Source organism: Rattus norvegicus, chromosome 7, assembly GCF_036323735.1.
Source record: "Rattus norvegicus strain BN/NHsdMcwi chromosome 7, GRCr8, whole genome shotgun sequence".
NCBI classification, from domain to species: Eukaryota; Metazoa; Chordata; class Mammalia; order Rodentia; family Muridae; genus Rattus; species Rattus norvegicus.
Window position 1 is genome coordinate 55,096,919 of NC_086025.1, and position 120,984 is coordinate 55,217,902.

General features: G+C 44.5%; 2 protein-coding genes and 1 long non-coding RNA gene across 7 annotated transcripts; 1 reads left to right on the forward strand and 2 right to left on the reverse strand.

Annotated features, from left to right (window-relative positions):
- Nucleotides 1-14,680: 14,680 nt before the first annotated feature.
- Nucleotides 14,681-75,196, forward strand: Cpm (carboxypeptidase M). Its single transcript, NM_001108098.1, has 9 exons — nucleotides 14,681-14,710; nucleotides 14,912-15,074; nucleotides 45,585-45,682; nucleotides 55,757-55,929; nucleotides 57,755-57,939; nucleotides 59,504-59,674; nucleotides 63,579-63,731; nucleotides 67,649-67,797; nucleotides 70,869-75,196. The coding sequence occupies exons 2-9, from the start codon at nucleotides 14,915-14,917 to the stop codon at nucleotides 71,109-71,111; spliced, it is 1,332 nt and encodes a 443-aa protein (NP_001101568.1). The 5' UTR covers nucleotides 14,681-14,710; nucleotides 14,912-14,914; the 3' UTR covers nucleotides 71,112-75,196.
- On the reverse strand, nucleotides 15,074-24,619 carry LOC120093603 (uncharacterized). Of its 2 annotated transcripts, XR_005486971.2 has the most exons (5): nucleotides 24,330-24,619; nucleotides 21,394-21,626; nucleotides 20,967-21,024; nucleotides 20,773-20,860; nucleotides 15,074-19,941 (listed from the first exon to the last, which is right to left on the reverse strand). It is a non-coding gene; the product is annotated as an uncharacterized LOC120093603 (long non-coding RNA). The 2 variants fall into 2 exon arrangements; XR_005486970.2 differs by having other exon boundaries at nucleotides 15,074-20,860; nucleotides 24,330-24,615.
- A 4,443-nt stretch (nucleotides 75,197-79,639) lies between the features above and the next one.
- Mdm2 (MDM2 proto-oncogene) lies at nucleotides 79,640-104,839 on the reverse strand. 4 transcript variants are annotated; one of them, XM_006241382.2, is made up of 12 exons: nucleotides 103,704-104,839; nucleotides 103,137-103,209; nucleotides 102,880-102,964; nucleotides 98,436-98,510; nucleotides 95,417-95,550; nucleotides 94,329-94,378; nucleotides 88,783-88,841; nucleotides 88,411-88,507; nucleotides 87,556-87,704; nucleotides 84,057-84,212; nucleotides 82,704-82,781; nucleotides 79,640-81,445 (listed from the first exon to the last, which is right to left on the reverse strand). In XM_006241382.2, exons 3-12 carry the CDS (start codon nucleotides 102,958-102,960, stop codon nucleotides 80,873-80,875), a joined length of 1,452 nt encoding a protein of 483 aa, XP_006241444.1. In that variant the 5' UTR covers nucleotides 102,961-102,964; nucleotides 103,137-103,209; nucleotides 103,704-104,839; the 3' UTR covers nucleotides 79,640-80,872. The 4 variants fall into 4 exon arrangements, with proteins under 4 accessions (XP_006241444.1, XP_006241445.1, XP_038935055.1 ...); XM_006241383.4 differs by having other exon boundaries at nucleotides 103,549-103,706; XM_039079127.2 differs by lacking the exon at nucleotides 102,880-102,964.
- Between the last annotated feature and the right edge of the window lie 16,145 nt (nucleotides 104,840-120,984).

A 120,984-nucleotide genomic window follows, 5' to 3' on the forward strand; every position in this document is an offset into this window, starting at 1 on the left:
AATGAAGTTCCCATCCAGTACATGAGTTTCCAGGGGGCATTTTATATTCAAATTATAACATCTGCAGAGCACCAGGTAAGAGTTCTTTCACCTCCACCTCTAACCTGCCTGTGCTGCAAAGCAGTGGCTCCAAGGGAAAAGTATCCCACCCATTCAGTTGTAAGTTGTCCCCAAACCAAATGGCAAAGGCAGCAAGATTAGGCTTCCTGTCCTTGTGAAGAGTCAAATCACAACAGCTTTATTCAGACTAAATATGTGTCCTGGTTTGCTCTCCGTTGCTGTGAGTCATGCCAGGGCCAAAAGCAACCTGGGGAGGATAGGATTTTGTTTGGTTCCCATTTCTTAATCACAGGCCATCACTGAGTGAAGCCCAGGCAGGAACTCAAACAGGGAAGGAACCTGAAGGCAGGAACTGAAGCAGAGGCCTCACAGGAACTCTGCCTACCCAATGTCTAGCTCAGCTTCCTTTCCTACACAAGGGTGGTACTGCTCACAGGGACTGGACCCTCCCACATCAGTCATTAATTAAATATATCTCACAGGCCAATCAGGTGGAGGTATTTTCTCAAGTGAGGTTCTCTCTTCCTTGATGTGTATCCATTTCAATTACCTAATATTTACACCAATAAAGATATGGGAAGCATAAGCTGAGGTAAAAATCTGCTAGCTCAGGGAGGTAACTATTTTCTCAACTACAGACAAAATATCTATTTACAAGCCTGATTCTACAACTAGCTCTTTAGAAATCTCTTTCAATCTGTGTCTTTCTACTAAGCTAATCTACCTTTCTCTTGAGCTCCTCCAAGCCAGAGGGCTCCTCATCTCTCTTTCCTAGAATACTGCTCTGCCTGTGTCCTGCCGGCTGTTTCCCTGTTGCTCCTGCAAAGAGGACAAAGAGAGAGCCTATCTCCTATGTAAAGCTCCTTCCATACAAGTGTTGTGGTTTACTCTGAAGTTAGCTGTATTTTGATACTAATTCCACTGCCCCAAGGACAGCTGCCTAGTCACATACTCACATATCAGGTGACTTCACCAGAACCTTCTCCCCATTGAATTTGTAAAATACAGGTGAGGGGCAGGTATAGGGTAGAAGGAGGCCTGTCATTGGAGGAGAAGGAAGGATGGTCAGGAGAGAAGTTTGAAGGAAGAGGAGGAGACTGGAATAGAAAAGGAAGAAGAGACAGGAGAGAGAGGGAGAGCAGCCGTGGCAGGAGAATGTGGCGGCTGACGTTAAGATTCCATGCTGCACCTTTACAGGTTGTTATGAATGTTTTTAAGGGATGGATGGTGCTGGGCTTTGTATGTTTAGGTGGGCAATTGTGTTGTGTGTTCTTTTATGTGATGGTTTGAGTGTAGGAAAGTGTGCGGCGGCAGGAGACACTGGGCCACAGTGGAGTTGGGATGAGTTTCCACCAAGATATCTCGCAGATATCTTGGGGCACCGCGATGCTGAACCTAGTGGGGATAAAACACCCATGCTTTTTCCATTTTTTATATTTTACAACATACAAGCTCTCCCAAGCCAAAAGAGAAAGAGAAAGAACTCTATTAAAGGTCCAATTGCTTATAAAAAGAAGACCCTAGTTCCTCCCCTAAACCTCTGGGCAGGCTGAGCCACATCAGTCCTGGTTGAGACTCCAAGCCAAGTCAGTAGGGGCTGAACCACTTCACCTTTATGGTGGGGTAGTTCGAGGCCTCCCATTGGACTTTGCCTTGGGTCATAGAGCAAAGAACACAAGACTTCTTCCAAGCAGCCTGCCTTTAGATAGGCAGGGACTGTCCTTCCTTAGCACTCATATCTATGGAAGCTTTCGGAGGCACGCCCAAATTACATCTCTTCAGGACACAGCTGACTGCATCAGACGAATTCAATTTCTACTTAAACTTTTATATTTTACTAACAATTAGGTTTTCTATGTACAATAGTCAAATAGTCTTTATCATTTTTTTAAAAGATCAGCCAATAGTACTCTTTTTAATGATTTATTTATTTATTATACATAAGTACACTGCAGCTGCCTTCAGACACACCAGAAGAGGGCATCAGATCTCATTACAGATGGTTGTGAGCCACCATGTGGTCGCTGGGAATTGAACTCAGGACCTCTGGTAGAGCAGTCAGTACTGTTAACCACTGATCCATCTCTCCAGCCCCAACTGTTTGTAGTCATTGTTGGTGTTTGTTTTAATCATAAAGCACAGCAACCGAAGGTAGGGCTCTTGTCTTAAATAGAGAAAGCTTGAGTTAAATTGTGTTCCTCAAACATCTGCTTCACCTTGTTCGGAGACCGTGCAAGATGACAGCCCCTCGGTCTTGATGAAAACCGACTAGTTCACATGAATAACTTTCATCTCTCTGACCACAAATAGCAGCTTACCATTCAGTGGCGCCATGAAGACAAGTCCTGATTTCCTTTCCATTGAGAACTAGCAGAGCTGGTTTTGATGGAAGTGAAGATCTGATTTGGGGTCCTCATTTGAAAAAAATGAGGGTGAGGCCTGGAGAAGTGGGCTCAAGAGAAATGCCCACAGCCCCGAAAGACCTGGGAAGGAGCAAGCATTAGATTATGAAGGAGCCAGAGATTACTGAGGGGCTCAGAGATTGAGGCCTACTCTTCTAGAGGATCAGGGTTCCATACCCAGCACCCACATGATGTAACTCACAACCACATGTGACGCCAGCTCCAGAGGGATCCAATACCCTTTTCTTGCTTCCAGGGGTACCAGCACCAATGTTACCCCATGTGAAACCCATCCACAGAGACATACACTGTACACATAAATAAAAACAGATTTTTTTAAAAAAACTTTGAGCAATGGTATTCCAAGGTTCTATACTTGAATGTATAGAACTTCAATAAAACTGGTCTTAAAATAATATATATTATTATATATTATATTAATTATATTATATATTTATTATACATTGCATAATATGTCATATATTTTATATCATATATCATGTATCATATATCATATATGAACATCATATAATTGTGTCATATAATATATATAATATCGATATTTTATAAATTTAAGTTATATATAATTTCAAGTTATATATCAAGTATATATAAATTAAGGTTTCCTTGTCATACTGAGTGAGTTATTCATAAACAACCAACTTTGAATTTTTGTTAACGGAAGATTCAGTTTGACCACACCATTTGCTGGCCAAGTGACCACAGGCACATTAAGTGCTTAGAGTGTCACATTCTCATTTGAAAAATGGAAATAATGCCCTCTACCTTCTAAGCTCTTCAAAGGGTCTTGTGAAACACGTATGTAAATTATGCATATGAATTAATTTATATATTTGCATATGTAAATCATGACCTGGAGGTGGTGGTGCACACCTTTAATCCCAGCACTCAGGAGGCAGAGACACAGCGGATGAATCTCTATGAGATCTCTATTAATTATGTCATCAATCATCTGAAACACCCATCCAACAAGGGCTTGGCAGGGGCTCGATCTGCATCAGGCACTCTGCTGTCTTCTCTACAGGTAAACACTTTGCTGTGTTCAACATGAAGATAGGAGAGCTTCTATCTCGCAGGGCTCGGATCTCCCGGAAACACTGAGATGTGACCAGGCTACTTCCTTATCTGGGTCTGAGACTTTGTTACTGCTTCACCAGTAACAGAAAGTGTGACAGACAGAGAATGTTGCTACTCGTTTCCTGCAGGCATCTGAGCTGTTTGCTTTGCCTTCTGAGTCTTGTAAGGGGAGGACCCCAGTGGGTGTTACAGGGACACTCAGTGTTTGCTCCTTAGCCATGAAGACACCACCGTACACCTGTGGAAGCCAAGAGCAATGGGTGGCGGTTAAGCATCTCCTTCCATCACATGGGTTCTAGGGATTGAACTCGAGTCATCAGGCTTGGGAGGCAAGCACCTTTACCTGCTGGCCGTCTAGCCAGCCCCCTCATTAGTTTTCTCTGCTTCAGAAAAGGCAGAGACCACATAGTTCTGTATCCGAGAAGAAGGCATCACTTCGTACCAAAGCCACAGGTGACAAAGACAAGTCACGGCTTTTAGGGTTGGATTCTTGGCACACTCAGCCAGGACGTGCAGGAGCACTAGAGGCTTATGGGGGACTGCCTGTAGTAGCATTATTCATCCACGAAGCAGGGAGAATAAGCTCACATGACTCATATGGCTCTGAGGATTAACTGGGGTACTAAACTCCTGAAAACGAGAACACTTCTAACAAGTTAGCAATACCAGGCACGAAAGTGAGTAAGAAGAGGAACACCTTGTGTTGCTGCCAGTCAGAGCGGCAGCAGGTCAGGCACAGATGCCTTTGAATGTTGGTGAGCAATCGGGGTAGCGATACTAGTATACACTGAGAAGAGGATCATTACCGGGATTTTACTCTGCTCAAATACCCTGGCACATGTATTCTTTCATTTAGTAGCCCTGTGCTCTGCACAAGTGGATGAGCCCTGCAGCTCAGTGAGTGCCCTGTGTTCAATCCTGAAGAAAAGCCAAAACCAAAACAACGTTTTCCCTGTTTCACAGACTAAAAAGCTGAGGCTCTCAAGGGAGTTATAGCCTCCAAAGTTAAACAATAAAGCAATCAGGATTTAAAGTTTATCTCTACAAAGACTTTAGACTTTAAGTATTTGTTGCTATGGTTGGATGTAAAGGGTTTTGGTCAAAAGGTTATAAGTGTGTGTGTGTGTGTGTGTGTGTGTGTGTGTGTGTAGGGGGTGTGCTTTTTCCTTCAGTGTGCCCCTGAAGATCTAGTTTGGTCACTGGACAGCTTAGGTAAACTGTCCTTCCATCTACAGTCTAGGCCAGTATGTCCCTGACATAGGAGATTAATAGTTACATAGAATTCCCACCTCTGCTACTCAGATCAGCAAATGGGAAACAGACCTGAGGTGTGCTGCCATTTTATTAAACATGGGACACATTAGCTAGTTTTATGTCAATTTGACACAAGCCAGGGTCATTTGGGAAAGGGGACGTATTTGAGAAACTATTTCCATAGGATCGGCCACTAGGCAAGTCTGTGGGGCATCTTCCTGATTAATAACTGATGAGAGGCTCCAGACAGCTGTGGGCCATGTAGCATGTGGGCATGTGGACATATGGGCATGTGGGCCTGGGTTAATAAGAAAGCAGGCTGAGCAAGCAACAGGGAGCAGTGTCCCTCCATGGCCTCTGATTCAGTTCCCGCCTCCGGGTTCACGCCTTGAGTTCCTACCCTAACTTCTCTCCATGATGGAGTATGATCAGGATGTGTGAGCTGAAATAAAACCTTTCCCCCCCCAAGTTGTTTTTGGTCATAGTGTTTATCACAGCATCAGAAGGCAAACTGAGACAACCTTACAAAGGACAACCATCAACAGCCATACCCGTCACTTAAAGTCTCTTTACATTAGCCGGAGCCACTTACATACTCCATACTTTCTCAACTAAAAGCCTAATGAATGAACAGGAAAATAAAAATCCTAAAATCCAAATACTCAAAATGAACTTGAAAAGGGAGACCGAAGCTGTAGACCAGCTGGCTTCAAAACATATTACAAAGCTACAGTAATCAAAATGGCATGGGAGAGCCTTAGCACAAGCCGTGAAGAGCAGTAGAACACAGCAGAGAGTCTGACTCACCCATACAGTCAAATTGTCCGTGACAAGGAAACAAAGGTGACATAGTGTTGGGGAGAAGGTAGCCCCTTTCACAGCAGCGCTGGGAAAACCATATCTCCACATCCAAAAGAACGTACACCGTGTACAGTAAGTAGAGCCGTACCATACGTCATGTGAAAAAAACGTACTCAAAGCAATTGGCAATGTAAACGAGGACCTATAACCATAAAAGTAGAGGAGAACAGAGATCCATTGGATTCGGCAAGGGTTTCTTGGAAAGGACACTAAACACACAGGTAACAAAAGGAAAAACAAAAGCATTGCACATAAGAACGTGGGAAAGGGGTGAGATGCCTCTGTGCTTAATGGTTCCTGATGCAGTTTGAGGATCTGAATTTGAACCCCAGAAACATTTGTGACATGAGCACACACACACACACACACACACACACACACACACACACACACACACACAGGACTAGGTGGGAAACAATTGAAAAGAACGTCTGTGCAGCACAGGTGTAGTGGTTTGTACTCACTTGGCCCAGGAAATGGCACTATTAGGAGGTGTGGCCTTCTTGGAGTGGGTGTGGCCTTCTTGGAGTGGGTGTGGGCTTTAAGACGCTTGTTCTAGCTGCCTGGGAGCCAGTCTTCTCCTGTTTGTCTTTGGAACAAGATGTTGAACTCTCAGCCCCTCTTGCACCATGACTGCCTGGACGCTGCCATGTTCCTGCCTTGATAATAATAATGGACTAAGCCTCTGGACCTATAACTCAGCCCCAATTAAACGTTGTCCTAATAAGAGTTGCCTTGGTCATGGTGTCTCTGCACAGCAGTAAACCCTAAGACAACAGGAAACAGTGCCTGGAATGAACAGAGAGGATCGTTCGTAATTGTCTGCAACTGAAGACAGACCAAATCATAAGCAAAGGACTTGAAGAAGGAATTCTCTAAAGGATATACACAAATGGCCCACAAGCCAACAGAAAGAAATATCATTACTAGTCACTGGGAAATCTAATCAAAGCCACAAGGAGAGCCAGGCTTAATGGCTCACACCTGTGATCCAAGTACTGAGAAAGCAAAAGCAGAGGACGTGCAAATATGGGCCTATCCTGGGCTACATAGCAAGCAAAAGCAGAGGACGTGCAAATATGGGCCTATCCTGGACTACATAGCAAGATGCCACCCCATCTCAAGAAACAAAAGTGTAAAGAGTAGCTCCATGTGGTACGGTGCACCTAGAAAGTCAGGGCTCAGGAGGCTGAGGCAGGAGGATCTAAAGTTTGAGGCCAGTGTAGGCCACATATCAAGCCCTGCTCCCCTAACCCCCATCCTCACAATGCTAATAATAAGAAAATGGTCAGGAATGGAGTAGAGAGGAACATGTGTGTGCTCATGGAGGAGGGGTTATATGAAATTCCATGGGAGAATCCTTGTACTTTGTACTCCATGTTTTTACAAACTTAGAATTGCTCTAAAAATGTCGGTTATTTCTTATAAATGAGACCAAAGTAGAGAGAAAAAAAGTGAATACAAAAAAAAAGAGTCATGAAAAACTAGAAGTACAAATTAATGAATAAATAAAAATGACTAGATGAGGAAACTGTCTCTCAAGAAGAAAAATACAGGCAGAGAGGTGGCTAGTGGGAAAGACACTTGCCATAGAGCCTAATGACCTGAGTTCCGTCCCCAGGGTCCACTGGTGAAAAGAGAGAATCAACTCTTTTTTTTTTTTTTTGGTTCTTTTTTTCGGAGCTGGGGACCGAACCCAGGGCCTTGCGCTTCCTAGGTAAGTGCTCTACCACTGAGCTAAATCCCCAGCCCCGAGAATCAACTCTTGAAGTGTTCTTTTCACCTCTTCACACTTGTGCGCGCTTGCTCTCTCTCTCTCTCTCTCTCTCTCTCTCTCTCTCTCTCTCTCTCTCTCTCACACACACACACACACACACACACACACATAAATAAATAGTAAAGTAATTAAAAATTTTTAAATGAAAAATACTAACCATGAAAAACTGAAAAAAATCACACAAACATACAGTGGGAGCACACAAATATCATGAGGCACATGAAGAGGTCAGAGGACAGACACCCTTCCAGGTGTCATTTCTCCTCTGCCATCTTGTTTGAGGCGAACTTTCTTTTGTTTCTGCTGCTGCACTGTGTACTCCAGTCCACACAAGCTTCCCAGGAGTTCTCTTTCCCTCGTCTGTCTGGAGGAGCTGAGCTTACAGACTTACAACACTGCATCTGGCTTTTGACTTGCGCTCCGGAGATCAAACTTGGGTCATCAGGCTTCTGCAATTACTGCTTTCACCTGGTGAGCCAATGCCCTGACTCCATTCTACCCTCTAAATAGCCTCACATCTTATATCCACAGCCTCTCACAGCCTTACATCTCATATCCACAGCCTCTCATAGCCTCACATCTTATATCCATGCCTTGCTATCCTGGAAGTGATTTCAGTAACTAATCAGAATAAAAGTTTGGCCTGTGGAGTTGGGGATTTGGCTCAGTGGCAGAGCGCTTGCCTAGGAAGCGCAAGGCCCTGGGTTCGGTCCCCAGCTCCGAAAAAAAAGAACCAAAAAAAAAAAAAAAAAAAAAGTTTGGCCCATGCTTCTTCTGTGCTTGTATGAGAGTTTTAACGGTCTATTTCTAAAGATTTCTTTTATTCGTGTGTTTGTTTTGTATCTGTGTCTGTTTGGGTGCAAGCAGAGGCCAGAAGTGGCCATCGGATTCCTTGGAGCTGGAGACACAGACATTTGTCAACTACCCAATGTGGATGCTGGGACCCAGGCTTTGATAGAGTAAAGTCCTCTCTCTCTAGCCTCAGCCTTTCCAAGTTTGAAAGTGATTTGATATTTTAAAGGAATAAAATCCATCTCAAATATTTTACATCTTTAAAATGTATGTACTCCTTTATCTAGAAATCCCACATTAAGGAAATAAAGATGTGCTCAAAGAGTTTTCTCTAAAAACGCCCCCCAATTCCTATTCTGTGTGTGAATATGAAATTCTAGCTGGAAGTGTCCTGTTGACCCCTGAGTGGAATATACATATGTTCTAGAATGGTTGATTCAAAGCAAGGGAAAACTTCTTAAGCATCTCTATTTGCTTTTAGTTATATTTTCTTGCGACACTTTCAAAAAGTTGTCAAGATCATCAGTGAGATGGCCCAGCAGGTAAAGGAGCTTGTCACCAAACCCAACGACCTGAGTTCAATCCCCAGAAACCACTTGATTAAGGGAGAGAACTAAAACTGACTCCTGCAATTGTCCTCTGAACTGTGCTTGTGTAAACTTACACACACACACACAAAAAAAACACACACACACCTACATAGCTATACACATGCACACATATATATACACAGACACACACATACACATACATACATACCTACACACACATACACACACCTATATACCTACACACACATACACAGACATACACACAGACATACACACACCTACACACATATATACACACAGACACATACACATGCACACACACACCTATACACACCACATAAACATGCACACTACACATACACATATACACACACAATAATTAAATGTAAAATGAAGGAAGAAAGGGAGTGATTGAAGGAGGAAAAGAGGAAGAGGGATGGAGGGAGAGGGCAGGAAGTCACAAAGTCTATTCATACTGTGCTTTTCATTCTTGTCAGCATCTGCTGGGCTGTTTAACCCCTGGCTGTGGTTTTTCTCTCTGCTCCAATTCCTGCTGCTATTTCAGGGGCCTCAATGTCCTCAGCATGAACTCTCCAACACCTTAGCTTTTCAGTTCCTTTAGTATCCCACTTTTCCTGTGACCTTTTACTTCCTCTCCAGTCCTGTGACTCACTCCAGTGACATTTAGATGTCTTCATTCGAATCTGTTCATCTCTAGAGCTTCTGTGCTTTCTGCTCAGCTTTGATTCTATGTAAAAACAAAACAAAACAAAACAAAAAAACCCTCTTTTCAATTAAAAGAAGTAACATTTTGTTGAGAAAAAAAGTTGTTCAGAAATACATCATTGAAAAAAAAAAGGGTCAGTGATGTGGCTCAGAGGATAGAGGGGCTTGCTGCTAAGCCCAACAATGAACTCGGTTCAATCCCTAGGCTCCACGTGGTGGAAAGATAGCAAGAATGCTTTGCCAGTTATTCTTTGATCTCCACAAACAATCTGTGCATACGCATACACCCATACACAAATAAATATGTGTTTTTGTTTTCTTTTAAAGAAAATAAAGTTAAGACAGAGCAGCCTAAGGATTACGATTCAGCGTGCTTGAAAACTGCTCAGCATTTTGGTAGGACTAGTTTATTCTCTGCTCTACCTCCAACATTCCTACATTTTCCTTTTATCATTCACCTTTTCCCACTGAATGATCTGTCTTCCCAAGTTAGGTCAAAACCATATCCTCATTACTATGTTTGAAAAATAACTTGCCCAGCAAGCATAATATTCTCCACCTGATTCAGGATGCTTCAGCTAGTATGATTGACACTTCCAGCTGGGTGGCTCTTTGCTGAGACGGACAATGCCGTACACTATAGAGCAGCAGTCCTCAACCTTTGGGTCATAACCCCTTTGGGGATGGTTTTGGGTTTTGTTTTGTTTTGTTTTAAGATTTATTTATTTTATGTATGTGAGTACACTGTCACTGTCTTCAGACACACCAGAAGAGGGCATCAGATCCCATTACAGATGGTTGTGAGCCACCATAAGGTTGCTGGGAATTGAACTCAGGACCTCTGGAAGAGTAGAGCTCTTAACTGCTGAGCCTTCTCTCCATCCTCCTTTGGGGATGCTGAACAATTCTTTCACAGGGCTTGCCTGAGACCATTGGAAAACACAGATATTTACATTACAATTAATAAATAGCGACAAAATTAAGTTATGAAGCACATGAAGAGCTGTATTAAAGGATCAAAGCATTAGGAAGGTTGAGAACTGCTGCTAGAGAGTGTTCAACTCAGGACTGACTACATGCCACACTTTCCCCAAGTCATAGTCATCAAAATGGCTTCAGGTGTCCCCATGGGTGTCTGTGGGAAGTATTGTCCCAGAGAGAGTCCCAGCGGTGGCAGCCTGCTTGTGTTAGACGTTTGGATATTATTCACTTTTTCATGACTGGAAAACAACACTGATTTTGAAACTCTAACTTTCACGGCAAATACAACACATTTTAAAATTCCCTTCAGAGAGGAAATGGCACATTGGAAACTTTGTTGTCTTTTCTCTGGCAGCCCTCCCAGCACGGGTAACTGTTTGTAATATAACTGAAAGAACATTCACATCATTTCTCCAGATCCTATCCGTGTCCTGGCATTGCTAGTCTTTTTACAATCATGCCCACTGATTAGCAAAACAAAGCATTACCTTGCCCTTTAAATATGTAACTCTTTGTTAACCACCTTGGTAATGTTCACTCTGTTTATTGGCAATTTACAATGCCTATTAGTGTCCGTTGCCCACTCCCGATGTTGTAAGAGCTGTTAATTCTGTCCTCTGGTATGTCAACCAGCCTTTGTTGCTATGAGAAAATATCTGGGAAAAACAACTTATAGACAGAAAGATTTATTTGGGTTCAAAGGTTCAAAGGTTTCAGTCTATAGACTCTGTGGTGAGGCAGATCACCATGGGAACATGACAGAACAAAGCCACTCACCTCTTTAGAGGCAGGAGGCACAGAGTGAGCAGAAAGGGCTAGAAACAAGATACATCCTCGAAAGTCATGCGCCCAGTGACCTACTTCCTCAACCTCTACTATGTTTTCCTTACTTTGAAATAGTGCCACCAATTATTCACACACAATGGGGCAGTTTGTTACTGAAGTCAGCCGTCACAATCCAGTCAGCTTCCAAAAGTTCCAGCTTTAAATATTGCTACTCATAGCAGCCTTCAACACTGGAGGAACCTGTGCAGACATTCATAAGCAAACCGTATCATCTGGCTTGTCTTTTTTTTTTTTTTCTTGTAATCTTTATACCCAGATTTACCCATACAGAAACCATATGCTACTGACTGCCAAGTTGTCAGCCATTAGATTATGGTTTACTTTAAACATTTCATCATAAGAAAGGGTGACTCACTTGGTCTTCATGTGGGTCCCCTAACAATTGGAGTGGGGGCTGTCTGTCCTCTGTTGCCTGCCATTGGATCTCCTTCCCCTAACTGGACTACCTGGATGGGCCTCAGTGGGAGAGGGTGTGCTTAGTCTTGCCTGGACTGGATATCCCAGGGAAGGGTGGTACCCAAGAGGGGGAGGGGGTTCCCCTTCAGAGAAGGGAAGTGGTTAAGGGATTTGAAAGGGCGGGACTGGGAGAAGAGGAGGGAAGGGGCTGCAATCTAGATGTAAAGTGAATACAAAAGTAATTGGAAAAAAAGAGAAAGTTGCCTCTGAAACCATAAATTTGAAGGGTTTCCCCCTCTATCAAGCTTGTTTATTCTTCTGTAACTTTCATACTAATGCACTGGAGCCTTCTCTCTTCCTCTCTTCCTTTATCCTTCTCCCTTCCTCTGTCTTCCTCTCTTCCTCTTTCTACCTCTGTCTTCCTCTCTCCGCCTGTTTTCCTCTCTTCCTCTCTCTTCCTCTCTCTTCCTCTCTCTTCCTCTCTGCCTCTCTCTGCCTCTCTCTTCTTCTCTTTTCCTCTCTCCCTCTCTCTGTCTCTTTCTTCCTCTTCCTCTCTCTTCCTCTGTCTGCCTCTCTCTTCCCCGCAAGCAGTGCGTCTCACACCTGAATGTAGGATGGATCTCTGGAACTCTGTTAAGACTTTCGACGGGACCAGAGATCCAGAATTTTTGCACACTCCAGATGACATCAATGTCTTTAGATCACACTTAAGGTCACTAAGTGCTAAACCTTCAGGACCCCCAGCCCTCTGCCTGGTGTCAACCTTCAGGGCAGCAACTGCAACTTTTTCTCACTCCTTCGTTTTCACAGAATAGGTTGGGCAATCTGTCTCAGTACTGACAAAGCCACCGTCTCCCATTCTTCAGTCACATAGCCACTCACTACTGCAGTGGTCCTCAACCTTCTCAATGCTGCGACCTTTTAATATAGGTCTTCACATTGTGGTGACCCCCCCCAACCATAAAACTATTTCATTGCTACTGCATAACTGTAATTTTGCTATGGTTGTGAAATGTAATGCAAATATGTGAGACCCCTGTGAAAGGGTTGTTCGGGACCAACAGGTTAAGAAGTGTGGCTCCAGGAGGTGACAGTCCTTCCATGCATTTTTGTCTGTGATCTCTAGTGAGGCAGTTCTTTACTTTGCCCATCTCCTTCCTGTCCCACATAATAGCTACAGAAACTCCATGGTTGTCGTCAAGCCATATCTCTCTCCTTTCCTTTCAGCTCTGTTCATCTGTTCATCTATGGTCAGGGAAAGAAGAGGCTGTCCCAAGCCCGTGGTGGCACTTACATTTAGGACAGTGACAACTATGTTCGAAAATGCAAGTGCTGTATTAAGCTTTCCCAATCGTCAGAAAATTCTCCTTAAAGATATATTTATTAAGTTGGGTTTGTGTGCCCACCAACCTTATTCAAGGCGTTAAATGGGTTTCCATTTTACAGAGCTCTTAGTACACCTAGCAGAATAAATTCACATAGCACTAGGGTCAGAGGTAAGACTTGCTGCCTGGAATCACAGGAGGCCTTGAAGATCCTTCAGAACTCATAGCCCAACACCATCTGTATTTCTAAGAGGATAGGTAGCCTTCACCCTAGGTTCTCCACTTTGCCCCTCCCTCCTTAAACCTCTCAAACGGTGGTTCTCAACCTTCCTAATGCTGCAACCCTTTAATACAGTTCCTCATGTTGTGGTGAGCTCCAACTATAAAATCATTTCGTTGTGGCTTCATTGTAATTTTGCTACTGTTATGAAACGTGAAGTAAATATCTGATATTCAGGATATCTGATATGCGACCCATGTGAAAGGGTCGAGCCTCAGGGGGTCTCGACCCACAGGCTGAGAACCACTGCTTTAAAACATTAATTCCTTTATTAGTAGTATATATGTGCGCGGGGGCGGGGAGGCAGTGCAGCAAAGACCACATTATGTCTGTGAAGGTCAGAGTCGACTTTGTGCAGTCTGGTCTCTCTTTCCTTTACTTAGGTTCTGAGACTGGAATTACGGTGGCCAGGTTCACAGCCCAAGCATCTTTGTCCTGCACCATCTCCCCTACCTTCAAGGGCCCTTTTAAGAATAACTCCCTCCCTTTGTGCACTGGGGAGGAAATTCCATCCCCTCAATTTGGGATGGTCCCTGTCGTCACTATTTAAAAAAAAAAAAAAATCTGTTCAAGATGTGTTATAACAAATCGGTAGCTTTCGGAGCTTGTTTGCACCAGACCCTTGCAGGAGTCGGTATTTCTTGAACAGTGTATGTAAATCCATGGGACAGAGAGACTGTGTGTGTGGTGTCCTTTTGAACATGATGGCCCCTTGTCACGAACCACTTCTCACCGGTCACGGTCTGCGTTCTGTTGAATGCAAACACAGCCTACCGCCTCCTCCTGGAAAGCAGAACTTGAGGAAGAAGCACCGAGACGGAACTGGTCTGAGGAATAAGGAGCAGCGACGACTGCGGCTCTACTTTTGTCCTACGAGTTGGTCACAAACTTAACTCTGATTCAGCCAAATCTCGTCTACTAGACACTTCTGTTGGACAGGTTCCCGTACCGCACACTTGGCATGTAAAGCTCACACGCACGTTCTTTCTTGAAAGTTCCCCGGCTTCCCCAGTTGCAGCACAGGGCTGAAAGCCTGACCCAGCTCGCACTCCAGGTGGCGCGCCCACTGCCCGCCGTGGGCACCGTCTGCGCAGCGTTCCCCGGGGCCGAGGCCAGGCTGCACGTCCAACACGGGCTCCGACCTGTCGCGCCCTACCGCCCACCAGGCGTGCTCGCTGTCCTCAATACCCTATGGTGGACCTTGTCCCTTGAGCGAGAGCGGAGACCCCGCCCCCGGGGCGGGCGCGGCGCGGAGTGGGAGTGGCGGCGGGCGGGGCGCCCGGGCCCGCCCCTCTGTCCGGGTTATAACTCTCCCCAGCACCCGGCGCCCGCCGGCGGGCGGAGACGCGCGCCTGGCACTGGTGAGACGGGTCGTGCGGAAGGGTGCTGCTGCGGGGACACGGGCGGGCTGCGGGGCTCCGGTGGGACCATCTTTACCTGGCTCCTCAGAGGAGGGAGCGTGGAGCTCAGGTGTTCCGGAGGGCGGAGAGGACTCCGGGCTGGCGGTACCCGCGCTTCCCCGGGCGGTCCTCAACTGCTCACTCCTTCTCTTCCATCTCTAGGACATGGACGGCGCGCGCCTGTGGCTGGGGCTTCTGCTGCCCGTGGTGGCCGCCTTGGATTTCCGATACCACCACCAGGAAGGGATGGAGGCTTTCCTAAAGAGCGTGGCTCAGAACTACAGTTCGATCACGCACTTGCACAGCATCGGGAAATCGGTGAGAGGTAGGTGGCCTCCCGCGCACGTCCCCAACCCTCAACCCACGTTTAAAAGTTAAGTTGAATGGCACTGTCTGGTCCTCTGTTGGTGAGGCTCCCCGGACGCGCTCCTCGCAGGTAAAGCATACCTTGCCCAGTCAGTGGTTTTTCTGCCTTTTTTTTCATTGTTTTTTCAATTTTGTTAGATCAGGAGAGCGGTAAGAGGAACAGTGTGCATATTGCAGTCTCTCTACCGAGAGTCAGAATCACTTAGTCCTCTGTGTAATTGCCTTTAGGGATCGGGAGGACATTACTTATCTGAGAGGTGTATCTTCGTTCCTTTTCAGGGTAAACATCTTCCTCAGTTTCCCTTTCTGTTGGCTCCCTTGCATACTGATTGTGACTGTTAACTACCGTTTCCTCGGGTCGCTTTAAAACTAGACATTGTCGTACTCTTGTGGAGTTCTATGCATGTGTGATTAACCCTATGGCTTAAAGTTATGAGAAAATGCGGATCTATATCTAAAGGCTGTGCTTGAAGGATACACCTGCTTGGTAGTAAGTTGCAACGAATGATATCCTTAGCATTTTCAAGTGTATCACTTAGTCCGCTTTAATGTTGAAACTATATACTCTCAGTGGAGGGAGCAAATGGGGAGCAAAGAAATTAAGGCTTTTGGTCAAGTTACCTAGATGGCAATTCTATCTATCTATCTATCTATCTATCTATCTATCTATCTATCTATCTATCTATCTACCTATCTACCTATCTATCTACCTATCTATCTATCAGAGATAAAACTCAGGACCTCATTTGTTCTCATTTGCAAACATTGTATCATTAGCCTAACCTACTAGCCATTGAGGGTGAAGTTTTAGCCAGGACTGGTACCTGATCATTTTGGGTGGGGCAAATAACTTTAGCAGCCATTACTAATTCTTCATCTTTTGTTACTACACTGATTCTCTCAAAAGTGCTTACCAGAAAACTTAATGTTTGGCATAAACCAGTCATAAAGTTCATGCAGTTTGGCTCCTCTGTGGAAGTCGAATTCAAATTCTTACCTGCAGTTTTAGCACTGATCTTTTGACTCAGCTCGGAGTCTCATAACCACATTACTAAGTAACCAGCCACTTCTCATAGTGGTTAATATCGTGGTTCTTGTATTATAGGGAAATATTAAGATGCAATTAAAAACACTTGAACTGTGTAATAGAAGCTTTATTTTTGAATCGGCATTGCCAGAATTGGTGTCAGAAATAATCTGAAATCATCTGGTCTCCACCAGGCCCAACTATAGAGGTTAGTTATGTGAAAAATTATATCTTAAAATAATTTATTCCAAGGGCTAGAGTAGAGCAAGTTTAAAAGATTTAAGAATACTAATTAGGGCTGGTGAGATGGCTCAGTCAGTGGTTAAGAGCACTGACTGTTCTTCCAGAGGTTCTGAGTTCAATTCCCAGCAACCACATGGTGGCTCACAACCATCTGTAATGGGATCTGATGCCCTCTTCTGGTGTGTCTGAAGACAGCGACAGTGTACTCATAAAATAAATAAATCTTTTTTTAAAAAGAAAGAATACTAATTAATAGGAAAGAAAAATGCACAGCACAGCTAATGTGCTGTTACAGCTCAGTCATTCTGTAACTACCAAGGTGATGGGACACTGTTAGTACAAGTACTACACGACTGATGTGTGTTTGGGTTTCCAAACACAAGGTTCTTGTGACAGATGTATGGGACCGTCCAAATGTGAGCTCCCTGCTCACCTGAACTCAAGCCATGGGAAGAGTGCAAGCCAGTAGACTTACCTGACCTCTGTTTTTAACCTTGTGTGTGCTTAGGTGGTTAAAGGATGAAGGGGCTATGATGTAAGAAATAAATGCTGGCACCAGCAGCCAGAACTTTGAGCTTCGGATGCACCTCTAAGTAATTACTTGGAGTAGGAAAAAATCCCAAATCTACCGTTAGGTTCCAGAGTGGATTAGAAAAAATTCCCAAATCCACCGTTAGGTTCCAGGGTAGGTTAAACTACACCTGTGAGTGACACCCGACTGCCAAGGTGTCCTTGACTTTTAGTGAGATAGCTGAGGCATACTGATTCTTGATGGTGCTCTCCTCCACTAGATGAGAAATTTCCCCTGGACATTTGCCACTGGTGTGAGGCATGTGTACTTAGCACACGGGATTTACTCTGGTTGGTTTTTATTTACTTCCTTCTCCTGTTAATATGGGCAGCCTCATCCACACGAGAAAGTGATGGCTAATAGGGCAAATGCATCTGGGCTTTTGGGAGTCTCCATTGTGTCTCCATGACTGTAATTATGAATTCTGCTTCCCTCCCCACGTCACACTGTTTTATTATTTATTTTTAGGGAATTTAATTTGAACTACTTATGAATTCTCTTGACTTTATACTCTGATTATGTGTGTTTTGCTAGTCATTCCCCGTGTTGGGACATTGGAATATTTTCTATTCTGTTATAAATGATATATAAATCCATTGATATATGTCTTATATACTTCTATTGTAATTGTAGATTTTTGAAAAAGATTATTTAATATTGTTCTATGTGTATTTTGCCTGTATGTATGTATGTATGTGTGTATGTATGTATGTATGTATGTATGTATGTATGTATGTATTGATATACGTGCATGCTTTGCCTACACAATCCTAAGAGGTCATCATATCCCCTGGAACTTGGGTTCCAATAATGGCATTCTCCATGTGGTTGCTGGGAACTGAACTCAGGACTTCTGGAGAAGCAGCCAGTGCTCTTAACCACTGAGCCATCTTCCCAGCCCTGAACTTTTGTTTTGTTTTTTTTTTTTTTAATTGAAACCTACACATTTGAGCACAAATGTACTTTTTACCTAGATTCAGACACAGTAGACAAACCATATTTGACTGTAGGCTTTGAATGCATTCTTAAAACTTGTTGATATGGTGTAGAAAAATCTTAGGTGAAACATGGAAAGTAGTACCAAGTATACCAGGGTACAGTATCACTATCTGATTGTAGAGTGTGTGTGTGTGTGTGTGTGTGTGTGTGTGTGTTTCATGAATTGCACAATTTGTTGAGCAATCAGACAGGTCTCATCTGCTGCTTGCTACCAGGTATCCTCCTGCAGATACAAATGTACTTATTATTTATTAATTTCTTAGCTTGCCCATCTGCAGCTCACTGAACAAGTTCAGGAATGTTGCTAGGTGGGTTTGGGGTCGGGGACAAGGTTGTTTTGCTTTGATTTTGTTTTCCTGAAACAGGGTTTTGGCTTTAGTTTTGTTTGTCATCGTTTCGTTTTGGTTTTTGGGTTTTTTTTTTTTCATTTGTTTTGTTTGTTATTTTGAGACAGGGTCTCAATGTCCATCCTGGGTAGCCCTGGCTGCCCTGGATCAGAACTCACTATGTTAGGGTGGCCTTGAATTAACAGAGATCCTCCTGCCTCTGCCTCCCAAGTTCTGGAGTTAAATGCATGTGCCACCAACAGCAAGCCCATCTTGAAACAGGGTTTTTGTTTGGTTGGTTGTTTTGAGACAGGGTTTCTCTGTAGCCTGGGGTGGGCTAGAACTCACTCTGTAGACCAGGCTGGCCTCAAACTCACAGTGATCTGCCTGCCTCTGCCTCCTGTGTGCTAGAATTAAAGGCCTGTGTCACCACCACCACCACCCAGTAATACAGGGTTTTTAAAGTAGCTCAGGTTGGCCTTGATCTCCCTTGTAGAGTAGAGGCTTGCCTAATCTCGTGATCCGACCTCAGCCATCATGGCACTGGAATTGTAAAGATTTGCTACAAAGGTGAGGATCTAGAAGTTGAACTTGGGCACCATGGTTGAGAAGCCTGCACTCAAACGTGGCTGCCTTAGCCATGAGGATGTTCACCACAGCACTGCACGTAACAGGAAAGATTTAGAAATAAACTGAGTAACCTCTACCCATTTCCATCTGTGGCAAGACGCTTCTCTAAAGAGAGAGGATGTGTTTGGAAGAGTAGCACACTTAAGTTTGAATCACAGTGTGTGTGTGTGTGTGTGTGTGTGTGTGTGTGTGTGTGTGTGTGTGTGTGTGTGTGTTCGCGCGCGCACAGAGGCCAAAGGTGAACACTGAGTGTCTTCCTTTCCTGCTTTCCACCTCATGTTTGAGACAGGGTCTTTCCCTGAAATTGGAGCTCTCCTCTTCGACCAGACTAGCTGCAGTGATCCTTCTGTCTCTGCTTATGCAGATGGGGTTACATTTGCAAGGCACCACACACAGCTTTTTATATGCACCTTTTAAGGATAATTTATTGGGCCTGTGAGATGGCTCGACCAGTAAACTGCACTTACTGCCAAAGCCTGACCCGACCGTTTGATTCCTGGGACTCACGTGGTGGAAGGAGAGACCCACCTCCCATGTGTTGTCATTTGACTTCCACATAGGTGCTTCTGTGGCGTGCACGGACCACACGCAAACTTTAAAAGACATGCAGAATTTTAATTGGTTTATAATTTCTCAAAAATGTATATTGAGGGGGGAAACTTCTAAAAACGCTGTTTATAATAGCATCACAGTGGCTTTTCATTGCGGTTGAAGCATAAGGAGGAGTTTCTTTCTCTTGTTTGTTGCTCTGGGAATTACGTCCACAGGCTGGAGCCCGCACGCCTTCTCAGGTGTTCAGAAATCTCCCCAGAATTGACTCAGACTCGTGCTCCCGCCGGACAGAGAGCAAGCTTACATATGCCCCTCTCTCACACGCTCCTGCCCTTCCCTGGGTAGGTTTAAGCTAATGGTTTCTCCTGGGAGTGTGGGAGGAAGCACCACGTATACAAGATTTGGGCACAACAGTTGGTTTTCCTCACCTCCTGCTCATTTTCCGAACATGGTCCCAAAAACCAATTTGCTTGAGCTCCTGTTTAAAGGGATGGAAATATCGAGAGATCCAGGACTGAACCTCAGAACACACCCTAAAGCCTTGGACATTTGGCTCTCACTGTCCACCTGTGTGATTTGAAATCGGCTGAACTTAGCGGGCATTTCCCTTTAAGAAATCTAACAAAACCTTGTTTTGTAACTATGTGGGGGATCTTAAAAATACACATTTCTCAAATGTAAGACAATGTATTATATATCCTTTGGATTTTTAGTATAATATTTTAAGTGGAAAGTGAGACAGAGACTATCCAAAGAGTACGCCAGCATCTCATTTTGCTTCATTGAGAGCCACTATCGACTTGCATTCCAAATCTCAGATGCTCTACCCAGAAATATTTTCAAGACTTTAAAAATTAATAATGAGTGACAACACTTTAAGTAACATTTATGCTTGCCTGCCTACACGTGTTTGTGTGTGTGTGTGTGTGTGAGAGAGAGAGAGAGAGAGAGAGAGAGAGAGAGAGAGGCCTAGTCATTCCAACAATGGCATGCACCACCACTATCTCCACCTTGATTTATGTGTAAAGAAATGGAGCTGGGAAAATGGCTTTGTTGCCCTTCCAGAGGATCAGACCCCAGTTCCCAACACCCACATGGTGGTTCACAACTGCCTGTAACTCCAACTCTAAAGGATATGATTCCCTCTCTGGCTTCTCAGGGTACCTACACAATGTTACACAGACACAGACACACACACACACACACACACACACACACACACAAAATAAAACAAATCTTTTACAAATAAGAATTGGGATTAAATAAATTACTCATTTTTGTAACAGGTTCGACTAAAATCAAAACCTACCTTGGGCCAAAGTCTGAATCGGCAGCCTTTTCGCTCTAAGGTTTCCCCAGCTCTCCTCCTCTGCTCTTGTCCCTGTCCCCACTGGCCCCTGGATTTGGAAGAGTTGACAGGGTAGTAAACATTCTTCATGTGTGGAATGAGCCCCAGTAGAATTCTGTGATCCCTTCCTGGTATTCATGGCTTCATTCAAGTACCTTGAATTCCGTCTTTTGGTACACTCGGCCCACTCTCCTAGCTCAAGTGCTCACGTTCCTGGATTATGAAGCAAAAGGAAACGGGTCATTGTGGTCAGAACACTCGTCTGGGGACTGTCATCTTGAGCCTGAGACCTTGAGCTGGGGAGGATTCTCACTGAGGACAGCACCACCCCCTGGAGGGAGTTTGGGGAAATCGAAGGGAAGATTTAGATCTCAGCTTGGGACTGTGGGAGGCCAATGAAGGATGGAATGGTCACGCGTGGGAAAGGTTGACCCATTCGGTTGTTTAACGACCTCCATAGGTGAGAGGCCTATCCAACGTGTAAACCCCAAACAAGGCGGATGGACGAGACTTTCCCTCGAAGTTTTAACGTATACTGAACGTTCCAGGAACTCAGCTGTAGATAAATTGACAGCAACTCACACTGTTTTGCCCTTGGCTTCATTGAGAGAGATTTTCATATCCTCCAGGTCTGTCCCCAGTGTCTTCAGAGATGAACCTTCTCCATTTGTAACCTCTATGCATAACCGTCTTCCTCTTTGCCTTTTGGCCGAGTCATCTCCACAGCTTTTTATAATTTGACATCATATTTCATATAATTTCTCTTTTATTTCTCCCTTTAATGCAGTTTGAGTGTCAGATTGGCTCTCTTGAAGCTGTGCACAGAAAGGTGTTATGAACCATACACCGGCATAGAAAAGGGAATGTTCAAAATACTGGACTCAGCAAAGGAGGGATCAGAGCCAAGGGAAGAGCTCTGAGGCACAGAGGGATTCGAACTCTCTTTCCTAGAGACAAGTTCCTGCTCTGGCTGGCACCAGTAGCAGCCTTTTTTTTTTTTTTAATCCCCAGCATGAGGTCCTTTGTTTCAATAACCTATAGCCAATGGGAGGGACCCAGGCGTCCTAGAGCATCATTGCTCCTGCAGCACGGCTACAGTAATATAATTTCGGGGGAACTGAGTACCATAGTCACACCTCAGCTCAGAAGGCCCTGGATATAGGAGGAAACCAAAGGACTCAGTATCTTTTGGACAGTAAACAATGTAATTGAATTATTCACCAACTGGTATTCAGAACAATACTGGACTGGTTCTGTTCCCTCTTTTGCTCTTAATTCTCCCACACACACTGAACAGAGTGGTGTTAGATGAAGAAAAGATAACTATTTTAAAGGTACTTTTTAATGGTAGACACTGGTTTTTGTGAGAATGTGGGCACTGTCTCGTGGGACACAGATACATGTGCAGCGTGTGGCGGTGTCACAGAGCTTTCTTCTATTTTAAAGGAAGATTCATTTACACCTTACTGAGAACACCTTTTTTTTTTCTTTTCTTTTTTTTTTTTTTTTTTCGGAGCTGGGGACCGAACCCAGGACCTTGCGCTTGCTAGGCAAGCACTCTACCACTGAGCTAAATCCCCAACCCCTACTGAGAACACCTTTGGCCGATTGCTTCTTGATGAAAAGCGAAATCGAGTCCTCTCTGTGGAGGCCCCTAAGAGGCTAAGAGTGGCCGGATAGTTTATCTCTGCATGGCTGCCTTTCACCAGGAAGCCGACAAAAAGGAATGCAAGGCTGGGTCTTCATAATCGCTATGAAGAACACAGAGATTTAAAGTCGGGGCTGGGGAGCTCTGTTCGGGAAAGTGATCTGTCAAAGTGGGAGGAAGTCGGAGGACTTCCTAGGAGTGCTCCTCTGATCTCTGCACACCCACAGTGAGGAGGGAGTGGTGAGGGCAGAATCTCTGGAAGTTTATGGGCCAGTTAGCTTGGCATATATGGTGGGAGACAAAAGACATCTCTCAAACAAGGTGAAAGGCAAGGACCATCATTGGAGGGTGGCCTCTGTAGTCCACATATGTCTAAACACACACACACACACACACACACACACACACACACATACACAAACAGATATACACACATACATACACGCATACATAAACACACATACACACACATACTTACACACGCACACATACACATATATACATACACAAATACACACTATACACACATAAACACATACATATACACTACACACACATTCAAACACATACATACATGCACACAAACATACACATGCACACATACATACACACATACACACACATACATACACAAACAGATATACACACATACATACATACACATACACACATACACATACATACACAATACACATGCACACATACATATGCACACATACACATATATACATACACAAATACACACTATACACACATAAACACATACATACATGCATATATACTACACACACATACAAACACATACACACAAACATACACATGCACATATATACACAACCATGCATATACATACATACATACATGCATGCATGCATTGGAGATTTTTCTTTTTTTTTTTTTTAAATAGTTTTCTTTTTTTTTTTTTTTGGTTCTTTTTTTTTTTTTTCGGAGCTGGGGACCGAACCCAGGGCCTTGCGCTTCCTAGGTAAGCGCTCTACCACTGAGCTAAATCCCCAGCCCCGAGATTTTTCTTGAAACAGAACGTGTTACCAGACAGACCGGGTGTGGAACAAATGTGAGGAAGAGAGAACAATGAAAGATGGCCCTGGAGTGTGCCTTAGAGGTTTCATGCTTTGGCAGCTCAGATCACTCATGTCATCTACCAAGACAAAACTAGAAGAGGCCAGATCTGGGGTGGAATCAGAAGCTCAGACACAAAGACCAGGCGTGGTGACGCACACCTTTGGTCCCAGCAGCACTTGGGAGGCAGAGCCAGGAACATCTCTGTGAATTCAAAGCCAGCTCCATCTACATAGTGAGTTCCAGGCCAGATGGGGCTACACAGTGAGACACTGCCTCAAAACCCGAATCAAACGAGCCTCTGATTTAAACAGTTTTCTTAATCTTCAAATCCTCAGTAGACCTCAGGCAGGACAGCAGCAGGTATTTGGGTAAATGGAACGCAGGAGAAACTCGGCTATGAAAATGAACTTGGAGATCCTCTACTACGGATCATAGTGGCAACCTTGAGAATAGTGAAACCATCCTACAAGAGAGTGGGGGCCAATAAAGGCTAGCACAGCTGAAGGCTAGCCCAATGCTTACAGTCTGATAGAGCTGGGACCAACGAACAAAGAAGGGGAAATGAAATCAGTATGGGGGAGGGGGCTACGAGTAGTGCCACGGAAAGGAGGAGATACCCAGAGTCCCGTGACTTCCACTCAGGATTTTCTGGAAGGACTCTGTAAGTCAAGATAAGCCGAGGCTGAGCTTGCAGCAAGGACACCACACAGAAGAAGCAGGCTAAGACTATGGTGGAAAGGGGGAGAGTGAGCATGGGTTCTGTCCCCATTGGGGACATGTTCCTTACCAGCTGTAAACCACAGAGACATGTGAACGATCCCTCCAACCAGGGAAACCCACGGAAGCCCCGGAGTTCACAGCTCAGCCTGACTGTCAGCAGGAGTGCAGACCTCTGAGTACCATTGTGCACCACATCATTTTAAGCAATGCTCTTATCCGCCTCAGGGTGGGTGCAGGAAACAGAAATAGGGTAACAGGCAAACAGTTCAGGATTGCGGTGTTCGATTTGGTTCAGGGTCATTGCCAAGTCTTCAAGTGTTCCCAGAGATAAGCAAGAACCGAGAAAGGTAGACTGGCCGTGATAGTCACTTCCTCCTCTCAAGGTCGTGGTTAATATTAAATGTTGCTGGGAGTCAAAGCTGAGAGCCATAAACCTAAGTAGTAAGTATGGCCCAAACTGTAATTAATGAAATCCCTTTTTTCTGTAGACAGATTTAGGTGCTTTAGCAGTTCAGTGTCTAAAATTTTGGTGGTGTATACTAGCCTGGAAATGTGGAGGAAAAGAAGTTAGACATGACCCCACAGGAGAAAAGCAAGACAGTAAACAGATGATCAGTTCTGTGGAGAGGGGGATGGGGAGACAGAACAAAGGGCAACTCGGAAAGACAGGAGGACAATCTGGTACAACAGAAAAGGGCAGGGCAGATGGTGGGTCTGGGGTGAAGGAGCCATCAACTAGGAAGGACAAAAGAAGTTCATTGTGGCCAAAGGGAGACGGAAGGCATGTGGGCTGGAGAAACTGCAGGCAGGTTCTTAACCGCCCCATCCAAGTCATCCAAAGGGGACATAACCCTCTGGGCGTTTGTGCCCGACAGGAAGGTGACAGGTTTGTTTCCTTGATTGGAAAAAAAATTTAGCAATTTTATAATGTAAAAGACTATCTTCTGAAATTATATTGATCTCCCCACTCTATGTGAGTGTGCCAGTCCTAGTGTGGAGGTCAGGGGTCAATTTATGAGGATTGCTTCTTTCCTTCCACCATGTGGATCACTGTGCGCTCCTACGGTTTGTTAGCCCTTTATAAGAATATAACATATATGCGTTAGTCCAAATCTGCCTTTTAGTAATTCACTTATGAACCCATCTAATCCACACTTGTTCATTGAGTCTCTGCTGTCTAGCAGAACCTTTCCAGGTGGATATAAAGAGCAAAACCTGGGCTTCTTCCTTTGGGAACTGCAGCCGAGAGAGCGGAAACCCTGCTGCTATGGTGGGAAAAGCCTTGTTGAAGGACTGTGATCCCAACTCTGGCCCCTGGGGTGCTTGGTAAAGGTCAGAAGAGCTTCTCAGGGAAGCGGATACCCAAACATCAGCCCCTAGGCACACTTGTGTGGGGAGAGGAATCCCGTGTAATGGAGATAGGAAACCTCACTTGCTTCCATAGCTGGTCAGTGCCGAGACCGAGGCCTGACAACAACACAACAGGCAGTTCCCACCTCGTGTGCCAAAGAGACGAGGCTGCCCTTCTATAACCAGGACAAGGAGTTATTCCAGGGAATCCACACTGACTGGAAAACACAGCTTGGGATGTTTTTGTCATTGTGTCCTTTGCTTTTGAAAACAAGATGTTCAAAGAACAGTGGTTAGGTACGGAAAAGTTTTTTGACTCCTGTAACTTCTCACTAAAATTGGCGCTATTTGTGGTCCCCTGGGGAACTGCTTCCATCACAAATTCTGTTCTTTGCCCTTGGGAAACGATGTCCGTAGGAATAAAACGGATATGGGGTGGTTAGCAATGAGTCTGGCCTGCTTTGCTAAATGCCGAGTGTAGGAGCCCTTAAATCCTCACTCCTGCAAATGAATGCCGCCGCGCTCATTTTACAGATGAGAAACTGAGGCTCGGGGAAAGTGACTTAGGGTAAGGAATGGTCTTGGCAGGATCCAGAGCCCCAGTCCAGTCTCAAATAGGTCTCTAGGACCTGCAGGCTTCCATAGAGATGAGCTGGGCTTCTTCCTAGGTGAGGAGTCAGGAGCCCCTAAGGATCCTCCCCCTAGCCAGAACAGCTCAGTTAAACTTCAGCTTTGGGTTTCCACTCGAGCCCTTACTGAGATATTGGCTCCACTCCTGGGTGAGTATCTTGAAGAACACTGAATGGATTTGGCATCTTTGCTAACAGGAGCTATCAGGAGCAAACTGGTCACGTGCTACCCTATCAGCAAGTTAATGAGTAGAGACACTCTGGAAGGTCCCCAAGTGATATGAGCCCCTGTGCTCTGAGACGCCGCATGCTAGCTGAGACGAGCGCCTGTGACACCTTACAAGGTCTGGAGCCTTCCGAACTTGATCAAAACAAGAGGGTTAGAAAATACAGAATGTAGCCTTCTGCCTAGCCAGATAACATGACTTGAGAGATCACCTGGGATCTTTAGGCCGAAGATCCTGCTCTCGACCACTCCCATATTCTTACGCCTTTAACCCCTCCTCTCAAGCTGTCTATGCTCAGGGGGTCTCTCTGCTCTCAGTTGAGCTTTGGGTTTAGACAGACCGTGTGGAGGGATGAGGAAAGAGAGTAACCAGAATCCAGTAGCATCCGAGATACTAGGTTTTCTGGTCCTCTGGGGCAGGGGGCCACTGAAGTCAAAAGCCATCTGATAGGCAGGACAGAGGCTACTCAGCCCCTTTCCAGTCTGGGAGTCAATGCTAGTGCAGTGCTGGGGTGCAGGAGCCCCTCTGCATCCTGGGAAGGGGGTTTCCGTTCTCACAAGTAGCTGTGTCCTCCCCCATTGTGGGGGTGGCGTTAGTTGGAGAGAGGAAAGTTTTCCGTGTGTACTGCAGATGGAGTCGGGAGCAAGTTAAGAGAAAGTGTAAAATTACCTCTTGCCGACACAACACCGAGGCTTAGAGAGGTCAAGGTCACCCACCACAAGAACATGGCACACAGAACCAACTAACTACAACGCACGGGTGTGCAGAGGCCAGGGATCCTGTATGTGTCTGACCGAGGTCCCTGCATATATGTTATGGTTGTGTAGGATGATGGTCTGTGGGGCTCCTGACATGGAGAGCTGGAGCTGTCCCTGACTCTTTTGCTGGCCCTCGAGGCCCCTTTCCTCCCTCTGGGTTGCCTTATCTAGTCGGGATGTGAGAATACGTGCCTGGTGTACCGGTGTAACTGTAGTGTGTTATGCCGTGTTTGGTTGATGTCCCTGGGAGGCCTGCTCTTTTCTGAGGGGAGGTGCAGGAGTGGTGGAGGGGAAGGGGAAGGAAGTTGGGGGGAGGGGGAAGCTGCTGACGAATGTAATATCTAAGAGAATAAAAAAACAAAAAGCAAGCAAACAAAATAACCCACTGATGGGTTACTCAGCCAGTAGCCCAAACCACTTCCTCTAAGGACGAGTTCCAAGCCACTGTAAAGGTGCGTCGGTTCACTGTGGAGACAGAAACTTGGAAACAGCAAACTAAAGGAACAAATGCCACAGCGTGAAAGAAAGGCAATGGGTCCAGCCATTGTCGTCCAAAACTACATCAGACTCATAGGTCACGGTGGGATCACAGGGGTCATAAGTGGCCAATGAGAATTTTTATAATGGCTTTTAAAAATACTTCTTATTTTGACTTCCCCTAATAACAAGTAATCCACTGGTAGTTGTTGAAAAGAACGGATTTCTAGGAACTGGGCATGCTGGTGCTTTGGAGCTCTAGATCCTTGGGAAACTAAAGCAGGGCGTCTCTGCAGGCCAAAATCTAGGCTTACCTGAGGTATGCAAACAGGGAGGACAAGTCCTCATCTCCTAAGAAAGAGAGAGAGAGAGAGGAAGAAAGAGGAAGGGAGGGAGAGAAAGAAAGGTTTCTGAAGTAGTTTAGAAGTATAAAAACAGGGTTGGGGATTTAGCTCAGCGGTAGAGTGCTTGCCTAGCAAGCGCAAGGCCCTGGGTTCGGTCCCCAGCTCCGAAAAAAAGAAAAAAAAAAGGAGTGTGAAAACATTTGGCAAACTCATCTTGAGACTGTTTGCCTGTGTAACTAACTGGGAATCAGTCGTAAGCCAGGCAAGCCCTGTACCACCGAGTTTTGTCTCCAAACTGTCATCTTGAGTTTTGAAAACTTAGAAAGGGAAACAGCTTATTGCTTAAGTGTAAGACGATAAGCTGGTTAGTAGTGGTTAAGAATACAGACCTTACTAACGGCTGGGTTCAAAGCCTGGCTCTGCAGCTGAGTTAACAATGACCTTGCCCAGATGTCGTCCCCTCTCCGTGCCTGCTGCCTCTCTTACAAAGTGCATATAATGGTCCCTGCTTCCCAAGTGGAAAACAGTCCAGGCTTCATAAACTGTTGAGGGCTAAGCCAGTGAACTCGGAGTGCACAGACCGCAGTCGGCAGGCAGACACGTAGGAAGTTTGTATGCCCTGCCGTTGCTGTTCCGTGAGTTCTGCTCCTCGGCAGCTCCAGAGCATGGCGCTGTTCAAAGCCCTCAAGGTTTAGCAAGGATGTGGTTTTTGGCCTGCTTCACCTCATTAAAGCTGCACAGCAGTCTTAGAGGTAAATTCTGTATGTAAGACTACAGCTTCACAGACAGACCTATGGCGTACAGGAACCACCTGAATCCCAAGAGAGTTCCTAGCAGTTTGGGGCGTGGAGGGCCACATCTGAAGAGCTTGGCTCTCTCTGTAGCTCCCGGTTTCGAGTGTCCTTGTTCCTGTTCTCAGATACCAGCACACACTGAGACCTGGGACACATGTTACAACGCCCTGAGCAAGCGTCTCTCAAGTACAAGAGGAACCAAGGGCACAGAGTGAGGCAGGTGTCTATGAAACTGTGGAGTCTGGACCAGGAAACTAGATCTAAGACCAAAGCCGTGTCTTTAGGTAGGGTACCCGACTGCTTGAGGATGTACCAAGAAGAGGAGAAAAGAAACAAACAAAAAAGCTCAGGGCAGCTGGAGAGGCGGCTCAGTAGTTAAGAGAACTTGCTGCGGGGTTGGGGATTTAGCTCAGTGGTAGAGCGCTTGCCTAGGAAGCGCAAGGCGGTCCCCAGCTCCGGAAAAAAAGAACCAAAAAAAAAAAAAAAAGAGAGAGAGAACTTGCTGCTCTTGCAGACGACCCAAAACCTATATGGAGCCTATAGCTATGTATCTGTAACTCCAGTTCTGGGAGATACATGTCTGTCTTCTCGCCTCCATGAGCTCCAGGCATGCATGTAGTGTGCATGCATACATGCAGACCATACCCCATACGCATAAAATAAAAATAAGTCCCAATGCCATCTTCTGATGAACACTTCTGGGTAGCAAGGCATCTTCACTTCAGTAGCTGTGCACCTTGGCTGTACGCTTGGCAGTGTGATTACACACAGGAAAACCAGCTTTGGGGAGCTCGTGATTTCCCCCCAACCTTTACATTTGCTTTGGAAAAATCCCTATCTCATTCAAAGGCTTAAAATCACAATTAGGAGTAATGTAGTACCTTTAGGGGACGACGACCCCATTTTTCCAGTCCACCCTTTGTCTCTCCCACTGCCCCTCATCATGGGTTTTCCATCCCAAGGAAACCTTTGCACGGATTACAAAGGGGGACGGAGACTTGCTGTCTGGATTACAATGGCAGGAGGCAAAAACGCAGCCATCTGGTTAAAAGCACCAACCCGCACGCCTAAAACAGCCAACATGGCAAATTGTATTATACGGTTCCGTACAAGTGTTGTTGCCTTGAGTTTTTTTGTTTCGTTTTGTTTTTTGTCTGTAATGACAGTAAGAACCTATTTTGGAAGGAACTAATTAAGAAAGCAATTGTTTTCAAATGTTCTTATAGGAAAATCTGTTTCACTTTATTAGAAATCCCTCTAAATAGTTACTTACACAGACCTTAGACTCTGTCTAGCCCTTGTCTTACACAGGGATATGAGGAAGGCTGGTGAACCCCATCTAATCCTCACCAATAAAGAGGGTGGCTTGGATGTGGTGTGGCTTTTTAAAAAAAATTTTTTTCTTCACAAAAAAGCTTTATTTAATGACTAACAATGTAGTTTACATATCAGATGTCAGGATAATAGAATAATTTGATATAGTTTTAAACAGAAGGAAAGAAGGGGGAAATGTAAGGTTATAAAATCTCTCCCTACAAAACATATTTTCTTTTTACTTTGTATTTTTATTTTTGAGACAAGATCTCAGTGCGTACTCTGACTAGCCTGGAACTTGCTACATAGACCAGGCTGGCCTGGGACTTACAGAGCTCCACTTGCCTCTGCCTCCCAAACATTTAATGAAAACATTTAATGAAAAAAATCATTTTTTCTCAATAGGTTAGTGTGACACATGTGTTCGGCAACTAGTCATATCTAATTTTTCACTCTGGTTTTAATAATGTAATACACTATATACGGCTGAATCATACACTTTAAGTTGGTAGGTTGTGTGGTATGTGAATTGTACATTAATAAAGACTTTTTTAAGAAAACACGCACAGGAAGTTGGTAAGTTAATGGAAAGACCCCAACAATGGAATAGACTTACCATTTAGACTCCGCACAATGTCCAGAACACACTGTGAGGAGAAAGGGCTCACAAACGTGTTTCTGCTCGCTGCCAGTTCTGGTCTGTGGGCATCACTCTTGCAAGAGCGCCCTTGCAATAACCACTGTGCAGCTTGCCCTCCCCTGGTGTCAGTCCCAAGGTGGGCACTGCTAAATCAGGAGCCCCACACGTGTGCTTATACACTCTCTTGGTAGATCCTGATCGTGCGAACCATGTGAAGATGCATGCCTGTGCTCCGAGCGCCACGTGAACACATACGTTTGTCCCACATCCTAACCAACGCTTGAACCTTTCCCCGTTTTTTTTTTTAAAGGTTTATTTATTTATCATATACAAGTACACTGTAGCTGTCTTCAGAGACACCAGAGGAGGGCATCGGATCCCATTACAGATGGTTGTGAACCACCATGTGGTTGCTGGGAATTGAATTCAGGACCTCTGGAAGAGCAGTCAACGCTCTTAACCACTGAGCCATCTCTCCAGCCCACCTTTCCCCATTTTAAGAATGAAAAAATCCCTCCACTTTAAATGCCATTTTTATGACTGGAATTGAGAATGGGTGAGTTTTCTCAGTGTCCAGCAATAGGACAGGCACAGTTGCTGCCCTTGAGGACGTAACCTTCAGTCCATTGCCTGTGTATATTTTCTCGTGCTTTTTTCCCTATTTGTCTACTAACCGGTAGGCTTTCTCAGGCCTTCTGTTAAAAATGCAGAGGATATTTTCATCTGGTCTGCAGCTGTCTACTGCATTTTGTTGTCATTATTTTTTGCCCTGTGTACGTTTTCTGGTTTGCTGAAAGTCCCACTCACCAGGCTTTCTCTTTAAGCTATTACATTCCGGGTAACATTTTAAGAAGTCACCTTCACCCCAAGGTCATAAACATAGTTCGGTATTTTTATAGCTTCCTTTCACTACCTAAGCCCATCTGGAATCTCTTAGCACGGTTTGTCAGCAGATTTCACATCCCATAGCATATATGTACATGAATGTTCACGTCCTCAAGTATCTGTGACGTTCATACGCAGAGAGAACCACGAGGAGTTTGAAAAGAAATGCAAGGAACAATGTCTAGGAGAGAAGGGACAATGTCTAGGAGAGAAGGGACAATGTCTGTGAGAGAAGGGACAATGTCTAGGAGGGAAGGAACAATGTCTAGGAGAGAAGGGACAATGTCTAAGAGAGAAGGGACAATGTCTAGGAGAGAAGGGACAATGTCTAGGAGAGAGGAAGGGAAGAGATGGGGAACGAGGCTGTGTTCTAAGGAGTAGATTGAGGTTGAATTGGGTCCAGGTAAGGACAAAGGGCCAGAAGAGCATCCCTGGCTTACTTTGTCCCAGGAACTAAGGTACCTCAGGAAATACACGAAACATAAAGAAATGTCACAGCTTTACAAGAGCAAGCTGACAAGCAGAAGCAATTAGACTGGGTCATAATAGAACTTTCTTTCAGTCTACTAAAATGACAAAAATGAGCTCGAGATAATACACTGTTCGATAATTGAGATAATACACTATTCGATAATTGAGATATATACTGTTCAGTAATTGAGATAATGCTCTATTCGATAATTGAGATAATGCTCTATTCGATAATTGAGATAATACTCTATTTGAAAAAAAATATCCCAGCCCAGGTTAACCGTGTCTACTCTCACTCATTCTGCCCGGAAAAGGCAGTGAGCTGTGGGAGTGCTAAAACATGTTAACTGGTAGTTTCTTTAGATTCTAGGAAGATAGTGTCGTGTAGCAGAAGTATGAATGACGCATGGACAGGAGTTGGGTGGATGATGCTCTAAAGGTGGCTGAGTCGACCCTCCTGGCTGACCTGCCCAAGCCACACTTCCTTTCTTCCGCTGGCATTGGACCCTGTGAGCCTTATTGTCTGTGACACTGAGTTTGGAGGCCCCAGCCAACCTTTCCAACCAACGTGTTTGCTCACCGCTGTGCGTGCAGGCCCCGCTCACAGGCTTTGGAATGTCAGCTCCCTCACCACTTTTTCTTTTCTTTCTTTTTTTTTTTTTTTCCGGAGCTGGGGACTGAACCCACGGCCTTGCGCTTGCCTAGCTAAATCCCCAACCCCTTCACCACTTTTTCTTAATGTGTAAGTTATGCTTATTTTCTTAAAATGGACGCTTGTATACATAAAATCAGCAAAATGTAAATTTTCAGATCTTGATGTGTCATACTAATTCCTCCTCTCAAGGGTAGACTAAAATTTCCATTTCTCCATGATATATGTTTGGATTTTCAGCTTTTAAATTTTATTCTTAGAAAATTTCAAAACACAAAATATGATCATTCCCATTCCCCTCGAGTACCTTCCACATATTCCCCCCCACCAGCTACTTAACACATAAATAAATTTTAAATTATTAATAATTTAATAATTATAAAATTATTAATGCAATAATAAAATAATCCACGCAGGCCTGCTGCTCACTGAAACTACCACTGATCTGCTTGCTACTGACTTGACTATACACAGGGCCGTGTAAGCACAGAATTATCAGAGAAAGATCAAACTCCCGTTACAGAATATCCGTTCATGTATCATTTCACTCCTGATTTGAAAGAAAGTTGCACGACGATGCAAAAGGCCCACATAAAAATGCCTGGAGCAGATTTCTTGGGATCCTTCTCATGCCAACCCACGAGAGATGTTCTGAGACCTTCTCACCTTTCAATTGCAAGAGAGCTAAAAGCCAGTCCTGACTGTTCTGTCAGATTGTGTCTCCATTAGCGGGAATGAAGCGTATATGGTTGTCATTAGCCTTTGTCCACTCTGTCTCCCTCACATGCCACGTAAATGCAAATGCTGTGGTTAAGCTGCCTTCCAGATTTCCCTCTGGGCCTCCTCTGCCATTTCAGGCCCACTTAGGAGCATGCTGGCTTAATGGCAGCTTGAACGATATCTCATCCCTGTTTTTTAAGAGCTGGTCTCTTTCTGCTTCGTGATACTTTGATGTGTCTCCAGGTGTCTTAGGGTTTTACTGCTGTGAACAGGCACCATGACCAAGGCAAGTCTTATAAGGACAACATTTAATTGGGGCTGGCTTACAGGTTCAGAGGTTCAGTCCATTATCATCAAGGTGTCCATTAGCATCCAGGCAGGCATGGTGCAGGAGGAGCTAAGAGGTCTACATCTTCATCTGAAGGCTGCTAGAAGACTGACTTCCTTAAAGCCCACACCCACAGTGACACACCTACTCCAACAGGGCCACACCTCCTAATAGTGCCACTCCCTGGGCTGAGCATATTCAAACCACCACACCAGGTATGCTGTTGGGGACCACTACTACCTTGGAGAACCACGGGAAAACCCTAGCAGAACTGCCTGCCTGCCCCTCCCCAAGAACCCACCCTGTCCTTACAGGCCACCATCTGGTTGAATGGTGAGGTAAGGTGGCAATGATAGCATGATTGTGACCCAGGTCCACAGCTCTCTTCCACTTCACTGAGGCGAGTCGCTGTGAGGGATAAAGGCTGCCCGCCAAGTGCTGCAAGGGACAGTACGAAGTTGTGACTGAGCCAGGCATGATAGCAGACACCTGTGATCTCAGGAGGCAGAATCAGAAGAATCCTGAGTTCAAGACCAGCCTGGTCTACACCATGAGTCTGTGGCCTGCCTAGGCTTGTCTCAAAATTATAAAGGTTCTGATCGTGCCAGTGAATTTGACATAAACCAGGACTCCCTTAGCCCATGGTTAAAAACAATCTAGCATGGTTAAGAGTGTGTCTGGAATGGTTCCTTATGATTTGGGGAACTTTCTTTTTTCTTTTTTTTCTTTCTTTTTTTTTGGTTCTTTTTTTCGGAGCTGGGGACCGAACCCAGGGCCTTGTGCTTGCTAGGCAAGCGCTCTACCACTGAGCTAAATCCCCAACCCCGGGGAACTTTCTGCTACGGTTTCTTTATCATTCCAGAGGCCTGACTTAGACCCTGTACATTAAGTCAATGGAAGGCCTTCGACCTGGCTCGGGACCCACTCTTTCTTGAGCATAGGTGGCCAGTGAGCAGGGTGCTGCCTCCTGTCCTTTGTGAAATTGTCGGGTGTGAATTGATAATTAAATAATTACAAGCTAAGATGAAGATAAGATATGCTTGAGTGGGCGGGAGAGCGCAGCCGGCTGACTAGCCACCGCCCGCCTGCATCACGTTCCTTCTAAGATGGCGCTTCTCATCGTAAGGCAGAAGCTGATCTGAGGTACAGCTAATTAGACAACGAAGCTATCGAGTTGGGCCTGGCAGATTTTCTGACCTTAAAGCCTCAGAGGGGGTGGCCCATGTCACCTTGGATCTTCCTGCAGATGGTTCAAGGCCTTAGCACGCAGCATTGCTCCATTAGAACTACAGAGCAAAAGTCACCATTGCAGGTTGATGCTGGTGTCACTGAAGTTACGGTCTGATCAGTCATGACCAAAGTAAGTTTGGGTTTTGTCTGGTAGGCTTAGGGCAGCTTATTACAGATGTAAGCAGCCAAGCTCTTACAGACACAAAGGAAAATAAACTCACGGCTCTCCAGAAAGCAGTGGCTTAATGTTGAGTCTGACGTCACTGACGAGGCAGCCCTTGCTTCTACGGGATGGGGAAAGGGATGGGATTCGGACTTTGTTTCCAGAGCCTCGAGTTCTTTGTCCTTAGAAAGGTGACCGTCCCTTCCATCTCGGTAACAGGAAGCCCTGTCACTCACACGAGAGGGAAAGCATCAACCACAGAGTACACACCACTTCCATTTTCCCTTCATCAGAAGCCACAATTGGAGGGAGATGTGGGAGGTTATGACAGAGCTGCCCAGCACCTATACTTAACCAATTCCTTTTCTGTTTTTGTTTTGGATTCTTGTTATTTCTATTGTGCTGTGCCTTGCTTTTTGAAATAGGAATCTTGCCATGTTGCCCAAACCACTCTCAGGCTCCTGGGATCAGATGATCCTCCCACTTCAGTCTCCCAAGAGGCTGGGATTGTCCCACTGCACGGGGCCCTCTTAATTCTTATATTAATCACTCAGCCTTTGATAAATCAATGGCTGAATAGTCACCATTCTAAATGATCATATAAATCACCTATTTTCAAATATCTTCATTCCCTTTTCTGCTTATTATAAAAATGTTAAATTCCCATTCTTTTTTTTAAGATTTGTTTTATTTACATGAATACATAGCTATGTTTGAACACACCAGAAAAGGGCATCGGATCCCAATACAAATGGTTGTGAGCCACCACATGGTTGCTGGGAATTGAACTCAGAAAAGCAGTCAGTGCTCTTAACCACTGAGCCATTTCTACAGCCCCCCTTTTTAAATAATGATTGTTTTTTAATATTATTTACTTAATGTATATGAGTACACTGTCGCTGTCTTCAGACACACCAGAAGAGGGCATCAGATCCCATTACAGATGGTTGTGAGCCACCATGTGGTTACTGGGATTTGAACTCAGGACCTCTGGAAGAGCAGCCAGTGCTCTTAACCACTGAGCCATCTCTCCAGCTTACTTTGTCTCTTATGAGTTCTATTGACTTTTTTTTTTTTGAGACAGGGTTTCTCCGTGTAGTCCTGGTTGTCTGGAACTTCACTCTGTAGACCAGGTGGCCTCAAGCTCAGAGATCCACCTCAGAGTGTGCTGCAATCAGAGGCGTGAGCCACCACGGCTTGGCTGAGCGCTGTTGATTTTGCTGAACTACTAGAAGTAGTAAATAGTGTGGGCATCCCCCTAAATACTTCAGCATGTGTCTCCTAAATATAACTTCCACCTAGTCACAATATGTCCTCTTTAAACTAAGAAACATAATATTCTAGTTCAATAGTAACAAACAGTAAACTGCATTATTAAAGTTTTCTGTGGCTCCAACAATGCCTTTTGTAACTTTGTTCTCTCAGGATATTTTTTTTAATTTTATGGGTATTTTGTCCATATGTATGTCCATGTACTACTATGTACGTGCCGTATGGAGGCCAGAAGAAGGTGTTGGATCTCCTGGAATTGGAGTTCAGGCAGTCATGAGTAGCCATGTGGGTTTTGAGAATGGAAGTCCTCTGGAAAAGTATCCAGTGCTCTTGCCCTATGAGCCATCTCTCCAGACTCATAATCTGGGGCAATCCTTTTGCTCTGTGTCCACGTTGACCAATTCATATTGACTCAACTTTCTTAATAATTCCCAATGAGCCAACTCCTGTCTACAACTCTCAGCTTACTCTATTCAATGATGCTCTGTAGCCTCTCCACAGGGCCAAACTAGGGATGCTTAATATGGCTTCCAGCCTCATTAGCGTTGAGATCGTTAAATCTGCATGGTGACCTCAATCACTTCAGAAGCAGGCCTTATGAGAAAGTGTTGTGTAAGATGTTTGTGGTTAATGGTCCAACCCAGCCAGCAAAGGTGACTTATCTTCCAGCCCTGCCCTGGTGGTGGTGTGTGCTCACCTCTTTGAGACTGGGCATCATGCCCTGGAAATTATGAATGAGTTTAAAGTGTAAACTCAGTTGATACAGAGTGCTGTGATCTTTTGCAACATTTGTTTTGCTAAGGCCCGGAAGAGGACCTTTTTTAAAGAGTAGCCATTTTCCTTTGTGTGCACTTCAGTGAGTGTTGGTCTATTCAAACTGAATGGCAGATTGCCTGGAGCACACATGTCTCCACTGACTACTGGCCAAGGTTTCCACCACATGTTTTAGACACTGTTTGTATTGGAAATGGCTTTAATTGCTCTGAGGCACTATCCAGGAGAGCCTAGGGTTTGTTTTTCTTTTCTTTTATTTATTTTATGCATGTGAGTACTCTGTCACTATCTTTAGACACACCAGAAGAGGGCATTGGTCCCTTTTACAAATGATTGCGAGCCGCTGTGTGGTTGCCAGGAATTGAACTCAGGACCTCTGGAAGAGCAGTCTTAACCGCCTAGCCATCTCTCCAGCCCCGAGGTTGCACATGCTTATGAATTCTTTGTTATTGTTATTTCCATTTTTGTGGTGCTGGGGCTCAAACTCACAGCCTTGAGCATGCTAAGGACGCATTATACCGCTGGCAGCCTCCTCAGCTTACTAGCAGTGTTTCAAGGACCGGGAGGATTAGGTGAAGTAGTACGACTCCATGAGGTATCAATTCCCTTAATCCCGCAACACAGATGGGAAAAGTGATGGAGATGAAGCCTCTTGCCGCATGCCACGTGGCTAACTAGTGACAGCAGGCTCTCAAGGCTGGCAGGGCAGGTTTAGAACCAGTGCGCACCTCACTCAGGAACAAGCCACGCCTAACCGTGTAGTATCTAAGAGATCAAAGACGCTGCTGCTTGGAGGCAGATGGCATGCCACTCTAATAGAGAGTTGGCACCCTTACTAAACAGGTGACCCATTGGGAGGTGGAGTTGTCAGAAGGGTAAGAGACACCATGGTGGATGCCCATAATCTCTGCACTGTGGGGATAAGAGGCATGAGGGTTCCGAGGTCCAGGCCAGTCTGAGCTTGTGCAATGACAGCGTTTCTCGAAATCAGACGAGGATGGAGATGTATCTCGGAGAGAGAATGCTTGCCTAACACTCACGTGACCCTGGTTCCTTCCTCAGTCCTCAGCACTGCAAACAAAATCCAGGAAAATAAAAATAGAAAAAAAAGAGGAGGGTTGGGGATTTAGCTCAGTGGTAGAGCGCTTGCCTAGCAAGTACAAGGCCCTGGGTTCGGTCCCCAGCTCCGAAAAAAAAAAAAACATGCAGAAAAAAAGAGTAATAATAATAATAATAATAATAATAATAATAATAATAAAGAGTCCATCTTTGTTAATCCATCAAATGTCCTAGGTTGGTCCTTCAGGGAGTCTCATTTGGCAACATTAGACTCTCTGCTTGTTCTGGGAGTGCACCTGCCTTCATTCAAGACTCTAGCTTTGCTTGATCTTAGAGTGTAAGACTTTATGGCCCAAGCTCTGGGAGGAGGAAACCGAGAGTAGTCAGGTTCTCCTCCAGAGTAACTTCCATGGAAACTAGCAAATTAAAGTTCTTGTAATAGAAATAAATACCAACGAGGACAAGCAGACCTCAAAGACACACTTTTTCAGAGGAGGATTAAGTGGCTCAAAATTAACCTAATCATAAATTACAGCAGTATGCACCTATAGTCACGGGTACGAAATGAGAACGCCAGTATGCAGCTGCTGAGATGGCTCAGCAGCTAGAGCGACTTGCTGTGCAAGCCTGAAAACCAGAGCACCCTCTCTGGGACCCATGGAAGGTGGAGGGAGACTACCTCCACAGGGCTGCCCTCTGACCTCCACACATGCACTGTGGCATGCAAGTCTCTGTCTCTCCCTACGGTAATGAGAGAGATGAGGGAGAGGAGACGGCAAAGAGGAACACCAGTCAATAAAAGGACCACAATCTCACTGCCATGGGGAGGTCCCTGGTTTCTTCTGGTCTCAGCTTCAATGGTAGTCTCTTAGCTCTTGCAATCCCCAAAGAGAAGAGTTCAACAGAACACAAGCAGTAGTCAAATCAAATAGTTAAGATTTTACTCAGAACAGGCAAGGAAGCAATATATCATCAAAGACGCTCCTCATTATAACAGATGGAGACCATTACGGAAAGCCACAACCAATCACACGGTAGAGAACAAGGGAGCCCGTGGTGCCCAGCCCCAGCCAGTGCATCTCCATTGTAACTCCTGCACCCAAGGCTCGGGGATCATAGCAGAAGAGGGAGCAGGAAGATTGTAAGAGCACAAGGAACGGGAAACCTGTTGTGAGATTGCATCTTCTAGAAGTGTCAGGGAAACAGTACCCATGAAATCTCAGCAATATGGCTGCCTAGGCAAGACCTGGACAAGGATGACGCTAATAGACATCCAAGTTAGCAAACTGGGAAAGGAGAAATCTCACCGAGCGGTACTGCTGGACAAAGGGCTACAAGCAACCTAAGAGTGCTGAGAAGGGGAGGAGTTGTCTGCCCTAGGGAAGAGCCGCTGTTGGTTATCTAATATCAGATGATACGGTATACATATCACGGACAGGATACATACCAAGTGAAATGGTATGCATGTAAGCACTGTAGGATTATAATAGTGGCCAAAAAAAACAAGGCCATGAATTTGAGACAAGAGGTCTGATCAAACAGTAATGACCCTGGTCCTGTCAGTCAGACCTGGTCCTTTGGAGCCCTGAGCTTGCATAGTGATCACTGTTAACTAGCTTTATGCCTTGACCACCAGTCAGTTACCACCATTGTCTTTCAGTTCAGGGCCTTGAGTTGGCCCGCCCATCGTCCTTTCTGTTGTGTCTTCGGAGGCCTGTTGGTTAGTACGCCCTGGATCCCACCTGCCTGACATCACTAGGACAGAATGCTTCTAGGTATAAAAGGGAACTCCCAAAGGACGATACATTGTACCATTCCCTAATGGAGATTGCATCATTTCAAATCCAAGAAGCTAGAGCGTGTGCATAGCATATGTGAGGCCTGGGTTCAGACCCAACGCCAAAGAAATCAAAGGGACATTTAAGAAATCTCTTTACATACTTGTTTGCACTTCAAGGGAATGCCCAACTTCCCATGGTTACTACTGACCTGACCTTCAAAAAAGACAAGTGAATTATGTTACTATCTCTCCCCCAAGGGACCAGTAAGAGAAGCTGGGCTTTTTATAGTATGAGGCCTCTAGAGACTTTTTAGCTTTGGGGATTTAAAAACAAGTTTCCATCTCTATGTGAAGAAAAAGGAAAAGACTAGGGGGAAAAAAATAGAGAAATTATGATGGTTGGGATGTGACGATTTTGTGTCTAGTTTTTGAAAACTTGCTTTATGTGTATACTTTTCAGTTTGCTGTGTGTTGAAGAGCAAATGGGGTTGGGGGAGGGGGGTGACAAGGGTAGCCAGGTGGAGAAGACAGGATCCTGTTTGGATTGCCGCCTGTGGACACTTTCCTGGGTTCTAGGGGTCTTAACCATGTTGAAATCAGAAAAAGAAAACACACCCCAACCCAATTCATCTCCAGATAGTCTCTTTGCCTTCTTCAATTAAAAATGTACGGTCGGGATGGGGGAGTAGCTCAGAGGTAGGATTCCTGCCACTAACCACTTGCGTTCTTGGTAGAGCGCTCACAAAGGCTGGAGTCGACGTCTAGCTTTGCTTTTTAAAAACATAAATAAAAATGGAAAGGCCTTTCATTTAGGAAAGAAAACTCTCCAAACCACCCTATCACCTGTTCAGTGAGAAACAAAATGGAGCCTAGCACTGATGTTGCTCTGGTCTGATAGAAAAATGTTCCACTCGTGGGGACAGATGTGGACACAGATGAAACCCCATCCTTCAGCTGGCAGAGTCGAACCTGAAACCAGATGTGCGCTGTGGGCTCCGGCGCTCTCGGCGCTCTCCTAAAGAAGCACTCCCAAAGGTCCATCTGCTCTGGAACTGATCTAGGAACTGACTTCCTTCCAGAGCCCATCCCAGTGGGCACGCTGTTGGCGGGCCACAGGGGTTTCCACCATACTGAGAAAAAGAAAGTGAGGCAGTGCCCAGGATGAACACTCGTCTGATTTTATTTCAAAGTTCATATCAGGATTCCTAAGTGAGCTGGTCGCCCTGGCGGCTTCACTGACTTAGTCAAGACAGCTGCTTGCAGCTTGGTCTCTTGTTAAGTCAGCCAACATCTTTGTGTCCAGTTCGTGTGTGTGAGTGTGTGTGTGTGTGTGTGTGTGTCTGTGTCTGTGTGTGCGTGTGTCTGCGTGTGTCTGTGTGTGTCTGTGTGTGTGTCTGTGTGTGTCTATGTGTGTGTGTCTATGTGTGTGTGTCTATGTGAGTGTGTGTGTGTCTCTGTGTGTGTCTCTGTGTGTCTGTGTCTGTGTGTCTGTGTGTGTGTCTTTGTGTGTCTCTGTGTGTCTGTGTGTGTATATGTGTGTGTCTCTGTGTGTCTGTTTTGTCTGTGTGTGTGTCTGTTTTGTCTGTGTGTGTGTCTGTTGTGTCTGTGTGTGTCTCTGTGTGTCTGTGTGTGTGTCTCTGTGTGTCTGTGTGTCTGTGTGTGTGTCTCTGTGTGTCTGTGTGTGTATATGTGTGTGTCTCTGTGTGTCTGTTGTGTCTGTGTGTGTGTCTGTTGTGTCTGTGTGTGTGTCTGTTGTGTCTGTGTGTGTCTCTGTGTGTCTGTGTGTCTGTGTGTCTGTGTGTCTGTGTGTCTGTGTGTGTCTGTGTGTGTCTGTGTGTGTCTGTGTGTCTGTTGTGTCTGTGTGTGTCTGTGTGTGTGTCTCTGTGTGTCTGTGTGTGTCTGTATGTGTGTGTGTGTCTCTGTGTGTCTGTGTGTGTGTCTGTTGTGTCTGTGTATGTCTGTGTGTGTCTGTATGTGTGTGTGTGTGTGTGTCTGTGTGTGATCGACTGTATATGTGCACATGTGTGTAAACTCTAAGGTGCATTATCTGTGAGGTAATTTTTTGGAAGAAATTTCTTAGAAATTCTTTTTGTGGAATTAACAGTATTTGAAAAGGGGCCATCTAGTGACTGCCCTACACACATGGAAATAGGGTCAACCAGACCCTGCAAGCAGAGCCATGCCTGATTCCACAGCTCTGGAGCACTTCCCTGTGGAAGTCAGTATGGTTGCCTGTAGGCCCAAAGTGAGAGGGAGCTAGGGACACCAAAGCAAATAAATGGAAGAGTCCAGGAAAAATAGAACATAAACACCAATAAATATCTTGACTCCAGGTTTCATTTGCTTGGTAAAGAGAAAGATTTGGTTCTTCCTTCCCACCATGCACTCCGGGGACTGATTAGGTCAGGCTCGAACATCACTTTCACCATCTTGCCCACCTAGCTTCAGATCTCTTGAGCACGCCCATGATTAGCTAGAACTTTGGGGAGTAAAGTAATTCCAGCTTTACGGGGTAAAGACCGATCTTGCTTAAATTAATTCATACCTTGGCAACTATACAGTTAAAAGCAAATGGTTTGTCTTCCCCTTGGCTTACTTGAGTCTAGGCTAGGGGGCTGGTGTGGTGGAGAGGGTGGCTGACGCCCTTTGAGAGGGTCCTCATCTCCAACAGGACTGTGCGTTCTTCTGGGGCCTGCTTGGATCTCGGTCTCCTTGCTGCTTTTGAAGTCACTCAAAGTCAGTTTATTTTACAGGTCACTCAGAGGTCACCCATGCTAAAGGAGGATTGCGTTTCCCACAGTATCTTATCGTTTTTATGCTTGACTGGTTTGTCTTCATCCCCCCCCTTAAACTAAATAATATTGGGGTTCCATTCCAATAGAGTTCTGTTGTCCCTCACCATCCGGCGTGTGACCAGCCAGCAGCTGTAGTCTTGCAATCGTGAACAAATATGTTGTTGAGCTGATGCTGATTTCCCCCCCCCTTGCCCATAAGGAACAGGGCTACATCTACACAATACAAATCTGTTATTGGGGTTGGGGATTTAGCTCAGTGGTAGAGCGCTTGCCTAGCAAGTGCAAGGCCCTGGGTTCAGTCCCCAACTCCGAAAAAAAAATATGTTATTATCTGGCTTTGAAAGCACTAATAATTATGAAAAAGGATTTCCTGGTACAAGCACAAAGAGCCCTGGTTAGCAGGTCATAAAAAGACTTGTTTCCCATAAAAATGTTCTAACTCAGTAGCACTGAAGTTCCCAGTGACTAGAGTTGGTGCCACAGGCATCAGAGGAATTCAGGTGAACTGATTTCAGGTCCAGAAATGATGAGCTAGTATGTCCCTCTCCACACAGCACACCAGAATCATTCTCTGGAACCCTGTCCAGAAGCAGCGTGTGTGAAGCCCCACCTCTGTGGGGTGTGGTAGAGTTTCCCGCAGGGAGAAGGTAACCATTTCTTCTTTGATTCTACACACACAACAGGACCCTACACACATCTCTATGGTTATGTATGCCATATAGGTGTGGCTAGATTTCCATGTTGCATTTCTTCCCTAGATCAAAAATTTAGGGGCTGCAGGTATAGCTCAGTAGACCTACAGCATGTTGAACCTAATTCCCAGGACCTTCTTGACGGAGAGCACGACTTACTTGTACGCTCTGACTAGGTAGGTGACTGGATAGAGTGGTCTTCAACAAGTTGAATGAATGAATGAATGATAGAAAACTGAAAAAAACCTAAGCATGATGACACATGCTTTTGATACCAGCATTTGAGAGGGAAAGACAGGCTGAGAGAGAGAGAGAGAGAGAGAGAGAGAGAGAGAGAGAGACAGAGACAGAGACAGAGAGACAGAGAGACAGAGAGAGACAGAGAGAGAACACAAGCTCTGCATAGGGTGGGAACTATTATTAATCAGCCAAGCCATACTTTGGTTATTGTCTAAGAATCCTTGCAGTTTTACTGAATTTAAAGCATTGCCTTGTTATAACAGAGCACCCTACAATATTATTCCAATTAATTATGAATAAATGCTGAAAACAATGAATCCGGTGTATGTTTCCTTCCCCTCGGCCCCTCAGGACTACTAGCATCCCTCAGCCCCTACCTGTCCCTGACCGAAGGACAGATCTGGAAATCTGCAGACAACTGTTGAGCACCAGCCCTTTTGTTGCTATTAGAGGCCTTTCCTAGGCTCTTAACTTCCGCATATAGCACAGTTATCACACATATATGAAGTGTGTGTGTGTGTGTGTGTGTGTGTGTGTGTCAACTTCTGAGACTATTAAAAGAGTGAGACAATTTTAAAATCAAAAGGAACATCTTAATTTGGTTTATTGGTTAAGGCAGTGTTTTGCTGTATGACCTTGGCCTGTCTGGTACTTACTTATGTAGCTCAGACTGTCCTTGAACTCATGACAATTCTCTGCCTCAGTCTACTGAGTGCTAAGATTTCAACCATGCACTGCCATGCCTGGCTTGACTTCTTTGTTACCGGCTTGGAAATTAAGCCCCTTGAAAAAGAGTCTTTTGTTGGTAGGAGGAGTACAAGAATTGGAGTCCAGTAGGCCACAGGATTCAACTTCACTCTGGGAATCAAATCATAGCGTCTTATTGGCTGTGTGAGCATAGGAGATCGCAGAATATTGTCTCAGTTGGAAAGTTTGATTGGCGTTCCGTCTCAGTGGTTCATGACAAGAAAACAGTTAAGATACGTAAAGCGGGGCTGGAGAGATGGCTCAGAGGTTAAGAGCACTGACTGCTCTTCCAGAGGTCCTGAGTTCAATTCCCAGCAACCACATGGTGGCTCACAACCATCTGTAATGGGGTCTGATGCCCTCTTCTGGTGTATCTGAAGACAGCTACGGTGTACTTATATATAATAAATAAATCTTTTAAAAAAACTGTCACAAAGAGGGTACGAGGGGATGTCCCTCAGTGGACCTCAAGGCAAAGCACATGCCTTGCTGCACTTGGGTTGAATTCACCACCACTGGAAAAACAGAACACAGAAGGGTCTTACCACATCAGCATTTTAAATACAAGACCTACGATTTGTTACTTAAAAAATTACAAGTTTTGTTGTTCTTTCTGTTTTTCCTTTTTTTTTCCTTTACTTACTTGGCACCCTTCCAGGCAAACATCAACTGTGATTTCACTGTGTAATTGTATGTTTTAGCAAGATTTGCTGTGAGGCTGGAAGACCCCAGAGCACAGTATGGAAACGTTTTGAAAATCCAGTTCCAATCTAGCGTAAGAAATGGTTCTATTGGGTTGAGTTTCTTTTCACTCTGAATAGCAAGCATTTGGAGCATGAAAACGTTAGTCACATGAACATAAGTCACCAGGAGGAAATCGTAAAGTCGCCCGGAGGGAGAAGTGTCCCTCTCTTCCCGTTCTCTCAGAGTTTATTTATTTTTATGAGATAACTTATTTTTCTTTTCTTCTTCCCTGTGAAGGTAGAAACTTGTGGGTTCTTGTTGTGGGGCAGTCTCCAAAGGAGCACAGAGTCGGGATTCCAGAGTTCAAATACGTGGCTAATATGCACGGCGATGAGGTAAGTACCCAGCTGGAATGTCTGAAAGAAACTTCCCCTCAGATCTGTGTCAACAGCGACAAGAAAGCCTGCTTCGTAGACAAGCAGCAAGGGCCAGAGAGGAAACTGGGGGAGACGGCTCTAACAGCATTGGGTCACATGACTGTATGTTGGGTCCCCTGAGAGAGTAACCAGAGCTGCTTTTGTGTCAGGGCTCTCTGAGCTGCCTCCAGCCGTGTCCCTCGGCTCCTTTCTGGGTTGCTTTCCATCTCCTGTCGGTATGTAGGAAATCCAGCACGGGAGCTCTGTGAACTCAAAACAAGAAGACATCAAACAGCTGTCCAGACTCCCAGCATCTGGCTTTTTTAGTTTCTAGTTTTCAATTTTAATCTTAATTTATTTACTCCCTTATGGTGCTGGGGACGGAACCCCAGGTCTCATGCTTTCTAGGGAAGTACTTCATCCCTGGGCTGTTCCTCCAGCCTGTGAATGTGGCATTTGATGCTGTCTGTCAGAGCTCCAGTGTTTTCAGGGTTCAAGCATAGATGTACACCATGTTCTTTCCAACCCATTGTGGGATCACCACACTTAGACTCCTTAGTATGGTCTTTTTCCAAGTTAGAGGAGTCGAACCCTGTTTTAATTTTGTTATGCAAAATACCTTTTTACCGCTCTCATGGAAATGGCTAGTGTCCTAGTTTGCTTTTTCTCTCAATAATAACCATGACCATGAAGGGAAAGAGGTTTATTTCAGGTCATTTAGGAAAGTCAGGACAGGAACTGAAGCAGAGACCATTAAGGAAAGTCACTTACTGCTTTCTCTAGCTCACAGCGCCCTATCTCATACTTCCCAAGACTACCTGCCTAGGTGTTAGCTCCGCCCACAGTGGGCTGGGCTCTTCCCTCATCAATCCTTAATCAAGAAAATGCCCTACAGACTTGCCTACAGGCCAGCCTAATGGAAAAACTGAACTTACTTGTCTCAGTTCCCTCTTCCTAGGTGACCATGGTTTGTGTCAGGTTGCCAGAGAACCAAACAGCAAGCACAGAAGGTCTGGAGAGGATGTCTTCCTCTCTGGGCTTCCTCTGGATATTTTCAGTGTTTTCTCTGTCCCAGATCACCACACTACTGAGGAAGGGTTGGTAGCTCCCAGTACCACAGTGAAGGAAATTGATAGGGGATGTCTAAAGCACTCTCTCTAAAAGGCTTTTAGCTTTTAGGAATTTCAGTCAGTACACATGGCAGGAAGAAGAACCTGCTGGTTGCCAAATCAATTCACAATTTGCAATGGCTGGGGTGGGATGCTCTAGTCAATGCTGAACCTCTCTTGACCTGATTTAACCTCCTCGAGCTCTGGTTCCATAGGACTAGCTCCACCCTTTGTGACACCACAGCCAGCCCTCACCAAGCATGTGGCCCAACCCGTCCTGCTGAGAGAATGTTTCTTGCAGCCTGAGTTAAAATGCAAATACATGCTTGCTAGAAAGGAACCTGATTTGGGGTGGGTAAAGAACAATACAACCATTTCGTCTTGTTCTGTCTTTAATCATAGTGGACTGTTCATTGCTGGGAGTCTTTTCAAAAGTGCTTTTAATGAACAGTTGTATTACACACAGCAGCCCAGACTTCCTTTTCCTTTCAGTATCTAGTCTATGGATCCAGGACCCCTGGGATCCATTTTTAATTAGAGACAGGAAGTTAGGTACTAAGGATTCAGAGGTTGCTGCTACTCAGGAATCGTCAGATCCAAAACATCCAGGGGTCTCCTCCCTGCCTGCCAGCTATGCTAGCCCGCTCCATGCTCTTTCACTAACATTTGGCATTTGTCTCTGGCAATCACTATGTCCCATCAAACCCAGTCTCTCTGGTTCATCCGGAGTCATTAAGGAATGCTGAGAACTGATCAAGGGTGGAGGGATAGCAGAGAAAGCCTTCATGTGTTTTGAGTGGGGATCTGACACATTCTGAATACCTTTTATGTCCCAGATCACGGCTGTGGGTGAGGGCTCTGTGGGCCTATTAAAGAAATTTATTACTCTGAACTTGAGGTCTGGTGTATTCTGCCCTCCCCTTGGGAGCTACTAGGAGCTGAGACAGGGATGACATCACCTGGTAGCAGAGAAATTACTCTGAGCGTAAAGCCCCACTGTGCTCCTCTCACTTAGATCTTTTGCAACAGAAAACATTTTCAACTCGTGTTTTACTAAAAAGCAACATTGCTAACAAATCTTGGGCAATGGGTCTTACCCTTCTTTAGAAGTTGTCCTAGTTAGGGTTTTACTGCTGTGAAGAGACAACAGGACCAAGGCAACTCTTATAAAGGACACCATTCAATTGGGGCTGGCTTCAGTCCATTATCATGGTGGGAAACATGGCAGCCTGCATGCAGAAATGGTGCTAGAGGAGCCAAGAGTTCTACACCTTGATCTGAAGGCAAACAGAGGAAGACTCTTCCACAGGCAGCCAGAAGGAGGTGCTCTTCTGCACTGGGCAGAGCCTGAGCATAGGAAGCCTTAAGGCCAACCCACATAGTAACACTTCCTCCAACAAAGCCACACCTCCTCCAATAAGGCCATGCCTCCTAACAGTGCCACTTCCCATGATCCAATCATAGTCAAACCACCACACTATTTCTTGCTATCCTGATATATATAAAGTTGGACCTCTGACCCCAGGATCTTGAGCTCTTCCAGAAGTCTAGGACCCTCCTGGTGACTTCCTATGGGAGGCATGCATGCTGAATGGCAAGGTAGACCAGATGGACCACATGATTTTTTTGAAGACATTTTCCCTTTCTCTTAGATATCATCATATTGAATGTATGAGCAGGGAATACCTTTGGAATTGATGGGATTAGCTGTATTTCCACTTTGCCTCTTTAACACCTTTTTAAATCATGTATTTTTACACTTAAGAAATAATGCTGTAGGCCAGTGAGATGGCTTGGTGAGTAAAAGAACTTACCACCAAGACCGATGAATTTGGTCCCCAGGACCAAGATGGTGGACGGAGAGAACCAACTTCTAAAAGATGTTCTCATGCCCTGGGATATGATATGTGCGGGCAGGCAGACAGACAGACAGACACACTAAATAAATACATACATAAATACATGAATATATAAATAAATTCATAATAACAATGTTAGATTTTTTCCTTCTATGGATGCAAGTAATGTCTGTTTGTCTGTAGAAGCCAACACTAGAGAGGAAAACAGACATTTTATAAGTCAAGAATAATCTATAAGCAGTTGGACTTTTTTTACTCCAAAGAACTAAAATTTGAGCTTAATATAAAAAGTACTGGAGGTTGATGGTGTGGCCCAGTTGGTACAACATTTTTCCTACCACCTACCATTCATGAAGCCCAGGATTCAGTCCCCAGCACCACATGGAATGATTCATGCTGGCACAAGCCTACATTTCCAGTCCTGAGGTAGAGAAGGCAGGAGGATCACAAGTTCAAGGTGAGTCTAAGCTACGTAGCAAGACCAGCCCATGATGCATGAGGTGCTGTCTTTAAAAAGGTATTGAGAACAAACTGCTTCCAGTTTCACCTGCTTATTATGCCTTTAAATGCTTAAAAAAATATTAAAGACAAAATTTACAACTTCTTTTTTTAAAAAGTAAGAAAAAGCTAGGTGGCTCTTCAGAAACAATCCGCTACTACAAATTTAACTGATGTGCCTTTGAAACTAGGAAAGGAAACGTTCTATATTGGCATTCCTGCAACAAGAGCTTTGTTTTCTTACCATTCTCATCCTTTCAGATACCCGTGTAGAGTGGGTGCTTCTAACATACTCTTTCGCCCTTTGTAACATGTTAGAACTGGTACCCTTTAATGTCAATAAATGTTTGTCCTACCTTGCTCCCACCTTCTAGATTCTCAGGTTCTCTTCCAAACTGTCCGAATCAGGATCCAGTCCAGAACCATGAGTCATAACTGGGTGACATGTCATGTCATTGCCTCACGTCTTTTTTATGACATCCACTCCATGTGTTGAACTAACTACACACACACACATACACACATACATACACATACATACAAATTCACACATTAACATACATACACATACACACATACACACATACACATGCATACACATGCATACACATACACATATATACACACATACACATGCTTACACATACATACACATGCATACACATGCATACACATACACATATATACACACATACACACACATACACGTGCACAGATACATATGCACACATACACACTATACACACACAAACACAAACATGCACACATACACTACGCACACACAAACACATACACACAAACATACGCATGCATACATATACACAAACATGCATACACATACGTTTACAGATCTTCACCAGGGCAGAGCACTAGCTAATGCTTAGCAGGCACAGACCACACTAAGATGTCTGATTGCCTTGCAGAAGGTTTAGATGCTGTCCCAAGTACCATCTGACTCAGGGTTTGATCAGAAGGTAAACCTGGAGCCTGGACTGCACTTACTCATGGATCTGCTCCTCTCTCTTCTCACTGGCTTTGGGGTGCTGCTTCTCCTGCTTCAGATGTTAGATACAGATCTACAGTCTGTGCTGATACTTGGTCTGGTTGATCTCATGAAACCCGTAGGCGGAATGTTACTGGAGCAGCTTTTTCTATCAACTCTCTCTGTCCCCAGAGCTTTCTAGGTTCACTCCCTACCCCGACTGCTGTGGAATCACTCTGGGGAGCTCACAGATGACATCCTCACAGCTGATGGGCATGCTGTCTTCAGAACCACATGAAAGAAAGAATGTTAAGGTTCTACCTTTCTTAGCAAAACCAGCAGGTGCTTTCGTAGTTCATTCAGACCCTGCTTTGCAAGCTCCTTGGAATGTTGAAGGGCAGATTCCCCACCTCGCTTCTAGATTTAATTTATATGGGCTACTAATGGATGTTCCTAAAGGCTAATCATGTTTTAATTAGCTCACAGAGATGCAGGCACACACTCTGTGAGATTTTCCTTGGGCCACAGGTAGTCACATTGTAAGTCCGGTTCTGAGTTCCAAGGCACCCACTGAACTTCCCAGGTTTTTATGCCCATGGGCAAAGAACTAGAGTGGGGATACAGAGTTAGAAATAGAAAGAACTGGGGCTGGGAGATGGCTCAGTGGTTAAGAGCACTGACTGCTCTTCCAGAGGTCCTGAGTTCAATTCCCAGCAACCATATGGTGGCTCACAACCATCTGTAACGGATTCTGGTGTATCTGAAGACAGCTACAGTGTACTCATATACATTAAATAAATAAAATATTTAAAAAATAGAACTTATTAAGAAAAGGAAAGTGCAGGAGTGGGGTAGTGAGCTAAAAGAAAAACATGCACCCCCAGGACCTTGAGCCTCACCTCATGATTCTTCAGTAGTCATTTACATAACACCTCCCTCTCCGAGATTTGAATGTCTATGGTTGAGTGTGTTCTTTGAGGGCAGGGAGAGGATGGATTATGTTCTGTTTCCTTTCCGTAGCTCAAGTGGGGAAGAATTTCCAGTTTTTTTCCTTCCAGATGTTAACCTTGTTGTAGCTTTCTCCAGACTCTACTCTCCTGGCACCTTGAGACTGTCAGAGGTAGGACTTTTACCACCATTGTCTCCACACACATAGGCACATGGGCTCACACCCATACGTACATGTATGCACACACATGCACACATAAAATGCATTTACACAGATTCACATGCAAACACACACATAAATACATGTAAGCTCACACTTGCGTGCACATGCACACACACACACACACACACACACACACACAGCATCACTCCATCCTGCTACTGGCTTGCTTTGGAGAAAAGTAGAACCAATTAAAACCCAGCTTGACTGCAAGCCACAGCCACACGCTGACATAAGAATGTCTAATATCAGGGGTTGGGGATTTAGCTCAGTGGTAGAGCGCTTGCCTAGGAAGCGCAAGGCCCTGGGTTCAGTCCCCAGCTCCGAAAAAAAAGAACCAAAAAAAAAAAAAAAAAAAAAAAAAAAAAGAATGTCTAATATCCTCAGCCCTGGTGGGATTGTCACAGAGGAGGGCAAGGGAACCCCTGTTCCTTCCACAAGCTCTTCTCTGCTCGGTTTTATAATTATTTCTATCCTGTGCTTTTAAAATTTTTGCAGAGAAAATAATTGACACATGCAATCTCTAGTTTCATAAGCATCTCCACGTGTTCTTAGTAGGAAGTACTAAAGGCAAGTCCGACTGCTGACCAACCCAGCACAAGCCTTCAGCTCAGCCACTGACAAGGAAGAGGGCTACCTCAGGCTCCTCTGACCTTGGGGCCCATGTCCTGATTCCTGCAGAAGGAAATACTCAAGGAATATTCATTAAGTTTAACTGAACTGCAGTTCTGGGGTTGTTTTGTTTTGTTTTGTTTTGTTTGCTTTGTTTTGTATATGTGGGGAGTACTGGGTATTGTTTTTTGTTTCCTTCTATAGTTTTTCATGTCTTTTCTATATTTCCATAATTCATACCAATAATTTTTTTTACTATGGCTGTTTGCTATAGATTTTGAAAATTCCATCATACTTGGTAGCATTATTGACGTTATTAATGACCGATTTGGGAGGGTCCAGCCCACTGTGATGGTGCCACCCCTGGGCAGATGCTCCTGGGTTGTATAAGCAACAGCCAGTAAGCAACAGTCCCTGCTGCAGCTCTTCCCTCCGGGCCCCTGCCCTGAATTCCTGGCCTGGCGGACATCCGATAAACAGTTGCCCACACACTACCGTTGATTAACCCATTAGGAGATCAGGACTACTCTGCTGTTGTTGCTGTTTTCAGGAAGCACATGCTTTTAATCCCAGCACTTGGGAAGCAGAGGTAGGCGATCTCTGTGAGTTTGAGGCCAGGCTGGTCTACCGAATGAGTTCCCGGACAACCAAGGTTACACAGAGAAACCCTGTCTTGGATGTCCGCTGTGCCAGCAGCTAAGCAAGATAGACCAGAGGAAAACAGGATCCCTACTCTGGAATGGGAAGGGCGGTTAGTCCAGGGACTATAGACCATTTAGCAACATGGATATCAAGTGTGATAGGGCCACACAGAACCCGGATGTGGAGGTCAGAGAAAGCATATAAGATATTTGGGCCAGTATTTGAACAAGAAGGACTAGGCAATCTGACAAATGAATTACTAGTAGTCTCACTAGGTTGCCCTGTCTGGTCTAGAACTATGTAGACCAGGTTGGCCTTGAACTCACAGAGAACTGCCTGCCTCTGCCTCAGGAGCATTGGGGTTAAAAGTGTGCACTGCCCCGCCCAGTGATCAATTTAAAAACAGCTCCCACTGGTTCAGCTACTACCCCACCACACACACACACACACACACACACACACACACACACACACACACACACGCATCACTGGTACCTGTCACTGAAAGTCTTTGTAGACTGAGACTTGGGCCCATTCGTACCTATCTGGCCAGTTCCACTTGTTTGAGTCGAACTAAGCTGCTAAGAGATTTGTCCTCTGCTTTCTGAGTTGAGTCAGGATTGGGGGATGTCTCAGGGAACCCTGATGAGAAGCCTGAGCAGTCTGGGAAGGCGGTATGGTTACCCTGAGAGGAGCCTGTTCAGCAAACGCTTAAAGTTTGAGCACCTGAGGTTTCATACTCCAAGTCCTGAATTTAAGGGGCAAAAAAGGGAGGTTTATACATAAAACATGAATGAGTCGTTGAGCCATTTACACTCAGGCTGCAGGGAATACATTTGAATAATATTTGTCATAAATCACATGGACAGCAAATATGGCCCAATAAAGAAAACAGCAAGAGGACTTTGTTTAACTCCCTCTGAGACATGCGTGTGTTTGCCTCAGCCTTTTAAAGCTAAATGACGCATGATTGTTTCTTTATGTTCGTGAGATTCTTTTTTTAAAAAAACATCTGTAGCTAAGCCCTGGGAATTTATTTTGAAATATTAAGACAGATACTTCTTGGGTTACATACTTCCTCTCAAAGAAATATTATTTTGTTAGTCCATGAAGAAAGACAACATGGGTTCTCTTCAGTTTAAAAAAAATGATACTTGAAAAATAAGCAGAGAGAAGCCACCCAGCAACTATCACTAAGAATGACTGTTATTGATATTTCCAAAATCCCTCCAAACATTCATCTATTTCTGTGGAAAGAGAATAAGAGGAATTAAAAATAATCTGGTGAGATAGGGGAGGCTGGAGAGATGACTCAGCAGTTAAGAGAACTAGCTGCTCTTCCAGAGGACCAGGGTTCAATTCCCAGTACCTACGTCAGCTCACAACTGTCTGGAGTCCAGTTCCAGGGGATCCAACGTCCTCCTCTGGCTTCACCAGACATGTACACAGTGCACAGACATACATGTAAGAAAAACAGCCATCCATATAAAATAAAAAATTTAAATTAAATACAAAATGTTTAAGAATATAGAATAAAATGTGTGGCATACCCAGCATATAAAAATTCATTTAGGGGTTGGGGATTTAGCTCAGTGGTAGAGCGCTTGCCTAGCAAGCGCAAGGCCCTGGGTTCGGTCCCCAGCTCTGAAAAAAAGAAAAGAAAAAAAATAAATAAATAAATCCATTTAATTTAGTCAAATTTAATGTATTAGCCAGAGATTAAAACCAGATGGAGAACTTGATATTTTAAGTTGCTTTGTTATGTTTTTATTTATTGTGTACTTTAGGTGTGTGTGTGTGTGTGTGTGTGTGTGTGTGTGTGTGTGTGTGTGTGTGTGTGTGTTTGAGTACACATGTGTCAGAGGACTCACATGTAGAGGTCAAAGGACAACCCACTGGAATCAGTTAATTTTTCTTTAATTTTTTAATTATTATTTTAATTTATGTGTGGGTCTTTTACCTGCACCTATGTGTGTGTACCACATTAGTGCCTGGCGTCAATAGAGGCCAGAACGCTGCGTTCCCTGAAGTTGGAGTGGCAGATGTTTGTGAGCCGCCATGTTGGTACTGGGAATCAAACCTGGATCCTCTGGAAGACCAGTCAGTGCTCTTAACCACTGAGCCATCTCTCCAGCCCTGAAATTTTACCTTTAATATGAACAAAAAATGAGCACGTTTTTTAAAAAAAATCTAAATAACACCGAATAATCCATCCGTGTGGCAGAAACTATGCATTGTCCGTGCATGATATGCAAATGAGCCTTGAGCCTTGATTCCTCCGTCGTAAGAATGTGGAAATCAGAAAGATGACAGACACAGGCAACTGACACAGGTGTGCAAGGGCAAAAGGAGAGTGTGAGATGCTGGGACCGCTTAGATCTTGAGGCCGGTTAATAAGATCAATCGCATTAAAATCTAGGGTCTAACCTGACAGGTTAGACGGGCACCATGTTCTTGTCTCTTGGAAGGCAAAGAAATGAAGACCACCATGATAAGAGCCTCTAATTTTTTTTAATTATTTTCTTTATTTACATTTCAAATGTTATCCCCCTTCCCAGTTTCCCTTCTGCAAACCCCTCTCCCCTTCTCCCTCCCCATGCTTCTATGAGGGTGCTCCCCCATCCATCCACCCACTCCTACCTCACTGCCCCACCACCACCACCACCATGCTGGGGCATTGAGCCTTCATAGGACCAAAAGCCTCTCCTCCCATTGATGCCTGACAAGGCCATCCTCTGCTACATATGGGGTGGAGCCATGGGTGGCTCCATGTGTACTCATTGGTTGGTGGTTTAGTCCCTGGGAACTCTGGGAGAGTCTGGTTGGTTGATATTGTTGTTCTTCCTATGGGGTTGCAAACCCCTTCGGCCCCTTCAGTCTTTAACTCCTCCACTGATGGTTGGCTGCTAAGAACTTCTAATCCTTTTAAGTCTAAATTGTTCTGGGTTCACTCCTTCGCACACATACCAAGAGCAGATGATTTACCTGAACTGTCACCAAAAAAAACCCCTGGGGCTGGCAGTGAGCTGACCCTTGCCACTGCTTGAAAACCAGTAGTCTCACAAACACACTTTGATCTAAGATCTCAAATGTGGAGACCCCTCTAGTGAGATGTGCTTTGGAGAGTCCTTTTCTTATTCCTGACTTAATATAAACAACAACCCCGTTCCTTTTCGCATGCAGACTGTGGGGCGAGAACTGCTGCTCCACTTGATCGACTATCTGGTAACCAGTTATGGGAAGGACGCCGAAATGACACGCCTGATCGACAGCACCCGGATCCACATCATGCCTTCCATGAACCCAGATGGATTCGAAGCCGTCAAGAAGCCCGACTGTTACTACAGTAATGGAAGGTAAAGATGGGCTGGTCTCCCACGAGGCTCCCATTCCACCCGACAAGAGGACTCACCTCACAGAGAAGCACCCCAGAGCCCGTGCCTAGCACAGGCGCACCCAGGCTGCCATCTTGTAGGATGAAACATGGCGCCTGCCTAGTCCCTCTGCCTCTGCTGACCACTCCTCACTCTGCCTGCTCCGGCCTCTCTGCTCTTCCTCCTGGAACTCCTGGGTGCTTTCTCAGCTCAGGTACTGTGTACATGTGTTTCCACCCGCATCGGTTGCCCGCAGAGCATTCCTATGAAAACTCCTTCCCCGACCATGTATCATATGTTTAGTCCCCTGTGTGCGTTCTCATCTTGTGGGACAGTCATGGCACAATTTCTAATATATATGTTATTTATTTGTGGGACGTGGTATAGGGCATGCCACAGTGGAAATTACCTAAGAGAATAACTTTCAGGGGGATTCTTTCCTTTCACCATGGGGGTGGGTCCTGGGAGTCAAAAAAACTTTTTAAAGATTTATTTATTATATAAGTACACTGTAGTTGTCTTCAGACACACCGGAAGAGGGCATCAGATCCCATTACAGATGGTTGTGAGCCACAGTGTGATTGCTGGGATTTGAACTCAGGACCTCTGGAAGAGCAGTCAGTGTTCTTTTTTTTTTTTTTTTTTTTTTTGGTTCTTTTTTTCGGAGCTGGGGACCGAACCCAGGGTCTTGCGCTTCCTAGGTAAGTGCTCTACCACTGAGCTAAATCCCCAGCCCCTCAGTCAGTGTTCTTAACCACTGAGCCATCTCTCCAGCCCTTGCTTTGTGGTTTTTTTATCTTTGTTAGCTCCGCATTGCCCTGCACCTTCCTGATGCTGCCACCCATTAACACAATTCTTCATGTGTGCTAACCCCAACCATAAATTGTTTTCATTAGTACTTCATAACTGTGATTGTGCTACTGTTACGAATTGTAATGTACACATCTGACGTGCGGGACAGCTGATCTGTGACCCTTGTGAAAGAGTGGTTCGACTTCGCCTCCCCCCGAAAAGGGGTTTCAACACATAGGTTGAGAACCACCAGCCTAGCATAATACATCAGCCTTCCAAAACTGGTTTATTAATCCAATAGCCTAAGAAGTATATATTTTGGTATATTTTGTTTCAAACTGCCTCAGGGAGTTCGGCGTTTCTCCAGTGATTACACATATCGTCGCCCGGTTTATAAATCTGTTGAGTTTGCCAAAAATAAGTAAACTCTCACCACTGGATTCCTTTCCTCTTTAACTTTTCTAGCACAGTTAGCATGGTCATGCCAGCGTCCTGCGCATGTCTGTGTAAGTTAACCTGTTTCTGACCTTGGCTGCCGTGTAAGGATCGTTGCCGAGCATGGCGACTGAGCCTTTACATTAACTGTTTTATTCTGTAAGTCTGCAGTTTGAGAAGGGCAAAGCAGGGGGGGATATCAATGTCAGTTAGCCTGGGGCCATGTGTCTGAGCTCTCAGAGGGCCTGTCACCCGGGTTCCTCATTGTTCTACGAAGCCCACCAGTGGTGCCTCAGAGTCTAAAAGGCACCGTTCCAAGAACAAGTCCCAGAATGCAAACCAGCACCCAGACTGCACGTGCCACAGTAGCTAATGTCCCATGGGCAAAGAAAGTCGCACAGTAGGGGACGGGGACTTTAGCTGTGATTCACGAGAGGCTTCCAAAGCAATTATCCTCTCAACCTGCAGTCACATCTGGGAAACACCTGGAACCTAAGCCTCAGGTCTGTGCCCAGCAAGACCAGCCCCCTCCCCCCCACACACACTCCAATAAACCCTACAAAATCCTTTTCTTTTAAAGGGAAAACTACAATAATTATGACCTGAACAGAAACTTCCCTGATGCCTTTGAAAATAACAGTGTAACCAAGCAGCCCGAGACCCTGGCGGTCATGACGTGGCTGCAAACCGAGACATTTGTCCTCTCTGCGAATCTCCATGGGGGTGCCCTGGTGGCCAGTTACCCCTTTGATAATGGCGTGCAAGGTAAGTGATGGGGTCCCTGCTCTGTAAGCAACCATTGCACCTCTGAAGCAGGTGAACTCTGCAATCCTCAACTAACTTCTCTCACTGGACTAGAAAGACCCTAGCTTCCGCAACCCTTCCCCAATTTTCCTGGGATTGTTTGGGGGGTGGGGAGGGAGATAACAATCTCATGCGTGCCAGGGAGCCTGAAACAGACCATGTAGCTGAGAGTGATCTCGAACTTCTGGTCCTTGCAGGCACGCGTGTAGGAAATTCTGGGGATCAAACCTAGGATGATATGCACACTAGTCAGGCATGGTGCAGCCTAAGCTATATGGCCAGCTCTTCTGGCAATTCTTTTTTTTTTTTTCTGTTTTTTGTTTGTTTGTTTGTTTGTTTGTTTTTTTTCGGAGCTGAGGACGGAACCCAGGGCCTTGCACTTTCTAGGTAAGCGCTCTACCACTGAGCTAAATCCCCAACCCCTCTTCCAGTAATTCTTAACCAGTAGATGGACAGAGTGGCTGAAGTGATAACCCATAACATGGCCACCATCAGTGAAATCCTACAGCCAGATGCTGCTTGTATCACAGACTTAGGTTATGTGGCTGGAAGTAAATAAAACCAGGGTGGTTTATCTTTTTACCTTTTTTTTTTTTTTTGAGTTGTGTGAACAGTGTTGACTGTTTCTAGCTCCTCTCAATCTGTGAGTCACCGCCCCTTTAGGGGGAAAATGCCCCTTTCACAGGAGTTACCTAAGACTATCTGCATATCAGATATTTATATTATGATCCATGACAGCAAAATCACAGTTATGAAGTAGCAATGAAAATAACTTTATGGTTGGGGTTCACCACCACATGAGGAACTGTATTAAGGGGTCGCAGCATCAGGAAGGTTGAGAACCACTGCTTTAGACTCTGGAGAATGAGATGTGTTTACCTAGAAAAGTCAGCACTTAGAAAGTTGAGACCAGCCTGTGTACATAGTGAGTTCTGGGACATCGAGGACTACATAGAGAGACTGTCTCAAAACACACACACACACACACACACACACACAACACTGAAAGTGTGGCTGAGGTACCTGTTAACCCCTGGCATCACCAGAGGAAAATGACTGAACTCCAGATACTGACAAGCATGACAAAGAGCTTGATAATGACCTTCATTTCTTTTTTTTTTTAAGATTTATCACACACACACACACACACACACACACACACACACACACACACACACAAGTACAATGTAGCTGTCAGACACACCAGAAGAGGGCATCAGATCTCACTACAGATGGTTGTGAGCCACCATGTGGTTGCTGGGAATTGAACTCAGGACCTCTGGAAGAGCAGTCAGTGCTCTTAACCACTGAGCCATCTCTCCAGCCCCATTGCCTTCTTTTCTAGGCTGATTATTTTGTGAACTGATACCCTGGTTCATTAAAAAGCAGAAAGAGGATAGAGGGGGTGTTCCCGGAGGTAGGAAACAAGACTGTGTGTGTGTGCCACGATTGCTTACCCTCTCTGTGTGCTGTGATGGTGTCTGCGAAGGTGAGTTGTTCGCATCCCTTTGTCTTTCTAACACAGCCACGGGGACACTGTTGTCCCGAAGCCTGACTCCAGATGACGATGTTTTTCAACACCTGGCGTACACCTATGCCTCACGGAATCCCAACATGACAAAAGGGGATCAGTGTAAAAACAAGAGGAGCTTCCCCAACGGGATCATCAACGGGTACTCCTGGTATCCACTGCAAGGTGAGCTCCTCTTCCTCATGTTCTCCGGTTGCCTTCACTGGAAGCACCAGAGAGGGTCAAAAAGGCCTTCAAGGCACAATGTGGTCCCTCAGTCAGGCCTCTGTCCCATAATACCCCAGGAATGGTGGAAGCGACCGATGGTTTGAAAGATGCAGAGGCGTGCTCCTCCCTGCCCGTGGTCTCCTTCATTCTCTGTGTGCTTACCGCATCCAGGAACTGTACCGGGAAAGAAGACACAGACCTGGTCCTCAAGTGGGATGAGTGTGAGGAACTGGGTTACAGTGCCATTAGAGTAGGAAGAGAGATTTAGAAAAGCCACAGGTGTGTGAAGGAGCCTGCGGCCACAGCAGACACAGGCAGGGAGTGGGGTGGATCTTAGAGGAAGGTGACTGTACTTAAGTCCCTCCAACGGGGTTGGGGATTTAGCTCAGTGGGGCTGGGGATTTAGCTCAGTGGTAGAGCGCTTGCCTAGCAAGCGCAAGGCCCTGGGTTCAGTCCCCAGCTCCGAAAAAAAGAAAAAAGAAAAAAAAAAAAGTCCCTCAAACAAGCACAGCTGCCACAAAGCTCCCACCATTTCTGACCAGGCAGCCATGGAGACAGTGTGGCCAGTCTTCTTCCAGAGTCTAGAAGAGAAGCTGGATATCGGGAAGAAATGCTCTTCAGGCAGAACCAAAGGAAGGCGTTCTGGTTTCCCACCCTTGAGTAGGATGGCCAGGCAGAGGAGGGCTGACGGTGTAGGGAGAAAGCTCACCCAGGAGGAGGGATATTCAGTGGCAGACCACTGAACTATATATACTATCATTTCCTCTTGCTGGCCATACTAGGGATTGAATCTAGGGCTTTGCACCTTTTAGGCAAGTGTTTTGTTGTTGGGTTATCCCCAGCCTTCTTTTTACTTTTCTTTTGAAACAGGGGCTTACTAAATTGCCCAGGCTGGCTTTGAACCTTCCATTCTCCTACCATAGCCTCCCTAGTAGCTGGGATTACAGACAGACCTACACCATAAGGCTTAGCTCACTCTTAATGGAACAAGTACTGTCAACAGAAGCCCAGGGGTATATAGAAACCATCACTCGTCTGGAAACTAAAACCCATGAGGAGGGGCTGAGGGAGAAAGGGCAAGGGAAATGACCTCGTGCTAGAGGTGAGCAGTCTTCCCTCCCAGGCTAGCGGACCCAGCCCGCTGACAGCAAGCTGCAGCCTGCATCTCTGCACACAGGCCGCTTCCACAGGCGCCTTCGCCAGCTGTCACTCTGGGTGCATGGGCTGTCTAGTGATCTAGCACAAACTGGTACTTTTGTGTCTGGGTGGCCCACGGCCAATTTTCCAGATGAGGTAAATAAGCGTAGACCACAGTTGATGGCGTCCAGGCAGTGAGCCCAGCTAGACACGGAGGCACCATAAAATCCACTCGCTGTTCTTGACCTGCTCCCACTCACCTCAGGTCTCTAGCACAGCCCCACTCCTCCATCTTCGTCACTACAAAGGACCCTCTGTTTCCTGGCACAAGTGTCCTTCATGGTCCTCCGTAACGGCCAAGACAGAAATCCAGATGTGTGGAAATTCCCAAAGTTTCAAGTTATTTTTAAGGGTGTGTGTGTGTGTGTGTGTGTGTGTGTGTGTGTGTGTGTGTGTGTTCAGAGATAAATACAAAATCCATAGTGTTAAAAGAGAGGAAAAGGGGGGTTGGGGATTTAGCTCAGTGGAAGAGCCCTTGCCTAGCAAGTGCAAAGCCCTGGGTTCGGTCCCCAGCTCCGAAAAAAAAAGAAAAAAGAAAAAGAAAGAGAGGAAAAAAGAAAATCTCTTTTAAAAATACTTATTTATATTGTGTATTATTTTATGTACACTGTCGCTGTCTTCAGACACACCAGAAGAGGGCATCAGATCTCATTACAGATGGTTGTGAGCCACCATGTGGTTGCTGGGATTTGAACTCAGGACCTCTGGAAGAGCAGTCAGTGCTCTTCACCACTGAGCCATCTCTGCAGCCACCCCTCCCCCCAAAAAAAAAATCTTTGTCACTAGAATCTAGGTCTATATATATTATTTAACATTTCAACATTTTCTTCGTGGATTTTTATTTATTTTTTTCATTTTATGTATATGTGTTTTTTGCCTGTGTGTACGTCTGCAAACCACATGTGTGCTATGCCACAGAAGCTGGAGGAGGGAGTCAGCTCCCCTGACGCTGGAATTACAGGGGGGTGTGAGCCGCCATGTGGGTGCTAGGTCCCGGGTCCTCTGTAACTGCAGCCAGTGCTCTTACACCCTGAGCCATCTCTCTACCCCTTGAGCATTTCGTTGGACTTAAACTTCTCCCATGCCTGTTGGGACTGAGAACACATGTATTCTCTGGGGCGGATGCTGTACTGGTTACTGCTGTCCTTGCTGGGACAGAGACATCATTTACCTGACACTTGCACGATAGAGGCAGAGGTGGGGCCTTGGCAGATCAGGAAACAGAGGCCACTGGGATTCCGGGGTCAGATGCCACCCACTAGCCCTGTCACTGTGGCCCTGCTTCTGCCGGGAGCAGCCAAGGACCAAGTGCTCAGACACGTGAGCCTACAGAAGGACATTTCCTGTTAAAACCAGACCAGGTGCTGAGTGTAACAAGGTAAAATCTACCTCCTTCAAAGTTACTATAGGGCTGATGGTGTGGCTCGGTGGTGCACCACAGAACTAGTATGAGATTCTGGCTTGAGCTCAGAACGGCACAGAAAGAGAAGAGGAGGAGGAGGGACTGCATTTAATCAAAACTAAGATGCCATTCGTCTAAAATGTAACATACCACCAGGAAGTAAAATCCTCTCAGTTAAATTCACGTTTTTTCAGACATGAAAATTTAGGACACATAAATCCAGAGATGTCACATATGAAATTTCATGCCTTATAAAATACGAAGTAATTACAACCCTTTGAAATTAGGGTCTCCTAATGTCAAAGAATTATATGGTACACGTGAGCAATGGCAGCCGGAAGCCACACATCCCTGCGTCTGAGCCTTCATAGAACCAGCAGCGTCCTTCCTCTGAGCCTCAGACACATCTGGTCATAAAGAAGGCCAAAGCCACAAGGGCTCCTGCAAGATGGCTGTGCCCTGCTCTTTGCTACTCATGAGAAAGTGTCCCTAGACCTGTGTGACTTAATATCTACAGCTGCTGCCCTAAAGAGAGGTGATAACCAGTGTTCCTAGTTTTGTTTGGTTTTGTTTTTTATGTGTATGTGTGGAGGTTTGTGTGAGTCTATGCCACATGTGTGCGGAAGGCCAGAACGAGGGGTCCAATCCCTCAGACCCTCAGAGTTATAGGTGATTTTGAGCCAACTGGTGCGGGCGCTGGGAACCGAACTCAAGTTTTCTGTGAAAGTACCAGTATCCATCTTTCCACCCCTGCAGAAATACTTTTAAGAATAATCTCATTCTGCTGTCTGGTTCATCCCTCTACCTTTCTGTGGTATAGTCAATAAACTGTCTTTTCCTTTTCGCAATATATTCAACTTAAAATGTTTTTGAGAACATGAGTGCTCCATTTACTGTCTCCAGTCCTCCCCCAACCCTCTTCTCAGAAATAGCCTGTATCCATGTAAAATGTGACCTCTACCTTCCAGCCACACCCTTAGTACTTTCAAAAGGGTTGGGGGCAGTCCTTCCCATCTCTCACTCAATTTTGGTGTTTAACTGAGTTTCAGTCAGCTCTGCCCCAGCTACCTCATGGGACTCTTTGTGTCTGCCTGGTCACGTGACGAGGTGTGAAGTCCAAGGTGATGTGTATAGTCAATGCCTCTTTTCCCACTTCCAAGTACTTTCTCCTGACTGGCTCATTCACACATTTCCCGGGCATGCGATGCTTGGCTCCCCTCCACCATTGGTCCTTAACAAAAATGAGATGTGCTTGCTTTGCAGGGGGAATGCAAGATTACAACTACATCTGGGCCCAGTGCTTTGAAATCACCCTGGAGCTGTCCTGCTGTAAATACCCTCGGGAGGAGAAGCTACCGTTCTTTTGGAATGATAACAAAGCCTCTTTGATCGAGTACATAAAACAGGTGCACCTAGGTTTGTGTCCTCTCACTTCTCCTAAGCTCACACGGTGTGGGTAGAACCTGTGGGTCGAGCATAGACCAAACCTCTGGGGGCTTGCGGCTGGGCCTCGTTTTCTATGCCGGGACGAAGGCTTTGAAGTCTCTGTGTATTATCTATGGCATGTGAGAGACGCTGTGCCCAGCTGTTCATAAGAGAGGATGATTCGTGTTCACTTGATTTGAGGGTGTAAAAGCCCAGGGTGCCTCCAATTTGATGTATTGAATGATATGTAAATCTGGCAAAAGATCAGGAAAAACCGGACGTACTCTTGCAATATCTCCAATTAGAAGCCTAGTTGGAGCCCCCTACAGGGCACTGCAGGTAAAGGCGCCTGCGCCAAACCCGGTGACCTGAGTTCATCCAGGGAGCACACAGGGTGGAAGGACAGACTGACTCCTGCAAACTATCCTCTGACCTCCAAACTCTTACGCCATAGAGCACGGATGCCTCCTCAAGACAACAAATACATCAATAAATAAGCAAATGGGAAAATTTGAAAAGAAAACCAAGTGGTTGCTGGCACCTTCATAACTTTATAAACAAATCATCGGCTCTCCCCCTCCCCCTTATGTAATCACTGTGCTGGGTCCTCGGCTGTTATTCTAACATTTCGGTTTCCGCTGGCCTTTCCCTGTGAGTCCTGGACTAATTTAACCTTTCCATCATAGCTCTCCCGATACTGATCCTTTAGTGAGTTAACTCTGAATTCTTTTGTGAAGTTCACCCTTCATTACTGTCATCAAGGACGTGCCGCCCTCTTCGTCATCTTTTAATGTAGCCGTCTCGATGATCCTCAAAGCGCTGAATCAGGGCCGGTTTTGCATGCCAGGTTTACTTGGGTTTGAGTATGTGGAAGCTGTGCGGGCTGGCAAACAATAGCATAAGTAAGAAATAATAGTAATAATAAGTAAGACATAATAGCATAAATATTGTTAGCATCAGTGCATTGAATTTAATTAGGCCATATCCATTTAATTAGGCTGTATCAGGAACATCTTTCCATCTGCCTGTCCCTGTAATCTGATGTAAACTCATTTAACGGTAGATTTATTAGCACGCCAATCCTGCCCCCTTGTGGCTTAAGGTGGGAATATTTTTCTGACTTAAAAAATGAAACTATTTCAAAATATCAATGTGGGTGTTACTACTTAATAGAAACTCTCCTCCACATTAGTGCCCTGTCCGTCTTCAGAGAGGACTTCTGTCTTTAGGTGAGAAGGCGAACACTCCTGTGATGGCATTCCCTGGTCTCTGCCACACTGGGCATTCACTGGTAACAGTTCACCACGTGCTAGACTTGTGTGTCTGATGGTGACTCCTCTGGAAGTCTCAGACCTGCCCTATGTGGGAAAGAGAAACCTCCAGGACAGCACAGGGTCTGGTCTGGAGGACAGGAGCCGGTGTTAGCACCTAGCTGTTAGGCCGGTGTCCTTTTGAAAGAAAGCATTAGACTTCTGTGTGATAAAAAGGCAGAGTAAAAGACCCACCCTGCTACACAGCAGCCGGTTCTGTGGCTCCAGAGGGGCTGGTGGGATTCACAGAGGAGTTCACTCTAAACTTGGGCTCTGTAGTATCCATGGCTGTGTTCCAGGATGTACTCTCTTGGGCTGGGAAAGACTATCTTTAGATTCCGAGGCCCAGCTAGCTTGTCTCAACTCTGGGAAGCTGCACGCTATGACAACAGCTGCTGCCCCAGCCTCCCTGGACTCTAAGGCAGATCTGAGCCTAGAGGCTGAGGAAAGGCTCACCGCCCTCACCTGGCCCTAAGAAACTGGGAAGGGACTGAGCTCCAGATTCCAATTGGGCCAAGAGGGAGATCTTTCAATCAGATCCAGAACAGGGTACCGTGTGGTCATCAAGTTTGAAGGAGAATTCTTCAGGGGGCCTGCCCTGGCTCCCACTCTGAATGGTGACCAAAAAACGCTCCATTTTTTTCCCACGGAGCGTTCAGTGTATCTCCGAGGGAGGGTTGCACCTTCCGACTGAGACGAGAGTTTCACCGTCTTTGCTTACTAGCTGGTGTTTCCCCCCCAATGTTGGCCGTTCCCTCTCCTGCTACAGCAGCTCTTTCTGAACCTTTGGATCTAGTGGTCTCTTTTCAGTGCCTGACTTCAGCACCCTGAATACGTGTAAGGACAAATATAAGTGAGACTTGGATGAGAAAGACAAAAGGAGAGGGGAAAAAACGTCAGGAAGATGTGTTTGCAGAGTTGGCCTCCATAGATAAAATGGAGAGGAAAGATGGCCTTTATAACCCACTCCTCGCCAGCTGAGGGAGGAAGTGAACCAGAAAGGGGGGGCACATAGGTCAGGGAGCCACTTCATACTTGAGATAAAGCTACTTTGTTGCTAATATGAAACCCTTCATTTTTCCTCTCTGTCTTTTTTAGAGGACACTGTTTATTGTTTTCCTGGCGTTTTTCTTTCATGACAAACAGTGGCTGAGTGTAGCTATTTGGAGATTGTTACCATTGGGTTTTATTTTGTTTTTTCATTCATGCCGTTAGGCATAAGTGACGTCACCTTCAGATAATCCGATTTGTCACTGGAGGGAACAAACTGGAATTGTGGCTGGTGTAGTCAGGGGAGGGAATTTCCCCGGGATGTGGGAAGTCCTAGGTTCGATCCCTGGCATTGTGAACACTGAAGTCTTGAGGTTGGCAAGTCTAACACAGGCTTTAGTGTGGATTCCAGAGATTGCTGTGGATCTCATATCTGGCTATGTAGTTGGCTATAAAATTAAGGAGGTTATTTAAGGGATGGATTTGATCCTTTGAACCATCAAAAAAAGAGAAGAAAGTTACTTTAATCACCCAAAGCCTTACTCTTCACATTTGCAATGTTTTGTTTTGTTTTGATGTCTTGGGGATTGAACCCAGACCTATGTGTATGGTGCTCAATGCTAAACAGTAATTCTACTACTTAGTGCCACCTCAGCCCTGTGAGGCTCTGATAACATTGTCATCTTGCAGAGTTGGTGTAAGGATTCATTGAGAACATGCACCCAAAGCCCTCAGTATACAGCCTGGAACATATTAATTGCTCAATAAACGTTGGCTAATCTTTTTTTTTTTTTTTTCGGAGCTGGGGACTGAACCCAGGGCCTTGCACTTGCTAGGCAAGCACTCTACCACTGAGCTAAATCCCCAACCCTAACGTTGGCTAATCTTACTTAATAACAAGACAAGCAACACCGCTGTTAACATTTTGCTTCCCACTTAGTTTGCCTGGTGCGAAGACAAACCTTTGAAGTCCTTATATGTTGACGACTGTCTAGGAAGTTAATGGTTTTCGGTTGGGGTTCTAAGGAATTCCCCACCATTGTATGTCTGTACAGTTTGATGATTAAAAAAGCAACCTGGGGGTTGGGGATTTAGCTCAGTGGTAGAGCGCTTGCAAGGCCCTGGGTTCAGTCCTCAGCTCCGGGGGGTGGGGGGGAGGAAGCAACCTGGACACAGCAAGGATGGGTTATTGTCATTTCTGATCTCCCATTTTGATAATAAGTGCTATACACTGAATAGCCAATAACCAGCAATTTAAGCTATAAATCCAGCTTGTAGCTCAACTGCGATTTACAGGCATCAAAATTACCTTCCTTTCTTGAGCACTGTTAAGACAGATAACAAGTACTAGGGATGTGTTTCTCAAATCATTAAAGGAAATGTCTTTCATATGCCATAAGATGTGTTATTTACTTTAAATCTTTTCAACCGTATTGTTGTTGTTCCAGGGCACATGTGGAGGTCAGCAGTCAGCTTTTAGGGAATCTTCCACTCTGGGCTCCAAGGATCGAACTTAGGTCTTCAGGCTTTTCCACCTAGCACTCTCCCTCAGCCATCTCACTGACTCAAACCATGGCATTTATATGTAATTTTCTTTTTGCCTTGCAGGTGTAAAGGGTCAAGTGTTTGATCAGAGTGGAAATCCATTGCCGAATGTAATTGTGGAAGCCCAAGACAGAAAACATATCTGCCCGTTCAGAACCAACAAGCTTGGAGAGTATTACCTGCTTCTCTTGCCTGGGTCCTACGTGATAAATGTGAGTGGGGCCTGGTGTTATATAGAATGCCCAGTGCTCACCTAGGAGGGCTAACGCTAAGTGCAAACTCTAACCATGGGGACAGCAAGGCAGAAGGAAAGGTTAACATCAGACCTGCAATAGGAGAGCAGTGGAAGACAGAAACAAGCCAACGGGGGAAGATCACATATAGCCTTGCCGTTGTGGTGCATACCTTTGATGCCAGCACTCCAGAGGAAGAGATCCGCCTGGATCTGAGTTCAAGGCCAGCCTGGTCCTACAGAGCAAGTTCCAAGGCAGCCAGAGCTACACAGAGAAACCTTGTCGTAGAAGGGGAAAGCATGCGTTTTCCTAACTGGCAGATAATTCTTAGAAGCCAAGGACTATGTTTTCCAGCTCTGTATATGTGTGCTAGAGCACACTTGCTGAGGTCAGTAAACAGCTCTGGCAGTCTCATTCCAGAGACTGAATCATGTTGTTGGGGATGTTGGGCAGGTGCTCTCACTCACTGGTCCATCCCGCCAGCTCAAGACGGCGATTCTAATGAACACAGTAACCTTATCAGTCAGACCAGGAGAAAGAATGTAAGTTAAGGTGCCTTGCATGTAGCCCTGTCAGAGAAGTCAGGGCAGCAAAACAGACACCATATGGTAGGAATGAATGAAAAGACGGGCAAAGGAGTGGCTGGAAATGACCCCAGAGGAAAGAGGGGAGTGCCAGCACGGTGCTGGCACCCAGACCTGCTGGGGAACTGTGGGCAGTAGGGAGGTGCCAGCAAGCAGCAGTGTTGCAGGGGACCAGGAATGAGAAATCACAAGCTTTAAATCCAATCCAGAGAGCTCTCCTGGAAGTGACTTTCTGTTCCTAAGAAGCTCGTCCCTTTTTCTTGCCATCCCATAGCCACTGCCAAACACCATCTTGAGAGCTGGTAGCCAACCTGGACTCTGGCTGGGGCCTTGGTTTCACTGAAGAGAAAACAGATTCCCACCCCCCCAGTCCAGTAGCTACCATGCCACAAGCCCAGCTGCCCCCTGGCTCTGCCCCATAAGATCTAGGGAAGCCCCTGTCGGCCACAGTATTGGCACTGTAGAGAGCCAGCTCCTCAGTCCACAGACTCAGCGCACCTGCCAATCAGGAGCTTAGACAGGTGGTGACAGCTGGGTCCCTATGCTCCAGAAACAAAGCTACCGAGTGCCTCCAGACCTACCACTCACTGTCCCCAGCCACAGCCGCAGATGCAGAAGATTTCAGCTTCTCCTAGGTATAAGGTGTGTGTGTGTGTGTGTGTGTGTGTGTGTGTAGCAAACTCTGTATGTGAAAGGCTCACAGGAAGTGCCATATAGAATGGGGGAAAGACTAAAACATTTATTCTCAAGTCAGGAATGGCAAATACAGAGGTCTTAGCAAGGGCAATTAGGCAAGAAAATAATAGGCATAAAATTGGAAAGTAAAAAGTTAATTATCTTTACAGATGTCATGGGTTTTGTGCTTAGGAAAAAATTATAACTTTCATCAAAGAGCAGCTGACACTTACAAATGAGGTACAGAAAGTTCCAGGATGAAAAAAAAAATCAATATGGGGTGGGTAGCATGCATATACATCAGAAATAAACTTGGTGAAAAAAAAATTAAGAAAAAAAATCCCATTCACTATAGCTACAAAAAAAACGAGATGATTAGAAATTGACCAACAGGTCCTTGCAATAAAAATTGTAAGCCAGGTACGGAGGCGCGTGTTTTCAACCCCCTCGCTAGAGAAGCAGAGCTTCAGGCCAGCTCTGAGCCCCTGCCTCAAGAAAAGGAGCTTACTAACCACAAGTAAACGCAATTACGGAGAACACACTGAAAGGACAAGCACCCCATCGACCAGAAGAGTCGATATCACCAGGATAACCATGCTACCTACCCACGTCATCGACAGTCAATGCCTGCTGATCCCACAAAAAAAAAAAAAAAAAAAAAAAAGCACGCTTCACAAAAACGTGTGTATGTGTGTGTGTGTGTGTGTGTGTGTGTGTGTGTGTGTGTGTGTGCGCGCGCGCGCGCGCGTACTTGGGAAACAGTTCAAGGCATCTATGTCAAGTGGTGATTTTTTTTTTTAGATAGGGCCCCAAAGGCACAAAAATTAAGATAGACAAAGAGAAACTAAGAAGTAGGGCAAAGGGACAGCAAGTAGTCCCTGAATCTTCAGAACTGGGAGAAAAGGTTTGCAAATGGCTTCTCTACTAAGAGATTAATTTCTAGAAATATATAAAGCACTCAAAAGGAAGCCCTTAAGGTCAGCACTGCCCAGAGGCAGGTGGATTCAGTTTGAGGTCAACCCGGTCTATTTCTAAGCCAGCGAGGGCCTCAAAACACAAACAAATCACCGTCTACCTGAAGATTCACAAGAAAAAAAGTAGTTTTTAAAACAATTGAGCTTCTTAAAAGAAAGCGTAGAGGGACTCGGAAGACCTGGGTTGAAGTCCCGGAACCCACAAAGCCCACAGAGCAGCTCACAACCGGCCATGCAGGAAAGGGAGATCTGGGAGATCTGCTGCCCTCTTCTGGTCTTTGTAAGCCCTGCAGGCAAGTGGTAGACCTGTGCAGGCAAAAGAACAATAACGAAAAAACCGCACCCCTGCGTGGTTTTTGGTTTTGTTTTTTAAAAAAAGGACGGGCGGGGAGTGACATGGAGTTGTACACCTGAGGTCAGTGGCAAGGAGAATAGGAGGAAATTGGAGAAAGAATCTACGTACAATCTTGATATCCAGTAAGGATGCTCTAGGCTTCTTTACCCCGACCCACTGAAAATGACTGGAGGAATCAGTCGCTCCTTCCTCTGTTCAGTCCTTTATTCAGCACATGCTGAACCGGTCTCTGAGCTTACTTCATTTTTTAATTCTTGGTAGCAGCATTGACACCTGTGGTCTACTTCAGGAGACACTGGCAACTTTTTGGGCGCTGGCCCCGGGGGTCTGGCACGCTCTCAAGCTACCCACGCACGTCTCAAAAGCTGAGCCCGAGGGGTGGAGATCTGCCTTCAGATCTTCGTGTCTTGACCCCACATGAATCTGAAATCACTCGAGTAACTGTTTCTTGTTCCTTCTCAGGTTACAGTCCCTGGACATGACTCACACCTCACGAAGCTTACAATTCCATCGAAATCCCAGCCCTTCAGTGCTCTTAAAAAGGATTTTCACCTCCCGTTGCGATGGCAGCCAGATTCCGTCTCCGTATCAAATCCTTCGTGCCCAATGATTCCTCTGTACAAATTAAAGCCAAGCCACTCTGCTGCAACAAAGCCTAGTTTGTTTGTATTTTTCGTGACTCTTTTGCACATATTTTTCAAATAAAGCAAAATGTGAAACTCAACCCCCGTGACCCCGTGGAATCGGGGATCGGTTACCCCAGGTTATGGCAACTCTCCCTCTTGTGCGACTACAGTAGGATGGACTCCACTGTTCTCCTTAAGAAGAAAGCCGGATGTCTCCAAACCTGGCCTAGAGCAACCTGTAACTACAAAATCATTCTTCAGTCTGGATAAAATGGAGTCACTGCCTAGCAAATGCTGCCCATGGAAACTCCATCCCAAAGGAGTCCCAAACACTGTAAGAAAGTTCAGAAGCCGAACAGACACATCCCTATAAGAAAAACAATTTGTGTACGGAGAGCCACGTGGATCAAAACCAGACACTTTCTGATTGCCTGCTGCGGACGACCCTTCCTGAGGGTTATCTGTAGAGAGCTGATACTGCACATAAGTGGTTCTCCCCAAAGGAAGGAATTTCTAGATAGCAGAACTAAGAACATTTACTCTTGCCAACGTTCTAAGGACGAATGACAGAAAGTGGGCAAACGTGTCTGATGTGGCTGCAGAGCCCAACAGATGACGTGGCCTCTGTCTCCTGTGCCATTGTCCTTGCCTCCCTGCATCTGATGCCACGGTCCTATGAAGATGGCCCCTCCTGTGTAACCCTAGTCTCTTGCCTGAGCCTCAGAGGCAGCTGCTCGCCAGACACGCCCACCTCAATACAACACATAGGAACATGGACTCACCCTGTTGACAGTTGAGAGGCTGTTCGCTTCCCATATTCAGTCACTGAAAGCTGCTCTACTGATCCTTGCCAACCTCTCCAGGCCAGTTAGCACCCCCTCACTGCTGACCCAGCTGCTACTCACGGGTACCTTTGCCAAGTCCATCATCCACCAGCATCTGGGGAGTTGGACTGCCCAAAGCCCTCCCGCTCCCTAAACACAACACAGTGCTCGAAATTCCAGGTCTGGATGCCATTCTGATTGTGCCACTTCCTGCTCAATAAAACTCCATTCCATGAGGGTTAAGAGCACTGACTGCTCTTCCAGAGGTCCTGAGTTCAAATCCCAGTCACCACATAGAAGCTCACAACCATCTGTAATGGGATCCGAGGCCCTCTCCTGCTGTGTGTGAAGACAGCAACAATGTATTCATACTTAGAATAAATTGTTAAAGAGAAGATTCCAGTACCGACTTCAACCGGAAGCCCATGGAGTTCCAGGCGGTCGAGTTCAAAGAAGCTGGTCCTAACCAGTGAGTTTACAGCACTGCGGTGTGGAACTACTCCATGCTGACCTTCTCTAGTACGCCATGAGCTCTTTCACACCAACCAGGATCTACTTGAGAAACTACAAACCTTCCAGAACTCCATATAAGTTTTATGTTTGGCAACATTCGGCTACACACACACACACACACACACACACACACACACACACACACACACACTTTTCATGTTGCATCAAAAAAACAGTCCAAAGACAACTGCGAGTGAGCTCACTACAAGGCTGGTGGGAAAGGCATAGCTGGCTGTTAACCAGCACCCGCACTGCCTTCCAGACCAGATAATCAATTCCGAGTAGAAGTGTCCCCCGTGAAAGTAACTTTTTTCTAGCACAGCCTAAGAAGAGAAAGCTGGGCATGGTGGCCCACACCTTTAATCCCAACACTCAGGAGGCAGAGGCAGGGGCATGTCTTAGCGCTAGGCCAGCTGGGCTACACAGCCAGACCCTATCTCAAAGGGTAAATGTCAAACAGGAAAATCTGCTGCAACTCCGAGGTGCAGGTTTCTGAGTGCCGTGCATTTTCCACAGGAAGTGAGGACACACAGTGTTCAGCAGGCAATGAAGGCTTGAGACTCTAAAGGGATATATGGGCATCCTGGTGCCCTTTCTTGGTGCCAAACCTAGTCTATCAATCGTATGCATAGCTTTTTAACCACTTCTAAATTGGGAAATAGCCTGAATATCTTGATCATTTTATTTAAACAAGCATTAACTTATATTAATAGTTCAGGAGGGGATCTGAGTATGTTACATTTGAAGTATATAAGACTAAGCCAGGTGTGGTGGCTGATCACCTGTTATCCCAGCTCTTGGGAGGCCGAGGCAAGATTGACCCAGTTCAAGGCTGGCCTGGACTACAAGTGAGGCCCATCTTAGAAAAACAAAAACAATAAAATATGTAGGAGAGAACTTGGTTTGCCATCAGCTGGGTATTCTGAGTTCTGACTGACCCTTTCCTAAGATTGCGTGAAAGGAAACGAGCTGTTTGCTGAATTGGCTCTTGGGCCTAACAGGAGACTTGTCACTGGAAGAACTTACGTGTGCACATGTCTTACGGGAGACTGGCCCAGGGCTTTGCACAAGGCCATTGAACCAGAGTCTTTACTTTGTTACTTCGTTACTTTTTGTTCAGACACAGCACCTCACTAAATTGTGTAGGCTGGGCTTGAAACTCACTGTAATCTTAACTGGCTTTGGATCTACCTGCCTTAGCCACCCGAGTAGCTACTATAGGCTTGGGCCACTGTGTCCATCTTAAGGTAACATTACTTAAATTAGAAATCTGTATCAAGGGGCTGGAGAAATGGTTGGGCAGTTAAGAGCAGTGAGGGCTCTTCCAGAGGACCTGAGTTCAATTCCCAGCAACCACATGGTGGCTCACAACCATCTGTAATGGGATCTGATGCCCTCTTCTGGTGTGTCTGAAGACAGCTAGTGTACTCATATACATAAAATAAATAAATTTTTAAAAAATCAAATCTGTATCAAAACCCAGTGTAAAATCACTTAAACAGGGTGAGGGGGTATGACTCAGTGACAGTACTCAGCATATACAAAGGCTTGGGTTCAATCTCCATTAACTACTCCCGGTCACAAGACAAAACATGACCAGGAAATTATTCTATGGCCCGGATCCTCAAGACTTCTGTTGCCCTCTGCCAGGTAGAGAAAGCACAGGAGTACTTGGGTTGGTAACTATTTTGAAGGCGGTAGGTATACCTAATTAAAGGAGACCTGAAAATGGAGATGCCAGTGACCAAGAATCACTTTCTTTCCAAGGAAATGTTCACAAAGTGCCTAGTTTACATGTTTGCCACTTTTGAACTGAGATGGTAAAATCCCAGCACTCGGGAGGCAGAGGCATGTGGATCTCTGTGAGTTCAAGGGCAGTCTTTCCTACAGAGTTCCAGGATAGCCAGGGCAATGCAGAAAAATCCTATCTTGTAAAGAATCCAGGTTTCGGGGCTGGGGATTTAGCTCAGCGGTAGAGCGCTTACCTAGGAAGCGCAAGGCCCTGGGTTCGGTCCCCAGCTCCGAAAAAAAGAACCACAAAAAAAAAAAAAAAAAAAAAAAAAAAAAAAAAAAAAAGAATCCAGGTTTCTCAAACTTGAACTCTGCCTGCATTAAAACGGTGCACACCAGCTCTGCTCTCCAGGGTATGAGCTGCTGCTGTCACGAGACGTATCTGTTTCTAGGAAAAGTATACACAGCATGCCTGTTCTCCCACTGCAACAGGAGTTTGATCTCATTCTGAGGGGCACCTAGAGATGTTTGTGAGCTCAGTTCTGCCTTCCTGGTGACCTCAGGTAAGGGAGCGTGATGCTGGATCAGGTGAAGAACATCGTGTTCTTGATGCCTATGACAGATTCTACACCGAGTTTGTTCTAGACTTACACCACTAATACGCAGACACTGGACTGTGTCTCACAGACCATTTAATCATAGTTTAGCTCACAAGCCAACCCATAGCTCTTTGCAAGAGGCTTCATGCTGGTTTTTGTTTTACAAGCCCTCTAAGCGATTCTTGTATTAAAAGCACAGGAGCAATAGCTATTAAAGATGCTCAGATCGAGTGGGGGCAGCGTTGACCCACGCCTTTCATCCCAGCACTCCAGAGGCAAAGGCAGACAGATCTCTTGAGTTCAAGACCACCCTGGTCTACAGAGTGAGTTCCAAGATAGCCAGGGCTACACAGAGAAACCTTGTCTCAGAAAAATAAATGAATAAATTCTCAGATTATCTAAGATTTAACATTTGCTTGGGAGGGGCCATGACTACCTCTGAGCTCGTTTTATTTTACATTATCTGATTATCAATAAAGAATATTCATAGAGTGAATGTTGTCTCTGTCCATTACTGTTTTGTTTGCAAACATAACGAAATCTACACTCTAGAAAAGACTGTCACAAGAGGCTAGAAAAATAGCTCATGGTTTAGGAGCACTGACTGCTCTTCCTGAGGTCCTGGGTTCAATTCCCAGCAACTACATAGTGGCTCACAACCATCTGTAACGGGATCTGATGCCCTCTGGTGGGTCTGGAGAGAACGACAGTGTATTCACATTAAATAAATGAATAGATCTTTAAAAAAAAAAAAAAAAGGAAAGACTGTCATAAAATATACTCAAGGAGGGGTTGGGGATTTAGCTCAGCGGTAGAGCACTTGCCTAGCAAGCACAAGGCCCTGGGTTCGGTCCCCAGCTCCGAAAAAAAAAGAAAAAAGAAAAAAAATATATACTCAAGGAGAGATCAAATTTAAAGTCTTAGGCAAGAATATTTCAACAATATTCACAAAGTCCAGATGACCCCTCCAAGACAGTGTATGCTGTTTATGGCATAGTCCAAGTTAAGCTGAATTATGTGGCTGTGTGCTCCACAGACAAGATGACGGACAAGGATGTCTCCTGAGCAAGAGGAGTCTGAGGAAGAAGAGCTTGAGGAGCTTGCTGGAGACCTGGACTGTCTCCAGTGCCACAGAAACACGACACTTGGGAGGATCCCAGTTGACATAGTAAAGGATCTGAGAAATCATGACTTTCTAAGTATACTTAGCCACCAGACCATTTGTTAAATAACTAGCCTAGTATGATCCTAGATTTCCAAACACATTTTTGGGGAATTATGACTAAAAGTAATTTGTCCCAAGAAATGAGTTTTATTGTTTCCCAGGGGCTTGTGTTGAAACATACTGCATAGTTGTCAACAACGAATTTGCTTCCAAAAGGAGCTGGGACCACTTACAGGTCCTCACCTCATGAATAGAAATCTTGTGTTACTTTGTAGTCAAGGACAGGTTGGTCTAAGTATACATTTACCCTCCAAAACTGCAACAAGTGGGTTTTTATCTATCTATATGGGTGTTTTGTCTGCATGTATGTCTGTACCACTAGTGTGCCTGATGCCCACAGAGGTCAGAAAAAGGGCATTTGATTCTGGCCAGGGCTGCAGTTTGAGTCATGACGTGTGTACTGGGAATCAAGAGCAGCCCACCGAACCATCTTTCAGCCTCTAAATAAATAGAATTACTTGCCAGTTTAAAAAAAAAGTGAATTATCTGTCTTTAAACATACATACTTAACTTGCATGTGAATTATGTGTGCTGTCAGAAATAACTTTAGGGCACTGTCAACTGTTTTAATTATTTAATCTCAATCGAGGGCTTCTACCCCCTTTTTATCATTCCGTTCCCAGATAAAAGACATACACCTTTTATATTTATAATAAGCCTTTAATGTCCTACAGCTGGGCGGATATCTACCCTCTAAGCTACTAAAATTTACTTCCCCATTAATAACTCTGAGCTGTAACTTGCCGTGTTCCCTCTGGGCAGCTCTTAACTCCAATTAGCCATCCCTCGTGGCCAAGTTTTCATGACTCACCTACCCCATAGTGTCTACTCTCTCCACCTTCTCTTCTTCCTGCCTCAGACCCCCAGACCCTGCCTCTCTCTTCCACCCAGCTACAGGTTGCAGATATCTTTATTCACCAATCAGGGATAACTTGGGGAGCAAGGTTACAGAACATCATTTGGGTTGAAGTGAGAATCTCCCAGTTCCTGGGGGCAACCAGGGCCAGTCTTCTACCAATACATAGCAATGGACCAAACCTACCAGTCTCCCACCTTCCACCTTGTGGCAGTCTCTTGTTTCTGCAAGCTGTCTGGCCAGCAAGCTCCCAGGTGACTCTCCTGTGTGTCTGCCTATCATCTCTTGTGCTGTGGTTACGGATGAGTTCCACCATATCCAGCCATCTCCATGATTCCTTGGGATGGAATCGGGTCACAAGCACTGTCACCACTGAGCCATCTCCTTCACCCAAACATCTTAATTTTAAATTAAATTGCAAACATTTCTCCATTTCAAAAGAAAACCCATTGCAATGTGGTATATTGGGAAATCCTTAGGCAGAATTCCCTAGCTAGATTTAAATTTGTATCTATTAGGGGCTGGAGAGATGGCTCAGCGGTTAAGAGCACTGGCTGCTCTCCCAGAGGTTCTGACTGAGTTCAAATCCCAGCAACCACATGGTGGCTCATGACCACCTGCAATGTGATCTGATGCCCTCTTCTGGCATCAGATGTACACGGAGATAAAGCACTCATACATATAATAAACCCTGTAGCTATTAAAGTTCAATGGGCTGATGGTTATGAACTGCAGTCCAAGAATGTTTAAACATGCTAGTAGTAGCAAAATTTTCACTTGGCCCTTCTCAGGGAGAACAAGTTTTGAAATATTTTATTACTTATGCACACAATGCATACCCACATTTCATGGTGCACACATTAAGGGCAGAGGGCAGCTTGCAGAAGTCAGTTCTCTCCTTCCAGAGTCCCGGAACTAAACAGTCCCTGGGGCTTAGCAGCAGGTATCTAACTACTGAACCAACTTTGAACTAGAATTTTAAAATACCAGACACAAGGGAAAGTTAGGGAAGAAAAAAGAAAACAAGAAAGCATAAACAGTTCCTGAATAGCAAATCTGCCCCCTCCTCTCATTTCTCTAACGAGTGTGAAAGAACAGAATTTCTCTCCACAGCTTAAACCCAGCCTCCAAAAGTGGTATATGTTACTTTTATAATGAGAAAAAAGGGCAACTCATTAACTTACATCAAGTAAGCATTCTAACTGACCAAGGCCTGTGTCCAACAATGAAGTATCTATTTCGAATGCTCAGTGTTTTTAAAATGAAACTGAACTCGAATCCCTTTCTCTGTTGGGTGAGCAACCTCTTAAAACGATCCTGGTAGCAGTTGGGAGTCACTGCTGATGGGCACAGCCCTGCCAGTATGCTGCTTCTAAGTCAGTTCCATGCTCAGCTGACTCTGGAAATCCATTTTATCAAAAGAGAATGTCCACCATGGTGGTCGTGATTCACTCCTTTAATCTCAGCACATGGGAGGCAGAGGCAGGGGGATCTCTGAGTTCGAGACCAGTCTGGTCTGCAGAGTAAGTTCCAAGACAACCTAGGCTACACAGAGAAACCTGTCTCAAAAAACAAAAATTTGTCTTGGAGTGGAAAGGAGGTATACTTTTATGTAAAGGGTTGGGGGTAGAAGGAAGAAATCCTTTGTTACAATTCTGACCTTAGTCTTATTAAAGACCAGTCTTCATATAATTTTTAAATTCTTATATAAAAGAACATAATATTTCAGCAGAAGAGGTTTTGGAACATGAAAAGCAAGCAGCGGTCTCAGAGGGAATCCAGAGGATGTGGCTCAGTTGGCAAGTGCTGTCCAGAATACATAAAGCCCTGGGCTCTATGGTACACAGGTAACCTCACCCTTGAGAGGAGGGGCTAAATTATAGACAGGGAATACAAGGCTATCTCTGGCTACTTAAGAGAGTTTAAGGCCAATGTGAGTTCTGGGAGATTAGACCAACAAGACATTGAAACCAAGCACGATGGCACATACCTGTACTTCTAATAGAGTGTTGCTATAACCCTGTATGAAGCCCCAAATAACAGGCTTGGGGAGTTGTAAACAAGTAATATGAGTCATCCAGCATAGAAATAATAGATCTAAAAAGCTTAGTTTGGGAATTCATAAGGGGAGAGACTATTCTGATGATTTCATACTGTTAGATAGTATTCTGAAGGCAGGGGGATACTGATTGGGCTATTAACAACAAAAGGAGCCACACCAGGGAAGTTATGAGGTATCTGGGATTGGGAAAGGGTGGATGGGTATGATCTGAGTACACCATGCTCATGTATGAAAGTACCCAATACAAGTATTGTTGTATTAACTCCTGCTAAAGCTTTTAAGGGGGCTTTGAAAAGCACGGGAGGCTGGCAACTGGCTGTCGACAAAGGGTGTAGACGAGAGCATGAGGATGGTAAGCTGCTGCATAAGATGGAGTCTTGGAACTGCAGACAGGCAGGCAAATCCATGGGACCCGCTGGCCAGCTAGTCTGGCCCAATCTGTGACCACTAGGACAGTAGAGAGCACATCTCAAAACCCAAGTGGCCTGGGGACAGCTGTGTGGTGCTCCTGCAGAGGACAGGGTGTCACAGCACACGTCCTCTGGCCTCTTCAGGCACTGCATGCACGTAGTTCAAGGCAGTGTAGACAGAGTATTCCCACACGTTAAACTTTAAAAAGGCAGAGAGAGCAAGGGATACATCCTCAGCACCCACGCGGCGGCTCACACTTGTCTGCAACTATAGTTCCAGGTTTCTGTCACCCTCACAGACAGACTTATAGCAGTAACACCAATGAACATAAAATAAAAATGAACTATAAAAAGACCACTGACAGAAAAATGTGCAAGACAAATCTCTTGAAACAATTCAATAAACCATTTATTTGCAAATAAATAATGTATGTCTACCACACCTAAATAAACATTTAAGAACTAGTAATACTAGGATATAACCTCAGTATTACATTGTAAATGGGGAATCAAAGTCCAGAGTTAGGATGCCCAGGCTGAGGCGCTGCCTCCGACTTAACTGCTAAATCATGTGGGGAGTGATCTTTGATACTTTAAGTCAACTTCAATACAGAACTATCCTTTGGTTACTCCATACAGTTAGGGAACTTGTTTTCTACACTTAGGCATGACCCTTCAATTAAAATGGAAGATTCTTATTATGAATCAAGAGACTCATCTACACGGTTGGAGGATCCACTTCATCCATGCTCTGATTTAGTCTTTCTGAATGGACTGGTTTCTAACCTAGACTAAGTACAGGCCTGAAACTTCAACAGCCATCAGGAACCATGGAGCGGGCCATGAAGGTGCTTCGAAGGGCCACAGACTTTTTCAACCTGGGACAGACTGCAACACTCGTGCCACACCCCATATGACAAAAAGCTGGAAAACAAGGTGTGTGTTTTCACTTATGTATCACCAGATGCAACTCAGACCTTAAAAAAAAAAAAAAGTGTGTATATGAATCCATTTGGAGATCCGAGAACTACTTTGTGGAACTGGTTCTCTCTTTCTGGGCGTTGCAAGGATCAAATGTGTGTCATTAGGCATACACAGTGGGCGCCTTTACCGGCTGACTCTTCTCTGCAGCCCACAACCCCCACTTAAGAGAACTAAGGAGGTTCAGAATTTCAATAACTTAAATATACACTCAATCCTTCACATAGTCTTTAACTCTTTACATGAAAGATACTAAATAAATTAAATATTAACAAGGAAAAAAAAGGAAATCAAGCACAATTCGATAGCCTATCATTATCTCCAAGAGACAGAGATGGAGAGGACTTCTCACTGTATAAAGTATACTTTCAAAAGTCCTTCCAAGTGGAGATTACTTAAAACGTAAGGAAAATGAAAAGAGCTAATGCAAATTACGTTAAAACACAAATATAAAATAATCAACTGAAATTTTCCTAAAAGGAAGAAAACAGTTACTATTCTTACTCTCGAGGATAAATTACAAATGAACTTTATGTAGACTAAGACAATGCTCCGGCTTTAATGTATGAAAATAATACCCATGTTGTCTAATTTGGGGGTCATACATTAGAAGTGTAAAGGTCTGCGTCTGCCCGCCGTCTAGTTGAAGTACGTGAGCACAATCATTTGGATCGGCTGTCTGCACACGGGGCAGGGCTTATTCCTCTTCTTTAGCTTCTTTGCACACGTGAAACATGACATCAGGTGTCCGGTTTTGCCGTGAACAATGCAACCATTTTTAGGCCGCCCCTGGCAAATCACACATGGCTCGATGGCGTTCAGAGAGAAGCTGGATTCCATACTTTCCTCTTTGTCTTGTGTGTCCTCCTTCAACTCTTTGCCACTTTCTTGGCTGCTGTAAACAATGCTACTGGAAGTCGACGGCTGGGAATAGTCGTCACTCTCCTGTGACAGGAGCATCTGGGCCACTTTTTCCTCGCTATCCTCAGCAGATGACTCCTTAGCATCATCCTCTGTCACTTTTTTGCCATCAGGCACATCTAAGCCTTCTTCTGCCTGATCTGAGCTTTCCAGTTTGGCTTTTTCAGAAATTTCCACTTTATCTTTCCCCTTATCGTCTGGAAGCCAGTTCTCACGAAGGGTCCAACATCTGTTGCAGTGTGATGGAAGGGGAGGATTCATTTCATTGCACGAGGTGCATTTCCAATAGTCCTTCAATAAAAAAGACAGCAACTCTTAACTAGTATTCATAGCAAGACTAATTAACGTCAATAGGGCTGAGGTAGACCATGGTTAATGCTCAGCACTCATATTTCACATAAGCAGGCAAAGAACATGAGGACTATAGCTAATACTACAGACCACAAATTAGCCAACAGAGCGGACTTCAGGTACCTTCCCTACACATACACACAAAACGGTGCACTATATGGAATAAGGGGTGTTAGTTTCGGGCTGAAGAGATGGCTCAGAGGTTCCAGGCACTGGCTGCTCTTCCCAGCACCACATGGTGGCCCGCAACCACCTGTAATGGGAACCGATGCCCTCTTCTGGTGTGTCTGAAGACAGCCACAGTTAGTGTTCTCATATACATCAAATAATCCTTTAAAAAAAAAGATGTTGGTTTGACTGCAGGCCTAATATCAATCCCTAGCACAGTAAAAAGAGGGTTTTTTAAAAAAAAAGAAAGAAAGAAAGAAAAAACCTAAAAAAAATTATAGACCCTCAAAATGTACTGTACTGTATATCTGTTCAAGTTTTATTTGTTTAAGGATACAGATAGATGAGCTCATCCACTTAGCTCAAGTACAGCACCTTCTCCTCTGTATCTAAGGTCTATACCCGCTTCCTTCAAAGCTCAATCCTGGACAGTGCAAAGACATTATATGATAAATCTAGATGAAACCTGCTCTTCCTAGAGAACCACTTCCAACATAGCAGTTGCTAGGACTCGTTAAGACATGCTCTAAAGGCCCCAGTGCAGCTAAAGATCCTGTTTCCACCTGGAAGACAAGTTGCGCACAATCCCTGTCAGCTACTGGAACTGAAATCTACTCTTCTCACCACAATCCACTATATGCCCGTCCTTGTCAGTGTCGTCCTGTGCTCTCTCCAACCGCCCAGTGTCTCTTCCTTATCCCGACTTCTCTTTACACACCTAGAAAGGCAAACTCTTCCCGATCCCTGCCTCATTATTGAACATACTCTATATCCTTGCATAAACTGAGGACATTTCCTAGTGTACCCTGAATAAATATATCCAGTTTCCAGGTTGTTCAAGTTGTTGTTCCACCACAACAAATGAAGCAACAGATCTCACTACAACAAAGAAAGAAATGCTTTAAGTCATAAGAGTTTTAAAGTTTTAACAGTATGAAACTACCTCACTTGAAAAAGTAAATTAACCATATTTTCCTAATTCTGATCTCAACATTGTGTTTTTATTTCTTTGAAGAATCTATATACTTACAGCTAAGGAAATTTCAGGATCTCCCTCAAAAGAGTCTGCATCGCTTTCTCCTGCCTGATAGACTGTGACCCGATAGACCTAATAAGACAAATTCATTAATTCATCAATTTAACCCTTCAACCAGAAGGCCTGAATTCTTAGTAAGTCTTAAACAAATAGCTTGAGCCATGAGAAGTTCTGAAAGAAAGTTAAATGCAGTTCAAGTCAGGCAGCAAAGTAAAATCTTTTCTCACATGGCAAGAATTGTTAAATATTTAGAACCAAACAGAAAACTCAAGAGAACATTTTATAAATGTAGGAGTCATTAGCCAGAAAACAACTGGAAATAGTAAAGATAAAGTAACTCCAAGAAAGATATCCAGGTTCCATGTGACACTGTTTGCTGCACGTTTTCATTTGTGAAAAACAAGTCAGTACTGAGAAGGGAGGGGCAGAAGGCTCACACCTTTGGTCCCAGCACTCAGAAGGAAGAGGCAAAAGTATTCCTGTGAGTTCGAGGCCAGCCTGGTCTAGATAGCCAGTTCGGGATCAGCCAGGGATACATTGCGATACTCTGTCTCAAAAACAAATAAACACATACATACATAAATACATAAATGGGAAGACAAATGGAGAGTTCTGTGGGCAAGCCATTCTAAGAATGTTCATCTTTAGCAGAGCAGTGGCAGTGCCCGTCTTTAGTCCCAGGACTTGGGAGGCAGACACAGGCAGATGTGAGGCCAGCCTGGTCTACAAAGCAAGTTCCAGGATAGCTAAGGCTACATAGAGAAACCAAGTCTCAAAAAAAAAAAAAAAAAAGCAGCAAAAACACCCAGTCAACTCAAAAAGTTTAAAAACACTGTTCAAACTCTCCTAAGGTTTTTACTTAATAATATGAGACTATAATAAATCAAGCAAAGGGCTGGAGAGATGGCTCAGAGGTTAAGAGCACCGACTGTTCTTCCAAAGGTTCTGAGTTCAATTCCCAGCAAACACATGGTGGCTAATAACCATCTATGAGATCTGGTGCCCTCTTCTGGCCTGCAGGCATACATGCAGACAGAATGCTGTACACATAACAAATAAATACATCTTTATAAATAAATCAAGCAAGCAAGCCAGCAAGCAAAGAAATTATAAAATTTCACCTCAAGACCACAAAGCAATATTCTATCTTGAACAAATGGAAAAGCAAGAATTCAAGAGAATCTACATAGACCACTTCTTCATCTTATTAAAAGGCTAATAAGGGGTTGGGGATATTTAGCTCAGTGGTAGAGCGCTTGCCTAAGAATCGCAAGGCCCTAGGTTTGGTCCCCAGCTCCAAAAAAAAAAAAAAAAAAAAAAAAAAGGCTAATAAACATGGAAGCCCACCTCATCATCCTCATCTGAGAGCTCATGCCCTTCATCACTCAGGCTGTAATCTTCTGAGTCAAGAGACTCAACTTCAAATTCTACACTGAATTGATCAGAAACTGAATCCTGATCCAGGCAATCAGCAGAATGGTCACTTACGCCATCATCAAGATCCTATGGAGAAAGAATAAAGTAAATGTAAATACATTGCCTCTGGGCCTCATTCAGAGCTTCCTGATTCATCCTGGGCCACTACTTCCTTCTCAGCCTCATACTACATAGATAAGTACTAGGTTAAGGTTATTACATTAATATTGAATTTTCCCTGCTCCAAATTCTACTTCATGAAGGAAAAAAAATCAAAAGCCCCTTAGCCCCGAGGTCCCGAGTATGACTGCATTAAAATTTTTAAATGTCTGCTAAACACATCCTTCACCCTACTCGACACCATGCTCCAGCCAGATCTTGTTTTTTTGGTTTTTTTTTTTTTTTTCTTTTTTTTGGAGCTGGGTACTGAACCCAGGGCCTTGTGCTTGCTAGAAGCGCTCTACCACTGAGCTAAATCCCCAACCCCCAGATCTTGTTTTCTAAACCAATCTGCACACTAACTTTTCCTCACTAAGATAATCTGAGTCCTGCTCATCTTCCTTTGGCTAAGCTTCTCACAATACCATAAATAAAAGTTCTTCTACATTTAATGGTCTTTCCTACATGTGTGATTATATACACCCGCATTCCTACTAAGATACAAGGTAAAGGCCTCCCTCCTCACACTATTAGTGTGGTAGAATGCAGTTAGACACAAACACAAAGATGGCATCTGGGTTTCTGAAGTAGCCTTGGTTGGCCTGGAACTTGCTATGTACACCATATTGGCTATTACCTCAGAGAGTTCTGCTGTCCCTGCTGCCTGAGTGCTGAGATTAAAAGATTCAATTTCAAGACCAGGCATGATGGTGTATGTCTTTAATCCTAGCATTCAGGAGACAGAGACAGGAAGATCTCTGAGAGTTCAAGATCAGCCTGGTCTACACAGTGAGCTCCAGGATAACCAAGAGCCAGGACTAAATAGAGACCCTGTCTCAAAAAACACAAAAGAGATTCAACTTCAAATCATACACTAAGTTGATCTGCAAATGAACTTATTTACAATTAAGAAAAATATATTACTCTAGAATTTAGAACACAGGCATTCTCAATTTGCTACCAAAATGCTGCTTAACGTCAGACATAATCATTTCTCTTCTGGAAAATATAGTCAGCTTGAGGTATAAAATGGTCTATATGCAATCAACAAAAATAAAGTGTATTATTTAATAAATTTCTAAGTCAAGACTTCCAAGTAATGATAAAACTGGAGAAGCATTAAGAACTCATTAAGAACTAGGGATTTTCTCAAACTGTCCTTTGACTCTCACTATCCCCAAAAACCAATTGTGGCAGACATAAACACCTGTAACACATACACAAAAAAATGTTTTTTTTAAATATAATATAGAAATTGTTTTGAAATCAGGAGATGGTGGCACATGCCTTTAATCCCAGCACTCAGGAAACAGAGGCAGGTGGATCTCTTGAGTTAAAATCCAGCCTGGTATACGCAAAGAAACTGTTTTGAAAATGTTAGCTAAATTTAACAATATCTGAACAGTGACCACGAGACACTGTCATATAGCTAGTGTGGTGGTGAATGCTTGGTATCAGTGGGTGGCAATGTCTGGAAAGGCCTAGGAGGAGTAGCCTTACTACAAGTACATCACTGAGAGAGAGCTTGGAGATTTAAAACACCTTGCTAATTTCCACTTGGTCTTTCTGCTTCACGCTTGAAGTTAAGGATCCAAGTTTTCAGTTTCCCACTTTGACACCGCTCCTCCCTCTGCCACGCCTCCCCAACCTGATGGACTCTCAGCACTCTGGAGTGTCAGCCAAGCAGAGCTCCTCCTTAGGTAAGCTGCCTTGGTCACAGCAACCAAAAAGAAACTGAAACACCAAGGCTGCAGTTGTTTTGGTAGTTGGTTTTGTTTTTATTTGTTTGTTTGAATGCTAAAGTCCTTTGAAAAGAAGTCTGCCTAGCATGTTGGAAGGCAGTAGGTTGAGGACATAGTGCATTGTCCAGTGCCACATTAAAAAAAAAAAAAAAATCAAACAACATCACCCTTTAAAATTTTTTCTTTTTCATATTTTTTCTTATTCATATGTGTCTAGATGTTGTGGTGATTTAAATATGCTTAATGCTTAGCCTGTAGAAGTGGCAAAGTCAGGAGGTGTGGTCTTGTTGGAATAGGTGTGGCTCCAAGTGCTCTTAACCACTGAGCCATCTATTCAGTCCCCACAAAAACACAACCCTTTTTATTACAGCCCAGTTTTCAATAAATAAATAAGCATGGCCCTAATTTACTATCTGTCATACATAGATATGTTGTATGTATACACACACAGTTAATATGTCATACATAGATCTAGAAATCAGAGGCCTATTTACTAGTCTTTAGCTGTGTACAATGTAGGTCTACTAACAGAGAATGACCATCAGCACTGTCCTTACTGATACAGGACTCCAGCTCAGGTAACCCTCCCAGTGTTTGAAGGGAGTCTTTAGCAAGCACATTCCTTTTACTCCAAAACTGGGGAAGCAGAGAGCGGCGGGTCTCTGAGGTTCAAGGTGAGCTTCCATAGAAAGTTCCAGGCCAGCCAGCATTTACCCTGTGAGCCCTTTAAGCACTCAAGGGTTAGGTTATAATGGTACAGTGCTTGCCTAGTACATGTGACCTGGACTGGATTCTTGGCAAGAAATCAATCAATCAAAACAAATTTGCTTTAGATTTCTATGGTATATAATTGAGCTAAATTTCCAGTTACCTTCTGTTATTCAAAAAGTCTTCTAAATGTTCAGCTGACTTTATGCTACAACCCACCTGACTGACTACTAGCACCGTGTTCCACAAAGGCTCTCTAGTATAAGGGATGACGTCAGCAGGGATGGACTCTGTGTTAACTTTACCAGGAGCAGAGCTCCTCTCCTCTACTAACTTATCTCCTAACCAGGACTGGATGTGAGATTAAAATTTACCACTGCTGTGTTCAGCAACAATCTCACATCAAAAACAGGCATTTTATTTATAGGCTTCTTAAGACTGTAGAGAATAGGGGTTGGGGATTTAGCTCAGTGGTAGAGCTCTTGCCTAGCAAACGCAAGGCCCTGGGTTTGGTCCCCAGCTCCGAAAAAAAGAAAAAAGAAAAAGAAAAAAAAAAAAGACTGTAGAGAATAGTTAAATTTTTTTAAAGACTTGTTTTATTTAAAACCAGAATGCAGGACTTTAGATGGTTTGCTGCTCTTGGAGAGGACCCAGGTTCTACTCCCATTACCCACATAGTAGCTCACAACCATCCCTGACTCCAGTTCCGGGGGATTCCACAACCTCTTCTGGCATCCAATGGCACTGCATGCATGTGGTATGCATTCTGGCAGGCAAGACTTACATATTACAAAATAAAATGTCTTAAAGCCGAGCAGTACCTGATGTGAGGGGGTGTCTGTGGCCTCGCTGCTGCTGCTTCTTTCACAGCATATCTCCCTGAGCACACACAGACCCAGGCTCTCATCAAAGGACAGGGCTCTGTGGCGCTTCCTCTGTCGTTCCCCAGGTAGTTCATCTGTGTTCTCTTCTAGATAGGAAAGACAAATGGGTAGTTAAAAATCCCTGTATTGTGACTGATTTACAAACAGCACCTATTTGCAACAAAATTTAATTTCAATTACATTAAACAGAAAAGTCAACCATGAATATCAGTCAACAGAGTTTCATTGGATGTGTTCAACTAAGTACAAGCTCTACTTATGAGCTTGCAACCTTCTTTGTGACCTTTACCTGCACAAGTTAGGGAGGTGTAATCCATCTAGAGCTTTTACTGATCCAGCAGTGTACAGTTTTCCTGTCAACATTAAGCTCTAAAAATAAAACTACGTGAGGCTGGTCTGGTCTATATAGAAGCCCTGTCTCAAAAAAAAGACAAGGAAAGGAAAGGAAAGGAAAGGAAAGGAAAGGAAAGGAAAGGAAAGGAAAGGAAAGGAAAGGAAAGGAAAGGAAAGGAAAGAAAAGGAAAGGAAAGGAAATGAAAGGAAAGCTAAGCTAAGCTAAGCTAAGCTTCATCTTCTATTGGGAGTCTAGTGCAGGGGCTCTCAACCTTCCTAATGCTATGGATCCTTTAATACAATTCCTACTTCATAACCATAATTTTGCTAACATGAATCATAATGAATTAAATATCTGGTTTTAAGTGGTCTTAGGAGACCCCTGTGAAAGGGTCATTTGACCCTAAAGGGAAACACCAAGCAACTGTTTAGTATGTCACATAAATATTCCTTATGTACCTGTTTCACTAATTGCTCTCCTTCTAGATGAGGTAGATGGTCTAGAAACTACATCAGAAGATGAAGGTTTCTCTTCTTGTGATGCTTGCACGGGGTCCTAAATACATAATAAAAAGTAAAATATTGCAAAGTATTGCACACATAAAACAGTGGCTGTTCCAAATTCTGTTTTATATAACCCTCCCAATTTTCAAGAACTGTTTGTCATGAAGTTGGAGAGGTGGCTCAGAGATTAAGAACGTGTGCTGCTTTTGCCTAGATGAGTTTGGTTTCCGTCATGTCTGGGGTAACTGCAGCTCCAGGTGATCTGACACCGTCTTCTGGCTGGAGGACACACACACACACAGAGATAAGAACTTTACGGAGTATTACCTTCAGGTCACTCCCACCTTCAGGCTGACATCTGCTCTCACTCGGCGATGTTCCAGAGTCTGAGGATTGTAAGAAAAAGTAAAAACTGAATCAAAACAAAGAAAGCAAGAATTCAACATATACCAGTCTAACACATGCCCTGTACAAAATTTAACCTTTTAACAAATATTAACCATTTGTGTTAAATGTCATCTGCATGATAGAGATATAAATTAAACAGGAATTATGAAGTAAAATAAGCAAATTTTAAGATATACTAGCAGAGGAAACAAAAGTATTGTTTAGTATACACAGGGGAAAGGAATTCTGAAGAACTACCAGGACAGATTCTGGAATGGCCTATGTTGAAGCTGGTACATGAAAGGCACTCCAGGGGTTGGGGATTTAGCTCAGTGGTAGAGCGCTTGCCTAGCAAGCGCAAGGCCCTGGGTTCGGTCCCCAGTTCCGGAAAAAAAGAAGGAAAAAAAAAAAAAAAGGCACTCCAGACTGAAGGAGTATGTCTACATACTGAAGAAAGCATGCAGACACAAACAATTCCTGTGGCACAAACTTAAAATTAATTCATTTGTACTGAAACAGTAAAATGCAGAGTCGCTGTGCACAGAGCCATGGGTGTTCAGCCTAACAGCATAAAATGTCGTTCTTCTCAACAGTTATTTAAGCAATTATTTAATCTTGCGGGAGGCCATCTTGCAACCTCTCATCATTAAAGTGCTTTAGTGCAAGAGATAATTTTCTAGCTCAAGAACTATTCTCCCCAGGGAGCAATCATAAAACTCCTAAATAAACAACAAACCACTCTGACAAAATAGAATTTAAAAAACAAAACCAATAACAACATCAAAACCACAGAAACCAACAACAACAAACCCACTGGGCATGGTGATTTACACCAATCATCTCCAGCAGGCTTAGACAGAAGGATTACAAATCCCAGGCCAGCCTGGGCAACTCAGTGAGACTGTCAAAGGGAAAAAAGGGCTGTAGTGATTCAGTGGAAGAGTCCTCAGCATGTGGGAGGTCCTGGACCCCATGTCCATATGGGAAAACAAACAGTAGAGTACAGAAGCAAGCAAACAGTATTTGAAATACAAAACTGTATTAAACCAAGTGGTGGTTTGAATAAGCTTGTCGCAGGGAGTGGTACTATTAGGAGGTGTGGCCTTGTTGGAGGAAGTGCCTCACCGTGGGGCTGGGCTCTGAGGCTCCTCTGCTCAAGTGTGGAGAAACCAGCCTCTTGCTTGCTTTCCTAAGCCAGTTCCCACCTTTGGAACAAGCTATAGAACTCTCAGCTCCTCCATCTCCATGATTCCTGCCTTGAGGATAATGGACTTATCCTCTGAAGTGTAAGCCAGTCCCAATCATAAGAGTTGCCTATGGGGTTGGGGATTTAGCTCAGTGGTAGAGCGCTAGCCCTGGGTTCGGTCCTCAGCTCAGGGGGGGCGGGTGGGCCCCCCTTGGTCATGGTGCCTCTTCACAGCAATGCAAACCCTAACTAAGACAATCAACTTAAGAAAAATTAAGATCAGGTGTTTGTAAGAAAAAAGTGTTAAAGAGGATCCTAAGAGTCTAACTAGAAGGGTTGGGGATTTAGCTCAGAGGTAGAGCGCTTGCCTAGCAAGCACAAGGCCCTGGGTTCGGTCCCCAGCTCCGAAAAAAAAAAAAGAGTCTAACTAGATGAAAAAGGTGGTTACCACTTACCAGGAGAGAACTGTAACAAGGTCAAAGATTTAGCTTGGAAAAATAATGAATTTAAATGAGTTATACAGATAGACAGGTGTAGTTTTACGGACCAAGCTCTCAAAACATCCAAGTTCCAGAATTGGAATGGATAAAATTACTCAAAAGTCATAATCAAATACCCTACACTACCACCCTAACACACTTCCATCAACAGTGAAGTCATGGTTAGGCACTGACTGAGCGCCTCCAAACAATGAGCTACCACAGTTAACTGTCTTTTTTTTGCTCTACCACTGAGCCAATCCCCAACCCCACGGTTAACTGTCTTGTGTTATGGCATTATACAAATTTTAAAGTGAATACATAGATAGGCTATATATCTGGGAACTCTGTCTTAGGATGTGTAATAGTTAAAAAACACGTAATAAAGTAATAGGTCTGACAAGGCTGACAAGACTCATCTAGGATTTTCAAAATTACTTTAACTAAACTGAAACACAAAACCGAAAGAGAAAATGTCAGTAATCTACAGGTTATCCTTTAATTCTGTCAAAATTTACTAAGTGAATGACTATTAGATACTTGAGAATATTCAAAATACTATCGGATCCTGTAACTGTATATTGTGCCATCTAACAACATAAGGAGCGGTCCCAGTAATCTCAGCATCATGAGGCAGAAGCCAAAAATCATAGTCTCAGTTGCCAAACTAATCATTACTTTGTTCTTTGTTAAGGGAAGATCCTGGTGCCTTTTACAACACAATGTGTACATAACACATTGAATCCTGAATGTGGAATGAAATATAGTGGGATCACAAGAGAGTGCTCGGTTCAGTCTAGAAACCAAGCAAGCTTCTGAACACAGTATTTATAAGGATAAACTGTAAGGTTTATGGTGTTTCAGAGCCCACACCTACTAGTATTCAAATACAACTACTAGCAGGTATGGTGGTGTGAAAGCCTGGAAAGCAGAGGCAGGTGGATGAATCTAAAGAGAAACTCTTGAAAGAAAGAAAGAAAGAAAGAAAGAAAGAAAGAAAGAAAGAAAGAAAGAAAGAAAGAAAGAAAGAAAGGAAGAAAGGAAGAAAGACAATTAAAATACTATCCACATGTGTACACTTATAGAATGAAAATCAAGTACCTTTACTAGATTCTCAAAAAGGCTGCATCCCCAAAATATGAATTACATCAGTCTAGGTATGGAGCTCAGCGTCAGAGTGCTTGTGAACCACACATGAGGACCTGTGCTCCATTCACTAAAGAACAACTGCCAAGTAGAGAGCTAAAATGGTGCTTACCTAAAAATGGTAAGTGTCCATCAAGAACAAGAGAAAGAATAGAAAGAGGGGCAAGAGAAGAGAAGAGATGAAACCCCGTTCTTTCAAGGTCCTGCCTAGGTAATTCAATGCATTCTGAGGTTTGATACCACTTCTACCGAGCAACGTTTGACACTGTCTGTTCTTCAGAAGAAATCCTGACAACCCAAGGTTTCAATAGATAGCAGGACATTCAATTTTGTATTATTTTCATAGAACAGTTTTAGTTCACATACATTTCCTACTCAAGTGTATAGTCCTAATATAACTATGTACAAAGTAACTTTCAGTAAGAACCACTTGGCCTTGGCCTTTAAGTAAAAGACCTAAGTTCAATCCAGAACTTGAGCTCCAGGACTGACCCCCACAATGGAAGGAGACCTGACTCTCCCAAGCTGTCCTTTGACTTTCCAATGCACATCAAGGCACAAAAATGCTCATAAACATGAATCAATGTAATTTTTTTAAAGAATAATCATGGGAGGGGCTGGGGATTTAGCTCAGTGGTAGAGCGCTTGCCTAGCAAGCTCAAGGCCCTGGGTTCGGTCCTCAGCTCCAAAGGGGGGGGGAAAAAAAAGAATAATCATGGGGCTGAGGAGATGACTCAGTGATTAAGAGCACATATTGCTCTTACAGCAGATCTAAGTCCAGTGTCCAACTGCCATAGCTCAAAACCACCATAATTCCAGCTCTAGAGAACCTAACACGTCTGGCCTCTGTCCACATTTACACTCAGGCACACATACCCACATAAAGGGGCGCACACATAATTAAAACTTTCTTTTTTCTTTTTGGAGACAGAGTCTCATTACATAAACTTGGATGGACAAGTTCCTCTGCCTCTGCCTCCCAACTGCTGAGACTGAAGGTATGCATTACCACACTAGGCCCTATAATTAAACTGTTTTTTTCCAAAGAGGAGCTGGAGAGATGACTTAAGAGCACTGGATTCTTCCAGAGGTAACAGGCAACTCACTTGCAATAGTCTAACTCCAGTCTTAGGAGACTCCATGCCCTTCTTCTGACCTTGCTGGGCACTGCACAGATGGTGCATATACATACATACATGCATGCATACATGCAGACAGGAAAAGCACCCATACAAATAAAATGAAAGAAGCCACTTTAACTTTTGAAGAGAGAATGAGATGAATCAAAGGCTGGCTGGGGTAGCTAACTAGTACAGTACTTTCTAAAAGCAAGGGTGAGTCTTGAGTTCAACTTCCAGCAGTGCTGAATAAATGAGCAAATGCCAGCTACTTAGGAGGGGAGCAGGAAGACTGGGTTCCAAATGACACTGGATAATTGACAGGTCTCAAAACAACATAAAAAAGAGGTTGGAGGGCTGGGGATTTAGCTCAGTGGTAGAGCGCTTACCTAGGAAGCGCAAGGCCCTGGGTTCGGTCCCCAGCTCCAAAAAAAAAAAAAAAAAAAAAAAAAAAAAGAACCAAAAAAAAAAACAAAAAAAAGGGGTTGGGGATTTAGCTCAGTGGTAGAGCGCTTGCCTAGGAAGCGCAAGGCCCTGGGTTCGGTCCCCAGCTCCGAAAAAAAGAACCAAAAAAAAAAAAAAAAAAAAAAAAAGAGGTTGGAGGGGCTGGGGATTTAGCTCAGTGGTAGAACGCTTGCCTAGCAAGCACAAGGCTCTGGGTTCGGTTCCCAGCTCCGGAAAAAAAAAAAAAAAAAAAGAGGCTGGAAATACAGCTCCATGATTAAGAGCCCTGGCTGCTCTGCCAGAGGTTCTAGCATCAATTCCCAGCCCCCACACAGCATTCATAACTGTCTGTAAGGAGACCTGATGGCCTCTTCTGTCCTCCAAAGGCACTGCACACAGATAATACACAGACATACATGCAGGCAAAACACTAATACACACAAAAATAATTACAAAAAAAAAAAAAAAAAAAAAACACAAACAGGTGGAATTCAAAGAGCTAATTCAAAACATACTAGAGAGAGCCAAAAACAAACCTGAAATGAAAGCAGCACATAGTGGCCATGTGTCTGTAAGATTTGCCTTTGTAGTTTACAGTGCCAAGGATTAACAGAGCTGCATACATGCTAGGAGAGCACTCTACCACTAAATACACACCCAAGCCTTTAAAACATTACTAAGGGACTGGCGAGACAGCTCAGAAGGTAAGAGTGCTTGCCATGCAAGCCTAAAGATCTGAGCTGGATACCAGAACCCACGTAAAAGGTAGAACCAATTCCACAAAGTTGTTTTCTGACTTCCACATGTACAGCATGGTATCTGTGTCCCGTGCTACAAAGACACACATATACATACACAAAACTACTCAAAAGTTTTTTTAAAGCTCAAGGGTCCTTTGCTACAGAGTTTGAAATTAGACTACAATACATAAGACCTTGTGTCACAAAGAACTCTTTTTTTTTTTTTTTTTTTTTAATTTTTTTCAGAGCTGGAGACTAAACCCAGGGCCTTGCACTTGCTAGGCAAGCACTCTACCACTGAGCTAAATCCCCAACCCCACAAAGAACTCTTTTTAAATTTATAGTACGCTTATAATATTCAAAATTAACTTACCTTGTTGACTTACAACCACTAAGTTTCTGTAGATCATTGCATATATTTTCCTTGTAAGGAAAAAAGAAATTGTAAGTAGAGAACCCACAGCTGAGGGAAATTAGAGTTATTTATACACCTACACAAACTAGTGACAGGGCTTGTCTCAAAATAGATCAAGCTTGGTGACCTGAGTTCAATCCCTAGTACCCAAATCGTGGAAGGAGAGGACTGACTCCTGAATGTGGGCTTCTGATCTCCACATTCACAGTGGCATGTGCACATGCATGCACACAAAAACAAACCACACAGGCTGGAAAGATGGCTCAATGGTTAAGAGCACTGACTGCTCTTCCAGAGGTCCTGAGTTCAATTCCCAACAACCACATGGTGGCTCACAACCATCTATAATGGGATCTGATGTCTTCTTCTGGTGTGACTGAAGACAGTGACAGTGTATTCATATACATTAAATAAAAACGAAAAAAAAAAAAAAGACCCAAAACTGAGCCCAGTGGACAGGGCACACCGCTGAACAGGTTAAAAACAAAACAAAACCACACACACAAAAAACCCTACAACAAAAAAGTTAAGACTCTGGAGTTTGGGATTCCACACGATATACTACAATTACCCCTCCCCTCAAAATACCAAGGCCACTACTGTTAACAGAAGCAGGGCCCCAAAAATGAATCTAAATTTTAGCATTCTGTACACAGACAGAGGTGACAGACCTCTCTGACAGAGGTGAGATCCAATGATTGCCCAGCTGGTGCTTCTTTTTTCTTTTTTTTTTTTTTTTTTTCGGAGCTGGGGACCGAACCCAGGGCCCAAGCGCTCTACCACTGAGCTAAATCCCCAACCCCTGGTGCTTCTTTTTAAGATGTATTTTTATTTATATATGCACTGATGTTTACCTGCATGTCTATCTGTGTGAGGGTACCAGATCCTTGGGAACTGACATTACCAACAGCTGTGAGCCATCATATAGCTACTGGGAATTGAACTCAGGACCTCTGGAAGAGCAGCCATTGCTCTTAACCACTGAGCCATCTCTCCAGGCCCATGTACAGCAGGCATTTTTATAACCAACCTCACAGAAGGCTCACCTGTGCTCCTTCACAGAGAAACTTGGGACTCCGAACACATCTCCTAGGAGATCATTTGAGCAATACACAATGTGCTGCTGCTTCTCATCATATAATCTTTTAGTCATAATATACTGTCCAATATAAAATATAATCTGGAACAGAAATATGGTTTCTAAGTATTAAACAAATTACATATCAGTTTCATATACATTTAGCAATGCCACTTATCTGAACAAGATTACACTAACAACCAAATCCACAACCATCCATGTACAAGACCAAACATTTGGTATTGTAGAAGCTTCTTTTAAATACTTCCAAGTTGATGAAAATAGAAATAACTGTTTCGGGGTTGGGGATTTAGCTCAGTGGTAGAGCGCTTGCCTAGGAAGCGCAAGGCCCTGGGTTCGGTCCCCCGCTCCGAAAAAAAGAACAAAAAAAAAAAAAAAAAAGAAATAACTGTTTCTCCACATTACTTAAATGTATTTTCTGTTTTTTTTCTTATAAATTTTAATTCTGCCCAGAAACCTAGATTTACTAACATTCAATATACTAGGAAAGGAAAAAAAAGAGGTAATACAAAAAAAATTGAGTTAAAAAAATCAAATAAAATACAGCAATGAATTAGAATAGTGACATGTCACAAACATATACTTCAACAGCTCTGACCTCAGAGGAGGACAGGACATCATTAGAGACATCTCCCAGTTCTCAGTTACTAATGTAGTCTACACCAAATAGTCCATGGCCCAAACCATCACTATTCAGTTAAATTATATTCTATTTGCTCTATTACATCAGTTTAAACAACAGACTTTGTTATTCCAAAACTAGCCCATCAACAACATAATCTATATAGCATTTACAGTGCAGGTGCAGTTTTGTCAGTAGTCTCATCATCCTGACACCCCACAGAATTGTCAATACTGTATGAAAATAAGGTCACGAGTGTTGTTCAGTAGTAAAATGTGTTCCCTTGGTCTGACACCCAGCACACGGAAAAAAAAAAAAACAAAAACAAAAAAGATGAGAAACTAACTCAGGCCCGGACACCTACCCCAGTGTACTATCTACCACACTGGTTCACTACTTCCTCAAGAGTCCCAGAATAAAGCTCTTGTAACTGAAAACTGGTATCAGACATAAACAATCTGTAAGTCCCACCTCCACAGACTCTTTTGACTATGGATCTAAAACTATTCCTGACATCCATCCTGAATGTAGTAATGTTTTTCCTTGTTGATATCCCTTAAGTGATACAGTACAGCAACTATGTATACTATGTATTATAGGTAATCTAGAGATAATTTAAAGTATAAGAGATGATGAACATACAAAGACAGTTTCATGTTTTTTTTACTCCTTTTCTTTTTTTTTTTTTTGGAGCTGGGGACCGAACCCAGGGCCTTGCGCTTGCTAGGCAACCACTCTACCACTGAGCTAAATCCCCAACCCCAGTTTCATGTTTTAAGTAAGAGACTTGGCAGGCAGTGTCCTAAAAGCAATAACCTAGAGCTGAGTTGCCGCATACGGCTTAGCATAAGCACTAAATCTTTTTAATGGCCTTCATCTATTTTCTCACATCTACTGCTAAATCCATACTCGTTTAATGTCTGTGTAACATTTATAAAGGTCAATCCAAAGTTAATATCCCTGAAAACATCACTTAACACATAAAGAGACTTTAGCTAAGCAGGAGCCAATCAATCTTAAAGGAAATTCTTCCATGCCTATGGGTCACAACTGTTGACAGTCAGTGGGACAGGAAGGGTACCTGGGTTTCTCTTAGAAAGTATCCTTTGAGATGCTTCAAGAAGTATAACTGAGGAGAAGTCACTAGCCTATCACAAGAACTTGAGTGTTTTAAGTAAACAAGCCTTAACTTAAGTGAAAGATAAACACTTGCATCTCCAATTCTGTCTACAATTGCCTAGTCTCTGAAAGCGATTCTTTACTAACCAATGTTAAGGCAATGATGAATACAAGGTTTTGTCCATCAATCAGCCCACCTGAGCATTCCAGCACAGTTGTACAAGTTCCAAACTGGGGTCCAGGGATGCCCAAGAAGTCCTTGGATAAAACTGAGGGAATCCAGTAACTTGGATGGGGGAAAAATTATCTTCATTTCACTAAATCTCAACTGGCTGGTTTCTCCTCGATTATGAATATAGGAAACAAACTAACATTTGTAGTGCCTTTTGATTTTGTCACCATTAAACATCGAAATGCTTTTCTACTCTAGTATGCCAGAAACAAACTCATCAATATAATTCTTTTGTTCCTGAGACTTTTACCAGTCTGCCAAATAAGTTCACAACACAAAAATACCAAGAATTCTACTGGGTTTCTAGTTAAGAATTGAAACAAAATGCTAATGTGTCTGGTGGCACATGCCTTTAATCCCAGTACTCGGGGCAGGGGCAGGGGCAGGGGCAGGGGCAGGGGCAGGGGCAGGGGCAGGGGCAGGGGCAGGGGCAGGGGCAGGGGCAGGGGCAGGGGCAGGGGCAGGGGCAGGGGCAGGGGCAGGGGCAGGGGCAGGGGCAGGGGCAGGGGCAGGGGCAGGGGCAGGGGCAGGGGCAGGGGCAGGGGCAGGGGCAGGGGCAGGGGCAGGGGCAGGGGCAGAGGCAGAGGCAGAGGCAGAGGCAGAGGCAGAGGCAGAGGCAGAGGCAGAGGCAGAGGCAGAGGCAGAGGCAGAGGCAGAGGCAGAGGCAGAGGCAGAAGCAGGTAGAGCTCTCTTGAGTTTGAAGCCAGCTGTTCTACAAAGTGAGTTTCAGGACAGCCAGGGTAAGACCTTGTCTTAAAAAAAAAAAAAGGAAGAAAGGAAAGGACAGAGGGAGGGAAAAAGGGAGGGAGAAATTCATGTAAATTAGGATTTTTACCTTCAAAATATAGTTCAAATGATCACAAAACGTAATGTCCTTGCTTATTACAAAATCTCTATGACCCCCCAATCTCACTCATAAACTTAAGAAAACCACCATAGATGCCTATATGTAACCACTAAGACATCCATTCTCCACCCCTCAGTCCTGCTCACCTCTTTCATAGTGTAAATATCTTTTTGTGCTCCAACAGACTTTAACAACTTCAAAAGCAATGGTTTTGGTCTAACCTGTAGAAGAAAAAGAAAAGAGCTGATGTTACACCCATGAGTCCTCTCCAGCACTAGCCCCATACAGGCAGCAAATGCTGTGTTCAACAATTTGTTACCAAGCTGTACTTCAAAAGGTTGGTTTTATACTAAGTACAAATGCTCATCACTAAGAGTTAGGACAGAAAATGTTTTTGGAAAAGCTATTATGACGTTATCATGAAATCATCAAATCCTTGATGTCATGTCAAATAATCAAATACAATTTGTTGTGATCAAAACAGTATCAAGAGGGGTTGGGGATTTGGCTCAGTGGTAGAGCGCTTGCCTAGCAAGCGCAAGGCCCTGGGTTCGATCCCCAGCTCCGGAGGAAAAAAAAAAAAAAAACAGTATCAAGAGGCTGGAGAGGGGTTGGGGATTTAGCTCAGTGGTAGAGCGCTTGCTTAGCAAGCGCAAGGCCCTGGGTTCGGTCCCCAGCTCCGAAAAAAAGAAAAAAAAAAAAAAAAAAAAAAAAAGAGGCTGGAGAAATGGCTGAGAGAGTAAAAGCACTTGCTGCTTTTGCAGAGGACCCAAGTCCAAATTCCAATGGCCACCAGAAGTGCCTGAAATTCCAGTTCTTTCTAGGCGATCCAACAACCACTGTGGCCTCTGCAGGAACTACACACACACACACACACACCACACATACACACACAGAGCACTGTTTTCTTCCTCTAACTGTATCATCTGCTTACTACCACACAATCTAGTTGAGATCCAATTTGCTTACCATATTGTATAAACCTACTGAAAGGGAACTTACAGAAGAACACAGGAGACAAGAATGTCTCTTAGAACAACCTATCACCGACTACCATATACCATGTTCCTGACTGCTAGAGAATGAATCCAAGTCACAAGGTAATGAGTAATTCAGAGTACAATCATGGCCCCTCAACTACAACTATTTTCTGTGCATGTGGTTTATGCCTTCAACACCATTTATAATCATTTATTTATCACTCACACTCAAAAAAGCTAGATATAGACATATAGACAGACATAAAAATCATGATACATGATCTTTGAAGAGCGTGCCAGTAAGATCAGAGGAGCCAAAAGGCATTTTTTTCCATATCTAGCCAACTTAAAAGCAAAGTACTACATAAACTATAGGAGTTAATATATAACAATAAACTTTATTTATAAAAAAAAGGTAGCCAGCCACAATTTGTCTGACTCTAATCTAGCTTTCCCAGTAGTGAGATAATAGTTGATGGAGCTGAAGCTTAGAGGTTAAGAGCACTTGCTGTGGGGTTGGGGATTTAGCTCAGTGGTAGACCGCTTGCCTAGGAAGCACAAGGCCCTGGGTTTGGTCCCCAGCTCCGAAAAAAAAAAAAGAACCAAGAAAAAAAAAAAAAAAAAGCACTTGCTGTTCTTATAGAGACCCTGAATTTAGTTCTCAGAACCCATATGATAGATCAAAACCACCTGTAACTGTGGTTCCAAGGGATCTGACACCCTCTTCTGGCTTCTGTAAGCACCAGACACCTACATGGTATACATATACAATGCAGACAAAACATTCATTCATATACATAAAATAAGAAATGAATCCTTAAAGAAATAAAACTTGGACAACTGTCACCTAACTAGCAAGCTGTTACCCACGAAGCCACTAGTGAGCCCAGCCTGGCAGCCAGTACAGCCAATACCAATAAACACCATGATAAAGTGGCACTGAACTTGCTACAGCCACCTAAGTCTGAAATCAAAGCTTCTTACCATCGGCAATAAATACTCTGAAGGTGCTCCTGTGCATCACAGCTTTAATGAGTGTTGCTTCTACTCGCTTGTGTTCTGTAACTATGGTTGCCCAGTAAGGACAGAGTTTTGTTTGTTTCATGCATACGGATGTTTTGCCTGTGTGTACTTCTAGGTACCATTTGTGTCCCTGGTCTCCAGGGAGGCCACAAAAGAGTGTTGGACCCCCTGGAACTGGAGTTACAGATGGCTTAGAAGAGCCACTGTGTGGGTACTGAGAATGGAAGCCAGGTCCTCTAAGTAGTCATGCTCCTAGCTACTCAGCCGCCTGTCTCTATCAGGACAGTCATTTTTATGACTCTGTTGTTGCAATGGCTGTAGTTCACATGGTCTAGCCCTTTATGTACACGTGGCTAGAATAGGCTGTGAGGACAAACAGGACTAAACATCAACTTTAGATGACATTTAGTTTATTTTTAAAATACCATTAAGAGCTTGAAGGACGGTAAGTACACTGGGTTGACTAGGTTGAAAATGTTTGGAAAACTAGGATGGAAAGCATGTAACCTGACTATGCTCTTTCTATCTGCAAAACTCAACTGTTTTAATTTGACACCACCACCGGAACCATCATTTTTGTGTATTGTTTTGGTATTCTAAAGACTTTTCTTTTTTTTTTTTTTTTTTGGTTCTTCTCTTCGGAGCTGGGGACCGAACCCAGGGCCTTGCGCTTCCTAGGCAAGCGCCTTACCACTGAGCAAATCCCCAACCCCTGAAAATTACTTTTTAATCCTTAATTTTCTCATGTAACTTATGTAGAAGTCACGCTAGTCTCCTTAGTGTATCAACTTTAGCGTACGTACTGCCCAAGCAAGTTCTAAATCTTTACATATTAAATTAAGTCAAATCAAAACTCTACAATGGAAAGCTAGTTTCTTATCAAAGTTTAGAAGATAAAGAGTTGATTTTTAAAACTACTATAAAAAGACAACACTGTAATCTCATACTTAACAAAGACAGTTCTGAGTAAAGATCTAAATGGAAAAGTTTTTTAAAATGCTACATGAAAATACTTTAAACATGTGCATAATCTTGAAATGGAAGAATTCCTACAAAGCATTATAAGAAAATTCAAAAATTATCAAAATAAATAAATTTGACTCTTTAAAGATATCCTCAATGGGGAAGACATCAAGTTACAGTACTTGTTAAAAAAAAATTTTTAGGCTAACTATACTTAAAAGAGAATTATGCAAGCTACTAAAAACATGCAAAAGATGGGGAGGAGGGGGCTGGAGAGATGGCTCAGCAGTTAAGAGCACTGACTGCTCTTCCAGAAGTCAGTTCTCAGTAACCACAGGGTGGCTCACAACCATCTGTTACGGAATCTGATGACCTCTTCTAGTGTGTCTGAAGACAGCCACAGTGTACTCATAGAAATAAAATAAAGAAGTTTAAAAAAAAAAAAAAAGGGCTGGAGAGATGGCTCAGCGGTTAAGAGCACTGACTGCTCTTCCAGAGGTCCTGAGTTCAAATCCCAGCAACCACATGGTGGCTCACAACCATCTACAATGTGATCTGATGACTCCTTCTGGTTTCTGAAGACAGCTACAGTGTGCTTATATATAATAAATAAATAAATCTTTAAAAAAAAAAAAGAATGGGGGGGAGAAAAGGAAAAGGGAGACAGAAATTGGGTAAACCCAGAATAAACAGGCTACTTAAATCTGGGATATGTACCCTGAAACAATATTACAATATATCTTACTCCATAAAGTAGAAATGCTAAAAACTGACCTACGGTTTTAGGACATATTTTATAAAGAAGTAAGAGTCTGAAGATTTCTAACAAAGAAATGCTAAAATTTAAAGAAATGGAAAACTACTTAACTTGCATACATGTATTCTTCACAAATATGTACAAAATTACACCAAAAAGAAAACAAGAAGGCAGGTAATATTCGGTGCTGGCAGCAGTGAAGACTGCCTTAACCTTTGCTGAGCAGTTAGCAGTTTGCAATCAGGACTTAGGATTTCTATTTCCCTATCTTCATTACAGAATAATCGCACCCTTATTTTATTCAAAAACATGAATCGACTTTTACATCTACCCGTAGTCATGAGACTATGAATGTAGCTCAGCTCAGTAGTACAGTACTTGCATACACACACCCCAAAAGCTGAGGTTCAATCACAATATCAAATCCTATGCAGCTATTAAAAGTAACTTTGTAATTTACTGACAAGCTGTACAACACCTTTATATGTTAATATAAAGTAGAAAACGAGAGATCCAGAGCAAAGACTGGAACTTGATATATTTTATGCATTCCTCTAACTAAAATCTTCACAAAAAAGCACGGATACTTCTATAACTTTCAGATTACCATTTAGAAAGTTAAACAGTGATGTCTTGAACGGCAGCATCCACACAATGTGAATGCCTTTCTAAAGCCAGCGTCAGGTGAAGGGCTATGGGAATACAGATCATAGTGACCACTCTCTAATGCAATTACAACTGAGAGAGTTACAAGTTTGTAGGTAAATACTTAAAGGACTGCGCTATAATTCAGGTTTAAATTTTGTTTCCTTAATTACCTGGTAAAAGCAAGCTTTTTTTTTACACACTAAAGACAGAAATACCAACCAGAGTCTCTTGTTCCGACGCTGGAATCTGTGAGGTGCCTGCAGCACCCTCGGTAGACACAGACATGTTGGTATTGCACATTGGCCTGCAAGTAGGAAAAAAAGAGAAAGAAAACAACATACACGATAAAAACTTGAAATAGCAAAATATCTGCGAAAAACACAGCAAATAAATGCATTTACGAAAAGAGACAACAGAAAACGTCTTTCAACAGTAGCTTCCAAGTGCAAAACCGCATTAGCGAAACGATTCCTTACCTGGAGGCGCGCAGCAGAAGCACGGTGGTCGGAGAGGTCCCCGGTGTGTCCGTCTCCGCTCGCCTGCAGACCGCTGCGGAAACGAGCAGGGTTTAAATAGCCTCAGCTGGAGACATGTCAGGACTTAGCTCCTCCAACAGCCAACGCTGAACGTGTCCTAACTTGACCAGCCCCACAGGAAAAGCTGAGTCAACTAGGCACAGCCCAGTCCCACCCGTCCCGGAAGCCACGTCCCACCACCAGGCACCTGTTACCTCCCCGACCCCTGCAGTGAGCCCAGCGCGACCCCGGAGCCGCCCCCGGGCGCGGGGCCTGCCGGGAGACCCCGGCTCTTCTCCTCTCCCCTCCCTCCATTACCCCCGTCATCCTCTTCCGCGCGTGCGCTGTGTTAACCCAGACCCCCCCACCTCACCCTGATGAATAAGGGCATCATGGCCCGGCGCCAACAAACCGTCGCCCCGCGACCCCGCGAGCCGTCTCGGGCTGCGAGTGGGCCCCAGAGGACTCGGGAATGATCAGAACTCGCCACCGCCCAACCCCGCACGTCGCGTCGCTCCTGGCGGGTACCTGCTACTCCCCGCGCGGCCTCCGACCCTTCATGGGGAGCGCGGAGGCCCGGTGGCCGGGACTTGAGAGACCATTTCGCTCGGGAGGTCGAGCGAAGCGACAGCGGCTCCTGACGTAGAACGCGGCCGCTCCTAGGCTACCCCGGCTTCGGAGGCCCCGTTAACAAAGCAGAGTTCCGTGACGAGCGCCCTCTATGGTCCGCGGGCAGAGCACCGGAAGCCAAGGGCCATCCGGGCATCCGAGCGCGCGCGCCCGGCACCGCCTCCTGAACCAATAGGGGATGGGGGCGGGCCCTGGGCGGGGCTCAGTGGGCGCGCCGTGCTTGAGCGAGGAGGAAGTGGGGAGGGGTCGCGGTACCGCGCTGCTCTGTTGTGTTTACACTCAAACCGCAATGGTAACTAGGCAAATTCAAATCCAACTGTTGCTGCTACCAAAGCGGAAGCAAGAGTAACAGCTGGGTAGTATTTTTAAACCCATCCCGCCAGCAGCTGAAGTTGTATACAAATGAGTTATTTTCAGACTTTAAACTAAAAATGGGCAATGTGGGGGTACGGATTTGGGCTGGAGCCCACTCCCTTAGAGGCGGGGAGGGGGGAAGGATTGTGGGAAAGGCTGACCTGGAAGGGGACAGAGAGCGGGATGTAAAGTGAATAAAAAAATAATAAAAATAGGACTGAGGAGATGGTTCCGTGGTAAAAAATGCATACTGCTCCCTTTTTAGGTTTTCAATCACCCACGCCACACAAACCCTGTCATTCCAGGGGACCTAACGTACTCCTCTGGTTTCCATGGGCAACTGCACTCTATGTGTACAGAAATAATTAAAATTTAAGTTAAGGGGTTGGGGATTTAGCTCAGTGGTAGAGCGCTTGCCTAGAAAGCGCAAGGCCCTGGGTTCGGTCCCCAGCTCCGAAAAAAAAAAAAAGAAAAAAAGAAAAAAAATTTAAGTTAAAAGAACTTAAAAGCTATTGAGCTGATAAGGGTCCATGACACCCTGAACTCATAGTATGTAAACACAAAGAGTTTTATTCTGGGGCTGGGGATTTAGCTCAGTGGTAGAGCGCTTACCTAGGAAGCGCAAGGCCCTGGGTTCGGTCCCCAGCTCCGAGAAAAAGAACCAAAAAAAAAAAAAAAAAAAAAGAGTTTTATTCTGCAGAAATCCAGCATACTGGGGTCTCCCCATTACTAAGATAGGCAACCAAGTGAGCTTGCAGGCCTGATTTAAAGCACATTAGGGTATTCTGGGGTAGGTGACCTCTGTGTTAATCTGTTGAGTCCATCTCTGTGGACATTCCATTGCTGGGGTGAGGAGCTTGGAAACTTGTGGGGAGGTCTGGAAACTGCTGCTGACCCATTATCCTTGCCTCAGGCCAGGCCCTGCGCAGCTTTTGAGGCCTGGACTTGCCTGGAATTGCCCAGTTCTTGGAAACAGAGATTTAGGCCTACTCTCCTTAACTGCCAATCTGAAGCTTGTCATGGAATCAGCCTGCCTCCTCAAAACATACACTCCAGTGTTTACAAACTTTCTAACTGGAGGTTATCATGAGGGCCCAATATAGCATTCTAAGTTATAGGAATTGGACCTTGAAGCTGCTGCTTTCTGTGGTGTGGACACAGGTAAAAGGGAGAAAAGCATGACAAGGCCAGATGTAATGCTGCACGTCTGTAATCGCAGGTACGGAGCAGCAACTGGCTGGGCCTACCTTTTAAGATATAGCTAAGAATGGAGGGTGTGTGGCAGTTGTTGAGGAGGTCCAGAATTGTTCAGTCCTCGGCACCCAAAGCAAAAGCCCCAGATCTTAAAAGACTGAAAACCAGGGGTGGTGGCACATTTGTACAGTCAAAGATAATCAGGAAGCTGAGGCAGGGGGATAGCTTGAGATGAGCAATTTAAAGCTAATTTGGGGGACTGGAGAGATGGCTCAGAGATTAAGAGCACCAACTGCTCTTGCAGAGGTCCTGAGTTCAAATCCCAGCAACCACATGGTGGCTCACAACCGTCTGTAATGGGATCTGATCCCTCTTCTGGTGTGCCTGAGGACATCTACAGTGTACTTATGTATAATAAATAAATATTTTTTTAAAAGAAAAAGCTAATTTGGGTAACATTGATAACCTACGTAAAGAAGAAAAAAAAAACATTTGTTCTTTGGGGCTTGCAACTTATTACTGACAGCCTTCATTTCCCTAACCTTTTCTCCCTTAGGAATTAAATGTAATAACTTTGGGCCAGGCATGGTAGCACAGGCCTTTAACTCCAGCAGTAGAGACAAAGAGACAAGTGAGTTCAAGATAGTGAGTCCACAAGTCTACACAGCTCCAGATCAGCCAGGGCTACATACAATGACACTGTCTCAAAGAGCAAATAAAAAATAAAAAAATAAAAAAAAAAAACCTTGGGAAATGAATTTAGCTCAGTTGGTAGGGTGCTCACTTAGCATTCATAGAGCCCTGGCTTCCCTCCCCGGCCACCACCATGTAACAGGGAATGATGGTGCACTTAGGAGGTGGAGACAGGAGGATCAGATGTTCAAAGTCATCCTTAGCTACAGTGAGTTTGAGGCCAGCCAAGATAACAGGAGATTCTGTATCAGAATAACTCCCCAGCACTATTAACCTCAGGAACTTGGTGTGGCTTTCAAATCATGCCTTTATCAAATCAAATACAGTTAGATCTCTGATTGTCGGACTCTAAACACTGGATGAATGAAAAGCCTCAAGCTGTGTGTGAATATATATAAAATTCAGGGCCTGGTGATACATACTTGTAAATCCTGACCTTGAAGAAACTGAGGTGAGAAGAGAAAACCAAGATCAAGTAAAACACAGAGACTGGCCTGGGCTTATATATCAAAATTACATCCCCAAACAAAACACTGTGAAGGGGGGCTGGGGATTTGGCTCAGTGGCAAAGCGCTTGCCTAGGAAGCGCAAGGCCCTGGGTTCGGTCCCCAGCTCCGGAAAAAAAAGAACCAAAAAAAAAAAAAAAAAAAAAACCAAAACACTGTGAAGGGTAGGGGGAGGATTTAATCCCCACTAAAGGCCTGCTGGCAATAACTATGGTTATGATTAGAATGCTTGTTTAGCCTGTAAATTCCTGGTTTCAATCTTCAGTCTTTCAAAGATTTAGTATGCAATGTATACGGTGTACACAAGGGTATACCAAAAGATGCCTCCCCAAAATAGATGTCATGTCATTTTGAAATGGCTTCTTAGAAGGAGGGCAGACACAAGTATCACCCTGAAAATCATCCCCCTTGTCATGTATGAACATCTATCTACATTCCTACAGGGCAGACAACAGGCAGAGGCATTTTTCTGGGACATGTCTGCCTAAGACAATCTACGTGAGACCATTTCACAACTCTGAAGACTGAGGATCCTTGCTCATACTGAGACTGCCACAGGCCATCACTGCTTTTCTGAGGGCAATGCTACCACTCCAGAGTCTTTGCACAGCAAGACAACCTTTTCTTTTTTTTTCTTTTTTTTTTCTTTTTTTTTTTTCTCTTTTTTTTTTTTCTTTTTTCTTTTTTTCGGAGCTGGGGACCGAACCCAGGGCCTTGTGCTTTCTAGGCAAGTGCTCTACCACTGAGCTAAATCCCCAACCCCAAGACAACCTTTTCATTGTCCCCTCACTCACACCTGTCGGCCACCTGCTTCTAGAAGCCCCAAGCCTCTATCTCTCCCTGTAGTTCAGAATATTAGACCAGTTCAAACTTCTTGGGAGTCAGAATCACAGGAGAGGGCAGAAGCCATTCTCACTTCCCCAACCAAGTTTACAGGCCCAGGCTACCAGACTCCCAGACACCAGAGGACTTCAGGTGGTAAGATATACCCCTAACCTGTCTAATAGGAACATGTCAGCTAAGCGTGCTCTTTCTCCTCACCCCTAGTCTGCCCTTGAAGTCACACATTTCTTCCTGGCAAGACCTTCCTTCCCCTTGCCTGCCACTCACAAGGGAATCAGACAACCTGACCTTAAGAAATTGTTCCCTTCCTCTGGGGTTGACCAAAAGGGACCCATGTATATTGCGGGTCCAAACCCTCTCCAGAAAGCACTGCCTTCTCTAGCTGCACCATCTACCTCTCTAATGCATTAATACATCTCTTGCCCAAATGGAAAATCTGCCTCAGTGTCCTCCCCAACCCCCAAACTCCAAACCCAGATGGAGCATTTCACCTGGTTCCAATCCCCAGTACCAAACAGATGGAGAGAAACAGACCCACTTCTGCTGTTTGCCTTCACCTGACATTACTTTGCCTGAGGCTTTTCTGGGGAACAAGTCGGTGCTTATTTTTAAAATATTATTCTTTTGTTTTCCTTTTGGTTTGGAGGGGTTTTTTTGATTTTTTGTTTTTGTTTTTTTATTTTTTGTTTTTTTTTTTTTTTGACAGGATCTCACTAAGTAAAATAAATTTGCCTCAATCTCAATAAAAGATCGACTTTCCTCTGAGTGCCACTGCACCTGGCTAATAATGTTGTTTTTTTTTTTTAAAGTATGTATTTCATGTATATGAATACACTGTAGCTGCCTTCAGACACCAGAAGAAGGCAACAGATCCCATTACAGATGGTTGTGAGCCACCATGTGGTTGCTGGGAATTGAACTCAGGACCTCTGGAAGAGCAGTCAGTGCTCTTAACAACTAAGCCACCTCTCCAGCCCCCCCCCCCCGTGTGTGTGTGTGTGTGTGTGTGTGTGTGTGTGTGTGTGTGTGTGTGTTAATGCTGAACTACACCTAGAGCCCCAAGGCCCAATTCTTGGCCCGAGATTCTCCTTAGAGCAATGCAAACTCATTTGAGATAGTTTACCATAGAAACTTTTTTTAAAAAAATCTATTTATTTTATGTATATAAGCACACTGTAGCTGTCTTCAGACATACCAGACCCCATTGCAAATGGTTGTAAGCCACATGTGGTTGCTGGGAATTGAACTCAGAACCTCTGGAAGAGCAGTTGGTACGCTGAGCCATCTCTCCAGCCCCAATAGAAACTCTTTCTTTTAAAAATATTTATTATTTATGTATCATACAGCTTTCTGCCTGAATGTTTGCCTCCAGGCCAGAAGAGGGCACCAGATCTTATTATAGATGGTTGTGAGTCACCATGTGGTCGCTGGGAATTGAACTCAGAACCTTGGGAAGAGCAGACATTGCTCTTAACCTCTGAGCCATCCCTCCAGCCCCCCAATAGAAACTCTTAAAGACATGTCTTAGTTACCTTTCTATAGCTGATGAGAGACAGGACCAAGGGATCTCATGAAAGAGAGCATGTAACTGGGGCTTGTGCGCACTTTCAAAGGATGAGGGGCATATGGTGGGATTGGGGGGGCTCGGGTGGACAGCACACTCGAGAGAGTGAACACTGGACAGGCCTGACATGGGCTTTTGAAACCTCAAAGCTTACCCCAGTGACACACCTCCTCTAAGAAGCATACCTCTTAATCCTTTTCAAACAATTCCACTAACTCATGGTTCTCAGCCTGACCATCAGAAAACACAGATAACATTACATGTCATAATGGGAGGTAAAAACCTTAAAGAAAGAAAAGCACACCGGGCTAAGAGGGAGCTACTGACAGTAGGCTGTCAATCATTGATGGCTCTGAGAATGGTAGGGTGAGGCCAGAGCTGAATCAGTTCCTGGAATTTCCTCAAGACCTCACCAAATATAGTGAAACTAACATAGCAGAGAATCAAAAACCTACCCATGTAACTTCCCAGCACTCACCAATAAAGTTTTAGATTACCTAACCTTTGCTAAAATCCCCCAGTTCCCTATTTTAAAAAGCCTGGGTGCCTTTGTCTGGGGTTGCCATTTTGAAGAATGGTTGACCTCTGCATGCTGGGCAACTTCTACAGAATAAACACTCTTTGCCTTTATAAACTATTTGAGTCTGGGGTCTTCCTTCAGTGATTCTTGGACCCCAACAAAAACAGTAACAAAATTATAGCTATAAAGTAGTAGCAAAGGGCTGGAGAGTTGGCTCAGCAGTTAAGAGCACTATCTGCTCTGGAAAGGCCCTGAGTTCAATTCCCAGCAACCACATGGTAGCTCACAACCATCTGTAATGGGATCCAATGCCCTCTTCTGGTGTGTCTGAAGACAGCAAGAGTATAATCACATACATAAAATAAATAAAGAGGGGTTGGGGATTTAGCTCAGTGGTAGAGCGGTTGCCTAGCAAGTGCAAGGCCCTGGGTTGGGTCCCCAGCTCTGAAAAAAAGAAAAAGAAAAAAAAAATAAAGAAAGAAATGTAATATAAAAATAAATAAATAAATAAATAAATAAATAAATAAATAAATAAAGTAGCAGCAAAAAAATACTTTGATGGTTGGGGGTCACCACAACACAAGGAACTGTATTGAAGAAACAGCGTTAGGAAGGCTGAGAACCACTGCCGTACCTGGAGATTAAGCAATCAGACAGATGAGCCTACGGGGCTGTTCTCATTCAAACCTCCACAGGGAAGGACAGAAACAACAGAAGTTGTCTTTTGAAGAAACAGTGTCTATAATGTCTGTCTAATATGCCCCATAAATCTAAGGCCTGAAATCCCATCTTAGGGGGAAGTTGCTGAGGAAGCAGAAGCCTCATGAGTGTGAGTAGCATCCTCCTTCCTGAAGACCGAAAGGCTACCGGAGTTTTCCCCAACCCAAGCAAGCCCTGGAAAAGAAGGTGGTTGGATAATGAAAATCGTGACTTTCTTCTGGGCTTGGCAGGATATGCTTGTAGCCTCAGCCACTTGGGAGGCGGGAGTGTTTTCCTGTGGAGGTTTTTCCTCCACGAATAACATGATGGTTCACCCAAGCACCATCTTGAAATGGGGGTTGCCATGGCCTGGTAGCCATGGCAACTAACTGAACAGAACAATACAGAAATCACAAGTCTATAATGATGCCAATGGGCCTATTGGCACTCCTTAGTAAACGGGAGGACAGGAGGATGGGACGATGGGACAACGGGAGGATCTTAAGTTCTTCACGTGGGGTTGCAGCCATTACTCCTTTTTTTTTTCTGCTCAGCAGCAAGTGATTTAGGGAGAGCATATAGTATGTGTCTTAGTTAAGGACTCTATTGCTGTGATGAAACACCATGACCAAAAAACAAGTTGGGGAGGAAAGGGTTTATTTGGCTTCCACTGCCCTAGCTCATAGAAGAAATAAACTCGAGCAAGGCAGGAACCTGAGGGCAGGAGCTGATGCAGAAGTCATGGACAGTGCTGCTTACTGGCTCGCTGCCCATGGCTTGCTCAACCTGCTTTCCTATAGAACCCAGGACACCAGCCAGCCCAGGGATGGCACTCCCACCCAGGCTCTACTGTAACGCTGCTGGGGTTTTTGTGGGGAGGGGCACTCATTCTCCTATAAGTAATCCCTCACCTGTGTTCTGTAAACCACTGCTGTGCCAAGTTGGATTTTGTGGTGTTAACTATAGAGAGGTAAAGCAGCAGTCCAATGGACTTGAGAGAAAGCTGGCATGGTCTTTCTTCTCAGTGAGGCTTACCAGAAGGACCACAGTCATGATTGGGTCTCTAGGGGAATGGAACACATTAGACAGAAGCAACACAGTATTTGGAGATCTAAACCTGAGAGAGAGAAAGAGGGGGGGAGGGAGAGACAGAGACAGAGAGAGACAGAAACAGAGAAGCTTTGCCATGAGAGGGTAGGGGAAGATCAGAGGAGCCTCCTCAGAGACCCTCCTTGCCCCATTCTTTTAAGGTATATTCTTTTAATGTGTAGCACCAGAACTGTGGTTAGGCTGTGCAACAATAGACTGCGATGCCAGTCTATTCACTGACCATAACAGGACTTCTGTATTTTACTCCAGAGAAACCCTGTGTGGACATGTTTGTACATGTTTCCTCCTGAGAGTGTTAGTCCCTCAGGGAGGCAGAGGTCACTGTCTGGACTTGCTGAGTCACCCTGTCAGCACTCAGGCACGGCTCCATTCTACCCCACCCCCACACTCAGGAATGTGAAACGTTCCTTTTCTTCTTTCAGGACCTCCACTCAGACAAACCTCTGATCTGTGGTTTTATCACAGAAAAAGATTCCAGGAGGGAGCTGCTGGGTATGTTGGCTTATTTATTATAGACACTTTTAATATCTTAAGCAAGGGTTAATTAGAAAGTAAGGTTCCTCCACCCGTCCAATGTTTCCTTCAAATACTTAGCAACTACAGCTTCCATTATTGTCAGAGGAGGAAATGAAAGCAGTTACAACTACAGGCAGAGATGAGAAAGCCACACAGAATGTTTTCTCTCAGAAGGGGATAATTCACATGGTGCAACCTGCAAAATCACCCAGGTCTTAATGTTCTGACCTTCAGACACTGTCTTTCTTCCTTCTAACCAACCCGGTGTCCCTCCCTGGGTCTTTAACTGGTCACTGGGATGATTAAATCCAGCAGAGCCTCACCAACCTCTCAGATAAGTTTGAGAGTGAGTTTAATTCCCGATGAGCAACGTTTCTGGTTACCCATCTCATCTATTTCTTCCTCTCGGTCCTCTCTGGTTTAAGAGCTAAGCTACAAAGTAACAATAAATACTTTAAACAAAAGCTGTGGGAGTTCATAGTTTTGCTCTGGGCAGCTGCCTTGGGCCTAATGGACCAAACCAAAAGAGAATGTAATGTCTGCCACGAAGCTTCTCTTGCCTGTCTCAGACACAGGGCAACAGGGCAACTGGGCAACTGGCCAGGCTGGAGCCAATATTTCTGCCCTGTGTTTCAGTTTAGTTCCCTACAAATGTTGTTTATTGATGTGTGTCTTGGTAGGAACGGATATAACCCAGAGATTCTGGTGTCCTCCCCTCAGGCAGGTAGCAATGGAAACTGGAATCTCCCCAGGAGTCTCATGCTGAAGCCTTGTGCAGTCAGAGGGAGAGCTTGTCCCTCTGGAATAGGATTTCACAGTTCTGTTATGATCTCAGACAGGGACACAGTGATGGTGGGTGATGGGCAGTGCTCCATCCTGACGATGACAGGGACTGCTTAGTGGTCCATGCATGCCCCTTGCCCTCTATTTAAACCTAAACTTCTGGCAGGACCTCAGAAATGGACTTAGAAGGTGACTGACCCTCTTTGTTTGCCCCTCTTTCTAATGTAGCCACATTGAACAAGCCCCCCCCCCCCCATCCCATATCCCTTTTCTGGCTTTTTTTTTCTTTTTTAAGATTTATTCTTTTTTTTTTTCCTTTTCTTTTTTTTTTTTTTTTTGGAGCTGGGGACCGAACCCAGGGCCTTGCGCTTGCTAGGCAAGCGCTCTACCACTGAGCTAAATCCCCAACCCAATTTATTCATTTATTATATATAAGTACACTGTAGCTGTCTTCAGATACACCAGAAGAGGGTATCGGATCTCTTTACAGATGGTTGTGAGCCACCATGTGGTTGCTGGGAATTGAACTCAGGACCTCTGGAAGAGTAGTCGGGTGCTCTTAACCACTGAGCCATCTCTCCAGCCCCCTTTTCTGGCTTTTAAAGCTACTAGTCTCTTTAATAGACTCATTGAGGATAGATGGCTGAGTCTGGCTTCTTTAGGGCTTCTCAGTCCAGGCTCTGACCTTAACCAACCCAGGGACACTTGGCTGAAGCTCTTAGACGTCACTTTCCCTCTGGGAGCTCCTCTAGTTCTCCAGCCTTACCTGTTTTCTTTCTTTTACTTTGCTCCAGTAAACTTGATTAAATCTAATCTTCAGGGGTTGGGGATTTAGCTCAGTGGTAGAGCGCTTGCCTAGCAACTGCAAGGCCCTGGGTTCGGTCCCCAGCTCCGGAAAAAAAAAAAATCTAATCTTCAAAACAAACAAACAAACAAACAAAAAAAAAATCAGTGCTCAAATAGAAAGCTGGTGTGGCAATGCACACCTAGATTCCCAGCTACTCAGGAGTATTGCTTGAACTTGGGAGTTTGAAGCCAGCTTGGGTCATGCAATGAGAACTGTCTCAAAAGGGGAGAGGGGCAGAGAGGAAGGGGGAAGAGAGAGAGAGACTTTGGTTGTAAAATGATTGCATGAGAGGAAGTATGTAGTTTCTTTGTTAGTAAGTTTAGATTTAGAAAGTCGTGGGTCTACCTAACACCCATCAACACCTGACTAGTGGGTTTGTTCCCACGCTTGGGGATGTTATGTGATCTGAAAAATATCTCCATGTGATTAAAAAAAAAAATAACTCGGGGCTGCAGAGATGGCTCAGTGGTTAAGAGCACTGGCTGCTCTTCCAGAGGTTCTGAGTTCAAATCCCAGCAACCACATGGTGGCTCCCAACCATCTGTAATAGGATCGGAGGCCCTCTTCTGGTGTGTCTGAAAAGAACAATAGGTTACTTTTATATAATACATAAATAAATCTTTAAAGAAAAAAAAAACTCCTGAATAGCTACATATTCATTGTCTCTGCTCACTTCTCTGTGTGTCCCTGGTTGTCCTGGAAACTCTATAGACTAGGCTGGTCTGGAGATCTGCCTGCACCACCACCCAGCTATAGTGACACTTCTTCAACGTGTCTGGTCAGATCTACGTTCTTTGAAGGCTTAAGCCCAAATGTATCGCATAAAGACATAAAGATTACTAAACAGCAGTCACCTTCTGTACTCATCCTAGTTGAAAATAAAGTTAAAGGAGTCTGGAGTTTCATTCTATAACCGTGACAGCCATCACTTGTCTGGTCATGACTCCAGACAGCCTCTGTGGCCTGTCACGTAATAAGTACACCCTCACCTAGTTTCTTGAATGGCTACTGCAATCCTAGCCAGAAAGGACATACTTTGAGAAGGAATTTGGCCATGGCCTGTCATTTGTATATTGTTTGTGGTTTGGGGTGCAGGGCAGACATTTGGATGATAGCCTGATCAGTATATGATATATGATCCTTTAAGCTTGATGGGTTGGAAGGGGGAAGCTGACTCTCCATTGCTAGCCAATGACAAACTGCAATGAGGCATTTGAAGAAAAGAAACTGGGTTCTTAAGAGACCAGCCTGGCCACTGAACACTCCGATGGTGGCTCTGTGAGTCAGGTTGCCTTGGTGACTCAGGGCCACAGCATCTGGTACAGTCAGTGTCATCTCCCATGTGAGTCATCATTGTAGCAGTTTACTGTGTGGCTCTGTTCTGGTAAACCAAGAACACCCCTCCCCTTTTCGGGGTGTATAGTACAATGTGCTGGAAGCAGGACATGCTTTTTGTTGTGTTTTCTCTTGAACACCCCCCCTTTTTTTGCTACAGGGTTTCACGATGTAGCCCCAGTACCCAGAACAGGCTGGCCTCAAACCCTCACAGAAACCCTCCTAAGAGCCTTGCAGGGAACTCTGAATCCATGCTGCTGACAGAGTAAAGAGCTGGGAATATAACTTAGTGTTTGACATGCATGGGCAAGTCCCTGGGCTTGATCCCCAGTACTATAAGAAGGAAATAAAAAAAAAGGACTGTAGGGGTTGGGGATTTAGCTCAGTGATAGAGCGCTTGCTTAGCAAGCGCAAGGCCCTGGGTTCGGTCCCCAGCTCCGAAAAAAAGAAAAAAAAAAAAAAAAAAGGACTGTAGATTAAACATATATTAATCCAGAAACTCTTCACTAGTGAACTTCATTAGTTCACTTCATTCGTTCCTAGTGTTTTAATGAGTGCTTGACACAATCAATAAGTCATTGTAGACTAGTGAAGAAAAGAACAAATGAACAAGGAACTGGAGAGGTGGTTAAAGGGTCGAGCCTAGCATTTGTAAGGCCTTGCGTCCAGTCCCCAGCACACACACTCACAGCCACCAGGGATTCCAGTTTCACTATAGTAATCTGTGTCCAGTTGTCTTCGTTAGAGTTTTACTGGTGTCAACAGACACCATGACCATGGCAAGTCTTTTATATAAGTACACTGTAGCTGTCTTCAGACACACCAGAAGAGGGGGCATTGGATTTCCTTACTGATGGTTGTGAGCCATGGCAAGTCTTAAAAAACAACATTTAATTGGGGCTGGCTTACAGGTTCAGAGGTTCATTATCATCAAGGCGGGAACATGGCAGCATCCAGGCAGGCATGGTACAGGTGGAGCTGAGAGTTCTATGTCTTCATCTGAAGGCTGCTGTGAGGAGACTCATTTCCAGGCAGCTAGGAGGAAGATCTTAAAGGCCACGCCCACAGCGACACACCTACTCCAACAAGGCCACACCTCCCTGGCCCAAACTGATACAAACCACCACACCCGGCTGAAGCCCATGCTGATTCAGGCACTCCTTCATCAGACAATCACCGAGCATATATCTGCACCAGGCTGTGTCCTCATAATGCTTACCATCCTGTGGGAACTAAAGACGTCGGAGACGGAGAGAACCCAGATCCAGCAGATCCTGAGTCCTTTTCTGTCAGGAGGGAAAGGGCACATGCGTGTCCACAGCCTAACCACAGAGTTTCAGAGCAAGGCTGTCTGGTGTACACAAGCTAGAGTCTGACTAGACCAACACTGGACATGGTGGTCTCTGGAGGCACAATACCCACCGTTCCACCATAATCCATGGACAGAATGTCTAAACTTACCGTCTAAGTTTGACCTCGAGTGATCATGGCCGCCAGCTGTTCTCCCCTGGGATGGGACAAGGATGAGCTGACAGGAAGCAAAACCAAAAAGATTCATGGTGGTAAGACTGGAAGGATGGTCTTAACTGGCTCAACCATCTCTAGAATGAATGGCCCAGTGGACTGGTTGCTCTTGTTTGAAAAAAGTCTCTTTTTGGCCAACGTTGACAAACGCCCTCAGCCCTGGGGTCCCAGGGAGGCTTGGTCCACAGAAGGCAGTCACCCTCCTTCCTGTATAGATCTGTCAGTAAGGCATTGCTGTTGGGCCAAAAAGGGCTCAAACAAACAAACAACAAACAAACAAAACCCCAAATGATTCAGTGACCCAGGTTCTAGACTGGAGATCACAGGGCAGACTGTGCAGAGGCATGGGAATTTTTCTGATAAATGCCATAGGCCAACCAGTATGGGAATGCAATGCAGCTAGTCCTTTTATGGCGGAGGCTGCCATGTTAAAACTAACACTTTTGTTCTTTTACAATACTTATTGCTAAAGATATCCCAGAGTATTGACTGGTTAGATGTCAGCATACGGATACTAGATGATGTCACGGCTTCAAGGGGCTTTGGAATTCACTACGGGTGAGATTCAAAGACTTCGGACTAGACTGTCTGCCCCCAAGATCTGTGGCGTGAGCGTGAGCATGGCTTGTGAGAGAGAAAGTCCTGGGAGGAAGAATTGATGAAGCTTTTTACAAAATATTATAGAAAAGTCAAATGAATGAATGTGATTAATAGATATGGAGTTGGAAACACAGCCCAATGGGAGAGGGTGTACCCACCACTTGTGAGGTCCTAGGTTCAATCCTTGCACCGGAAAAAAATCAGAGATTATTAAATATGGCCTGATATGGTACCTAACACAAGTCTATAATCCCAACCCTTGGGAGGCAGAGGTGGGAGGACCAAGTACTATTTTGTTTTTGCTTTTTTCTGTTATAAAATAACATAGCCAGAGGCAATCTAAAGAACAGTATATTTCAGCTTGACATTTCCATTGGACTGGATGTCCACTGTGGTGGGGAAGACAAGTGGAGAGTAGAGGAATCACATCTCAATAGAACACAGGAAGCAGAGAGAGTAGGGTGAGGCTGTAAGCCATCAAAGCCCACCCCTCCCCAGAGATGGACTTCCGCCAGCAAGGCTGCACCTCCTAAAGGTTCCATCGCTTCCCAAACAGCCTATGAGGGGCGTTTCTCAGTTAAACCACTACTTACTTATTGCCGAAGGTTCAAAGCTAGCCTGCTCTGTCTACGATGGTCTACAGTGGGAGTTTATCTATCTTTTTAATTGTATTATACACACACACACACACACACACACAATTATCACTGTCTTCAGACACACCAGAAGAGGGCATCAGATCCCATTACAGATGGTTGTGAGCCACCATGTGGTTGCTGGGAATTGAACTCAGGAAGAGTCAATCTCTCCAGCCCGAGAGCCTATCTATAAGCAAAAGTGTGACTAAGGGGCGCTATGAGCCATAGAGAGAGGCACCAAAAAGCACATTTGGAATCACTTCTCTTGCTTTAACTTCTAATTTAGGGTGCCCGGACATCTGTGTATTCCAGTTATCATTTATTTTGCCTAGTTAATCTTTTTATTTAAATTTGTCCTCATTCAGAGCCAGCAAAATGGCTCAGTAGGTAAAGGTATTTATTGCCAAACCCGAAGACCCAAGTTTGATTCCCCAGAACTGGCATAGTGGAAGGGGAGGCTGACTCTTGTAAGTTTTCCACTGACTGCTACATGTTTGCTTTGAGCATGCACATACATACAGATACACATATACACAATCACATACATACATACACACATATACATAAACACATAGAGACATACACATACATATATTCACATACGCACACATACACACATACAGAAATACATAAAGACATACACATACATACATACATACAACAAACACATACATACATATACATACATACACATACATAAACACATACACACATATACACATATGCACATATACACATGCACACACAAAATAAATGTAAATAACAATTCGTCCCAGTTTTTAAAAAGACATGTAATTTTTAGCCTTATGGTTTTATTAAAGATTTAGGAAAGTTTTGTATGTTATTTTGAAAGCCTTATTTCTCTCCTAACTCTAATAATTTCCTCCATCATACCTGAGGCTAAAGGAATGTAGTTTGCTAGCCTGTGAAAAGAAGGCTTGTCATCGCCAACTGCTACTTAGACAGAGCGTTGATTCACCGGGACCAGGACTTGGCTGGTATGGAGAGAACTCAGAAGATGGAAGGAGGAGGTACAAAGCCAGTCTAGACTGGGCACAGTGAAAGTCTTTAGGAAGGGAAGGTTGAATTTTTAAGAGCACCTAAAAAAAAAACCACAAACTCTAAGAGTTGTGACTGAGGGCTGGAGAGAAAGCTCAGTGGTTAACAGCACTGACTGCTCTTCCAGAGGACACGGTACACACGCGCGCACACACACGCACACACACGCGCACACGCACACACGCGCACACGCACACACGCACGCACGCACACACACGCACACACACACACGCACACACACGCACACACACGCACACGCACACACACACGCACACACACACACACACACACACGCACACACGCGCGCACACGAACACACACAAAGAATGAGACTGAATCAGACATTCTTGCATCTATCTATCCACTATGTCTAAGTGAAGTCCAGGACGTTACCAGTGGATGAATTCTGGTCTTTTGTTCGTTATCCATGTTTTCCTGGCCAGTCCCAAAGGAACAAAATGTCAGGAAGACTAGGAAGAACAAGGTAGTTGCAACTTTCAGATGATAAAATTCAGCCTTGAATTTTAAAACAGATTTGGTGTGCGTGCGTGCGTGCGTGCGTGCGTGTCACATGTGCCAAAAGAAGGTGTCGGCTGCTCTATAGCTGGGTTACATTACAGGTGGCTGCTGGGAACCACACTGGGGTCCTCTGGAAGAGCCATATTCTCTTAGCCGCTGAGCCATCTCTCCTGCCCTTCAGCCTGGAATTTTGATGATAATGCCTTTATTCTTCCTCTCCGTCCTCTGCTTTCTCTCCGCTAAGGTAATAATACAAAGCTAGGAGATTCTTCAAGAGAATGAATAAGCAGTGCCATAGAGAGATCATTCACTTATTCACTCACTATCGAAATGCCTGGTTTTGAATAAATCATTAATGGGTTTTGGATACCCGTCGTGAAGCTGATATTCTACTTGGGGATGGGATAATGACCCATAAATTATGAATAAATTAAAAGTTATAAATTCTGTGGGGCGGGGGGGGCAGACGAGGCAGGGAGAGTAGACAAGTGTCTTGTGAGGGAGGACAGGGTGAGGCAGCTGCAGCAATGAAGACGAGGAGCCTGGAGATGTGTCTCTGTGGTGCAGTTTGCCTAATGTGTCCTGGTTAAACCAGCAGTTTGGAGGATGGTGGGGAGGGGTGAAATTCCAGGAAGTGAGAGCTAGCCTAAGGCAGCCTGGAGAAGAGCTTCCCGGCAGAAACTGTGCATCTGTAAGATGGGCCTGCCTGCAGTGCTTCAAAGGCAGCAGCAAGGCCGTCATGGCTGGGACGCAGGAGACTAGACTCATCTAGGGACACACACAGAGCATATGTTATTTCTCCCTGAGGGAGTGAGTGTTGTTGTAGGGCTTCCAAGGGTGACCTGACAGGCTCACTTTGGCTGTGGAGAACTGGGGGTCTGAGGTCAGGCTGTGGGGAGCAGAAGAGAAAGTTAGGGAGACCTTCAGAGGGACCATTGCAGTAGGTGGGTTCTGCATGTTAATGTTTGGAAGAGTTGGCCAAATTTCCTGCCAGGTTTGAAAGGCAAGAGCAGACAGTGTCAATAATGACTCCATGATGCTTCGTGTGAGCACAGAGTAACTACCCCATGCGGGGGAGTCCACGTGCAGGAGTGGGTCTGGGGAAAGATTGGTTGGTTGGTTTGGACATAGGGAGCTCACAGTATCCTCTGGATGAATGAGCTACATGTAGTGACCCAATCTTTTTTGTTCTCTTGGCTCTGTGTTCTCTCATTAAACTCCAAGGTAGCTAAGAAAAGAAGCCTGGGGGTTCGAATCCCCTAAGGACCCAATTTAAACTGAACAAATAAGGTCAGCTGCGTCACTCAAGAGGCTCCTGAATCCACTCATCTTGTGCTCAAAAGCTTCGGCTGTCCCTCCACGTGGGTGGGCCAGTCCTGCTGAAGTGTGTGGGAAGGACCAGTGTTTCTACTTCTAACCATTTGTAAACTTACACAAGACTACTTTGTGTCAAATGTGGCGGTTATGTCTGGAATAAAAAAAAAAAAAAAAGGAGGGACTAAGGATGTGGCTTAACGTCAAATCGAGCAGCGTCACCCTCCTTCCCACTCCCTTCCCTTTCCCCACAAATGAATTTTGTAAAATATGAAATCAGGGATTGTGACTGGATTCCCAGACTCCTTGGGTAGGAAAATCACTATGGAATAAGGTTGGAAACTCAGACTGCTGTGTACATGGCCAGCAGGGGAGGCCGGTGTTGGATGGGGATGAAGGGTGGGATGACATTGGGAAACCTCACGGTGGTGGCCTTGTAGGGCTTCTTCAGAGTCACAACGGCCAGTGGCAGGGGTGGAAGCAGGGGAAGCCCTGAGTGTGTGACCCTGAGTGTGAGAGGCCCTGGTGTGTGACCCGGAGTGTGTGACCCCTGAGTGTATG

Excerpts from the sequence above, each read along its gene's own strand:
- Cpm (NM_001108098.1), top strand. The coding sequence starts at position 14,915 with ATGGACGGCGCGCGCCTGTGGCTGGGGCTTCTGCTGCCCGTGGTGGCC. Across the intron at positions 45,683-55,756 it reads CTAATATGCACGGCGATGAG|ACTGTGGGGCGAGAACTGCT; the intron begins GTAAGTACCCAG and ends TTTCGCATGCAG. Across the intron at positions 55,930-57,754 it reads TGTTACTACAGTAATGGAAG|GGAAAACTACAATAATTATG; the intron begins GTAAAGATGGGC and ends TTTCTTTTAAAG.
- Mdm2 (XM_006241382.2), bottom strand. The coding sequence starts at position 102,960 with ATGTGCAATACCAACATGTCTGTGTCTACCGAGGGTGCTGCAGGCACC. Across the intron at positions 87,705-88,410 it reads GAGAGCAATTAGTGAAACAG|AAGAGAACACAGATGAACTA; the intron begins GTACATAAGGAA and ends TTTCCTATCTAG. Across the intron at positions 84,213-87,555 it reads CAGACACCCCCTCACATCAG|GATCTTGATGATGGCGTAAG; the intron begins GTACTGCTCGGC and ends CTTTCTCCATAG.